At 40.6% G+C, this 101,555-nt stretch overlaps 1 protein-coding gene across 1 annotated transcript; it reads right to left on the minus strand.

The window, feature by feature from the left end:
- Positions 1-23,228: 23,228 nt before the first annotated feature.
- trabd2a (TraB domain containing 2A) lies at positions 23,229-82,238 on the minus strand. The gene is made up of 7 exons (XM_085793643.1): positions 81,668-82,238; positions 79,651-80,211; positions 52,515-52,661; positions 51,452-51,626; positions 31,397-31,487; positions 28,361-28,624; positions 23,229-24,806 (listed from the first exon to the last, which is right to left on the minus strand). Exons 1-7 carry the CDS (start codon positions 81,770-81,772, stop codon positions 24,593-24,595), a joined length of 1,557 nt encoding a protein of 518 aa, XP_085649769.1. The 5' UTR covers positions 81,773-82,238; the 3' UTR covers positions 23,229-24,592.
- Positions 82,239-101,555: the final 19,317 nt, after the last annotated feature.

Here is a 101,555-nt window from a genome sequence, read left to right on the forward strand (position 1 = left end):
AGTTTGCAAGGCAGTATTGCTTTCACCTTTCCTGAAAACTAATGAAAGTGCAGTTGGAGACAGGGGTAAGGAAAAAATATTCCTTCACAATGCTGTCAGTCAGTGTCACAATACCCATTAGTGAAAGTCAACATTTGAAATAGCTTCATTAATGTTTACCCTTGTTATCTGTCAAAATTGATCTCAAAATTGTTTTTTTATTATTATTTTATTTGTTATGCGTGTGGGTTTTCTACACATAGCACATAGACACAAAAAGACTCTGTAGGATAAACCTACAATAGGCAGTATTTGAAAAAATGGTCTTGCTACGACCATATATTATTCAACAGCTTTAATAATCAAATAATATATCTGTTCTTTTTTGCCCTCAGAAAGTGCTTAGTAGTTCTTTCAAGCAACACTGAAATTAGATTGTAGCTCAATGTTGAGCACAGCCAAGCACACTTTATATATTAGCACCATCTGCACTGGTGAACTTTAAATGCTCCCACGCTGATACACAGCTTCATTATACTGTACAGAAGCAGATAGAAAATGGAAATGGACGAATATTGTGAGTATTCAGCATGGATGGACAATCTTGTTTATTATATTTTGATTTCCTTTTCCCTAGTTTCTTTTTGTTCATTCCCACTGCAAATTTCTGTCATTCTTTATGATTCATACATTCATTTTCTATTGGAGTTCACCACTCACTTTCCTACAAGGTGCAAACAAAGCAAGCATATTGATAGAGAAAATTGAGGCAACTCACATGTCTACTTGTGTGAGTGAGCGTGAGTGAGAGGAAGACAGACAGAGGATGGAAAAAAAAAGTCAGTGAGAGTGCGACTTTCATGAAACAGAGTTCACACTCTGTGATTATGCTCCCTTGGAATAACAGCACTGTGGATTGGATTGCTCTTGTCATTGCTTATAGCCTATTGTTTCCTGCAGAGCTGATGAAGGTGGGTAGTCAGCACCAGGCAGAGACTCAGCCGAGAATATCAAAGACATTTGAAAGCCTGTTCAGCTCGCCATCAATCTCAGTGATGCCACCTCGGCTGCACCTTTTTATTCAGTGTGATAAGGAACGTGTCGGCTATAATATAGTGTCATTCATTATCAGGAGCCAGAGAGGACGTCTTGATCAGAAACACTTTGTCAGTCCTGCAAAAGCGTTGAACCTGTTGTCTTCTGTTTGCTTGATGAAATCTCTAGCTCCACACTTTATTAAATCTAAATCACAAGACTCTCTCTAAGAACTTATTATGCACACTCTCCCTCCCCATGGAAAAGGAAAGTTTTCCCTATTATACTTTTCTGGGACAATAATTTCTTGTCCAACTTTTTTGGTTGGTTAATTTATCTATGCTGCACTATTTCAATATAAACCCCAATGGAACCTGCATTACTGTGCTTTAAATTGGATAATACAATTTTTCAAGAGATGTGAGGCTCCCTAAAAAGACAAGTGGGGCTGATCTACTTCCCCAACACTACTATCCTTAAATGACTTAATAGAGGGCTACGGCTTTAATGAAGACGCATGCTCCTACAGAACATGTACTCAGAGGTTTTATTATCAGTCTGGTCAGTTAAACACCAAGAAAACTGCAATTTTGTTGTCGTTTGTCATGCGTAATGGCCTGAATTAGAGCTTCTAACCAAAGTTTGGGACAGATCTTTTGTTTTCTTAGTTCCTGTCTCAGTCTCAGAATAAGGAAACATATCATTTTCCTGTCTGTCACCAAGAATCACCTCTGTCACAAAGAAACAGAACTCTTTTTATTGTCTGCTTGGTTTGCCACTCAAAAAAATGAATATATGCATTAGGTGTATAAAACCTTTCTCTGTTATCAGGCTAGTTTTTTTTAAGGGTTTGAACTTTGGCCACCAATTTTGAAGTGGAGCTTGAAGAGCAGAGAGGAGAAGAGAGGAGGAGGATCTTCTCATCTGTAGCTGACATAAGCACAGAGCGAAAACACCTCCAGAGGGAGCACGGTGATGATGCCATTGTCGAAGCATGACATTAGAACAAGGCCCGGATCTCTAAAAAGTCCCAACGCCATGGTGACAGGAATAGTGATGCAAAAAATGGGCTGCAGTATAAACCCCTCCAGGGTCTTTCAGCTAGAGCCCTACGATGGACTTTTACACCAGACAGACACATTAAAAAAACAATAGCAGACTAAGTGGACATGCTATGAATATATTTAAATATATTGGACACAACAAGCCTCTGCAAAATAGACCAATTATTCTGTCAATCTTTTCAGTCAAAGTTTTTCAGTTCTATATGCAAAAGTATAGCCGACTAAATCTTATGTAACATTTTTGAATTGTCAGCTATCGGAAGAATATTTTAGCACTGTATCAAATGACTACTTGTGAAATCAAAGAGAATTTGTCAGGAATGTCTTTAACTGCAGTGTTTTTCTGCTTGGTTTTCCAGTTGCCTCACTCAGAAATGTTATCAGCATGACTAGATGTGTACATAGCGGCCCTCATTGTTCACGGTAAGAATGGAATTGTAACATTGTAAAAGTTATTTGTCAGTGTTTTCACGCATCTTCATCTGCTTCAAAAATAAGCATCAATTGCTACTGCGTATTTTCATGTTCCAATCAGCCACAAAATGCCTAAATTCTCTGAGACATTCTGTGTTTTTTCTCCTCTGAGTTAACCTGCAGCGTGAATGCTATGATGTTGTAAAGTTGGAGTTCCGACTTCTCAGTCTTTCCGAGTTGTCTTGAACGCAGCACAAAGCCTGAGTTGGATGATTCTTTGTTAAGAATGTGGCGCAGCAGATCTTTCTGCAGATCAATTACTGTAAACTTGTCAAATCGTTACCATTGCATAACATTACATTAATATAGTAACATTTTCCCAGATGATGGTCTTTCCGTCATTACAGTTTGATGCTCTGTGGATACGTTTGAGCTTTGCATGCCACTGTTTTAAGGTCTCTCTCCCAGTCAATCCTCCGCTGAGTCTGGTTTCATAATAGTGTAGCTATTTCACTCCGTTGAGAGACTCCAATGAAACAAACACCAAAGCACAATGTCTATTCATAGCTCATTAAAGCTAATATAATAGCTGCATAAACAGCTCGACCAGACAGAGCTTGACAGTATCATTTTGAGTGTTCATTAGAAGAATATAATCAAAACAGTCAGCTAATTGGTTTGACTATAGCACCAGTTTGCTATTGCAAATCACTTCTTATTCGGTCACTAATGACATTCACCAAGGCAAATACAATGAAGTACAGTGAGCAAGATGTGTGCATAGTGTATGTGTGTGTGCACTGATCCCTACAATATGGTAGGCACAATAGTGTACATGGACTGTATGTGGCCTTGCTTTGCTGCAGCTCATTTAAATGTCTGAGTTGGGTATGGTGAATTTAGACATATTGAAAGGCAAAAGTCTGAACCAGCCTGCTTTGAAGTCTGATTTCCTGTTATACTGATGTTTAAACTTCGCCTTTAGGTCCCTGTTCAATACAAAATGCACAGGAACTTGAACTATATGAAGAAGAAAAATAATACAGATTCACATTACATACAGTAAGTCAGAGCACTGCAAAGTGCAACGCAAAGCCTTTTTTCATCTGTTGACCAAAGTCTATAGATGGTGGAATTACTGTTGATCAGTAGGTGGTCACCAGCCAAGTACTTTGCATTCAAATTATGTTTACTTACCAGTTTAGTCTTGGAGGATGTACAGGATGCTTTATTAATTCTATTTTGCTCTTCAGTCAGTAAACAGCTCCAGGGCATTAAATGAGACAGTAATGACAGTTTGTTTTATGTTGCTCTCAACTATTGCGTCTTCTAATGGCTTTTAATAAACCTTGTGTTTATCATCAAAGAAAGAAACTCTGTGATGTCCTCTGCGTTTTTCAAAAGATTAGCTCCTTAAGCATTCGTCATATATTGTTTGGGAAATAATGTTCTTACAAATTTGACGTCCTTTGAAATGTTTGATATTTAAAACGTTGGTTATATAGTACAATACCTATATTCTGACAAGCCTATACCTGGGTAGGTCTCTTTTTGTTGTTGTTGTTTTTGCAGCATTGCACCTGTCCTCCCAGTGTAAGTGAAATAGTTTAAAAGCTAATAAATAGACGGCCATGAAATGATAAAGTTCACCCGTACAGTTTACACTGTCGGTCCGTCATCATCACCTTGGTGTATGACAGGCAGGACATTGAGCTGAGAGAGAAAGAAAAGATTGACTCATGAGATGTTATGTTTTTATAGTTTCTCTGTACTCTCACCGGGACGCAGCCGACCAGGCAGTCAACAGGAGGACTCAGCGGCACAGGACTATTTTTTCTTCTATCTGCTCTTATCAGTGTTGCTACACTCACTGCAGACCCACCGGGTGACTGGCCCACCGGGAAAGCTCCCGTTAGTCCAGATGGTCGGTTCACCACACAGTGTGAAAAACGGGGCAGGAGATATTTTAGGGTTGCGTCGTGTGTGTGGATGAGCCATGACTGGAAATTCAGCTTTGACAGAGGAAATTGTGTCACCCCCTGTGGGAAGTCAGGTGAAATGCTCTCGATCTAATTACATATGGTATCATAAAAAATATTAAATCTCTACTTCCTGTTCTGCTAAAACATAACATGACATTACCTCTTACATTTATAGTGACAGATTGATTTGGTGAATTCACCACCGTGAAATAAAAGGGGTTTCAAACCCCCCAAATCAAATTCTGCTTAAAGCCCCCATGTAGCCTTGGGCTGCACTGTTGCCCTTATCATTTATCAGAGGGGGCATAAAGTCACAAAAACTCCTCTCAGAATACTGTATGAGCATCAATACTGCCACCAACAGGTCTGACAGAAGCTGTTCTCTTTAATCACAGTCCTCCATAGCTGCAAATAATCTGTTTTCATCTCATGCATAATATGGTTTTTCCTCTCTCTTTTTTCCCTACTTTCTCTCTCTGGTAACTGTTACTTTTCCCAAAAAAAAGAAAAGAAAGAAAAAGGAGAAGAAGGAGAGAAAATGAGTGTCTGTTTGTCCTGATGCGTACAGTGAACATGACAGCAGGAAACAGCTAAGAGCCAAATGAGCACCAGATGAGAAACCAGGGATGAAAACAAGAAACAATCAGAGAAAGGGGATGATAATGGCTGAAAAAATGAGATATAACGGCACAAAATGAATATTATCAGTGGGCTATGATCACTATGAGACCTGGGGGAGTGAAGACTGCATGGCCAATACACACAGAAGTGAGTCAGGGAGAGTAAGTCGAATGTGAGATTTTTATTTGCTTGTTACTCCTGCTGCATCAAATATGAGGCTATCCCTCAGCCTCAAGGTGTTATTGAGATTCTCTTATGGTCTTCAAAATTCATTTTTTCATTGTAAGAAAAAAATAAGTTAAGCTGCTGGAGTAAAGTTAAGGATTCAAGGTACAGACAAGAATCACATAACACCTACTGAGTATTCATTTTCAGGAAATTGCCTCTAAATATCTGCAAGAAAGAGGAAATAGCAGGGAGGACAGAAAATAATCAGTTAACAAAACAACACTGGACAGAAATAAAATGGGCATTGGTGCAAATAAAAAAGAAACGAAGAGGAGAGAAGGTGACATCTGGATTAGAGTTAGTTAAATCCATTCTTTTTTTCTTGAAAGCATTTTACAGAGATAATGAATGAAGAGTACCGACAATAATATTCTGTGTTGAAATGTTAACGTCTGCATTATCAGCATTGTGATCTGCATAACAATAGCATATTTTCTCAACATGGCCTTGCAAACAAATTGTTTTACTTTTCATTTAGTCCCTGAACAAATTCAGAATAGACCCCAAATGAAAATTCATATCTGGACTTGTTGACTGGAACAAGTGCAAATTCTCCGTGAACATATGTGATTTCCTGCGAAAGCCTGAAACTCATAATATTTTTGAATTGTAAGCAATTTCCCTTCTAATGAAATTTATCCACATGAGTGCTGATAGAAAAAGGCAAATCAATGCTTTGTTATGTTCTTCAGGCATCGCTGTCCCCTCCAGGGTTTCCATCCTGATGTGCCACTGCAGTTTCCATTATTAAACCTCTTTGAGTTTAAAATGAGGGTGTATTAAAAGTTGTTCTGTTTTCAAAGTGTTTTTAATTTTCAGGTTCCTGCTCAGCCCAAATACCTCGCACTATGACTTGTTATGGCTAATCTGAAGGGTCTGCAGGATAATTGTGCCAGTGGTTCAGAGTAGACCGGAGGACTGTTGAATATGTATCGCCCGACGCCCTCGCTGCTGGCTAGAGGCAAAAAGCATGTGATTACTGTGACGGCTTCTCATTATGTCTACAGGTTAAAAACCCATCACAGGATCCCCTCTCCCTCCTCCTTCCTTACACAACTGTGAAAGCATCCTTAAGGACATCTTTGCTGAAGCTTACCGACTGGCCAGAGCAGGCAACCAGCTGTGCATTAGAACATCAGGGGCCCCAGAAGCCCCAGGTTCACCGTGATTCAACATCTTTGATTACTTGATTATTCTGTACAGTACTGTATATCACCTGAGGTAACCCTTCCCTTTAGCTGCTTTGGTGTCCTGTGTGTTTAAATCCCGGAAGGTGGGAGGTTAAGTAAAGCTCTGTTGGTGAAGTACTACTGGGGACTTCCTAATAGGTTAAAACAGCCATGATTAGCGCTAATTGCTCTCATATTAAACTGACCTGGAGCATCAGATAAGTAACAAGTTGGTCTAAAAAATGTTTTAGTGTTAAAGCTTTTGGTTTTACTCTGAAAGCATCGCAGAGCAGATAGAGGTGCTGGTAAATAGCAGGTGTGCCAGCTGAGTGATCGCTTGTCAATTAGACAGATGATGTTCACAGGATGACGCTATTAGCCTAAGTGACACAACTGAGCAATCAGCTGACACATCTGTTTTGCATTAGCTGTTGTTTTCTGACTCCTCCAACCTGCTCCTGATGATGATTTCAAAGTAAAACCAAAAGCTGCAGAAATGCATTAGTGTTGCTCACCGCCTACTTTCGCACATAGTTGCTCTTGAGGTACATTTAATGGTGGCATGACGTGTTTTCAGTAGACATATTCAAATAGGCTTGATGTGATTTGGATGGATACCTGCCCGTTTTAAGAAAAACAGTATCAGGATAGAAGGGAGGGCTGTGGATTGGGTAGGGTTTTCTGACTGATTGCTTTTGATATGAAACCTGAAACCTTATCATAACCATTGAAATGTAAGACATTTGCTTTGGTGCTAATACTCCCAGCCCCACACACACACACACACACACACACACACAGAAATAAAGTTTAATATTCCAGATCTGAAAATCAAATGAGGCTTAGGACAATTTAAACCTGATAAGAATCTAGAGGGAGGTAAACACGGCTTCAATCAGTATCACCAAACAACAGCAATTACTGTGATTGTTGCTAAATAAATTTCAGGCCACGGCGCCTGCAGAAAACAATACTTCTCTGTGTCAAACTGCCATCTAGTGTTCAAATATTTCAACTGGGAGACAAGTCTCCAATCCACGCTGAGCCTCCATCATCTCACCATGTTGAGATCTTCATCTATTTCTTTTCTTTTTTTTTTTGTTTGACCCTTTATTGTCTATGTCATGGATCACTCTAGGCTTCTATACAGTCTTCCAACTCATCAGCTCTGGACAGAGGTAGCCATACCTGCTTCTAGGCACTATATGTATCAGCTCTGACACATCCTGACATATCCTCCATATCTCCTGTTCTGGTGTCAGTCTTCCTCCTCCCTCTCCGGCGCTGTCACAGCTGTGATCAGCGATGCTTCCAGGAGTCGATGAGGTTCATCTGCTCCAGCTTTGCCTTGTCAGTGTCTGTTATCTGAGCCTCGCTCTTGAATACTCGAAGAGCCTTGAGCCGCTGCACAAGGCTCAATCATTTGCCTCACCCTGGCAGCGAGATCAACTCTAATAAAGGATCAATCCTGGCGCACAGGTTGAGCCTACGTGGATATGCAGCAAATGATTAAACTATTAAAAATGATTCCTTGTGACTGATTGGATTATCTTTGGCACTTCTTTAGTTTCAGGCTATAAGCTATTCAACATGAGCAGAATTGTTTCTAGTGAATATTGAAGGGGCTTTTTTTTTCAGGTCAGAACAACCTGAAAGAGTTTTTTTTTTTGTATCATTATTATTCAGCCTCTTAAAATTATCATCCAGTACATTTCAGTTTCCAGACAGTCAGGCTGTCAAGGTAAGAGTGAGGGCTCAAATCTTTTCAAAATCTATTGAAAATTAGATTTAATACATGAAAAAAAAAATCTTTTACACTTGCAGCTCTCATCTTTTTCAATGACCTTCTTGGTCAACTGCTAATAAAATCAGTCCCTCATATTTAACATAAGCCTCTCCTGTCATTCTTATCACTATAACAACAGCTCCTAAATCACCATTTTCTTCTCTAGATGTGTTTTTTTTTCTGGCTAAGCCTTCAGAGTAAACAACGATCGATTTCACAGGATGCAACCAGGTCACATCTCCCCATTTCTTTTTTTACTTGCATTCATCCTTTGGGTTCATAATGAATTTCAAATACCAACATGATTATTTGTGTGTCCCTCTCCTGTCCTTCGGAAAACAAAGTTGAAAGCGCAAGAAAAACAACGTCCTTCTGTGCTGAATGAACGCACAACACCGCACTGCAAGATGCAATCATTAGCTATTTACATGAAGCAGCGCAGCAGCTTATTAAAAGAGCTAACAAAAAAAATAAATAAATAAATGAAAAGACAGCCTGGGCTCAATGAAAGCCAGGATGCCGCTCATTTTATAAAAATAAGCTTTTAGTTGAAAGCAGGGTGAATAACTGGGATGGGAGAACGGTTGAGGCAGAGGAGACGTGTCACTGTTAAAAAAAAAAAAAAAAAAAAAGCTGCATTTTAAAAAAGAATCACACACGTTATCAAGAAACTATAGCAAGCCCCTCAGTGCTGTGGTCATATTCTGAGGACTGAAACACATTTGAGAGTGACAAACGGCAAGAAAACAGCTGAAACAACCACAGCAGTGCCGTTTCATGTCTGTCTCTCTCAGTTATGTTACACTGAAAGGCCAAGGAGAGATAAAGACAGAAATTAGACAGAACGCACAGAGTCAGTAGCAGGCTTCATTTTAATTGCTGTCTCAACAGGCTGGTGTCTGACAGGCAGGTAAACACCAAGACTATTAATTTGCCTTCTAGCAGTGTTCGGGAGGCTCAGGCCAACACAACATTTTACTGAGGTGTTTCTCTTTGAGCTGCATCTCAGATTATAGTTGACCATGAAACCTCCACTTTACTTACTTCTACAGTGGAAACTTGAAAAAAGTTGAATACAGAGATCAAGTCTCATTTACAGGCTAACTTTTGTCAGTTCGGTAAGACATGCATGCCCCCACAATGTCCCAGCGGTTTCTTAAATTAGGGCTTTTCTTTGCAACTTTTCAGGAGAAACCCGTACATACTTGTACTGTAGGTGTTTATAGGAGCCGGATGATATTTCACAGTTTTATTTCACAGAGTTTTTTCCACTACTTTTTCACAGCCTCTGACTTGAAATTGATCTTGGCAGGGCTGGGAGCCGGTCCCAGGTGCTTTATATTCAATAATGTTATCTCCAGTTGCTCAGAAAAGAACCTGAGGTGAGGAGACAGGGAACTTGGAGAGACTTCACACTAACATTTGAGAGGGGGAAAGAATGGTTAGGAATTTAAGAGAAGCTGGTAGCACTGCCATCCGTCTTTCAAAAAAAAAAAAAAAAAAGGTTGATGGATTCAACCTAAAGGGAAGAGCTGAAATGTCTCCAGAAAGGTTATGCCGTGGAGGTTTTAGCACTTGATCCCTGTGCGACAGCTGGTATTCTCTGCCACATCGTGCCTCCTGCTCCGCAATCTAGAGTCACAAAACATGCAGTTAACTGGAGTGACAGACAATTTAATAAACAATGGTGTGTGCAGCTGGAGGACTGCATAGGGTAAACTTGGGGAGGGGGGTGATGGGCTAACTTCAAATAAACTCCTTTGTTTAATGTGTGCCATCAAATCTTAATGCATACTTTGTGAAATGTAGCATGCATAATGATTATTTGTCCAATGGGTCGAAATTATGACTCAAATTTGAATGAATGCACCTTGTTCAAGTGACATTAGCAAAGACTAAGAAAATGGCCCAGTTTCCAACACAATGTCTTTATTGTGTGGGAGACTAATGGTTTCCCACACAATAAATTAAGGTTTATTTGCAAAGATTAGTACTGAATTACTTGTAAGTTGTACCTGCTGAGCTCCTGCTCGGCTGTGCATGCTGCTGCTTCACTCAGCCACATTCACTGCTCATCAAAAGTCAGCATCACTCATATCCCCGTACAGGACGGGCAGAGATCCTCTGGAATGAAGTTGAAATTGAGGTGGAAATGTGATTTGGAAAAGTGATTGATTTTCAGCCATTTGGGGATCACGGACATGTTTCATTTCATCTGCCGTTCAGTGTTTCATCTCGTGTTTATTATGCAGTCTGCACTCGGTGAATAACTCTGACAACCTTTTAGAGATGATTTGCACAATATACATCAATAGGTAACAAAAGATAGTAAGACATCACACAGTAACAAGAGGCAGTTAACATGATATTGTGTCAAATATTCAGAACTTTAAGTTTGACAGTTTATAAAATTGACCAGGAGTAATATCTGCAATATTTTTTATATTCAAATTTCTTCACAACTTGTGCACCTACATTATACAGTAGGTGTTAGAAAAAGAAGAAGAATAAGAAGAAAAGGACAGCAAGAATTATATATGTAGAAACAAATATATAGGCCATAGTCATAGATTATGCCTGCAGGGAGCGCTTCATTTCAAATTCCTCATTTAAATCATGAGGGGACGAGATGATGAGGGAGCAGATCTATAAGTCTGCAAGTCTTGCTGCAGAAGCAGTTATCATTGAAATGAGCAGCAAGGGGAATATGTACTGGATGTCACTTGCTTGAATATGACTGCTCTGCGTCTGTGGAGTTGGTCAAAACATTGCCCATAAAAGGAGGTCAGTAAAAGGAGGACAGTTTCCTCTTTTTATGGCAGCATTACTGGGCTCGCTGGCCTCAATATCAACCACATCACCAGGAAATCTAACATATTAACTGCTCCAACCCTGCTGTCATTAAACCCACTTAGGAGCCGTGGATATAAAGACCACTTGCTATACTTGTCTTGCAAACTGTAGGTCGTATAAACAGCAAATCACAGTACCACGCGCTGTGTTCTCTCTTTTGAACCAAACAAATGAAAATATTTCTCTCCAGTTTGCACCGCTCCAAGATGAACTTCCCTGTGCCAGTCTGTGTGAGGGCCTGAAGGACACTTGAGCAAGGCAGTCACTTTTGGTTGTTCATGTGTAGTTGGAGGGGTTTTGAGCAAACGGCAGCCATTATGCAAGGATCAATAAGGGTCATTGGAGGTCTAGTGGGTCCCGTTGAAAGCACAGGTATGAATGGACAGGAGTTTGGCTAGCTGAGACACTATTAAGATGAGCAAGACCTCAATCCCTGCCCATGGCTCTGAGTTGCAGGGCTGTAAATATCCACAGGGTTAATGAGGTGTTCCATGTGTGGGAGCTTACATTTACTTTCCAATAAACTCCTGCCAGGGACAACATCACTCCCTGTTTCTTATAATGGCATTTTAATAGATACTCATTTAAAATACAGCACTGCAGCATCAGTGGTGGCAGGTGCGGGGGAGAGCAAAGGCAGAAGGGCCACGTGTGTTGTGCATGGGCGTTAGTCTGTGTGTGTATGTGTTTATTGGACAGCCAAGGTGAGCTTTATGGTGGGATGGACAAGGAGGGGAAATAACAGAAAGAGAATGGGCACTGGAGAGGCATATGCTGGCATTTTAACATCAGAAAATAAGACCAAGATAGAGTGTTTTGTGTTTTCAACACACTACGCCAGAGTTTCATTCCCCTGCTGCATTTATGGTGAGTGGTATAAATGAGGATGCTGGTAAAGTCAAATACTTTCACACTTATCAGACACAAATCTCCAATCTTCACGTCTGGATCTAACAGGCTAATAGCCATTTTCAGGCTTCAACAAAGGTGAAAATTAGTGTGTGAAAACTGCAAGTGATTGAAATTTTGATGTTTACATCAGTACCTATTTGGTTTATTTTCCACCATGTATCAGACTGCATGAATATGGGTTAGGCAGCAGCATACAAAAACATCTGAAACATCTGACAGCTCCAAATAATTCACAGCTCAAGTGGGAAGGTTTGGAGCAAATAAAACACTGCAGACTACACACTGAGTTGACTTCAGTAAATTTATGTTATGGATGAATTACTTCTTTCCGCCTATGGAGAGCAGCTTGCTCCTCTGAATCCACGCAGATGGAGACAATATGGAAGTCCTCACGCTGCGGTCGTGTTAACCTTTCTTCATTAATTCCACTCAGGATTCTGAAGAAGGCAAACTGCAGAAGTAAAGGAGAGTGTGAGCTTCATGGTGAATGCAGTCTCCTTGGTGTTATTAGTTCTAATGATTCCTCTACAGGAACAGAAATTGGCCTATCTGATGAAGGTTAAAACAATTTTACTCCCCCCCAAGGTTAAAGTCATTTCCTTGAAATTTTCTAAATCTCCCAAACCTAATTTTCACGCTATAAAGGACTGCTGAGGACTGTACTCTACTAGAATTTTATCTAATATGAAATGTCAATGCCGTCTTTATAGAAAAGATGAAATTTTAATGATTCTCATGGAGAAATCCACTGCAGCAGCAGCAGCAGAGAATGACTCGGAAAGATCTAAGAAATATAAAGGAAAAATTGTTCTGTACCGTTCACAGCTGTATTAATGATTGATGATCTGCCAAGGTTAATCATACCACTTTTTTTTTTAAAATGATATGGTAAAACATTACGACAAATATAATGTACAAATATTGTGTGTGCAGTTCAGATTTATCTTCTTTTTTTTACTTGTCTCACTAAGACTGAGCGACTATAACCAACCTGAAGTGACTGCAAAATATGAAGTCATCACTCTGTAATGGCAAGTCTTTTTCCAACCTGTAATAAAAACATATAGACACAAGAAATGACAGGTGAATTTAGTTGTGATTATCTCACAGCATACACATTTTTGATTCTCATAGCAGCTGTAGCATAAATAAAGTTACAATGCATTCAGGCATGCCAGTTCCTGGGGCCTGGAACTCTGCAAGACGACACATGAATTACACGATTATCATTTGTCAGTGTGAGTTAAGGGTGACCTCTATAACTAAGTAGCAGGAAACAAAAGTTTCAATGAAATGGTTTTCCCAAATTCAAACGTGTGTCCTTTGCAACAGAATGATGCAGCAATGCTCAGTGTATTATTGCGCCACGGGGTATTATGCATAATGTATAAAATGTCAAATGCACTGACATTATGTACTGTAAGTACAGTGAGTAAATGGCTTACAGTACATACAGGTCAGACAGGTCTCTGAGGACAAATGTAAACTTTCATTAGAGTTGAGTTGAGCAGGCTGTTTGAATAGTAGGCATGTTGGGAAGAAAGCCAACACTGACGGTCAGTCCCTTCAACACAATGACTGTTTTTTGGGGTTTTTTTTCCAAACAGTGAAAAACAACACTGTCTTTTTTGTCTCAGTGCCAAGGCTTCAAGGGCTTTTCACTTCTATGCCTTCTCCTTTTCACTCAAAGTTAGTGACTTCTTTGTATCACATAACCGCTTTAGTTTGATCATCCATAAAAATCATCACCATTATCATCATCATGGAGCTTTTCAGTCTTTGTTTCTATGATGTAAAACGATGAAGCGCGCTAAACTGTTAACAGCACAATGGGCCGTGAAATGCAGCAATGCAACAACCTCTGATTGGTCGACACATTTACTGGTCTATTTAAGGCGATTTTTATATTAGTTTCAATTGAGTTTCCATTATTATGTGGTCAGAATGTGTCCCTCTTTAATTCTTTCTCCTCCTCCATCTCCCCCTCTCTGAACTGATCATCTGCATGTATACTCCTGCGGTCCAGGGATCTGTGAAATCCGTTGCCCGGAAACACGCAGCAGCTCCACAGAGGTGAAAAATCTGCACAATAAAATGCAGCAGCAGAAGCTCAGGAGTGAGTCCTGCCTGAAGGGCTGACTGGTGAGGCTGCATCACCTGCTGCCTTACTTGAAGTGAGGAAGCAACAATGGCTTTTGTCCTCTGAAGAGGCTGATGGAGAGGTGTCAATCCAACACAGTAGAGACACAGTACCTTACTTCACTGGCAGGGGGCAGCATTGCACACAATTATAATGCAGCGTGATTAACATCAGAGTATAGACCCTGGAGATGTTCCCGCTATCAGCTATAATCAGCCCATGTCTGATTTATTTGACAGATCACTAGGATTACTATAATTTTTTTTCTTTCTCAAAGTGGAATCAAATAGAGACCAAACCCACTACTCTGACTTCACTATGATTAATGGTTCACATGCAAAACCCCTAAATTCCTTAATGCCAACATCCTATTTAAGCACATTTTCTCTTGTGTTTTTTCATCAGCGTTGAGGCTGTTTACGTACTAAATCTTTTTTTTATCTCGACCCAGCAGATGGGCTTATTGAATGTAATGTCATTTAATTCAGTTAATTTGTACTGTTTGTATTGCAAGGTGTGTATTTGAAAATGATACATTGGTGAAACATTTGCCTATCTTCGTATGTTTACCACAATGACAGTCTAAAGTCATTTCAGTGACAAATTAACGCCTGAGCTGGGATGTTGAAGTGTTCATGACGTGACAGTAAATACATGGAGACAATGGAGCTTATCATCCTTGAGCAGAATTGGATCTTGGACCATGTTTGAAGGTCTGTGCGCTGCTGCCATGCTGCTGCTCTGTAGCTGGGGATGATGCACAGGCCTCTGATGCAGACGCTGCTGTCCAACTTTACCGCTGAGCCAATAAAAATGCAATGATAAACACAGTAATAGTCAACAATAAATTGATGTTGTTTTAATGGAGAAGAAGTCTTCAGTGCTTGCCGAAGCAAATTTATGCAACTAATGCTGAGCGGGGAAAACTGTGATATAAGTGCAAATGACAGGATAATGATGAATTGCTAACAATAGTTAACATTAGCAGCCATGAGCTACTTTATATACCACACCAAGCAAGGGTAGAAGCAGCAAAACTTCTGAGAATTTGAAGTGAGTGAGTGTTGTGTTTTATTTTCAGCTCTGTCCCCTTGAAAATGAATTTACAGAAAACTAATTAGCAACAGTAAATATGTTTTGAAGGAAACCTATTAGGTTTTTTTGTTAGAGTGTTAGAAAACGTAATCTTCTATGGCATAATTTTGGTGCAATTTGGTAAAAAAAAAAGAAAAGAAAGAAAACTACTGCAAACTCATTAACGTTAGTAGTACACCCTGAAATGTAAGTGTCTGAGAGGTGTGACAGAAGAGATACAGGTATCTGGTGAGAGGAGAGTGGCAAAAACTCTTCATCTTTTAGTCATTGTGACCTTTTTAGCTTTAGCGTCTTCCCCTCCAGTGACTGCGTTGACCCTGAGCTCACATTCCTGAAGCTGAATCTGAGAACCACTGAGGGGGGTAACCTTTAGTCAGACAGTCGTAGTGAAAATGGATCTCAAGCAAACTCACTCAGAGCCGGTATGTGGTCCAGTTGGACTGTGTTAACAATTACGTGTGTCCATATGTGAGTGTGTGCGCTACCCCCCTTACATGTGCACACAGTGGTAGTATGGTGTGTGTGTGTGTGTCATGACTCCAAGTTCAAGCTCCCAGTGTGGGCTTCCTTCTATCAATAACACTCCTCAAAAATCTGTTCCCATGAATGGGATCCATTGACCTGGGCTGCAACTGAGTGACACCCTGTGGTGTAGCACCAGCACCAAAATAGTTCATTTGTTTATAAGCTGACAATCACATACAGACCAACCCTGAGAGGCACAGGGAGACAGAGACAATATTTTTGCTCTTAAAGTCCTACTGAACTGAAAAATGACTGTAACTCTACACAGACTGCACTTCAGTTATCCTGATTAATGACTTCTTTTAATAAAAACCTCAGACCAAATACAAACTAACAACAGCATAATAAATCAAGAGTGTCCCCTCTTAAAGACTCAGCGTACATGACATTTATTATAGAATATTCCCCACACAGTAGCTTGTCATAATGCAGTGAGACTCTATACTAAGGAGTCTTCACTGTGATCAAGGATGACCAATGAAATAATCCATATTGCAATTTTATTGGTGGAAAAATTCATATTTGCCTGTAACCTACACAGTGTATTTTTTTTTTTTTTTTTACAACAGAAGATTTCACAAAGAGTCACAGGGACTGCTCTACCTAGTAGCAATAGTGATTTTTCCCAGCAGACATTTGAACTGATTGAGCCAAACTGTATTGAGAACAGCACAGGTTTTTTCCTAACAGCGGCTCTCCACTATTCATGTGCCCTTGTGCGTCCTGACGGTGAGCCAGCCTGAACAATGAGAGCCTCGAACTGAAGCAGCTTTTTATATACGGTATTTGCACCTGTGCTTTTCCTACAATGACATTTCAAAATGTCTGCTGTGAAAAAAGAGCAAGTGAGAAACTGCAGAGTAAAAAGGGAAACATATTCACTGCCGGCACAGGAACAGATACAGAGGCAGAATGGCGTCTCATTTTAGCTGTGCATCGTATTCATTCTGCCATTTAAATAATTTTTCAGCATGGTGTGGTGGGTTTCCTGTGTGTTTATGAATTGAACAGAAATACACAGATGGGAGTGTCTAATTTCTGAATAATATAGACAGAAATTTTGAGGGTTGTGTTTGTTATCTGTTATTCAGAGGGAAGAATAGACTGTTGCATTAACCAATTGTCTTCGTGAGGATGCTCATAGATTGCAAACCACTAGTTTTCTATTATCCTGAATCCAATTGTAGTACGGTAGTTGGTTGTCCCTCCTATACAGTACATGGTAATAATAAGCTCTCAAAAGCAAATATTCAGTGGAAAAGTGCAGAGTAGAGAGAGATGAGGGAGGGCAGTCAGATGCACAGACTCCTGCAATCAGGATAATCAAAGCCCTGAATATTTCCAATATATGCATCCTCCATTGTCCTCACAGAGGCTTTGAACTGACTGAGACTAATAGGTTCCTTAAGTTTTGAGTATTTCTGTGGGCAGTTTCACAAAAAGGAGGAAGGCATTAGAAAAATTCTTCAAGGCAACTCTGACCAAGGCTTTGGGGCTACCCAGAAGAAATGGTCCTATACCTGAGCTTTACCAGCACATAAGATGGGATGTAGCCTCATGTAAGAAGACAACTGACAAAGTGAGCTACATTATGCTGCCAAGACCCTCTTCTTCTTCTTCTTCTTCTTCTTCTTCTTCTTCTTCTTCTTCTTCTTCTTCTTCTTCTTCCAAGGAAATCCTGCGAAATCCTGCGAAAAATCACGAAACTTTGCACAAAGGTCCAGTCCCATTCTGGACCAAACCAACCCTATGATGTGCTAGAGTTTTGCAACTTTCAGCAAAATGTAGCCCCAATACTGAAGAAACTTTTGTACATTTAAACCTATTGCAAATTATGAAGTCCATCACTTTGTTTTTGTTTTTGTTTTTCAAAACTGTAAAACATATGAAACCTATCTCCTCCCACAATTGTCGCTCAATTGACACCAAAGTTGCTACAGAGCATCTTCAGACTGTATACACAAACTATCCACACAGACTTTTGATGCCAACAGTGCATCAAAATGTTTGACTGTAAACGGTATTGTAAACATATACTTGCAAATTCTTGCTAAATACATTTTCAATGTTCAAAAATGACAAAATTTTGGAGTCATGGTAGATGATGTTTTTATCTCAAAAACTGTATTTTTTACATCATTTTGAATTTCGTTCTCATGCGAATTGGAGTCAATGCAAAAATGGCATTTTTAAACATCAGTTTTTCACTTATGGAGCCAATAAATCATTGTTAAAAACAAATTACCAACATCTCCATGCTGTCTAGATGCAATTTGTGTATTTTCAGACTTTTGTCTTAACTGAATTTTTGATAGCTGTTTGAAATCTGCCTTTACACTCTAACAGCTGCTGCCTTGCACAAAGGTGACTGAGTGGCTTAGTCAATTTGTGAAGCTACATGCAACATTTTCACTTGCCAATTAGCTCAGTGAGTAGAGGATGGTTGTTGGTGTTGAAGATTGCGAGTTCAAGCCTCAGCTCGTGCAACAATTCCATAATGAAAAACCTGTACTTTTCACAAAGGTCCAGTCCCATGCCAGATGTCCTCAACTGGAAACACAAGACAATAGTCCGGATGGTGACGCTAAAGCAAGCCTCTAAATTTCAAAACTTTGAAAATCCATAACAAATCAACCATGTGTTCTTTCACTTTCAAATTGCCTAATTTTGCCTAAAATTGCCTGGCCCTGACCAGCTATAATAATTATTATTATTATTTTATTATTATTATTGTTGTTTTATTTTTATTGTTTGCTGTCTCTTGTGTTAAACTGGTTATAGACAGTTGGAGAAAGTGTTTGGCAGTGACAAATCCTGTTATTTACATTATGAGCTCTCATTGGTCAAAGCCCTGACAAGCACTAATAATATATAATACAGCATGTAACCTGAAGGAGATTTGCTATGTAAATATACAGAGGACTCAGTCAGCATAACACCTTTATCATGGGTCTCAGTGAACTGATGCAGCAATAATAACCACAGTGTGACCCGCTCTGCACACATTGGCTTATTTGTGCAGGGATGTGAGGGATTGACCAGAGCTACATCAGATAAACAATAACACACTGGGCTTGTTTTAACAATGGGAAAGTGATTTGACCTTGCGGCTGATGACTGGATGAAAGCGTAAGAAAACACAACAGGGTGAGTGTTAGTGAATGGAATATCTCTACTCTTTTAAAAAGGACAGAATCCCTCATTCATATGGATTCAATCAATGGATGAGAAGTTAAAGTCATGTAGTAAAGAAGTTGTGTTTGAAATGAGAAATGATCTAAGAAATATATCAGTCAAATCAAGCGGAGTGATTGTCCACACTTATCACAGGAGACCCGCTGTTTTTATTTAGAAAACTACCAATAAACAAGAAGAGCTTACAGAATTATCAACAGAGTATATTCTGAAAACCTAGTAAGATTTCTAGTGCCATGTCTTTATTTTTTTTACCCAGTTTTTGTACGCCACAGGAAACAGACGTCTGCATGGACATCTGCTTTCAATTCCTACAGGTTTACTTTGTCCAATCTGGCAACCCCACCTCTAGTCTAGTGTGGCATGTTTTTATAAGACCCATATTCTTATTTGATTGTATTTTAGGGGGTAAATGTCTGTTGAGAGCATTTTTCATATAATAGAAATTCAGATAGCTCAGTAGCAAAATATTCTATGCTACGGGTTGGAACATACTCCAGCTAAGATTTGAGCATCTGAACAGATGATACCTCAATAGTAATTTTGTGCATGTGTATGTTTTATGTTTTCACGTATATATAACCATTACATGAATATACATCTTAATACTTGCTGGTCATTCAGATGAGATACAATTGTCCTGCTAATTCATGTTTATCGTGTTTGCAGGCATGAGCACCTTGAGACAGACTCACCTGTTGTCAAAGTACAGGCTTTACAAGCTTGAGTTACACATGAGATACGATGTCATGTCTATGGATTAAAGCAGAAGTAAGCGATATTTTTGTGTTAATATAAGTCTTAAAGCAGAAGTAAGTGATGTATCTGTGTTAATATAAGTCTTAAATAGTTATATCTTCCGACAGCAATCACTTCTATAGAGTGTTTGGTCTGAAACACGGGTCTGTCAGTCCCTCTGCTCTGCTGTATAGAGTGTTTGGACCGAAACACGGGTCTGTCAGTCACTCTGCTCTGCTCTGAGCCGAGGAGAAAACTTTTCTCATATCCTACAAGTTTTATCCAATGAGGAGAGAGAACGGCATGAAGGGCTGTGTGTGCAGCCAAGGGACGCGCGTGAATGTGGTGACGTAGGGACGAGGACCAATTATAGACCCATGACGAGGGCGGGGGCTGCTAACTCCATCGGCTGACAAGACGTTATGGTGCGTTCAGGGCAGCCCGTAACTCGTGTTTTTCCGACCTGTGAAGTCGTACCAGTTCGATCTGGTACAAGTTCACGGGTCAGAAGTTACGAGTGGCCGTTATAGTGACTTTCACAGGTAAAACAGGTCGGAAAAACACGAGTGGGTTGCCTGGAACGCTACAAAGTCCTAAGTCGTGACTTGAAGCTGTAATTTACGGTTTCAAAAGCCTGCCTGGAACGCAGCATTAGCCAAAACGACCGGATCGCTTACTTCTGCTTTAAGAGCATTCAATAAAGTAAAACAATTATTTTTGGCTGTGTGTCTTAATCCTGGGTCTTGGTCTTAGTTTGATGTCTTGCAATCATTTTGTCTCTCATAATGCTCAGCTTCACCTCTGGAATTCACACCATACTTCATGGAGTGCGTCTGATAGTAAATGACCTGTAACGTCTGTCAGCGAAAGCACTCAACAGGAGGCAATTAGAGGAGTGACCTGCACCTTTGTTTGTTTATTCTGCTATGGAAAGATTGAGTGACTTACATGGTCCGTTGTTTTGAAAGGGCCGAGTTACACGGAGCAGAGGAAAGATATCGATTTGAGTTGTGTACAGTTTTTGACATGATGTGAGTTTAATGTTTTTGTGCTGTTTGCATTGGCAACAGTTTTGACTTCAGTTATGAAGTCTGCTTTCCCCCCTCCATGTTTTCTTGATTGCATACAAACCCACGTTGAAAGTTAGGGATATGCTTCTATTCAGTAGTATCATCTGCATAAAAGAAATAAGCAGTTTAATTTGTTATCTGATTAAATTTAAAAATTAAGAGTTATATAGGTCTAAATAGAGGGGAAATTATATGGTGTTTGACCTATGATCATTGTGTGATGGTCACTGTATACCAGTGGTGACTGAGTGATCGAGTGCAATGATTTACCTTCGTGTTGTATCAACTTTCACCATCAAACTCAATTAGTGACTTTACTACACTTCCCAGATTTCCTTTCACCATAGAAGTTTCCTAGGCTCTGCGTGCAGCTGTTGGCCTCGCATTGTAACTGCTTCTTCTGTTATAGAGAAATAAAAAAGTCAGTAAATGTATCAAGGATTTCCAGGGAAATCATTCAATTATATTTTATGCTTTGTGCATTGAATGGCCTATTTATACCTATAAATCTTTGGAGTTTCCTGCCTCGACGTTGCTCGTGCACTTCAGTCACGCACGGCCCTCGGTGACCTCTTCCAGCGCACAGCCACTCCTAAATCAAAGCACAAACTAACAAGTCAATTAGCTTGCTTTTCCTGTTGACATAACAAATCAATTAACCCTCATTTCCCGTACATCTGAGGAACCCGTTAGCTCTGGTTTCCTGTTTGTTTCCTGCAGGAACGTCGGACGTTGGCGGAGCAGCTGCCTTGTTTGTGGCAGACCACATGCACACATCAAACAGACTTTAATAGCAGCCTTATCACAGCACATTAACCTCACATCAACATGCCATGAGCCCAAGGTCAGGGCAGGAGGGCAGCAGCGTGTGTGTGTGTGTGTGTGTACCAATTCTACTCAAGACAGTCACAAATGTACAGTCATTGTAATATTATTGTGATATCAAACTACTAACTTGTGTGAACAGCCTTGTGCTAAGTGTCTTTATGTGATGTGGGCATTGATCTTCTATGATTGAAACATACAACAACAAGAGATACACCTGAACACACATGAACTACAACTACAGTGACTTTCATTAGGTCCAAACATCTGTGCGGCAGAATGAATTACATTTTTATGTTATAACTACCAGTATGTTTTTTCTTCTATTGCCATTTGATGGCAAATACATACAATTAGTATGTATCCTAAATAGTTTGAAGTGTCTATTTAGAGGATTTGAATATCTTATTCCCATGACTCCTTGTGGTAATATCAAAAATTAGAGGTAAATCAGATATATACATATATATTAAACAAAAAAAGTAAATGTAACTGTATAAATGTGAAGGGCATAATGAGGTGACTAGCCTGCCTTGTGGTTTCTGGACCAAAACTAAGCTGTCGGATGTTCTTCGTCCTCCCCCCTTTCCTCTCGTTATTTGTTCATATGGAGGCTTGAAATTGCTGTGTGGTAATTTAATCAATAGCTACTGATACACAGTGAAGTGTGTCAAAAGTTGGATAATTATTCCTTTGCAAGCCTATATTTGTGTTAAATAATGCTTTGATGTATCATAGGCTCTGCAGTTGTGGTCAGGATGCAGAAGCGTAACCATAACATACTGGTGAGCTATGAATCCGCCTCTGGTCTGTTAATGCAGTGATCCTCTCAAGTAGTGGCACACACATGGACAATATGCCGAGGCGTGCTTGGTGGTTTTATGTATTAGACAAACAAAAAGGTCAATGACAGTTTGCATATCTAAACACAGAACTGCCATGTGGAGTCAACTATAGCAAGATGTTATGCACATTTGAACCTCGGCTCTGCAGCCTCATTGAAGTTCTGGGGAAACTGAAATAATATTATCCTCCCATGTTGGTGGTGATACAATGAAGTCACTGCTTCACATAGAGCTGCATCAGATTCTACATAATCACAGCCGGGTTCATCACATGTTAGTGCCCCCTGGAAACACGTCTGTTGTATTGTGTAAATTTTCAGAGCTTGTGTTGTCAACTTGATCAAGATGCTTTCTGAATTTGCAGCTTCTTGTGTATTTGCATGTGATTCCTTCAGCTGCCGTATGTTGAGCTTGCAGGGGCCACAGCCTTTACCTGCTGAGGCTGAACCACTGGCTGTCCCAACAGTCTTGACTGGCAGCATAACAAGCAAGTTTTGAATTAAATGAATATTATATTCATGAATACGCAAAATATAAAAATAAAACTGAAACCACAAAAGTCTTGGAACTGGCTTGGGACCCTCTTACATGCAACTTCTCAAAATTAGGAACCCACCTTAAGGCTCACATCTAGTCAGTCATCCTTAAGCAGTTCATTTTCCAAAACACATTTTCAATTAAATTAGCATAAACCAGTTTATGCTAATGAAAGTGCTTCGCAGTCAAGCATGAGCATTGAAATCAGATTTGAAACTAGATAAATACTTTATTGTTGTCATGGTAATACTATTACAGTTATCTCATGCCATACGTGTAATGTGAAAGGCCTAAAGCACTATGCTGCATGTGGTCCATCTGTGTAAACAGCTTTGTGTATTTATAAGTGGAGTATTGTTACTGGATATGTATTTAAAAATTACACCTTAAAATATTTGAAAGAATGCATTTGGAAATGATTGTGACAATAAACATAAAACAACAAAACAAAACAGGGAATATTTCATATGGCCTACAACAAATCTATAGTAGTTAAATAAATTAATTGAATGGTCTCTATGTAAAATAACACACACACATTAATATGAGTCCTTTCAGCAGACACATACAGCAAAGCGAGTGATAACACTGATACATACAGTATAATACAATACAATCATCTGTCTCTTTTCACAGAGACACATGACGTGGGCTATGGTGGTTAGTTCCTGATTTCTTTTCAAAAAAATATACTGCATATCTATTTATATATTTATATAAACAACGACAAAACTTTTAATAATTTTCATTTTTATAATTCTAAAATACATCTATAATATTTAGAAACAATATTTACAATTTCCCCCCTTTTATGCAACATTCTTCTAAAATGGAAGAATATATTAAGTTCTTAAGGGGAATACCTGTTTGTAAGGCCGGGGGGGTTAAGAGCTGATAGACTTTGTTTCTCACTGTCACTCTCACACACACAGACACACAAACACACATACACTTTCACAAAAGACATAGGTTCCAGTCCTGCTTATTGAGGGTATTTGATATTCAGCTATGTTTTTTTTATGACGTCCTTGTCGTGTCCATTCACTGAAGTCACTTAAGTGAGTCCTCATTCTCTCAGAGGCCCTGAATGTTGAATGATGAGCGTCTACTGTGATGCTGAGATCCACAAGGAAGCTGAGATGTAGCATAATGTCTGTTAAATGCCTGATAATACTTCCTGTTGGAGAGCTTTCGCTTTTCTTCCTCCGAGGACTCGTTCCTGCTGTGTAAGTTAAATAACCAAAACCTTATGAACCCTCTGTGCTCCAAGAAACCTCGCAGTGTGTGAACTTACATGCTCATCGAGTCTCAATTTGTAAGAGACATGATCTATTGACATGATTTACCATTCACAGACTTTATCTAACCTAACATCCGTGGAGTGTACTGTTACCTGACAGCTAGAGTGGATTTCACATCCTTTCTCCATGCTTTTTCAAGAACGGTCTCCGAGAAGTCACCGCGCTCTTTGCAGCCGCCTTTGGGCCTCATGAGCGGATACACGAGCCCCAGTGAGCGAGAGTTGATTATTTTCAGAGAGTCAAAAGAAAAAGAAAAAAAAAGAAAAAGAAAAGGAGCTCTACTCGAGGAACACACTTTGCGTCTGTGAGATCAGTGCGAGCAATGTGCAGAGGAAGAGGAGCAGAGACGACGAGGGCGAGGAGGGTGATGCTGAAGGTGTGTGGTGGCTGTGGTGGTGGTTGTAGTAGCTGTGGACTCTGTCAGGTGGCTGCACAGTGATGTAACCATTGATGATGCGGAGCAAAGGAGGAGGCGGGGACTGGACCATAGTGCTGTGGAGACAAGATAGGAGAAGGGTTAGTTTCAAAGAGGAGCCACATCAAATCTTTAGCATTAAAATACATTCATTGTCATTTTATTGCAAACCTGGTTGGTTTTCGGCATAATAACTCAAAAACTTCCCCAAACTCTGGAGTTACAGCCGTACGCATATGAATTTCTTATTTCAAGACTGATTTCCTTCACTTTTTAAATATGCAACAGCGTGCACCGCTGAGCCACCGTGCTGCTCTTTGGGATTGAGGAGAAAATCCTCTTGTAGTAGCTGCAGACGAACAGGCCCGTCTACATTCCTATATTGTCCACAACTGCCTGAGAAAATATGCAGACTGCACAAAGTAAACAATGGAAATATTAATGATGATGAAAGCTAAAAAGGAAAATTTCTCGACAGAGGAATCCACTGCAGCAGCACCGACCAATCAGTGAGAGGTTTTAAAACCCCAGAGCGTGCAACTCATTGATCAGCTCATGGCCATAAACCAACCGCCTGCCTGTTTTTGCTTTTCTTTATTTTTCCTCTTCTCTTCATATTACATATTCTGCCTGCCCCGTTTTTTTGGCTGTCTTTATTTCTCTCTTTATCTGTCCTTTTCAAGTCTGGCAATTAAATCATTTCTGTTCTCCTGTTTGATGCCGAGCCTGCGGTGCTGATGTGGTTTAGACTGGGACGAGGCCAGGCAAAACAAACACACGAGTTCCTGAAGTCAGGATCTCCAGATACCAGTGGGCTGCAACAGCAATTTGACACAGCGTTACAACACACAATATCAAAGAAAAGTGACTGCAAGACAGCGTTTCCATTTTACTGGGTTATGTTTTATTGGAAAAGATATTTTGACAAGCATTGTTAGGGAAAATGAAAACAAGTCTTTCATAATTTCAGAACGGGAACAGCCCTAAATTTCCATCGTTATTCCTCATCTTGACTACGTCTGTCTGCAGACAATTGAGAGTGTGCTTAGGGGGATCATTGTGAACAAATGATCTTCAGTGTGGATGGCCCGCTGCAATCTCAGTTGGAAAAGCTCGGAAAGTTAAGTGCCAGTCAAAACACGCTTGGTAAAATACTCAGAGCCGGTGATAAATGGGAGAACCAGCACATTGTGCAGAGATACCAGTGACAAGCTCTAAGGTTTCAGAGAAAGCCTCAGGTTAATTTTTAGGTTATGAGGCAAGTTTATTTAGGTTTGTGGGCCTGGAGAGGCATAAGGAAACCGAGTGTGACACATGGCTCTGTGGCCAATGCATCAAACACAACAGAGAGAAACTGTGGTGCTGTGGGTGCTTCTGTTCCTCGAACAACCCCCCCCAAACACACACACACACACACACACAACCACACTCCTCGCCCTCCACCTCTCTCTCCCTTTCTCACTCGGCCACCTTTTCAGACATTAAAATATACAAAGACGTGCACGGTGTACACTTTGCAACATGTGTACACAAACAGTCTGTTTCCTCTGCGCTGGAAACTACAGACTCTCTCAGAAAGAGAGAAAACATCTCTGCAGACGTAACGTACACAAACGCTCACAAACCTCTTCTGTTTTCACGTGAAGAGCAGACACTGCATGGCTAGATTTTTCTTTCCGTCACTAATTTGCAGAAGTCCATACTGTACATAGAGAAATCCATGTTCATACAGACGTAAAAAAAAAACCCCCAAAAAACGCAGAGGCCTGGACCGGCCCAATCCTTCAAACCTGTACCTGCCGTTTATTTCTGATGGTTTCCAAACCCAATGTGTTCCTAAATGAGTGGAACCATTTATTATCACAATTTAAAAATCACTGCTATAACTTTAGACTTTATGAAAATAAAAAAAAAAGTGAGACACCAGACTCTATTTTGATTTCTATTTTATTCAATTGCCCAGGGTTATTTTTAACATGGTCTGTCCACACCCAGTGGGCTTTTCTCAAGGGTCATGATGAATCATTAACTGTATCAGAACTGATCTGCTGCCAACAAGACATAAGATGCTGGAGATGTTTGAACTCTATGTACTCATCATGCTAATATACACACCACTTAACCACAACATTAAAACAGGTGGCTGGTTTTATTGTTTATTGTATATATGTTTAAATGTTTCAAACTGAATCATTAGTTATTTGAATATATTAAAGCTTAATTTGAAGTTTCAACTATTTATTTAATGGCTTAATGGCTTGACAACATTAAAACGTTATGTTATGTTATGTTATGTTATGTTATGTTATGTTATGTTATGTTACGGCTGTTTATTGTAAGTATGACCTGGATTGATGAATTTAGGCCATGCAGGAAGGGAAACCTCACATTTCAGATACTCTTAAATTGAATGAGTAACAGTAGCTGCGGCTTTGAAATAGTCAGTGTTTATGTTGATGTGTCAACAGTTCAAATCTCCATCTGGATAATGTTAATATCAGACATGGAGCATGGTAAACAAGCTCCGTGTTCTGTAGAAATGAAGTAAATATAAGGAATCTGGCAGGCTCCACATGCTCTTTCAGGAGAAAGACAAAAGAAGAGGAAATGAGAAATCACACATTTTTAATTACAAACTAAAAGGCCAAAAGTCTTTTTTTTTCATGTGTTATTTAGCAGCTTTAGGAATGTACTGCAACACAACACATGCTCAGCTTTCAACCGCATTGATGTAGTTGTTGTTTTTGCCAAGCCAATTATTCAAAGTTAATATAGTCACAGTGACTTTCAGGCTGATGAATTTGCCCCTAGTTGAATGTCCCTCAAGAGTCAATGAGACAATGAGCTGTGATTTTAGCTGTAAAATACATGTTTAAATTATCAGTCGGTGACAGGGTCGGCCCGGTGGCTCAGTGGTTTCCTCCTTGAGAACTTTTGTGAGGTTTACATATTCTCCTTTTGTTTGCATGTGCCTCATTTACATTAACTGGAAACTTTGAACTTCTTACAGATGTGAATGTGTTTTTTTTTTGGTTAGCATGGATGAATGGATGGATGGTGAAAACTCATATCCATGAAACATACACACAGTACTTCTCCCGCAGTGGCAGAAGTTCACAGCAGACCACACCTTGTGCAGAGGTCGTCTTTTTGTCTGAAAGGTGAGCTTGTTTTGTTGTCCGGTTAGTCCCTGCCTGGAGCTACTGTGAGACCAAAACCGGATACTTGGTAGGAATTCCCAGGCTGTTATTTTCACATCCAAGACACTTATACCAGCTAGAAACTAGTTTGGACTTATACCATCCTGCAGGGTGTGTGTGCAGACTGCATGAGGAGTATAGTGATATGATATGGTGGCTGCTTGAGCCTGCGGCACCACGCCAGTTTTATTCTAAAGAGAAGATATGACACGTTCCAATTTCCTCTCTCTGTTCTCACATCCTCTCCGTCTCTCTTTTCTTTTACCGCTATACCCTGTTCTGTCTTTTTGACTTCACCTCTGGCCTTTTATCTCACCACTTCTATTTCTCCTCATCCCCATATCACAGGGAAGGAAAACAGATGAGTTATCGACGACAGACACACAGAGAAACGTGACCCCACCCACAGACCCTCATCTATTGCCTCTTACCTCTCCTCGATGCGGACCCAGAGGTCGTTAAAATGCCGGTGCCGCTGCTTCTTCTGCTTGTTCCTCCTCTTCTTCTTCAGCATTTTCCTCTCCACTTTTTCCAGCAGCTCCAGGCTGTCCGACGGCAGCAGCATGTGGGGCAACAGGTCCTCCTCCAGGGGACGCCCCTGATCCTCCTCTTCGTGGGGGAGCTCATGGTGGAAAGGCTCCAGGAGAGGGGAGTCATCGTAGTGGTCCTCGGATTCTGGTCTAGATGATGATTTCCTGGTTGGCACACATCAAAGGAACATTAGACAGTTATAAAACAAAGGAGGAGAAGCTTTTTATCATAGAGTATTCTGCCCTTAATATCAGGATATCTCTAATAAGACCTCTCCTAAAAATGACACTGTGGGAGATGAGTCTACTGAAATATGAACTAAAAGATAAGCCACTCTGCCTCAGGGTGAGGATTTTATCTGGCTCTCACCTGTGGAGCTGCACATCTGACTGCTAAAGGAATCCTCAATGAAAAAAGACATCTTTTTGATTACACTGTGGATTATTCTATGGATTTTGCAAATTGTGTTAAGGATATCCCTTGAGGAGAGGAGAGGGGGAATTCCTGCTATGAACATGATGCCGTGGATGTTCCAAGAACCGATATTCAGTCTAATAGAGAACATATCCAAGATTTTCTGGAAAAACAAATTAAAGGTCCAGAATGGGAAGTATGAGAGAGAAACCAAAACTCATCTGTGTGATTAAAAACACTTGTGCTTCTGATGAGCTGCTGGCCATCGCTAATGAGGTCGGTTACTATCTTTAACAATGCATGAGGACACACGCATACGCAGAATATATGAACTCGGGTCTTTTGTGGATGTTGAATTCCTGGCATCAACCCACAGCAGCAGCAGCAGCCGGAGCACGAACGATTAGGATGCGCGTTCGTCTCAGGCTCATAATCCCGCATCAAACACCAGGTTTGTGTGCGAAAGTAGATCCACTCATTCATCCCCTCACACGCAGAACAAGAACACAGATCTGCAGTGAGATAGCCACCCGCACACTGTGCCATGGTAGACTGCACTACATGCTTCACAGCAGGAGGTATGAGTCCTGCCTGGGTTGGCCTTTTCAACAACTCTTCATTGGTGGCCGGTGGGGATTTTGTCATATTTATCTGCAGTAAAATCTTTTTTTTTTTCTTTTTTCCTACCAAAGCATGAGAGACATCAATGAATATTTTTCATGTAATCCAAATAAGACATTCCTGTTGAAAAATACACTTTATAGTGTCATGAAAATATGATGAGCATTAATTTAATAAGAGAAAACGATCATATGATGGGTGATTTATGTACTTGTGTATATGTGACTTCTGGTTTTATCATAAATTCAATATTTAATACTATAATACTTCACAAAACAGACCAAAGCAGATTTGCTCTCTGTGTAGATGGTTTTATACTAGGATATTATCCATATTTTATGTCAATTTATGTAGCTTAGAAAATTGGACTGAAGCCTCTGTACCTATATCCTGACCTTCAAATGTCCTGAATAAAGCTATTAGGCAAAAATATGCTCTTCTCAGTCATTACCATTCATATCATTCTTCATCATATCGTATTCTGCTAAATAACAGCTGAATAGTTGAAAGCTTAGAATGAATGGAGGTAAAGATTTTGAGAAAAAAAACGCTTGGGCAGTATCTTAGCAGAGAAGCTTAGTATGAGTCTACACAGGAGGCGTTCAGGTTGAAAACTGAGTGTAGGTCACCTGTGTTTTGAACACGCTTAGGGCTCAGTACACAATCAATGAAGTCAAACGCAGGAAAATAGAAATCTGCTTTGGGTCATGTTTATAGACGTGTTGCATGAGTGAAACACAAGCTGTTACACGGCCTGTGAAGACAGTTGGATCGAAGTCTGTGACTGAAAACCACAGTTTGTGTGTAGACATGCTCTAAGAATAACAATAGTGGCCTGGGCCTGGCTATTTATTTTCCTTTCTGTGATCACCAGCTTCCACACTAAAATGAGCCTCTTATGTGATTAGCAGATTAGTGGTTCATTGCCAATAAAGTAACAAAATAATTAACTCCCCAGTGTCAGTGGAGCAGCTAAATTAATAAAGCTATGACTGAGTTCAAAATGAGACGATGAGACAAATACTTCTCTTTGGGGACATTTGGAGAGAGTGAGTTATTATTTGCAGACAACACATTTCTCACAAGGGCTGAAGCAGAACTTAAACATCTGTTTTGGGTCTGTAAATGAACACAGACCAACTTAGGAGTTGCGCTTACTTGGAAAATGATTTCCCATTTGAAATCCAGTCAGAGAAGAAGTTGAGAGAAATATATACTCCTGTCAGGGCCGTAAGGCAGCAGTTGCACTGTAAAATGTGGCCAGGACATGAAACCTTACACCCATTTAAGTGATAAAATATGGGCTTTTGACTTTTACAGACTTGTGTTTTCAGAGGAAACCGTAACGTGCAACAACTATGGAGAAACATAAGCTTTTCGGCCTTGTTCTCCATCCGTCATATGCGTTTCTCAGTTTCATGCTTCTCTTTTACTCTGTCTCCTCGACCTTCTCATGTCTCTGATATTCCTTCTGTTTTTTTTTTTTTGGGAGAATTATGACCTAAAAATTAAATAATCCAAAACCAGCTCATAAAACATTCTGAAACAAGAGTAAAGTCCTAAACAAAATGACTCCTTGACTCACAGTGTCTCAACATAGATTTTTTGGGTGTTTCTCTCTGGAAACCAGTCAAAGGGGAAATTTGTTGAGTTGGATTCCTGTAGATCTGGAAAGAACTATTGTATTTTAAAACTAATTTTACGACCAGAAAAAGACAAGTTGATTGGTGCAAAATTAGAACGTCGTATAATATTACAGGATTACTTATTTGCACCATGTATTTCCACAATAAATCACAAAATCCACTGTGTCAAACATATTGCTTGTGTGTGTGTGTGTGTGTGTGTGTGTGCGTGCGTGCGTGTGTGTCTGTGTGTGTGTGTTTTCGCAGTAAATTTACCTGTTTATGGTCTGCCCAGCAGGGGTGTGCTCCACCTCGTATCCCTGGCGACGGAGCACATCAATGACTGTATTGTTGCCGAGAAAGTGACCTGCGACCAAGACAAAGAGACAAGTGATGACCTCTACTTTTGAATGCTAATGATGAGTTTTACTGCCAGCAGATGGAAACAAGACATTTACCATGACTCTTGCACCATATCCAGGGTTGCCAACTCTCACGCATCTGGCGTGTGTCACACGCTTTTAGGTCCTGTCTCACGCTCTCACGCCACTCAAACAATTCTCACGCCAAAATCAAGCGATTCGGCAAAAAAAAAAAAAAAATTAAAGCAAGCTTTGGCACTCATAGGCTCTCTGATTGGTGTGCGTGATGCTTATCCGCGTGTCGATTGGACGGCTGCTCAAGCCTGTGATCACAGCACAGTAGGACGGGGAGCTGTCGATTCGCGACCCCCCACCCCTCCACCAACAGCGGCACGGTGTTGAAGCCTGGACCCGACTTGGTCCGAATCCGATGGCCAAAAAAAAGAGGGAGAGAGCGAAGCCCGAGACACAACCTGACCTGACCGAGTTGTTTTCGGCCTGAACGCGGCTCGAACTGACGCCTGCGGTCGGGCTGGTTGGGCCAGTCCGTTGAAAACTATAAAATCAAGATACAGACTTGGTAGAACAAAAGTACAGCCAGGCAGCTCAGTCCAGAGAGCAGAGGAGAGAGAGACAGCGCAGCAACAGGTGTGTGTGTGTGTGTGTGTGTGTGTGTGTGTACGTCTGTGTGTACGTGTGTGCGCAACTGCGCATGCATGCACGTGGGCCATACCTGCAAACTCTGAATGGGTGTTTATTATAATGTTTATTACAGAAGAGAAACACACATTTCAGGACCTGACTTGTATCATCAGGCTGTAGTAGAAGACTGAACAGGACATGTCTGTTCTGTCCTTTCATATATTAATAGGCTCAATAGGCTGGTCCAGGCCAAAAGCCACAGCTCCCCACTAGACCAGTTTCATACACTCCAGCCATACAATGATAGGAACCACAGATCTGCTTTTTTCCCTCTTATCTGAAGCAAATGTTGTGTTTTCCCTTTATTTTCTTCTCAGAGTACACCAGATTGCTTCAAATACATGTTAAAATCACATTTTTTTCCTGGGGGGGTGCCCCCAGACCCCCCTAGAGGGATATTTTTTGTCACCTATTAACACCTCTAGCCTACTCAGTTTGCAGGTATAATGTGTGTGTGTGTGTGTGTGTGTGTGTGTGTGTGTGTGTAAGAGAGAGAGGCAGAGAGAAAAACTACAATAAACATAACTATTATTATTATTATAGACAGCGCCCCCCCCAAACCCCCCCCCCCCCGCCAACAGAATCTCACTCCAGCCCAGGACCAAAAGTTGGCAACCCTGCCATATCATAAGAGACCACAGTTCTGTATGGTTAGCCTAGCTTAGCATAAGGCTGGCTGGCTGTCCATCACTGTCTATGACTCTCTGTGGAACCATACATTGTCTTTTTCTTTCTACATTTTCAGCAAACTTTATAAATCAAGTTAATATTTGTTTGAAAGTGTGGTTTTGGTCAAAGCCAGGCTATTTCTATGCTAAAAGCAAGCAAATCCCCTTTAAGATCTGTATTCGGCATGAGAGTTGTTTCTATCTTCCTGTATAAGTCTTGGCAAGAAAGCAAATAAAGTTATTTCCCCAAAAGTCTAATTCTTTAAGTTGACAGAACAATCTAGACGCATGGACGTCATCATCTGTGACATCTTTTCTTTCCTACTTTCCTCTCTTTTATATCTTAATTCACTTCCCCCTGCCGTATTGTCCCTCTTTTCCTCCCCTTCCATTTTCATCCGTCCATTCTCCCTCATCCTTATCTCTGACTTCCCCCCTCTTTCTAGCTCTGACCCTCTCAGCTAGGTGAAGTGGGGGCATTGAGGCTTCAGGTTGCCATGTCAAGAGGTCTCCATTCTTCCCCTCACTCTGACAAAGAGGAGCAGGGCACCATTGTTTGGGTCTGCTCAGCCGTGGCACCACGGAGCTGTGTAAACAATGAGCCCCGGCACTTTAATCTGGCCCAGAGCCACCGATAGAGAGAGGTTGGCCTACATGCACTATGGGTACCATGATGCTACCCCGTCTCTAGAACTAATAAGTGTTGGCTAAAACAATGTCCCTGTAAGTACCTGGCATGGAAAAATACCAAGGGGAAGTTACTGCAGAGAGCAATGTCAACATTACACTAAATTAATATCCTTGGCAAACTCAAGTGAATTTCATCTGCTTAGCCACTCAGAGAGGAACAATGTCGCACAAATATCAAGCTTGGAAAAATGTGTGTTCCCTTTTCTTGGAGTTTGGGTGCTTTTACTTAATTTACCGTGCAAGAGCCTTTACTTTTATTCCAAGCACTCCACCATTATCAATACAGGTGGTCAGCTGAACGAGCAGCCAGCAAGCCCTTACACTCTCCATGGGGGTTGGAAAGGAGAGCGAGGCAGAGAGACAGAGACAGAGCTTTCCAGCCTGCTCACGTTTAGAAACAACTCAGCGTGATTTATGTGAGTTTACGTCAGGGGATTAAGGTGGGACAAATGGAGCTGTTCAGCACAATGCAGGGCCACAGAGGGGTGGGCGGACTTAGAAACTTCAAAGGGACACACAGCTACACATGCTGTCACGCACACACTCTCACACACACACACACACACAACTACGTATATATTTACTAATTCAAATAGGAGGTAAACCATCAATTTTATTATTTCTCAACTCGATGTTTTTTCTTTTTTTTGTGTGTGTGTTTTTCAGTTGAATAAATGTAGTGTTAATGTTTTAATGACTAAAAAAATATATTCTAATCTTGAGGCACATTTCAAAGAGTTTTCTTTTCAGGCTTTAATTTTTTTGATTATTATGTAATTGAAATGTGATTATTTACAAAGAATAATGAATTAAAGGAAAAGATATGAATGAGCAGCATTTTACGATCAACGTTCCACTTTAGAAATAAAAGAGTGTTTCACACTGGGAAGAAATTAAAGACAAACCTGCCGTAACAAAACAAAATTCAGCCACCTCTGATTCAAAATGACTGGTGCCCTGGGAAAATGCATATGGACAGAAAGTGATGTTTCAGAAGGTCTGCATGTCCCCGAGACTGGGCCTCATGTATGATGTAGTCTTTGGCAACTGACGTAACAGCGAGGCTTAAATACCGCGTGCCAGATTATTTGTGACAACTGCCTCTCTGTGTTAATGACTGGTACTAAATAAGCAATGCATTACTCTTAGTTTGTGTCAGATAGGAGGGGAAAAAGACCAGAGTGCACAACACATGCAGCTACAGAAAATCAATTGTAAGAGTAATAGAATTTGTTAATTTCAAATGAGTTGCGCTTTATTTGTGTGTCCCAACGCCCCCCCTTGTGGCTCTAATGTAATCCCCCGGGATAACACTGGCCATTTTTCAGAGCCAGGACTCACACAAGTGACTCACTACACTGTTAAATTACTTCCACATTTACTTTTCTACTTGAACAGTTCCATATTTTCTTCAAAACAAAGCACACATGATAACTGTAAAAAAAAAAAAAAAAAATGCTGAAGTTGTGGAGCTGACACATGAGCATTATGGCGTTCCCCTGCACTGTATTAAGTTTGGTTCTGCCACACTGGTTTCACAGATGTTCCCATTGCATGGCTTTTTTAAACATGTTGACTCACAGAATCACAATCAGTTTTTTCTGGTTATTGTCTGTCTCACGGCAAATCAAAATGAAAACTCTCTAAACTGTTGGAAATAATGAGAACAAGTTCATTTTAATTGTTTTGCTGCTCTGGATATTACAGTTTTTGTTCTCACTTTAAGGCTTTAAGGCTGCGTCACCTCAGCGTGGCAGTGGGTTTTCTGCAACATTCACATTTGTTTAGGCTGCGGCCCCAGTGTTCGAACCCCACCCACAGTTTAAGAAGCACACTTCTGGAGTGACACCTGTGACATCTGACATGTATTTCCACCGATTATTTATTTAGGCCAATTTCATACATTTTAAATCTATGAAATGGGCCAAAAATGTGCACACCAATGCACAATATGCTCACTGTATGTCTGTCCAGCAGCACTGGGAGAGGGGAGATGGCAGAGATAAAGACCAGAGACAGAAGTGAAAGCTCTCATTCACAGCCCTCTCTCTACATGCAGCTACATCCAGACGTGGGACTTTGTGGGGTTGGAGGGTCACAGATTAGCTCATGTCATGGTTATAGAAATGTACAAAGTTTCTGTATGGTTACCGAACATTTCTATGATGTGGAAACTTCCGTAACTGTTCACAATGGTGTCTAACCTTGTCTAGAAAATACATATATGAATTTATTTGCTTGGTCAAATATATTTTGGTCAAAACATAATTTCTGGCTTGATTATATTCAGTTGAGATGATTTTTTCCATTCAAGGAAGTGGAATGTTTTACATATGAAGTAAAGGAGCATGGTGCATGGTAAGCTTTTAAACCTGAAATGGGTATTCACATAATGTTTGGAAAAGGCTGTGGCACTTTGTTAAAACTGAAAAAGTCAAAATTCCGTGCTTTAAGTCAAAGTTGACGTTTTCCAGTACTTAGTCATGACCACAACCTTTCCCCACACTTTAACCAAGTCTTTCAAGTTAACATTAAAACGAAACCATTATTATTGCTTATGAATCAATGTATGTTAAATGCAAAAACTTAACATAAGCAAACATAAAAAGTTGATGACGATTATGATGATGATGATGTTTTCTGATCTGCAGCTCTTTGAGTATTTGTGTTTGCTTAAGCTGCGGTGCGTTGAGCTCTCAGGACCAGTAGAGGAGTGGGTATCATAATGTCAACAAAGTGCGTTTTTGCAGAAACTGTGTATTTACCTCAGATATTCACTTGTTATGCCAAAGATTACGTAATCTTGATGCATTTCCCCATAGAAATATTTGCTAATGTAATTTTGATGATTTTTAATTCAGATGTGTCAGCACTTCTTAATTCCTTCCTTTGAAATCCAAAGATGTTACTTTTGTATATTGGTCTGTTATTAATGCTTCTTGCTTTGTTCCCCCCAAATGTTTTCTTTAACTAGAAAATTACACATCCCTTCTTATTTATTCTTTCAGTTTGACAATATAAGTATTGAATGTGAGAGACAGGTTGGGAAAAGTGGAGTTGTAAATTACAGAGAAAATGAATCATACTTATATCTTTCCTAAAACAGATTTGCCTTGACTTGCACAAAACCTCTCTGCACACCTGCGCTCAGACAAGAGGATCCCAAGATGAGAACCCCAGCAGTATTCGTCCTTAAAAAGACATCCAGGCTCCACAATCAGCAGCTCAAATTATTAGAACATATGGTAAGCCTTAAATAACGTTCCTTTTCCATATACATCAATATTTACATTACAACTTGTAACCAGGGCCCGAGCTGCAGTTCTCATAACATTACGGCATGTTGGATAAACAAACCCTACAGGCAGCACCGAGGCCACGCTGCCTCATATAGCCTTTTCTAGCTGTTTATGTACACATGCTCCCTGCCACAGTGAGCTCGCCCCAGCAACCCATTATCACTACCACTGAGCACCAAATGAAGCCTTTCACTGAAAGAGATGACAAGGAGGTGTCTGGTGCTGTCTCCTGAATCTTTTGGCTTGTTGATGTCAGTGATGACTGGCTTGAATGCACCTTTTGGTTCGTCATTCTTATAGTTTGACAATACAGTGGTTTTAGGAATATCAGTGGTGCATACATTACAGTGCACACAGACAGGAAAGAGCTTTTAAAAAAAGAGAGAGAGAGTCTGCTGTTCAAACTATATGCTATTGTCAGAACTAAATAATAACACAGACTTTTAGTTTCTGACATTTCTAGGGCGTCGGAAGTACCAACCAGCCAAAGATTTTACTGGAAAAATCACTGTTTTGGCTCAGCGAGCTGCTAACAGTCAGGCAAAACCTCAGTGTCTTCAAGTGTAAAGGAGACGCAGCCATCCATAAACATGTCAGTCATGTCACAGACAAATAACAGGAAAATTATTGGTTATCCACTGGCATAAAGATCATACAGTCACCCTGGTGTTTTTCAAACAATGCCAGCTCTATATTAACACACATATCAAGTGTCTGGAAATGCAGGCTCTGCTTACATCGCACTTCTTCTTATCCATGGTTGAATCATGCTGTTTTATGTCTTTGACAGACACTCAATTCCTCCCAGTATTAGATTTAAACCTAATATATTATCAGTCGTGTGTAATTTGTTTGAAAAGAACTGGACAGTGTTGGCAATCGTCTCCACACAGAGACAATCTGATTAAATGTTGTCAAGCTAGTTGAGAATAATTATATGTGGTAGCATTTTACAGAGTCTGTCAGTCTTTATTTGATTATTATTTAATGATTTTAGGTAGGATGAACTAAAATGTATATAGCAGACTACATTTTTGGACACCATCTTTGTGGCTTGTTTCATTCCGGAGGAAAAGCAGGCTGGAGTCCAATAGATTTTCTTTCTTGCAGACAAACAAGACTACGACCACGCATCCTGTAAGGACGTCACTGCTTGCAGATAAATGCTGCTATTTTTTTTTTTTTTTTTTGCTAAATTAGCATTTTGTCTTGATGGATGTTCCAAATTTCATGTAAATCCATCCATTGGCTTCAATACATTTCACTCCAAACCAAAGATCTCAACTTAACAGCACTAGTGGAAAAGTCAAAGGATTACCAAAGTTCATTACCACTCAAAATTGGCACCATGGATAACTGTACCAAATTTCATGGCAATCCATCTAAAGTCCAATAGAACGACACTGCAATCCTGCATGGCTAAAAACGTAAGAAGGCGACAAGATGGGAATTCATCAGAGAAGCAATGAGTGTTTATATAAAGTGATCTTAACCGCAATTCAATTACTAGAAAGCAGCAGTGTATTTTTTTTAAGTGAAACTTTCATACTTCGCGTAATGCTGCCAACTTGTGGTGTCGAGACCTAAGAGTCTCTTAATGTTAATATAATATTCATCCTAGCAGGCACCAAGGTTCTTTACCGCTGGATGGGCCATGGAAAAAATACTTTCAAAAATGAATGTTTTTGCCTGGAATCAATTTAGTATGATGTTACTTGCGAATATATGTTGTCAATTTGATCCCGCGTCCCTGCAGGATAAGGATACTCTTAATATAACGGTATAGGCTGGGACGTGGGTTGCCAAAACCAAGATGTATTTGGTTAAAACAGTCTGCACATAAGCAAAAAAAAGTAATGTCTACTGTCATTGGTTCCAACCAACACCTACAGCACATCAAGCTTTAGCTCAGATCTGTTGCATCTCCCAGTTCTCCCTCCTCTGTCCTGTTCCTCGTAAAAAGAAACGGTAGACTTTCAAAACAAAACTAGATATAATTTAGCCCTACTCCTGTGCGTACTGTAAAGATATATGTATAAATGTTTGTATATGTATATTGGTGTAGAACCAGAGGGGTCCAGTCTAAGGGTTAAGGCACAGACTGAGCCAAACTAAACCTCCACATGTTGTTTTAGTGCTTCTACTGCTCAGTCATTAATGGCCTACTGTATGGGCCTAGTTTCTGAAGGTGATGTCACAAGTTCCTTCAAAACTATGACACAGTCCGTGAAGGTTTCAAATCTACGTTTGCCTTGCAACAATACACTAGAAGCTGCATGAGAATCATTTCCAGTAATCACATGCTAATGATGCTACGTCAATTTATTTTTTGTTCAGGCATTTGAGATACAAGGAGACACGACAGATGTTTTTGGAATCCATGTGATGAATACAGATGTATGATGCGATTTCAAGCAATAAAAGAAAAATTTCATCTCCCAAAGTTTAAAAATGGCTCTAACAGTGGAGATGAACTTGAACTCTACGACACTTTTTCCATTAGAATTCCCTCCAGGATCTGATTTTCATGTTCAGTATGATACCAGTGATAGTAGAAAGCTGTGATAAAAGACAGCTGTGATGTGGCTGCGTGAATTTGAAAGACACAAAACAACAAGCCGAAAGCACGAAGACACCTCCGTTTCCACGAAACGGGCCTTTCTTAAGTCAAGCCAAAGAATGCTAACATCTCAACCGGCACCAAAACATTTCTCTTTCTATTTCTCTCCCAAATAGTTCAAACACGGGCTGGATTCAAGACGTTGTCCCTTTATTGTAAAATTGATACCAATCACCATTTCATAAACAGACACAGGCTGCTGGGGAAGAGACGGACGGAGGGGAGAAAAGAGAAGCAAAGACAAGCAGATGCAAATTCAACATGGAAAGAAAAACAGGAATAGAGACAAAGGGATAAGGCATGCAAAACAACACAGGAATGTTAAGTTGTCAGATGCCAGACTGTGATAGCTGAGGATAAGAGCATCCTGTACGGCCCAAAGACTTCTGTGCTGAGCCTGCATTGACATGGTGCCCATGTAAAGTCTGTTACACAAAACAGGAGTTGAATCATGGCTGCTTGAAGCAGTATCTCATCGTTTTTCATTCCAACCTTTTTTATATCTGTGAATGTCTTTATCTAAAGTTAAACCAAGACAAGTGAGTCTATGAAATGCAAATCTCTGCAGGGATGTAAGCAAAAGACTGTGAACGAGAGGTGAGAAGCTCCCTACATCAGAAGCCTTCAGAAAAAAAAACAGTGTGAGTCATGGCTTACTTCACTTCCACCCCATCTGTAATTTTCACACCTTGCTGTGTGTCGCTTATTTAACGTCTTAGAGTATCTCAAGGTTTTTTAGGATCAATGTCGCAGCACCAGGCACATGTTTAAGAATAATGTTCTCTTAAAAAGCATATATTAAAATTTATTCCGAATGGTATTAGTGGGAATGGGACGGGGATGATGGGAGAGGTGATGTGTTTGGCTTACAAAGCAAACATGAGGAGGAAAATTGTGAGTAAAAAGCACAATTTACTGCAGTTTTATTTGCATGTGTACAAATTAAAAAGAAGGATCATTACACATGCTTTCATTTTAATGACTGTGCTGCTCTGGCTCTTTTTTTTTAAAGATATGAATTATGTTTCACCGTGTTTATCATTAGTGTGGAAACTGCTAAAGAGTCTCCTTGAGGTTTCTAGAGATCGTGCTGAGCAGCTTCAGCTTTGAATTTATGCTGAGAATAAATGTGAAACAGAGCACGTAAGAGGCCTGTGGTGTGAGGTTGTTTTTTAAATAAACCCTCACTCAAAATTTGTGGTGGCACACAGCACTTTGGAGCCGTGTTAGGGATTACATCTGTCAGGCTGCAATAGTCTCTACACTCGCAGCACAGCGCTCAGTTTTGCTCCCTCTGCCAAGAAATTATGGCGCTTGAACACACACCAGCTCATTCACTGTGGTCGTTATGAAAGAGTGATCAAAGTTAGAAAATTCTGTAAAAGTGAGCAGTTCTGACAAAATAAACCGGAGCGCTGCCAGCTCTGAATGTCCCTGCCACTGAATGTCTCATTTTACTTCTAACCCGGTCTCAGAGGATATTCTTACTATAAAAGCAAGTGAAAGGAGATTTTATAAGCAGTTCAAGAGAGGTAGAGGGATACCTGCCCACCTGACCTCAGGTTGGCTGAAAAGGCTTTTTTATGTAAACCATAAAAGAGCCAGCATGACCAGTCAGTCAGTCAGTCAGATCCAGTTCAGATGTGTCTACTGAGTGTTTGAATGTCTGGCTGGCTTTGATCACTAATCCACTGTCTTCACATTTTTCTTTTTATTTCTGTGTGTAATATATTGATGCTGAAAGAATCAATATACATAGGCAGGCAGAAGAGAAGTGTTTTTCTCCCACAGTTTGTTTGATTGCATAAAAAGTTCTATTGAAATTGAATAGGTTGTTATTATTGTGAATTCTACCAGTCATCATTCTTATTCCTTTTTCCTTTTATTACCATCATCCTTTCCTCTGGGTCTGGTTTATTGTGTTGTTCTACTACAGTGATATGGCTATTTATCACAACAAGAGTGGGTCATGAGGTTGCAGGAGACATATGAGATGTTAATGGGGGCTATTTAAATATTTTCTCTGCAGACTGGAAGCTACGTACAATGAGCCGCTAATGAGATGGGACTGTGCTAGCTGGTTAGCGCGCTAACTTCAGTAGTAGAAAAGCCGGCATTTATTTCCAGTGATAAAGACTTCTGTTGGTGAATAATGGAACAAAAGTCGATGATAAACTGTCAGTGTTTCTCAACTGGTGAGTAAACAGCTACAATGTTAAAGTAAGCTATAGCAATACCAAAACTTGCAAATAGCTCATTTGAAGAGGGTAAGGAAAGCAGAAACAGCTTGTTACAGTGATAAAAAGGGTGTTTTTTCTCATTTTTTCCATCTGTTTTAGTATAGTTTTTCATCTTCAGGCCAATAAAATAAAACATTCAGAACTTTTGGTAAAGATGGCCGTATCACACATAAGCGTTGCAACCAGTCAAAGCTTCAAGGGGAAGCTAATGTGTTTGGTCACTTTGAATGGAACTAAATTAACTCAAGTAAAACCATTACTGTACAGAAGAGACTTCACAAAGCTTATTTCAAAGTATTTAAAGGTACAAACTGAAATGAAGCAGAAAACTGTGATTGCCTCCATCAAACAATACAACACAACACAACCAACCATTATAGCCTATACAACTATACCAGAGGTCCTGAAACTGTGAGCCTGTTTCTTTTAGTGTTGTTTTGATTTGTTTTGTGTGCGTTTGTTCATCCATACCTTCCAAAGTGGATTTCTGCAGTTTGCATACTACTCAAGGCCGCTTCCTCACAAAAACACACATACTCCTGAAAACCCAGCTTCCTGCTGCGAGTCTCTGCTCAGCCTTTCAGCTGTCTCAGTTCAGAAAAAGGATACCGAAGGGAAGTCAGACGCCTGCTCACTTTTTAAAAAAGCATTCCACATCATACTTTTTCTCAGATGTTTTCTAACAGAGCTTCCATCTAAAACATGTGGCGCAGAGTGCAATTTTGTGCCTATTTAGTTTGAGTAATCTGCAAGGGATCCACTAGATGTCCAATGGGGCCTGCATTTTATCTGCAATTCAGCTCTAGATTGTAACTAAGAGCAGATCCACAGGGTAGAGGCCTGTACATTCTTACAGGCTCTGTTTTTGGCTGTCTTATCTCATGCTATCACTAGCTATGTCACTGTCAAGATCTTTTTTTTCCCTTTTTGTCTCCTTTTTCCCTCAAGTTTTTGTTACTACAACCCTATTTTTGTCTCAATTACCCTTGTGTTAATCCCGTTTCAGTCGTAATCATTCTTTCCCCCGAACCTCATTAACTTGTTAACCAGGGTCTGTTGCGGATAGAACCACGGGCTTGCTTTTCTCCTGCTTCCCCTGCAAATACATCTGCATCGTGACAAAACAAAGGCCAAATTTTACATCTGCACTAACAACAAAATCTGAAACAACCTCAACAAAAACAGAAAATCATGTTTTTCTGATTACAATCTCTCATTTGCTCCAGACTTTCAGTGACGCAAAACAGAAGTTACCAAACCTACTGCAGTAATTTCAGCACAAGTTAATTAAAACTGAGCCTGTCTGTGTTGAATCCAGATATTTTTGTTATCACCACTACATCAGTTGTAAGAGAATAGTTTTAACGATGCTTTCTTTTTCTGTCATTTGCAGGAGACTCAGTTCAGTAATTATTTCCAAGATTCTAAACCCAACCCTTATAAAACAACCAAAACCATAACTATGAACAATGGCATCATCAAAAAAGACCATATAAGATTGTAAATATTTGCTGCATATCCACATAAAAACAATGTATTAAAGTGAAATAGGAAGTTGCAGTTACAAATAAAATCCATATATGTTTAGACATTGACCCAGAAACCCTGACTTGAAAGAAAAAACTCTTGTACTGTCCAACCATAATGCCAACTACATCACAAGTCATGAATGTATAAATATAATAAAGCTAATTTGAGTATAAAAACTCAAACTAGTGCCCTGTGGCATTGGAGAATGTGATGGTATACATGGCCAGCAACACAGGCTCTTTCTTTCATACAGCGAACCAGAAAAATATCTGCTTTAGCTAAACAAAAAAGTATTCAATAACCCCACAGTTAGAGAGAGAGAAGGAGAGAGTGGAAGCCACAAATCACACAAGTCATGTTTTCCTCTGTCTTTTCATATCTTCATCCCCTGTAGGCAGCGTGTTCTCCTTCATGTTTTAGCCTCAAAATGAAAAGGGACAGCTCCTTCATAACAATTCCCACTCAGAATCATCAATAGATGCACTGCTGCTCACTAGCTAAAGATATAATTTTCTTTTCCCTTTCCCCTTTCATATAGGAGTGAGGTATTTCTGGTCCAAATGAAAGTTTAGCCCCTGGGCAGGCATGTAAAGAGCCGGTTCCAGGTGCATAAGGAAGTAATGCTGGGTCTGAATGGGATCAGGGGTGAGAAGTTCAACTCTCTCAATAAATCACAACAAGCTGTTGTGACAGGCGTTCACTGCTATGACTGAGAGCGAAGTGTGGCCTATATGAGCTATGTCTTTGGAGCACAGAGACTTAGGCCTCTGACCTGATGAGTGCAACAAAATGTATATGTTTAGGTGCATTTCACTCAACAGCCAGTTAGTTATCCAAAGTGGCTGACAGGTTTATCCTCCCATTTAAGAAGAGGCAGAGATGTACCCGGGATACATCACAGATGCTCCTGACATCTTAACATCTGACCGGTTAAATGTTTTTCATGTTTATCTGGTTTGAATTTAAGGCCATAAATATGTAACTATGATTACAGAAGGAGTCTGAGGAGGAAGAAGATCAAGAGGAAGCCCCACGCAGATGGATTGGCAAACTCTGACAGCGACATTGTCCAGTGACCAACGCTGGCCATTAAAGCATAATAAACAAAAGTGGAGATGAAAAACTGAGAGTCACTGATAAGACACCAAATGCAGCCAATTCACCGTGGTTATCATTTCACTTAAACATGATAACTTTGCTGTTTGATTCATGTAATCAAGATGAAATTTCATGTACCACTTCTGAAGTTACACCAGTTCAACTTGTGTGCATCAGAGAATCATGGTAAATGATGCATGCATGTAAAAAGAAAAAGAAAAAACATTCACTCTGCAGTTACATCATGTAAACGTAGCATTTTTCTACTTGGACAATGTACGCATTTAACTAGTGGTATACAGGGCTTTTATTGTAACACAAAAAAGCTAACATTTGAGTTGACACTGAAACAGCAGTTGCTCTACTAGTGTGTTTCTCACAAAGCTGTATAGGAAACTGCGTTTGCTGTTACCACCAGGAACCACAGGTGTCACCGAACCAATCAGTACCAAAGGATTATGGGTTATACCTTCGAAAAAAAAGTCTGAAAATGAGTTGGTGGATAAAGGGAAAATGACACCCCCTAAACCAAAAACATGTTACTAAAAATTATTCTTACATGATGTAACTTTACAAATTGGAAAAAAAAAACTTAAAATAAAAAGTTATAGCATAAAGGTGTCATTCAAACTTAAATCCGGGACTTAATCCAGGTTTGGCAGACGGTTGGCCCCTGCCTGCCCGCTTCCCTACCAAGTGTGTGGTAGGTCTGGTCTGGATTTTAATGGCGCTGTGTGACATGTGTGTACTTATGTCAGCGGCTGCCCCAAACAGTTGTAAACTGGCTGTTTATGAAGGTGAGGTGCTGTGAAAAAGCACCACATTTTTGACTTTCACACCACCAGAAAAAAAAAAAAAGAAGTGAAGCAGGGCCACGACCGCAGTGATGTAGAGCACAGCATGAAATCACACTGGAGGGATTTGGTCCAGGTACGCATAAGATTTGGCTTGGGGATTTAGAACAAGAGTTTGAAAAGGAATATCCAGTCAATCAGCTTCAACTGAACCTAAAATATTACACACACTGGGGTAGTTAAATCTTAGTTTATACTGTATGCACAAGGCTTTAGAGAGGCATCTATGAATTTTCTTGAGACTCCCTGTTAAATAAGATTAAAATGAGCTCATCCAACACTGTCTGACAGTGTCATATTCTGCAGCAGTTGGTTACAGTTCTTTACTGAAGCTATGACATTTACACAGAGGAACAGACTCCATCTTTTTTGATGTTAACACCAATGGGAATATTGTGCATCATTGTAGACACTTCTCAACACACACAGCCTATTTAGTCTCTTCGAGACCTGGAAACTTTGAGAATTCAACATAAAGTTCTGCAGGTTTGGCTGCATGGGATTGCAGCTATTTGACCCGACACTTGACACTGTTTGCCATTGCTTGCAAAATTACATTTATCGTATTCATTTTAAATTTTGTGCTAATTGAATATTTCATTGATAATTGTAAGCAATGCACAGCTCAATCCAGTTTGTGTCCTGCTCAGCTCCAGAACGTAGTTCAAATAAACCACCTTTAACGCAAATTCAGTCTAATTCAGTATTTACTATCATAAATTTGGCTCTGTCATTGCACAGTGCTGACTCCTAAACTGCAGTGGACTCAGTAAGTACAGTGTATTAAGTGACTATTTCCTTGCTCCAGTACCGAGAGCTACCCACACACTGACAAGTCAAGGTGCTCTGCGTGAGTTATGAGTTCATGTCAACCTCTGTCATGAGCCGCAGCTCATGGGGCCAAGCCATCCATTTATTACAGCCTACCCACCGCACATCACAGCTCACTAACCGAGGGGTATTCACTTTAGCGCGGCCCTACCAACCTAAATAGCTAAAAGATCCAAAGGCGAACCTTAATTGTCTGTGAAAAGAGTCAAACATTTCAAAGTACAGTAACCGTTAGAGCCTGTCAACCACACTGGCAATTACACAGCCGCAAATATTTAAATTTGTGGTTATGGAGCGAAGTTTGAGGGGAATCATGATGTGCTAAGCAGCTTGGGGATAAGACTGAAACATGGATGCATTCAAGTTCAGCATGGGAAAAAAAAGAAAAAAGAAAAGAATTTGTAGGAGCCAGCAGAAACGGAGCCCTCAGCCTTCAGCGATATGTAAACACATCATTTTATTAAAGTCAAGAGTGCCAGGGTATGACAGAGATTATAAAGGGAACATGGGTTCAGATTGTATACATGGGTTGGGTTGCTGTACCTATGGCGCAGAGCAATAACAGCTTCCATATGCCTGTCTGAACACATGGCGCTTTTTCAACATCATCATTTACGCTGAGTGATGGCCGTGGTATTTCAGACAAACAGATGGGGGGAGAAGACAAATTTCGAGGAGGTATTTACTTACAGCGCTGTAAAGTATAGTGAGGCATGACAATACCCTAATACTCAAAGCGGGGTAAGACAGGGAAGGGGTTCAAGTTGTGTAGCGGGAAAAGTGGAAAAATCTGCACATTTCTACCGTCGTGGATAGAAAAGAGGCTTGTCTGAGTCAAACGCTTCCTGAAATAGTGTAATAACTGGCAAATTTTACCTGCCAGAAATGCTTCTTCAGCAACAAAGCCAGGCTTGGAGTTACGTTCAGGGCCTTCTTGTTCACAACCACTTGCATTGTAACGTCAGGAAAGGTTTAGAGGTTGCTCTGTTACCCTACTGACCCTTTTGTTTTGATTTAGAGGCTGGGAGCTATTCAGCATTTTGCAATAATAAGATGATATGATAGAGTGATAACAAACTTTGTGTTCCACAAGTTTTTTTCATAGTCCATAAATCATCTCACAATAGCCCCACGATATCAAACAAATCAGTGGGTGGTCATCATGGGTGTGCTACGTAAATGTGACACAGCTGTAGGCAGCCCTTATCATCTCTTTCTCCTGTTTGTGTCTGGATCCACTCTGTTGTGTGTAATGAAGCCACTAATGTGGTCAGTTAGAGAGCGACGTGTGTGTTCCTCTGGGCTGAACGTTGCTGACCAGTGGCCGCTACTGTTTGTCTGACTGTTGCCTCCCCGACCACCGCCCAGGACAGACGGCAGGGGCTAAAAAAAATTGGTCACAGGCCCCGTTCTGCTCAGTTCGGACACAACCAGAGTCAGTACTTTAGGCTTTAGTGGGACAGTAGTAATAGGGTGTCTATAACTCTTTTTATGGCATGATAATCATAAGATTATATTGAAATGTTTCCCTGCTCTGGCGAAAGCTCTCATGTTCTTGGCAACATCGATCTTAAGAGCTGTGATAAATTTCTGTTAAGACTCTCAGTCATCCTGATTACAGGATATAAAGAGCCATACTAATTAGCACTGTTTCAAAGAAAAATGAATTTGTTATTTATGTATAACTTCAATACTTGTATTTTCACACATCTTTTTGAAAACAAATAGGTAGACAAAGATTCTTCTTCTTCTTTTTTTGTCCTTACATCTATTGATCTAATGACACAGAAAGTGCAGATAAAAGAAAGACAAAGAGAGAAAGAGTGCATTGCCGAGGGCGTGTGTGTGCGTGTGCGTGTGTGTGCGTGCGTGTGCGTGCCTATGCTGTAAGCACATGAGAAATCATTTAGGGTTAGAAAACATTAACTCTGGTTTGGCAGTGTGCGACTGCCGACCGTTAATGCTCTCTCCTTAAACAATTTCCAAAACCTCAAAAAAAAAAAGAGAGAAAACAAATATTTCTTTCCCATTGAACATAGATAACAAAGAAAACCAGCATATTTATCCAGTTACTGTTTCCTGTGTTATACCCCATGATCTTATTGTTGGAGCCTGTGTGGAGTTCAGTGGGGTTAACATGTCACAAACCTACAGATCTACACTGATGATGCATTTTGTTGCAGCAGCTAACAAAAACAAAATGTATTACATTTGAAAATCCTAGATAACACATGGCATGGAATGGAAGCTTTCAGCGTTTACCTCATCAGATAAAAACTTGCAATGTATACTTTTTCAGATGATTAAGCTGGCCACTCCTGATACACAAACATGAATGAAGCATCCATAAACACTGAGTCACCAGGACGGCCCAAACACTTTCATGCTGAACTCTTCTGATATCTTTACTTGTCTTTGGCATAACAGCGTTTAAACCCAGCCCGTCTGACAGGGGATACATTATCAGGTATACACTGTTTTTTTTAACTTGTTGTGGCAATAAAGTTTATGGAAGGCAAAAATGAAAACCCTCTCAGCTATTTTCCACATGGGTCAGTCAGGAATCTACAGGCCAAGCCCTGCAGGCTAATGGGATGATTAGCCAGGAAGATAAATATGCTAAATATGTGACTGCTCTTTATAGAAAACACACTTACACACCAATTCCTCTGAATGTAGTTTGTCATCAGGTCTGGATGAATTTCAAGTGATCAAAATGTATCCTACCTACGTTTTTTCCCAGTTCTGGGTCGCCTTGTAGTGACACTTCAGTAAATTATTATCAAAATGTATAAAGGCAATATAACCATGTTTCATCAGGCTTGTGTTGTACTGATACAGAGACATGAGATGCTCACTGATAAGACCGGTCTCACTGCTAATTGTAGCAGGGAAGTCGACTGCGCTGACATAATGGGCACCATTGTAGTGTGTGTGCATGCGTGTCTCTGAGTGTGTGTGTCTACGTCTGTGTGTGTCCTTTGACCCCTCCAGGGATAATTAAGGACACATTTTACCAGGTCTGTTGAAGGTATGGCTTGGGGGCTGGTGTGTGTGTGTGTGTGTGTGTATGTGTGTGACTGCACCCTAATGCGCCCCATCCCCTTCCTTGTACATGCCGACCCAACCTGCCCTCCGTATGTCTAAGACCGGTGCTTCTGGGCTGATTGGCCGTATCACTTTCACTCACCGACTCACTGACACACACCGACTCACTGACACACACACGCACGCACACACGCACACTCACAGAGGCACACACCTTTTTAGACCAAGCCCTTGTAAAGGTACCTCCTTAGGGACACGGCGTGAAATGTACTCCCTGTTAGGACGTGTGTGTGTGTGTGTGTGTGTGTGTGTGTCTGCTTTTCCTCAGCTGTTTCCTGCCAGCTCAGAAACCAACAGACTGTGAAGGCCTCTCTCTCTCTCTCTCTCTCTCTCTCTCTCTCTCTCTCTTTCTCTCCGCTCAAAGCTGCTTTTCTGCTTGTGACTGACCAAAGAAAACCTTGGAGGAAGATGTTTCTGACGATGTCATCATGAGGGAAATCTGACTGTGAAACTGATGACACTGAAATTTGATCCTTTCTCTCTCCGCCATTCAAACTGAACAAAATCAAACTTTGGAGGAACAGATATACGTTATCTGCTCTTGACTGTGAAACTATCATAAACTTTGTAAAAGCTTTTATGGTCTCAATCCACTTAGTTTGCTTGGAAGCCAATATTCTGATAAATACTGTATGAAGTACAAGTTTATAGTGTGTAAAATGGAAATTTTACTGGAGCTGTAAAACCTTTTCATTTCTTTAGTAAATCTGATGGTAATTTATGGAACTAACTGTGACATTTGTTTTGGTTCGGCTTCCTTTTTGGTTTCTTTGCTCCTCTGTCTCACTTTCTTTAGTTTATTGTGTAACATGAAGAATTTGTATCTAAATTTATCATCAAAAGAGTGAGCCTAACCCTCCAACTCTTCATTTCTAATTTTCAATTTAAAGATATAATTTACAACACAGCCACAAATTAAAAAAAACATTTTTCAAGCAAAATTGTTGTTTTCGCCTTCTCAAAGATTTATTGCTTCTCTGCATGTTCGCACATACACATAGCTGTGAATTATGGGAAACTAGGCCTGTTATTTATCACTACTCAGTGCAGAATTCATAAGAAAATCTGAATGTATAAGCACAGAATCGTATAGTTGGTAAATATAGCATGGGTTAAATATTTTTGCACAATGTAGGTATAAAAACGTACTCACTAACTTTATCTAAACTGAAAAGCCTCCTGAACTAATGATTACAATGTGTCTTGTCATCTTTATTAGGTGTGAACAGAGCTGTGATTAAACAACCCAGGCCAAACAAACCAACAAGACTCAAGCAGGACAAAGACTGGGACTGGCCAGCCTTGGATACACAACCCCCGACCAAGAAGCATGAGTACACACATGCACGCACGCACACACACACACACACAGAGTCATCCACGGTCAGGTAGACTGAATCTCCTCTGCTGTTATCTGTTTTCTCCATCCTCCCTGTTTCAACTCAAGCCTTTTATCAGACAGCTGCTGCTTATGAGGCCGGTGCTCAGTTACAGAGGAATTTGAAGTATAAAAATGGCATTTTTTAAAGCTACATGAAATAGCTCCATCGGGCCAAGTGTCGGTTTCTGCTCTGCCTTGAACTGATAAAGAGATGTTTTATTGAACCCTTTATTTAGATGCAACACAACTCTTGTTTTATTTGGACCCATAGCTGATAAAGGCTCTCAGCTCTACATCAGTGCTTTTGTCAGCGAAGCCGCTGATCAGCTGCAGATCATCAACCTGCATTTTATTGCAATAGAGTAATGGCTGCTTCACTACTGTGCCATGGCACCTTCCTCGACACTGATGAAAGTCTAATGTGAGGACCCATGTTCAAGTGATTCCAAATTAAAACAATTTTTCAATTTTTCAAACTCTCCTGAAGACATGCTTTGTCATGTCCAACAAAAAGAGAGGGAATTATGGAAAAATGTATAATAGATATATCTAAATTTCTATTTTGCATTCTTGTTCTTTTTCTAAAAGGAGCTGTACTGGCTACCAGATCAGGAGAAGTAGGATTTTCAGTGAGTACCACTCCTCCGATCTGTTTCTTCGGTCGTCTTTGTTTTCTCGTTCTCCGCATGAGTTTGTTAAGCTGCTCACACTAATACTCCTTCTATCTCCTTTGCACAAGTGTTCTCCCAACAAAAAGAGGAATTTAAGTCGTTTTGTAGTGGGGATAAAAGTAATCGTATTACGCACTTTAATGAACGGACACATGAGCAAGGACTAATAAAGATGTAAATGTTGTTTTTGTCTGACATTTGGTGCAAGTGATGTCACAGAAATATTGTACTTCATTAGTTTATCCCATTTTATCCCTTTAAAGTTTTTAACACCGACCTGCTCCGAAGGCGAAGAAGAAGCTCTTGTCGGGGTGTTCCTCCAGCAGCGCCTTGACCCTCTTGCCCATCCTCTCATTCCTTTTGTAGATGAGTTCCTGTCGGAAGTAGCTGTCTATTTCCTGGGCGGTCACCTGCTCGCTGGGTGGCAGCGTCACGTTGTTGAAGTTAGGAACCTACAGGGTTTGAAGAGGTGATGGCTCAGTTAAGACACAAAAGTGAAGATGAAAAGAGGAAGAAGAGGTTGTGCTTGTTCTGGATTTGGTTTGATTTTTTTTGTCAAATTGCTTTTCTGACCAAAAAGAAAAAGCCTAAAGAATGAATCTGTGTTGAGAGGAAGGAGAATTAAAGCAGAAGTAAGCGATCCGGTCGTTTTCGCTAATGTTGCGTTCGAGGCAGGGTTTTGAAATCGTAAATTACAGCTTCAAGTCACAACTTACGACTTTGTAGCGTTCCAGGCAACCCACTCCTGTTTTTCCGACCTGTTTTACCTGTGAAAGTCACTATAACGGCCACTCGTAACTTCCGACCCGTGAACTCGTACCAGATCGAACTGATACAACTTCACAGGACGGAAAAACACGAGTCTACGAGTTTCCTTGAACGCACCATAACAGTCCTCGTCCCTACGTCGCCACATTCACGGCGTCCCTTGGCTGCACACACAGCCCTGCATGCCGTTCTCTCTCCTCATTGGATAAAAACTGTAGGATACGAGAAAAGTTTTCTCCTCGGCTCAGAGCAGAGCAGAGGGACTGACAGACCCGTGTTTCGGTCCAAACACTCTATGTAAGTGATTGCTGTCGGAAGATAGAACTATTTAAGACTTATATTAACACAAATATATCACTTACTTCTGCTTTAGGACAAAGAACATGAGGAGGAGAATGGAGAGATGAAGAAGATGTGAAAGAGTAAATTGGCAACAGTGTAGAGAAGGCATGGGGGGTGTAGGAGTAAGTTTGTGGGGTGAAAGGTCAGTCAGAGGGTCAGAGGTGAAGGTAAGAGGTCAAGGGTTGTGTCAGTGAGACACTCCAAAAGGTCAAGAGGTCGTGGTGACTGACCTGTGAGGTGTCGTGATTAAAGATGATGGAGTTGAGATCTCCACAGTTGTAGTGCCTGATCAGGTCTTCGGTGGTGTAGGGAACCTGGAGGCTTCCCGCCCGCAGAGACTCCTGCTGTAGTAACGTCTGGTTCAGGGCAAAGATGACCTACAATGACACAGTGACCACCAGTTATTGATGTGTTGTGAACTCTGGCTTCCCGAACAGCACTGTTGTTGCACTGATTCAGCAAGAGCAAAGGAAATGTGGAGAAATCTGACCATGATTCATATCTACATTTGCCAAATTTGAAACCGTAACACAGGCATATGATTTATGAAGTGTGCCTGAGTAGTTTAGTAGTTTTTCTTCATGTTGAATTAAGAAACAGTTTCAAATGGCTGGTTCTGAGTGGTTTTATGGATCCACTCAGAGAAAGCAAACACGAATAATTACAAATCAGAAATTAAGGGGATGGAGATTTGTCCAATCTCCAATATTACAGCCGAACATTTTCAGCCATACTCACATATTTGTGCTTAAAAAACATCCTGATTTGTTGCAGATTTTTACAGATAAAGTTAAGGCTGATCGCAATACCAATGAGTATTAAATCATAAACAACACTTTCAACCTGAAATGGATAAAGGCAAATGACCAAGATCTAAGATTTTATCCTGAGGTTAACTTTAATCCAACTTTTGATCCAATAACCCTCTGATATTTGTTTATACTGTATATTTCACTAAAATAGGAAAAAAGTGAATCTCAAAAGTAGCAGTCTACAAGCACAGCCATGAGGATTTATCTTCTGGGGACCATGAACATCAAAATCCTGGTATTGAACCATCCTGGGTGAAAAGAGTAAGTGATGTGGGCCTGAACTGAACGACTGTTACAGAATCTGAGGCAGTCTGAGCTTTTCCTGCCAAACCCCTCTCTGCTCTGCTGCAGAGATTTAGCTATTGTGCGAGCGTGAAATCGGCCTGTGTTTGGTGAGAGGGCCCTGGTGAGCCTGCCGCCTATGATCACCACCGCAAGGACACACATGTATTCATTCATACGTGCACACGCACACATACACAGGAGCGAGGCCCACGCTGACGGTCCTACACACAGCGAGACTGATACAGACACAGAAACCGTCGCCACTCACCTCAGCGTACGGTCTCCCCTCTGATCTCTCCACCACACACACACACACACACACACACACACACCAACACATGAGCACCTTTCACCCTCCAAGCCATTGATCTTGATTCCCATGAAAGAAGGAAGATTGCATGGTTTATTTGTTTCTCAAAGGGGACAATCTGTCAAAGTGTAGATGTGTTTTGTCAGCTGTGGTAGTATGTAAATGCATCTACAGTATGTCTGCATGTTTTTACAATTAAGTGTGCATCTGTGCATGCATTCAGCTACGTGTGTGCGTCCATGTATATGTATGTGTGTGTGTGTGTGTGTGTGTGTGAACTCTTAGATCTCACGTCAAATGGATTCTGTATTGATATGCATACCCGTACGCTGAGCAGGCCAAACCAAGCGGCTGTTTTTTCATGCTCTGTTTTCTAAGGTGCTCTGATGACACTTTTCTCTCCGGGTCGGCCCATTGTGGGAGCCTCGGCGCAGCAGAGGAGAGGAGGAGAGGAGGGCAGCGTGGAGCAGATGCCTTCTTGTCAGGGGACAAAGGACCCCTCCGTCACCCTCTCTTCTCCTCTCCTCCGCGCTCCCTCCAGCTTTCATCGGCCGCGCATCAAAGTGGCGCTCTGCATATGAAAAGGGCCCCGTCTTTATGCCACGCAAATTAGCCTATCGCCGCCCCTCCCCGACTCATTTCACAAAAACACCCTCACATCTGTGCCACGTCCATGAAGGAAGGCCCTCATCTGCAGGGTCTCCCCTTTTTCTCAGCTCTCTCCTCTTTCTCCGCTCGCCGTGCCTTTCAGCCCCTTAAATTATGGCTGTGAAGGGAGGAGGAGGAGGGACAGGAGGGCAGAGAGGGAGAGAGAGAGAGGGGGAGGATCAGGCATGGCCAGATAAAAAGAAAGAGAGTTAAGAAGTGGGATGGAAAGAGACAGAGGGGAGGAAAACACAAACAAGAAGAACGTGAAGGAGGATGCAGAAAACGGGAGCGGAGAGGAGGAGGGAGGGAAAGAAAGAAAACCTTAACGAATGATTTCTTTTCTTTCCTCCGTGATCCTCCTCTTCTGTTAGTGCACCGTGGGTCAGTGGGTGCATTTTCCCACTCGGCTCCTTTCATCAGGTCCCCCTGTTTCTTCTTGTCCCGCCCCTCGAGCACGCACACACACAGACACGCAGACACACCCCTTGCTGATATCAAAGCAAGCGGAGCCAATGAAAGTCAATAATTGTCCTTTGTCATGGAAATGTCTCCTCTTGTTGAGATGGAGTGGGGTGGGTGTGTGCATCCAGAGCAAACATCATCACACTCAGATTCCCACATGTGGAGATTTGGAGTGTTCAGCAGCTCGGGCCATAAAACAAGAAAAAAAAATATATATATAGAGTATGTTGGCTTAGCCGAGACAAGTCGCAAGCATGCTTAGTGGAGGATCTGTGAGGAGAGGTTACATTAATTGCATTTATGAAACGGTGGATCACTTTCCAACAGTCATAAAAATCATTAGTCTGTTGAGAACTGTAATTACAAAGACAGATGGCGGCAATTTTGCTTGAAATTGAGTGGAAAAAGTCTACACGCCAAGGCCAAATGTTTGCTCGCTAGAAGTGGCATCATTAGGAGCGAGACATTTCGAGCTGTTTCACAAGCATATGACACACTGTGCACGAGAACTGACAACAGACGTTACAGCCCAGCCTGCGAGTCACATGGCGCTTTTTATTACAACTTCAAACCATCTTTTGTACATGGGGGGGATCATTGTTCAATCAATGTAATTATCTACTATTTAAATACACAATTTACAGCCCATAAGCACAACAGAAAATTTGAGTCAATTCTTATCCCAAGCTACTGCGTGATCAACGAGCAAACAAGTCTATTAGTTTTCCTCCAAAACTTAGAAAGAGGAAACAAGTCAAGTGTGTTCAAGTAGTAATGTGGGAGCTAAACCAAATATGGCCAAATGGCTTTTTGCCGTCTTGACAAAGTGAAACTGTCTCGTGCCGGGATCTGAGTACATAATGTCGTCTGTACGGGAGACGTGACAAACCATACGTTAAAGCCTGACCAATCAGAGCTCACATTCTTTGACAACCTGCATGAAGCACAGGACTGAGTTGCATCCATGTTTGTCCATCCCTAATTGCCTGTACTATGTGCGTTTCCATCCACCTATTTTTGTGTGCATTTGCCAGGGAAATGTTGATGCAGTGATAAAGCAAAGTGAGAACTGAGATGTCCACTGAAGCCTCTAATCTGCTGATGAGATGAAACTAAGTGAAAACATCAGATCTGTGTGTTGATGATGAGACGTTCCTCAAATAATACAAGAAACATCCATCCATCGGCTATGACGCTTCCATAGGGTCACGGGGGGGGGGGGGTCGCAATCAGTACGTTTACATAAGTCAAGCTTTATGCTTTATAGCTCAAGTTGGGCATGTCATCGGAATTCTGCCCTTGTCCCAGTTTACATGCAACGGAGAAAATCGGACAGTTGATGGAAACATGGCGGCCTCCTCCTCAACTTAGGTGGTTCTGTCACCTAGTTAACAACTGGATTAGAGTTCTCAACGGGGTTCGGGCCGAAAATATATACAAATGACTCGGGTTGGGTTGGGCCTTAGCCTTCCTTTCTAAAAAAAATGTATAAAATAACTTTTCTTGCTGGTTGCTGCTCTGTACCGTTGCCATTGTTGTGAAGCATGCACACAATGCATTGCACTGCGTATACGTACATGCAGAAGAAGTTTCTAATCGCATTATCGGGCGTTTTAGTCCAGTCCAGTTTTTCAAGTGTCATGTAAATGTGTGAATCCAGTGTGAAGTGAAAAACTTTTAAACATAAAGATGGGCTCCTGTACGGTAAAGCATGTGGCCAACTGAAGTCACTCTGATTGAAGGTACTGGCCCTGGGTTTGGAGAGTGTTTCAGTCGGTTAATTTCCAATTCAATTTTATTAGGATACTAAAGAGGAGCATGTGCGTCTATTCCCTGTGTGTGTGTGTGTGTGCCTGACTTGTGTGCAAAAGATTTGAGCAAAGACAGCACGCCTCTGAGTTTGAACAAGTGTTTCAAAAGTAGCTTGTCCCCACTGTTGACAAACTGCGCTCAGATAGAGGTGCAGTTTCTTTCCTCTTACACACACACACACACACACACACAGGATTTGCAGCCAATTCAATGAGCCTTGGCCATGTCCCAAGTACAAATGAAGACTTCCAACAGTTCCTCTGTTTCCTCCTGACTCTGTGATGTTATCAGAGTAATATAACTCTCCCTCTCTCCCTCTCTCTCTCGCCTGTTTGCTCACTCGCACACTGTCATACACCGAGAGGAGAACACCAGAAATTTCTACCAGAAATTAGCAAAGAAAGAACTCAAATAAGAAAGAAAGAAAGAAAGAAAGAAAGAAAGAAAGAAAGAAAGAAAGAAAGAAAGAAAGAAAGAAAGACTCTTGGCACTGATGTTATCAGTGCAATCTTAGAGGAAGAGAGCGCAAGCAGAGATGAAGGCGGACAGAAATAGACAGAGATATGGATTGCATGTAACTTATGAGTGATGTTATCAGTGAAATGTTAGCCGGAGCAGTCAGCCCTAAAACAAGACCTATCAGGAGTTCAGCGGCACGGCCACGGCTTTTACAGAGGAGTGACTCTGACACTATAATCCAACATTTTTGACCGACACCTGGTAATTTGACCACACTGGAAGTTTAGGAAGTAACCTCTCTGTTATTTCATAACACAGAGACAAGATGAGGTTATGTTTTCATATAAGTAGCAGACAGACACAGCTTTTATAAACAACCACACATTAATAATTTCATAAGTCATTTTATTCTATCTTTCTACACTTTGCTTGTGGTAGATGAGTGCATATAGTGAACACATGCATACACCTTACAGTGATGAAGTTTCCAAAGTGATATTTTTAGTGTTGGAAATTTCAGATTTTTGCCCAAAAATTACAAACAAATAATGTATTTTTGATAGATATTTATAGATTTATGGCCATGTCAACAGTAGCTAATGGGTAATGTGTTTGCAAAAAACTGACAGTTTCATTCAGCAGGTATTCACTGACAGTACCCACTCACACACATGCACGCATACACGCACACTCATCTGCGCACATAAATCTTTCACCACTGCACAAGTGAGCTTTCACTTTCTGGCTGGAAGCCCACCATTTAAACACACACACACACACACACACACACAGAGAGACACAGACACACACACACACACACCTGTCAGTTTGAGTTATCTGTATTGTTTCTACACTCCGTCCCTCCTCCTCTACCTCCTTCTCTTCCCCTTGTCTCCCTTTTTTCCACCCTCCATTCTCTCCTTCCACCTCCTCCCCAGCACATTTCACTCTTTCTTTCCTCTTACTCTTTTCTTTCCTCCCATTCCCCTCTCCTCCTCCATTCATCCTGCCATCATTTCATCCCTCCCTTTGATCCTGTACATTCCCTCCCTCCCTCTCCTCCTATCCCTCCTTCCATCCATCTCTCCCTCCTTTCCTCCTTTCCTTCCTTTGATCCTACACATCCCCTCTATCAGCCAGGTCTTTTAAGATTTGACCCCTGCATTCCACAGGTCACTAATGACCTCCTCGCTGCGTGTGTGTTTTCGTGCATGGAAGTGTGTGTGTACACCTGTGCAAGATTAGGAGGTTTCTCTGTGTGTTTGTACCTACGTATGTATGTGTCTGTCCTTGTATGTGTGTCAGTGTGTGTGTGTTTATAAATGCCTCATCATCGTGGATTACTGCAGCCTCTGCAGAGCTGAAAGCAGACCTTTAGCTTTATTAATTTTCCAATATGAGACAAAAAGAAAGGAAATGTGAGGCTGAGATTTCCAACACCAGAGAGACAGAGAATGAAGAGTGTCAAAGAGAAGACAGAGAAATAGAAAGATGATTTCTTCACCAAGCCACACAGTGAAAAATGTCCAGGCTCTATCTTTGTAAAAATAATGACCAGAAATTGAAAGGAAAAAGACATCCTCCAGAATGACTATACTATTCCTTTCCATCTTGGACATTTCAATGCATGAATCTTGACGCGAACAACTCTCCTCAGCCAGACAGTAGAGTGTATGTGTGTGCGTGCACAGAAAGTTTCTCTCTTTTCAAAAAGTGTGCAAAAATACTTTGAATTGAACTTTAAAAAGAAAACTCAATCAAAATCTTTTTTTTTTTCTAAAAGTGTCATATACGAAGCTTCAACCACTGTGTGTTGACATCTTTAACAAACCTGGCTGTGTGAGGAACTATTTCAACTCTCACAACTGTTAAATGCTTTTTATGTGTCAAAAAAATATTTTGCTATGTGTCCAGAGCTAATGTCTGTGCACATTCATCTGTCTGCACAAAAAAAATCCATTTGTAGACACTAACGCTTATCTGTAACTTTACTTTTTGCTTCTGCAAGGGGACATGAGGGTCACCATGCAGTTACTGAGGCGTGAGGCTCCACGTCCACGTGCGTAAAACACGGACACTCCACTCAGCTGTTACTCTACAAGGCAAGCTGTAAAACAAACATGGATGTTGAGTTTGAAGACAGTTTAGGTGAGACAGTGTGCTGCCTTCACAACAGACTTTGATTCATAGTTTGCACATGCAGAGCACGCGTCCTCAGAGTAGGGTATGAATGACTGCAGTACCCTTATTTGTCCGTGTGACTGAGACCTTACTTTAACCGCAGCTAATTAACATTTCTAAGCATTAAAATAACATTTAATAAATGGCTTATATCACGCTATAAAGTGCCTCTAAGTAGATATAGGGACATGTTTAAGTGTCTATTAATGTGCAGTGTTGACATTAATAAACGTGCTTGTATCTGCTTACAGCCACACTGTAGTGGAGACTGTTTACAAAATCAACCTTAGGTCCACGTAGCTCACCCAGACGGCCGACACACAAACCACATTTCTATGAAGCGGTGAATACAGTTCTCTCTCTCTTTCTCTCTGTGTGTTCTCTGTTACTCTCTCTCTCTCTTTATCTATGTCCAAAACCTCTCTCTCTCTCTCTCTCCTCCTCCTCCTCCTCCTCCTTTCCCTCACCCTCACTCTCGCCCTGTAAAAACATTCTTGCGGGGTGCATTTACCTTGGTGCCCGGACGCAGCCAAATATTTAGGCTGTCACTGGGAATCAGCCTCAAACCAAATGGCTGAAAGTGTGTGTGTGTGTGTGTGTGTGTGTGTGTGTGTGTGTGTGTGTGTGTGTCTGTGTGTGTGTGTGCCTGTGTGTCTGTGTGAGTGAGTGTGGGCGCATCGGGGATTGTGGTGATTGAAATGTCAACTTCTCAAACCTCCCACCCTATCCTGCTTCACTACTCCCTGAAGAACAAGCTGTACGTGACTCCCTACCAACCAGGCCTTTAATAAAAGAGACACACACATGCCAACAGGTTTCTTTCACACACTGTCACGATAAAACACTGGATGACGCTGAATGAAATGACAAAGAAACAAAGGCTCAGTCAGTGTCGGCGATTAGCCAATTAATTGACTGACAGGAAATTAAACTGCAGACAGTTGTGATGAATGAATTAATCATCCAGCAAAACAAAACATTAAAAACTCTCACTCTGAGCCAAACAACACAACATTTTAATTTTGAAAATACCTGTAAACACACACACACATGGTGGCATCAGTCATCATGCACACTGACATTGTTTGTGAGAGTTGGAAAACATGGACATCCACTGTCCACACACCTTTCCTGCCTGTTTTTGTCTGTCACAGACTCACTTACACACACAAACCCCCACAGAGCGGCCGACCAGCCAGCCAGCCAGCCAGCCACTCCATCAGTCCATCAGTCCCGCTAAGAAACAACACGTGGGTCTTGAAAACCCCAGCGAGCCACAAGGAAAACAGCCATCAATCTCTAGGACTGTCTGTTGACTGAAGGAGCACTGTTAATCTTCAGGACAGAGCAAGTCAAGAACAACACTGCAGAGCTGTTTCATGCCGAGAGTCAAAGCAATGCAGCTGTGAGCACTTAGTATAGATACACACACACACTGACCGTCCAGGTAGTCACACTGTGCGTGTATGTGTGTTATTATCATGCAGGGAAATATAAGTAAATTAAATCAAGAGTGAACGGCGCACGCAAAAAGTAAAGGCGGTGGAAACCAGACTCAGCTTTAAAGATTCATCATCACCAGAAAACTGGTTTTACTGTCACTTACTAACTGGATACTGCATTTCTCATTGTTCGGTGTGTGTATCTTAAGTTCAGCACGTAGTATCTTAGTATTTATATATAGTATTTTAGGTTTGTGGCATCACACACACTTCCACAGACACACAAGGATTCATCCCTCAGCTGTCACTGCCAGGTAATAGAACTGAATTACTTGCTTATTACTTAAACTCTGTGGGAGGGCTTCATATTTCTGGGCAGACACACACACACACACACACACACACCCACGCATACATTTAGCTTCTGCTCCAACGTTCGACAGTTTGACCTCACCAAGACTCTAAAGGTCACTAATGGACTTCCTCCACAGATCCAGTTCTGAGGTCACATAAATATCATTGTTGAAGCTTCGTCGTTTTAGAAATTGTGAAGGGATGTGAATGACACAACCGAAGACAAATCTGTCATTCAAACTTTACCTGCTCCGTCATGCACGTGAGTGGCAAGAATTTATTATGATATTGTAAATACTTTTGTTGTGACTGCATACCACATCAATAAGCAGCCAATACTATTGGGCTAATTCAATGTATTTAGGGTAACTTAAATACTTTCGCCCTCTTTCCTCTAATGAAATTTTATTAGAGCCACTGAAAAAGATGTAGGGCAAAGTAATGATTTGGCAAGGGAACTATTTCCTTTTATTCAGAGTTGTATTTATTTGTATATGTAGAATTTGAATGTTATATATAGCACAATGGTGTATCTTATGGGTGTTATACTCAGATTTGGTTGAGTGAAGCAACTGTGGATGATCAAAACAACTTTTATTGGACTTGCACATCAAAACAGTTTTAGTTAGTGTTTTCCTCTTAAATCTTTAAGTTAATTTTTATGACATAACAACTTTTTCTCTCAAAAATTCATTGACCTGATAATCAGTTCGTGGCTGTTTAATGTTGAAAGAAAAGAGAAAAATATTTGCTGTAATTGTTCAATTCAATTCCAATTCAGTTTGGAAACACCTACATGCGACATATACTAAGAGGTTGTGTCTCAAAATACAAGTCCTGCATACAGTAAATGTCATGTCAGTGTTTAAGCATATTGTCTTACTTTATTATTGCCCCATAAAACGTTTTGCTAAGTGTGTCTTCTCTGTACGTAATTAAATTTTATTAGGTTAATGCAGTTTGGGGAGTTTATGAAATGAATTATAAAATGAAGACGCTCCGCAGGTATTAGTGATGTTTTCCCTGAAATGAAAATCACCGGAAAACATTTTGTTGCTCTCCAATGAAAATCATGTCATTTTAGAAAAATAAGAGGTTTTAAACTTCTCTGACAACTTGAGGGGCAAAATGTTTTTCTCATGTGTTGAGAAAACTGTCTGAAACTGACTTGTTAGATTTTAGATGTTACTATTACTCACAGTGTTGAACCCAAACAGCTCCTTCAAAAACTCAAAGAGAGACAGATCAGAGACAGTAAATCTCCCACTGCACAGGATGATGGGTACAATTTTGTTAAGACAACGTTCTCAGCATCGGACAACAAAAACAGCAGGCAGGAGGGCCAGAAATAAATCTCCAACTTTTGACTCGGCAGAAGTCAGATAGGGAGACAGCAGGAATCAAAAACTGTTTACAACTATCAGCAATTCCCTTAAGCCACTGGCCCAGGCTCAGAACCAAAGTACCACTGGCAAACCAAACTGAAGACACCACACATACACGCCATCACGTTCACATTAATGTGAATATCAACATTTCTCCGTCAGCTTGATTCAATTCCCTTGTTCTGAGCAAAAAACGCAACCACCTTTAACACCATCAACATTGCACACACTAAATCTCTCTCAGGCATACAAACACTAACACAGAGAATACGTTTATGTAATGGAAAATAGGACCCGGTGTCCAAACCATTCATGAAATCTATCTGTTTATTGTGGTGAAAGACTGATCAATAGAGGAGACAAAGGGACTGAGAGAGATAAACAGAAAACAATATTTGAAGACCAACAGTGGGGGGAAAGAGAGAACCAGGCCTGCAGGGGAAAGAAAAGAAGAGACAAAGTAATATGATGGAGAGACACAGAGAGGGAAGGAGATAGCGGGAAGGGAGCGGTGGTTGTTGTGCAGACGTCTGCCTCGACCCACAGCCTCACAACCACAAACTTCTAAACAGCCAATGAAATATGTAAAACATTCAAACATGCTTAATGTGTTGGGAGTTCAGTTTTCCGGAAAATGTCTCCTTGCATTCAGGATAACGGCGCGCACATAAACATGCTCCTGTCATGTGAGGTTACGACCAAAATAACAACTGTCAAAGCTCCACAATGGACACAAGAGGCACTAAAAAACTTTTCACAGAGCAATTTTAGACCAAGTTTAGATGAGGGGAAGAAGGGCTGTGGGCAAAGAGACGCACTGAAAGATGTGTGTGGACAGAGAGCAGTGGTTGGTGTCTGATTTTAGATCCTAATTTGGGGATTGAGCCACTAAGTATTGTTAAAGGGATAGTTCATCCAAAATTGAAATTTCACTCATTATCTACTCCCCTACTACCCTCATGTCGGCTGGGAGAAGTTTCAGAGTTATCCGTGGCTTCTCTGAGTAACAGGGGGTCTCGGCGTAGCAGTGCATGTCCATATAACGGTTGCAAATGGATACCAACTGTCTTCGTGACAAAAAGACACACAAAAAAACATCCAAATACCTCCATGCTGCTCGTCCGTCTTGTATTCAAGCTTGTTTGTAGCGGAAGCTCCTCTTCCTGGTTCGTCAAATTTGGACGAACCAGGGTCCGTCCTCTTCCCAGTTCGTCCAAATTTGACGAACTTCTCCCAGCCCTTAGTCGACATGAGGGTGAGTAGATAATGAGTGAAATTTCAATTTTGGGTGAACTATCCCTTTAAGAATCAAACCGTTTCAAATGTGTCTCTTCAGTGTGATGTGCTCTGTAACATTGACCTCACCTTAGTATGAACAAAGGTGAAAAACGGTAAGCATCAAAGTTGCTTGTTGCTTGGCTGAAACCCCCAATATTTTCAATTTACAATGATATAAAACAGTAACTCGTAAACTATTAAACATTAATGTTGTTGTTCAACCTCTGGGAACCTTGAATCTGAATCTGTAAAAATGAATGACAATCGATGTATTGGCATATTTGTTGAGATACTTCAGATTGGACCTCAGTCCCACTATGTGATCCGTACAGAGCCCTGACCCTGGCAGAGCGGCACAGTTATCATATCCAGAAGGGTTTCCAAAATAATGAAAGTAACACCAAGGTTGTGAAAACCTTTGTGACGGGACCACAACACGGAGAGGCCAGACACAGAGATTGAGTGAAACAGAGTGGTGAAATGAGCTGGGAGTCCAAACAGCAGCGGGGCTGTTAAACTCTCATAGGTTTTATGATTTCAGCTACTGCTGGCAGACAAACACCCACAACACCAAGTGTTTGGGTGGAAACGACCCTGAAAACTTTCGCCCACAGTGTGGAACTGAATGTAGAAGGAATCTGATCACATGTTTATACCTTATGTGTTGGTTGGATGTGTTGACACTTAAACAAAGGCTTGGATATCATAACTTACATAGACCATTGTGTACTCTTGATTATGCTTAAAGGGACAACGAGGAGTTTCTATTTGGTTATAAAAAAGTCTCACGGATGTGGATGAATCTACGCTACCCACACTTGTTAATGGCATTTTCAATAAATATATCGTTTTGTCTCTATCGTTATTTTGTTATTTTAATTAGTGGTGGAAATGCTGGGCGAGCCGACCAGCGTTTCCTTACCTTCGGTTTCGCGGACGCTGCCCGGTGGGTCATGGGAATAACGCCGCCGAATCGCCGTTTATGGTCGGAACTACGACGGTATCTGATCGTCTTCAAACCTCTGACTTTCATTGTTGATGAATGAAAACATTCTTGGCAAGACATCCGCCGTGCGTCGGTCCAAGAATTTCACCGTGTGCGCGGAGGCTCATGGTAAATGTAGTATGAAAACATTTCGCTTTCCAAAAGTCCTCGTTGTCCCTTTAAGCTTGATCAGCATCACTTTTTTAAAAGAACAGTGGATAATACTAATGTGACGTATTTGCAGCTTAACATGTCCAGCCTTCAGTGACTGAGGTGATGAATCTTGATGCTTTCTATTATGGTTTCTTATATGGTTCAAATTGTCAGTAAATTATCAGATGTCAACTGACAGATGCCTGATATTTGAAACCAACAATGGTGTTGCTATGGTTTTAACCACTTTTAGTTAAATATATGTATTTATACAGTAGAGGCTAGAAAGAAAAATGTAAAAAGTGATCATTATTTCCCCTAAAGAGACATAGTGAGCGCCACACACTAAAACACAACCACACACCATGGGTTTCTCTCTCTCTCTCTCTCTGTCTCTCCTTTACGGATGCAAAACAAGTTAGAGCAGCGGACCATCACATTTCCAGTTGTGTTCAGACCAATATCTGTCAGTCATCCAAGAAGCAACAACTATTAATCAAAATGAAAAGTGTTTCCCTGAAAAGATCTTATCTAGACACTATACAACGGGAGGCTGTTAGAGCTGGCAGCACTGTGTTCACCCTTGTTTTCCTTTTTTTTTAAACTTGCTGCAGGGAAAGTGTGCAGACCACAAGACATAAAATTCCCAACGTTATATCAACTGCTGTCCTGCAGAGCGGCAAACACTGGCAACATTTCTGATCTCAGTAAAGTAAATACAAAAGTTCAAACAATTTCCCAAGACTTTGGTAGCCTACTTTGGTAGCCTGTCATTCACTAAAAACTGCCCTTTATGTAGAAAACCAATTTTTCATCAACAGTGCCTTGCTGAAATGTGGTGATAGGGAGTGGTTGGAGACAACACACCTCCTGGATATTCTCACAATATTCTCGTTAAATTTGTTATTTCTTAAGTTGCCTACTGGATTTCATTAAATCAAAACATGGTAACCACCCTGCTAACAGGAAGTGAGCTAACTTGGAAGCTTATTAGCTTAGCTTATGTTGCTAATATTCAGTCACTGTGGTGCAATAAATTTAGTTTAACTTAGCTTTTACTTGAACAGAGGAGGTTAGGTAACAGCAAACAAGCTACGCTAGCTTCCTCTGGTTTCGCTATGTCAAAATGCTCAGCTTGAGTGAATTGATTTTTGACATTTTATTCTGTTTTAATGCTGTTGTTCAAGACAACTTGCAACTCAGAAAAAAATAGCTGTGTAAATTAATTGAACAGCATCAAGAATGGAACTGTAACAAAAGTTATTTGTCAATGTTTTCACGCATTTTCATCTACTTTCAAAATAAGCATAAATTATCAATCAATCAATCAATCAATCAATTTGTTTATTTCGGGCATGTCAATTTAAATAATCATCATCACACTTCATCTTAGTTCAAATAATACAATACACATGGCCGAAAGGGAAAGCGGGAGAAGCAAAAGCTTATCTAGTCCCGCCCCCATTACCCACAGAATAAAATCTTTTTCATAATCAGATCATATCATAATCTTTTTCTTTTGTTTTTACTTTTTTACATTTTGATATAACATTCAAAATTCTTTAAATTGCTACTGCATATAGGCCTACCTATAGTTCTTGTTCAGTAATCAGCCAAAGAATGCCAAATTTCTTTCACACATCCTTCTCCTCAACGCTATGACATTGGAAGTCGGAAATCTCCAAGTTGGCGTTCTGATTATTCTGTTACTTCCAAGTTGTCTTAAACGCAGCATAAATCCAGTTATTTTACAGGTCAATACACTGTCCCACAGATGTACATCCACCTCTGCTATGGTAAACTACATTTTGTCTTTAAGCCAGATTGTATCTGATGATAACAACCTGCCATCACTGAGACAGTGTGAACACAAGCTTGACAAGTTTAAGACAAGCAATGACTCGGACACTGAGGAGTGTCAGAGAGAAACTTTGCAGAGTTGCTTGAAAAACATCACCCAGATGAAGGAAATTCCTGCTGATGTTTGAGTGCTGTCTGAGTCTTGGTCAGGTCAGAAACATCTGTGGAGAACAGCAAAGTCTCACAGAATCCCTCCTGTGTGACGCTCACCTGACAAATTCCTCTAAAATCATCAAAAATCTGGTCTGGAGCCAGAGAGACAAGTGGAATTATGGCCAGGTAACTAGAAAACTATATGTTCCTTGTAACTTCAACTATTAATAGTAGCCGAATGCCACTTTATAATTCTACATTACGTACTATGATTTTAAATTATAATTCAGTTTTGTTTGTTCCTTTGAACAACTGAGTGAAGCCAAACTGTCTCAGAATGTGAAAAGGGAGTATAATTCTCTCTCTGTGCAAACACAAGGTCATCTCAGAGGAAATAGAGAGAAAAAGGAATGCTTTCTGAGGGTTGAATTTACAATGAAAAAAAATGAATCAATTCAACCCCATATTACAACGTGGCTGCTGCACAAAACCATCTCACAGAGTTCCAGGTGACAGTAAGAGAGCTTGTGGACAGTTTTGGCCTTGCGTTGCTCGGCTGCAGTCCAGCCGGGTTTGGCTCGTGTCTACAGGTGGTGGAGGAGCTGGATTTAATCCAGACCAGCCACAGACCTGCCGAGTAAAGGGAAAGCACAAGCACACCGGGAGCGATTCATAAGATTTCATGTCAGGTAGTGAGAAGTTGGTACAAACCCTGGTTTTAAAAAGCATTTTTGTGTTTTATTTCTTGAAATTTGGAACATTTTGTTGAAGGATCCTGATTGTGAAAAGTCAACACAGAGCACATGAGTTTCTTTTTTCTGTAATTGCCTTACCGTGCGTTCACACCAAACGCGATGGACGCGATGCCATCGCCCATAACGCGAGCATCGCGTCGCTTGACATATTTGTCACATTTTTCACCATCGCTTCATCGCTTCATCGCTTCATCGCGCTATGATGCAACCCACCTCCCGCTATTTTCTTTCTCTCCTCAACCATGGCTGAGAAATAATAATAAATATAAATACATATGAAATATTCACAAGGAGGAAGCTGTAGGTCCTCTGACCCTCTGCAGGCATTATCTTTTTTTATTACGACCGCGGTAAAAGTACGACGTCGTGTCATAAAGCTCCGGGAAACGGCCATGGATGTATATTATTGATCTGGGGAAAACACACACAGCCCCTGGGTTGTTTTTTTTTTTTTTTACACAGCCACAGGTTCTCTGGAGGAGAGTCTGGTGAGCGAGTACAGCCACAGTGATCTTCTCCACCATGTTTTGAAATGTGTGTCTGCAGCTGTGTCGGTGACGTGGTTGAATATCAACACTGATTGGATGTCGCGGCACAGCGTCACGCGATGTCGCTTGAAAAGTTCAAATTTTTCAACTTCAAGCGATGGACGCGATGATGCGATGGCCGCGATGGGCGCGTCATCGCTTCATCGCGTCGCTCGTATCGCCCGAAACGCGCCGCCCGACGCGCCATCGCGCGTCATCGCGCCATTTACATTGACTTTTAATGGAAAGTTGTGGCGTTCATCGCGTCCATCGCGTTTGGTGTGAACGCACCGTTAGTTTGATACAACGGTGTCTTGCATTAGTTTCAGGTGAGTGATTTTCAATTTTAGGATTTCAAAGTTGATCATAGATAGGTAGGTGAAATGAGTTTTGGTGGTTTTATGCTGTGCTGCATGCTTGCTCTGAGGCCAGTGTACCTGAGTTTAAACAATTAGATAAGTCGTCTGCGGACAAAGGCATTAGGCTTTTGACCTCTGACGTGTATCCGCATGTTAAGAGGACCGTTATTCCCTTCTTATCTGATAGCTACGTATCAACCCAGATCAAACTAGAGACACCTAAATTTGCTGTTACTAGAAAATCTAATCTAAATCTAGAAATGCCTTTTGCACTCCATTATGTTGATGGAAATTAAGCTGCACAACTATGTGTTGTGCTGTCAAAGTACTGCTACTGCTGTAAACTGACAAATGCGGTATCAGATCATGTGGCAAATGCAAAAAGTTTCATTACCAATGACCAATAAACACATTTTCAGCCTAAATATGTATATATTCTGTATAATTTATAGGAAAAATTAATGATGGAATTTATGACTGCGCTCTAAATTTCACATTAAAACAGCCTCTGTGAGTTGTGCCCTCTGGGTAATGAAACCCCACACAAGGTTTTTTGAATGAAGATTTGACCAAAATCTCCAGTGTTTCCAACAGAAGACATCTGCCAACCTGTCAACTAACAAAATAAATGTAATCACTGTCTTCCCCGAAAAGGAGTGTGTCTGTCTGTGTATGTGTGTGTGGCATTACTTAATTTTTATCACTCAGATGCTAATTCAGTGCTGACTGGTCGTAGCTTAGTAATAACGATGACCCAACCTGAAAAACCTTAACTTGCACAACAATAGAGAGAATGATGGGCAGCAAACAAATTAAAATGAGTATTATAATGACTTTAACTGCTGTTACGTCTAACCTACATTAGCTTTAGAGAATGGGAAGGCCAGGCTGTTAGGTGAGTGTTAACTACATTTGTAGATGCTGGGCTTTTCTTACTTAAATGAAGGTGGAGGCACACTGCAAGACAAGCAGAATCAAAACTGTGTTTTCAGTGGTTCTCCGCGAGCTGTTTGTCCTCGGTGACGTTTCACAATCAGATGCTGGAACAGCAAACGGAAAACTGACTGCTAAAATAAGCGGTGGCAAAGATATCTGTTATTCCATCTGTAATTACAGTGAGAGTTATTTTTATTTGTCTCATTTTAGTTATTAAACATTAATCCTTGGAGGAGATCAACTCATTCATTTATTAATTCTAATTAACTGTGTTTAACTTAAGTGGCTCAGCTGGACAACTAAAGCATTGCTAGTGTTTTGTGTTATCAGAAACAGAAACAAAGTATTTTTACCCACTGAGCATACAAGAATAACACAGAGGAAACAGATTATATATAATAAAGAAAAATCTGCACAGATTTTAGAGCAAAAATGTATTATTTTCTCTATTTAAAGCAGAAGTAAGGGGAATGTTTGTGTTAATATAAGTCTTAAATAGTTATATCTTCCGACAGCAATCACTCATATAGAGTGTTTGGTCCCAAACACAGGTCTGTCAGTCACTCTGCTCTGCTGTAAGCCGAGGAGAAAACTTTCCTTGTATCCTACAACCTTTATCCAATGAGGAGAGAGAACGGCATAAAGGGGCGGTCCTCTCTGTGTGTGCAGCCATTCAGCCAAGGGATGCGCGTGAATGTGGTAACGTAGGGACGAGGGCGGGGACTCCTAACTCCATCGGCTGACAAGAAGTTAGCCAAAACGACCGGATCGCTTACTTCTGCTTTAACATTAACAATAAAATATTGTATTAACCAGGATTATGTATAAATTGTCCCTGAGGGCACCTTGAACAGTGAGGATGCCAATGCCAGAAGGGTATTTTATTTACTGCAAAGTGGCTATAAAGACCTCAATATGTAGGTTTTCATGTCGCTTTGAAAGTGCATACAAATCATGGTGATGAGCATAACGTAACAGGTCATTCAGATTATTTTTAAGCATCAAACATTCGTATGACTGCACAGCAGCAACCGGGCTAAGGGGGCTCCTGAGCCTGCACAAGTTTTTGTGACCTGGTGTTAAGTCAGAGAGACAAGCTATTAAATCCCTATTTGAGCTGCAGAAGCCGGCATTACACAACCAGGAAAAGCCTGCGGCAGTCTCCAGAAGTCAGACGCTCTTCTGCTGGAGTCTATTACTGTATATACTTTCAAGGATCTAAGCTCTTTTTTTTCTCTTGGCACACAGTTGGCACCATCCAGCGGCATCTGATCCACTTTCAATCAAATGTAGCTGAAAAGCTAAATGAAGCAAATGGGTGAATTTGCAAAGGATAAAATAAAAAAAAGGTAATTTGTAAAATTATTTGACCTTGATGCTTAAAAACTTTGTAGTGTTGAGTCACAAAAAAATGTGCATATGCTTAAGGGAAAAGAAAGCACTGCATTGACTTAAGAAAGCTATTAGCTACTAGGTTTGGAAAGGGGTCAGTGTCAATGGAACCTGCATTTATCATCCACATAATGAACACTTAAAACGTTATGTGATGATTGTGAATTTTTAAGTGGCTAAAATTATCATACCAAACCCTGAAGGTTATGAGAGTGAATCTAAGAATCGGTATCACCTGTGTGGACTAAAATAAAAAAAAGGGGGAGATCATGAAGCCAGTATTCTTCATCACATGAAAAGCAAATCTTTCTCTAAACTTTGGACTCATCAGTAGAACTGTCATCAGTCTATACACAGTCAATACAGCCAACAAATCAGGCTGATGACCTCGAGGGCGTCTTCAGCCCAGTAGCTTTTCTTTATCATGACTTGTTGACAGACTTCACGCTTCAGTTTTTATCTATAAAGCTTTTGGGGGGAGAGGGGGTTTTTGAAAATGAGACAAGCTCTGAATCTTTGTCCCTGGTGTCATGTAACCGTGCAGATGGACAGATAATGTGTGAGGAAATGCCAGACATCTAATATGGGACTGTTTGGTCAACAGTGGGGAGGAAATGAAGCACCTCAGTGCCACATGAAACCAGGAACTCAAAGGAGGCTGTGAAGACATGTTGGAAATCCAACCATCCAACTGTACGTGCACATACGCACGCATACAAATGCTCATTCATACACAAACATGAACTTTTGCAACACAATCATTCATGCTACATAAAGACGCAAACAATAATAAACACATACAGGCAATTATATGAACAAATACACACTGGACAAATAGACTCTACACTGGAATGTAGCATGGAAATTGTACTGCCTTTGATCAAAGGAGAGCAAAGTCAAATTATAAATTGCAAACTATTTGAAGATGAAAATCAAATCAACAACTTATGAACCAAATAACACAAATCACAAGTGAAAATAAATACGCAGCTGCACTGCAAAACACGAGCTGCGTAACAGGAGCATTTATCTTATGGTGAAGCATAGGAAGGCCGTTCAAGCATATGTCAAGATATTTCACTTTAATCCATCTTTCCGCACAAACATCTACTTTCTCTGGTTTTAAGGAATGATACCATCTCACATTATGACATTTACTTGGAGCAACTCTTTCATCAGTTATTAAAAAAAAAAAAGTCCCCATAATTTATCATTTGTCGAAATAACAAATGAATATTCTTTAAGCTGAGACAATCATCTGGCAGAGCATTAAAGCTGCACTTGAAATACCTTAATGAGCTTAATAAATGGGAGTAATAGGTTATGATTTATTACTGTTCTTGTCTCTTTTTTTTTGGCGGCGTCTGCCCATGTGAGCGCACACATATACATTTCATCACTCCGGGCCATTCTGCTCTGGTGATCATTGATTCAATGGACCGGATAGTTATGGTTCTTTCCACTGGGACAAATGAGATTTAATCAGATTTGCTGCCTGTGTGTTGCTGTGTAATACTGTCATCATGCCAGCATATGCTCTCTCTCTCTCTCTCTCTCTCTTTCACACACACACACACACACACACACACACACATAATCTATTATATGCAGCAACTTCCCCTTCAAAACATTTTTTTCAAGGATAGATAGTTTCAGAAATACACTTACTCGCTTCCATGACGAGACTTAGATGAAAAGTTTGATAACACTGTTAATCCACACAAAAAAGTGTAAGAATGTCAATATGTGGTTTTACATGGTTGTGGAGATGTGGGGTGGGGTGGGGGGCCGGGAGATACAGTGACTACAGGAAGTTGCTCGACCCAGAAATAGTCCTGCACATAACCTTCTTTAACACGTGTTTTTAGCGTGTATTTTATGCAGATAGTCACATATGATTAAACAAACAAGATATACGTATGTGTGGGTGTTGCTAGGCTAGCTCTTCCCATCTGTTTCTGGCCTTTATGCTATGCTAAGTGGCACAGCTCCCGTTTTATTATACAGACATTGGAGACTTTCCCAAAATGTTGAACTATTCCTTTAAGAATTGGCCTACGACAAAAGCTCATTTTCCCTACTCAGTGCACACGTGCACATGCAGACACACACACATGCACATATCTTCATCATCATTATCATCATCATTCTTATTTGGGGTAGAGACAGAGTTTCCTCTGCGGGCAAGCTCTGGAAATCAGTTCGACCATAGCGTTTGCCCATGCCTGGCTGGAAAATAAGGCCGGCCATTGTACTGTCTGCAATGTGTAGCTTCACTATTTATAGAATTTACATAACCAACGCACTTAACAGTCATTACGATCATGACAACACAGGGTGTGGGAGTTTTGAGATGCTCACACTTTGTGACAGCGTCTGTCCTGTCCAATGAGCTGTGATGCGGAGTGAGCCGCCTGTTCGTATGTGACCTCTTCGATCTGAAACATGGAAGCAGACGTTTTCCCACAAATCTGCTGATTCAAAAACAAACTCTTTTTTCTTGCTGTAATTGAGAACAGACCTCATTCCGTGTACGCAAGGAGCTTTTCTTGACCCACAGGTCAAGATGATCTGTTCAGAAAATCTGTATCCAAACCCTGCAATCCCAAATCCTCAAAGCAGTTTGTATGTACAGTAAGGAGATGTAAGCTGGAAACAAAAGCTTGGATATGAGCCTGATGTGCTCGTTACATCCACATTTAAGGAAGAGCATTTCTTGGAAATGGAAATGTCTATATTGCCGACAGACAGGAAGACATGATAATTGGGTTAAAATCACTAAAGCTATTGAGCCTGATTCATGCTCAGTTTCACATTGGGCAGAAGTTATGTTTGGTTTTGGTTAGTGAAATAAGTTTCTCATATTTTACGCTTCTCCTCGCTACATTAAAAGAGAATAGAGAGATGAGAATTGGAAATGTTACAAGGACTGAAGCGCTCCATCAAATGAGAAAACTGGTGCTGTCAAACGATTCAAATTTTTAATCGCCATTAATCCCTTTGGTGGCTCTGATGTTGTTGCCTCCACAGTAGGGCTGGGCAATTAATGGTGATTTAGATTTTGGCTCAAACTGATCTCAAATCTTCGAGGAATCAAGGAAAAACTATTATTTTGTAAAAAAAATTCTCATCTGTGTGTGAACGGTGGTATTTAAAAATCAGTGCGAGTGAAGATGGCAAAGGGAGAGCAGTAGGACAAGTTCTCTAATGTGTGAACACAAGGAGCAAAAACATGCAAGGTTCTCCGTAACATTATAAGATGATGCACCGCATGTGTTTTTCTGCCCACCGCAACTGAATTATCGGTCAATTAAAAACAAGAAACATACGTTCCTTTCCTTGAAGCGGCAGCTCTATGTTGCGCACAACAACAACATCCTTCTACAAATGCATGATCATTTGTGTGGCGTGTGTCAGTTAATTCACAAAAGCGAAACAAATATTGCTGCTGGTTCATAAAACGTGCAGTAGCCTCCCAACCCCCACAACCTCCCAACCCATGCATTCAATGCGATCCTACATCCATTCCATTATTTAAGCAGAAGTAAGGGGAATGTCTGTGTTAATATAAGTCTTAAATAGTTATATCTTCCAACAGCAATCACTTACATAGAGTGATTGGTCTGAAACACGGGTCTGTCAGTCACTCTGCTCTGCTGTAAGCCGAGGAGAAAACTTTCCTTGTATCCTACAACCTTTATCCAATGAGGAGAGAGAACGGCATAAAGGGGCGGTCCTCTCTGTGTGTGCAGCCAAGGGATGCGCGTGAATGTGATGACGTAGGGACGAGGGCGGGGACAGGACAGGAAGTTAGCCAAAACGACCGGATCGCTTACTTCTGCTTTAATCGGCCTGCAATGTGTAGTGATCCACTTTGCTATGGCAACTGTTAGCTTGACACTCTTCTGTTTATCTATACTTCTCACGATTAACCATGGAAGTTTGTTTTAAAAAAAAAAATGCTATTAACGTGTGATGAAATTAATTAAATGCATCTGCATTAATTAAACAACGTGATAAAAACGTGTTAGCTTTGACAGTCCTAGAGAAAACTAAGCTTTTCTTTTGGGTTATAAAGGTGAGCATTGTTTTGGATTTCACTGGGCCTTTCCCCGTGAAACCCTACAGATCCAGAGCCCTGTAGCCACTCGGTTCAAGCGAAAAGCAAAAACTGGAGTTACAAGGTTGTCAAACACAGGTAACGTCACGGTACCTCTAATGGAGACTGAGTCACGCCTCTCTTTCTTAATGGCTCTTCTACTGATCTCAGTCTGCATCTCAACTCTCCTGGTTCCAGTCCGTCCTGGTCATGAATGAACCAAATGGGCTCCAAAACATTCCTTCCCTGTTCTCATAGACGTACACTGAGGCCTGCATTCATCACCTCTCCATGCACCATTACTCCCAGTGATGGGAGGAAAGAAACAACACTTTCATTAGCAGGTCTGCTCCACTGAGGTGTGGAGTGTCCCGTGGGCTTCCAACAACAGTGACAGAGAAAACCGGCCTTCATTCGGCTATTGTTGTCCTCAACAAGTTCACTTAGTGTAATGGGCAAGGCTGAGCCCACTCTTCAAAAGATGAGGGGCACCATACTAGAATAAGAGCAGCCATGCTTAGCCAGATTAGAGATCTGCGTAAAGAAAGTATAATTCATTGTGGTTTGAAAAATAATGAGCTCAACAGGCTTAATTTATAGTGGAAGGCACAACATTCCTTTTCATTTTAAAAAGAAAGATGCATTTATCCATATGATAGGGAATTCAACACAGCCAGACAAGCACAAACTAATCATGACCAAGTGACACTACAACAAAGAAAGACTCAAAAAGTCTGAGGTGCCAATACGCTCGGGCCAAAGTGCTTGTTGGACGTTAAACAGTGTCTGACACCTTTCTGATATTGGAACTGGTGTTCCTGGCAATTTCTATGTGACTTTCCGATGTGGACAATCTGACAAATGTGACCACAACACACAAGCGCAGTGAAGTGTGCACTGTTGTCCCCATATTTAAACAATTATCTTGTCTTGCACGTATCTACGACAGCCAGATTGTTCCAACTTCGAACGTGGCTGCTAAGGATAAGTACAAACACTTTTGCCTTCTGATGTGGTCAGTTCACATGTGCTATGAATGAACTAAATTATTTGTTTCAAAAATACACTGACCTCTAAAAATTTGACCATGAAAACTTGCCATCATTCCTGGAGCCAGGTTTTCACCATAATAGGATTTTGAGTTAAAAAAAAAAACTGTCCAGTGAGAATCAATTGACCCTGGAAGGTGAAGGCTGGAGCATTCACTTGAAATGCGGAGTGGTTTAGATAATGCTTCACTGAAATTAATAATGTCCTGGCCAAGAGAGCAGGGGAAAGTGTGATTAACCCTCTCTTGAACTTAACTGAAAACAATCTAACCTGTTTGCAGTAGATGTGAAATGAAGCATCATTACCAGAGCTTCTCTCACCTCAAGTTTCTTCAGAGCTCGTTTCAGTACAATACAATAATGGCCACATTGATTTCCCACCAAGGAAATCAGACACAAATACCAGAGACAGAGCAGCAAATGGTGCATCCAACCATCCATCCATTCATCCAGGGTCGACAATGTCGTACATCAACTCTGACTTGAAATCTTGCTTAAAATCTGAACCAAGCAGGTACGGTGTCAACAAGTGTGTCCTCTAAACAAAGGCATGAGGACAGAAATGTTCACTACTTCAAATAAATATCATATTTTCCCCTTTGCCTTCCTTTACGGTCAGCTCCATGCCAAACTCAAATGGCCAGTGAAAACATTACAAAGACTATTACAGACCGTAAATACTTTTCTCTAGCTGTGGCCTGATTAAACAAAGCTTTCAGTCAAGAATGGCGGCCGAGGCGGCAGCATTGTTTCACCAGGAGTGTATCTCACTCATCACGCTCTATCTGGACATCTTACAGTTGAGTTGAGCTAAAAGCTTTTAAATGGAATTGCCCTTTTCAACTACAAGGGAAAACTGTGAGTGAATAAAAAAAAATGTTTACCGAAGTATTAAGCAGGCTGCTTCAAGCCGACAGGGTTAAGGCGTCCATCAAGCTGCTGTTGATTAGATTGAAACTGAGTGTGGAAATTATGGAGTGCCAAGCCGTGCGCTGTGTTGGTGCAGTGTCAGGGTAGAGGTTGTTTCTGGGACACTAGAATTCATTGTTGAGACTCCTGGAGGCTTTGTGGATTTAATTCAGCGAAGGCTGTGATGATGGGAGGGATTCAGTCTTTATAGCCCTGTTGACAAACCCAATTTCAGCCACCCACTGTCTTTCTCTGACATCTATAACAACAAATCCCTGTATCGAAAGGAGAAAATAAGTTGTTTGTCAGTGCCCGCTGAGGACAGACAAATGTGATGGTTGATCGCTGATGATCTGCCACCTCTTCCAGACTAATAAAACAAAACAAATACTGATGCAATCCCTGATCTCTAATGCCAAAATCAGACACATCGAACAAAGGACGATGCCAGATGTCAGGGAAAAAAAGGTCAGCCAGGACTGTCTGGTCATTTCTGGTGATGCCATTCACATCTAAATTGCAAACTGAATTGAAATAACATAGAGAATAGTTACATCTGCCAGAGTATAAAAGAAAGGGAAAAGGGAAAAAAATGTTTTACTTTGTCTTCTTATCTAAGTCATAGTAAACACTCCTAGTGATTGTTAGTTCTCATTCATACTGCACGTGTTTATCAAAAACTAAACATGGCCATGGGAAATTGATTTCCATGTAATTGTTTATCCAAACAAGTGACAAAAATCATGTAATATTATGCTGTATGATCGCTGACATGCCCCATTCTTCCTCTACAGCTCAAGTGAATGCCAATAAAGCGCTGCTGGGTGGTTCAGGCAGAGACTTTTAGTCTGAGAGGCCAACAAGGCCTTCTTTAAAATAACAGCATTTTAAGCTTCTGGGTGTTAGGGTAAATGGTCAAGTGTAATCCCCTTAGCTCCCGACCAGCATTAGTAGAAATTCCTTGGCAATACGCAACATGATTTCATAGTGACTGCTGCCTTTGAGAGATGTTTGTAATACTGAACAGGTCACACGGGGCACAGACAGACAGACAGACAGGCAGACAAGGGGACTTAAGTGCGCTGGTTTGAGGAACAAGGTTCCCTTTTTTTCTGGTGATTTCAGACTTGAGTCATTAGGATCCATTTTTCTTTAATAACAAAGGACATGGTGGAGCACGGCTGAGTGTTTGTACAGCTGATTAACACCACACCTTTCTCCGTTCGACTGAGCTATGGGAAAAATGAGAAAACTACACGCCTCTGTTGTCAAAAAAATTAACAAATCTGAATCATACATCTGGTTTTTGTCATTTGTATTACACATCTGAGTCTCTTGAGCTGAAATATTTAAGGAGACGTGAGACCTCTTCCACTGAGCTGATTTGACACGAGTTTATTAACAGACCTAAAAAGTTTGAAGGGTAAAACTCAACAGTTGTGTCACGTAGCAATACATCATATGATATCCATAGCACACATTGGCTGCACCACACAATAACTACGATATGCCAATCTGCAGAATAAATACAGAGTTTGTATTTCAGACTTGTACCAATCCACTCATAGTTTTTCCTCCCAAATGTATAATGCATTAACCCCTCCATGTGGAGGTGATTAAGATTTGTAAACTGACGTGAGGTTACAGTTATACATTATTAACTATGTAGACAATCATCAAGATTCTTTATATATTTATGTTCATTTTAGTTATGGCTTAAAAGTTTAGAAAAATTCAACATTTCAGTTCTTCTACCATAATGGCAAACACACCATCATGCTCAACCTGTCTAATGCACAGAGTTCTGCTGTATTACGGAGGTTGGGTACAGTCTAGACACAGACCAGTGGCAGCTGCTGCTCTTTCAAAGAGGGGAAGCTCATTTTCGGCCTACATCATAAAAAATCCCCCACCTCCCACCTCATCCAGATCTATCCTACATTAACAAAACTATATTAAACTCGAACAAAGAAATGTAAGAATTATGTTAAACTGAAACAAGGAAATTCTATAATTGTGTTTTATTTACAGTGTGTGATATGATGTGGAAAAGGGCTATATCACCAAGCAAACACCAAGAAATGAGCTGCAGTTTGTCTCGTGACTTCACTTGCAAATCTGCAATGGGACTGAACTTGAAATGCTACAGTGCCAGTGTATGTTTCAAAATAGCTGTCAATCAAAAGGGGATTCAGCCTTTAGTTTAGACAGATCCTCCAATCATCATGCAGAAACCCAGCGTTCAGGCCAGCCCACTGCTCCATTCAATCCCAGAGACGAGTGTTCGTGGGAGGGACAAAATCGCAGCAGTTATCCAATGACCGTCTAGTTTCACTGCAGTGAAAAAGTTATTATAGTTTATAGTTGATGTTAACTAAGATTTTATAACAAAATGTATCACATTACCACTCATTTGCAAGAAGAAAATGTTATTTAAATAATGTCTGGTTTCACAATAAAGACCTATCACTGCTTTGACATAAAGTAGAAGTAATTGTGAAGAACGTGCAGGAGGTGTCCAGATGATTCTGCAGTAGCTGCATTTAGTATCTGGTCTCCACACCAAATGGGACACAACAAGAATTTGTTCTACTGTAATGTGGATTGCACAGCTGGCTGAAATCTGACTCACTTAATAAAGTCAGTGTCATCTCTCAAATGAAACCAGTAAAGATGCCTCTGAACCACTGGCATAAGTAAACAATGTGAAATAAAATAGATGTGTGTGCTGATGCAATAATGCAACCCCCAAACAATCACAAACAAACACAGCCTAAACGAACACAGACCGGAGTACTGTTCAGCGCAGTTTCAAACTCACCTGGGAGAAGTTGAGACCATTAAGAGGATGGCACTGTTCCTCCACCTTCTCGACAGCTCCTGTCTTCTTCCTCATCCTCTCCGCCTCCTGGGCCAGGTACAGGTCCAGCACCGGCACCCCTCGCGTCTTTATATCTGCTTCAGTCAACGAGTTCACCATCAGCATCACCCAAACCGGCCGCTTCCTCTCCCAGTTCCCAGCGATTGCATTGAAGAGGTAGTCTGCGTAGAGTCCCTTCCCTCTCTGATCCGGCGTCATCCATGAAGGCATCATAAGTTTCACATACTCAAGGTGTCTTTTAAGTCTCCGATAGATATCTCTGGGCAGGACGTCCTGCAGGTTTTCACCCTGAGGGAGCAGCTGACAGCTGGTCAGGGCTGAAATGGTGTAAGGGTCCGTCAGGTCCAGCTCAAAGTAAACGATGTTGCTCTCCTGGAAGGCCTGCTTGGAGTTTTCAGGAATGAAGTCCCAAACGCGTGTGTAGGGAACATGGATTGTACCGTAGAAATATGAGGGAGGGTCCCGTTTGATTGTCCACAAGAAGGAATTCAGGTCAGTTTGCTGGGGGATAAGATAAAAAAAAATATTGACATTATTTTCATCATATTATAACACATTCATCATATTGATTGAGTTTCTGATTAAATTATTGCTTCTGATAACTCCACAGATGTCAGAAAATAAAAAGGCCTGTTACAAGTTTACACGGATCAGGGTGTTGCAGTTTTGCATTTTTATATAATTAGTTTTAGGCCCATGAAGGGTGAAAACTGAAAACATTCGAGAGTCTGGAACCAGTGAATGTGTGCCATATTTAAGGATCAAAATGACCCACACAGTGAATATGTGCGGGTCAGAAACATGTGGAATGCACATGGAGAAATGGAGTAAAAAAAATAAAAAATAAAAACTGAAAATGGCACATTTACAGAAAAGGGGGAATTAACTATCATCAGTGTTACGCCAGTAGACAAAACCTGGGTCGTAACAATCAATTAGAGGTTTCTTTCTGACATTTAGTGTAAATGTAAGGTGACACTGGGCCTGTCTGGCACCAACCAGCAAAACCACCACTTTGTCTGCAAGAGGTTGTTTAGTAGACAACCCACTAACAGACTGATAATGACTTATTAACAGGCCACTTAGGACCCAAGTGTCAAACAAACAATACACATGTCAGAGTTGCCCAGAATGTTTTGCCCTCCTGCTCCTGTTGCACCTGAACTGAAATGGTCTGCGAGCGTTTAAATAACACGACTGTCAAGTCTATGAAATCAAATAACCAAAGTTAGGCTGAAGGGTTATCAATAAAGGGGAAGTTACAAATGTCATTCATTTCTAACTAACGGTTCATCTTGATCTGACAGCTTTGTCTCTAATACACACCTGAGTGGATGTTGTGTAAGGACTTGCACAAGGCCAATACACAAAAATGGTGTACATGCAATTGATTGATAGTCAATATATTAGCAATTTTGGTATTTGATCAAGCCAATGCCATTTATCATGAATGACTTAAGTGAATTCCCTACTTTTAACGTTATTGATGATCATAACATGATTATCAATTACATACAATTCTGTTATGTCAAGCTGTCTAAGAGGACATAATGGGACCTTGTGATGGGTCACTGAGACATCAAATATTTTCATTTATTTAGAACAAAAAAAAGGGCTAATAGATTCATGATCAACCAATCAATTAATCCAATGTAGTCATTAGTTACAGAGCTACAAAAAAGAACAAAGAAAATCAATGATTTCCTCCATAGACATCAATACGTATATAATTCAAACTCGATCAATATATCCTAATCCCACCAAATACATTTGGATTTCAATGTAAGTGGAAGCCTGGATGGCCCTTGACTGCTCCTTTTAAACTTTATGAACTACTACAAAATAAAAGATGATGTGACTACTTTGGGATGCCGAGATAAAAACTTTCAAGATACTATCACAACATGTAGGCTAAGACTTTGAATTACTCATTCATTCTGGTGTCATGACAACTTACTTTCTTGTTCAACTCGCAGTTGGCGGAGTCCTTCAGCCTCCACTGGTCTGCTCGGACCAGCAGCAACAGACAGGACTGAATGAATGCGCCCAAAGTGCCCCGCATCGTAGCTCTCTCCAGAAGCGTGCACGGCGAGTCTGCGTCTTCGCTTCACAAACCAAACGTGTTCCCCTCCGCTCCGCTCCGCTCCGCACCGCACCGACTATTCCCCGGACGAAGCGCTACTTCCACGGCCCCTCGGGCTCCATGCGGTCGCGTAAAATGAGCTGACAAGTATCCGACAAACCGCCGGGCTTGGGGGTCATGCTGGCTCTAGCCTGGACATGGACGCGGTGCTGCTGTGTGTGTTTTTTTTTTTTTCACGTGTGTCTGAGGGAGGGAGAGGTGGTCATTTGGAGTTTACACGGGGGGTCAGATCGTGCTCTCACTAATAGTTGGTCACGCACCGCTCTGTCCACACCTCCCTCTCTGCATCGCCTCCGTCCAGATGTCCTGCAAAGTTTGAGCACAGTTTATCCAAAAGTTTGAATCAACAGGTCCGTGACGCGTAAACGCACCTAAAATCAAACGAGTGTTTGTTTTTGTTTTTTTTACCGCTTAGTCACTAAGAATTAGCCTTGAGTGGGTTGAACAAACGAGTTGCGCTTCTCACATCAAAGTCTTTAAACTTATCTGCACACTGCTCTGTCTGTCCACCAGCTCCTCACTGTTTGTATCTGCAACTCTGCAACTCTCTCTCTCTCTCTCTCTCTCTCTCTCTCTCTCTCTCTCTCTCTCTCTCTCTCTCTCTCTCTCTGGCGTGTGTGTGAGTGTGTGTTTCTGTGTGAGCATTTCTGTCAGGCAACTCCACTCTACCTACCCCCATAGGTTGCCTCCATAGCCCTCCCTCCACCCCCCCCTCTTTCTCTCTCTCTCTCTCTCTCTCTCTCTCTCTCTCACACACACACACACACACACACACACACACACACACACACACAGTAATGTGATTAAACAACACCCCTCCCGCAATGTGTAAAGTCCCCATTCATGTCAATACACCGAAGGTGCAGATGACCACAGATCATTAAGATCCACACAACCTAATGTAAATCACCAACATCTGATCAACACCGATCCATATTATTGATAGGTGTAATCAAGTATCACCCTGACTTTATTTCTAGTTCCAGACTGATGGGTTCTCTTGTTGTCGCCCTGTAGGAGGCCTACAGACAACCAAGGGTGCCAGTGGAGATCCCGTGGATAGATTATCATACCCTGCTAGTTAATGCCTTACAAACTGGAGGCATTAACATGAGAAAACCAGCAATAACAGCTCTTCACTCTGCTCACACAGCTGAGCACAGACATGGAAACCACAGAACTCCACCTCCTAATAGGCCTGAGGATCAACAGATTTCACGAAGCAGCTGGGACAAGCTCACTCGCCATATGTGAACCAAATGTAGCTTATTCCTTGTTGATGCTGTATTTGTATATCTCCACATACCTTTGCATCTAGTGTTATGTATTTTAACAGTGGAAGGGGAAAATGTTTGGTCTAAAATATGGTCTTTGTCTTTTGGACACTGTTGAATCAAATATCACTAGCAGAACACACAAACCCAGCTCTTGTGAAACTTGGTCCTAGGTCCAAAATATGTGTCATCATGACTAAAATTTTCAGTCACGAATGACTGTTTTTATTACCAGAAATTACACGGATAAATAGTCAAATTTAACTGCTCTGGATTTATTGGGTCATACTTAACCAGTCCTGCTCTGACACGAGTGTGAAGTGCTGCAACTGGAGTGAGAATCACACCCTCAATGGAGACAGATGTGTGTTTTGGTTCATTTGTGGCTGCACCACACAAACCCATGCAAGAGGACAGGAGCGCAGCTGCACACCGGGAGGAGGCCGATCTATGCGCTGCGGCTCTACGCTGCCTGCGCACCGTCAAAAAACCTCTTCTTTGGTTCACACGGGGGCAGCGAGCACATGTTGATGTCGTCAGACGTCTGAGTAAATACAAAACGGTTTGTTGACACGACGAAGAAACGACTCCGGGGCCTAATTTTCGTTGTGTTGCTGTTCGCAGACCAATACAACAGACTGGACAAATTATGATGCGAGGCCGGGCCTGCCTCGCATCACGATCAGCACGAGGCGGTCTGCAGGGGAAAACTCGCATACTGTGAAAATGGAATTCATTCATTGATCGTTCGTGCCCGACGCTGGAGGATGAAGGGTGATTTTCCCAGTAGGAGAACAGTGTGAAATAAAATAGAAAACTAAATATGCACATTGATACCTATATGCATTCAAATATATATATATGAAAACCGAAATGTGCATACTTTAAAGGCTAGTTTTCAAGGGTTTCTGGTCTTATGTGTGAAATATGGGACCTTCATTTTAATGCAATCCAATTTACAGTAATGCAATACCTGTTAAAGCTCCCCCCAGTGGAGAAAGTTGCTTATACCAGCCTTACCACTCCACCAGTCTTCTCTGTGCTTCGAAAACATGGCACCAGTTTCAGTCATGCAATTCAGAGCCAGCATTGAATTTCATTAGATTGAGAGGCAAAGGGGGAGCAGGGAAAAAAATAGCACGAGGATGCTGAATGCAAAGACACAAAAAAACTCAGAAAACAGAGGAAAAATAGTGTTATAGTTTAAACTCACGTCTCTCCAGCATTCACCCATCAAATGACCTGAGATCATCTGGCTGATCTGCCTGACTGTTTTTCACTGCCTGGACCTGCACGGGCCACAGGGGTGTCAGAAAATAATTTTCTAAAACATTAGGGGCATTGACATCCAAAATTCTTAACCGTTCATGCTGTATTTCATTCCTGGAAAAAAGGACAAGGAACACCTGCGCACCAGGAGCACTGCAAATCCATCTTGGATGTAGGCCTACATATGGAAATACGAGATATGATCATTGTTATTTTAGGCCAATCATACTGTGAGATGCCGGGGGAAAGCTTTAAACAAATACAACAGCTTATAATAAAAAGCTGTTCTCTCACAGCTCCTCCGAGTAGATCTCACTTCAAGATTTAAGCCTGTAAAAATGCTGTTTAGGATATGAACTGTACCCATTAATTCATTTCTTACTACCTCTTCAAACTGTCAAAGTTTAAAACTATTAAAAAGTCAATTGTAGATCTCTTGTGGTTTTAATGTAATCACAGAGTCAGATTCAATTTACTTTGTGGGACTATTCAGGAGAAATGTTTCAGTTTCAGAGCCATGTGACAATCAGATGCAAAACCCCAATGGGTGTAGTGCATTAGTCCAGTCATTGTCTGTGAAATGGAGGAAGTGTAATTCATCAATACCCATATGCAAACAATTTTAATTTATTTGTTGGAGTCTTGTTTGTCCAAGCTGCTGAACATTGCAAGGGAAATGAAAAAAAACAAACATGATGATTGTGACCTTGTGTGTACGTGTGTGTGATTTCACACAGATGCTTCTCGACAAATCACAGGTGTTTCAACCTTTTCAGACATTAAAGAGGGTTAGGGTTACACACACACATACACTCTCTTTTGCACTCTCTCTTTAACACACAAACACACACTAACACCTGTTCCCTATTTCCATTATCCTCCCACTTAGCCCACAGACACTGTTTTATATAAATACTTATCCAACATACATCATCCAATCTCACTCTCTACACATATGTTACATAGGGGAAAGCTGTTACCTGCTGCTTTTTACATCATGTATTGTTCCTAACAGCAAATTGAAACCAGCGACACATGGGGTCAGGATGAAGTCTGAGGGTCAAGGCCTGACAGTCAGGAATTCACTAACCACCACATAACCCAGTCACATATCAGATCCCCTCAACCTAAAACCATATGACACACCAGCATATGGGCTTGATGAGGGGAAGATAAGTAGAGGTCTTAGTCTTATTATATGGGTTGGAATGCCTCAGTTAATATATAATAATACAGCTACAAATTTTCAAAAATTCCAGGCAACTATAAACAGCAAGTTAACTTTGGGTTTGAATCCAAACCAGCAGATTGTGCTTTAAAAGAAGAAAAATAAAAAGAAAGAATCTTGTTTTCCATCTTTTATTATTCCTCTCAATATTATTCTGACTATAATCCTTACTTGCATGAACTCTCACATGCTGTGTAACAGTGTCTAAAACTCATTCGACACATAAAATAATCTTTTTTAAAGTAAAAAATCGTCAGCAACAGAAAATTAAAATAAAATTGGCATTAATCCATAAATTTCCCTCAGGCACTTTAATGATGTGATATAAAAGGAAAAAAATGCCCGTTTGAAGCCTGTAATGGACATAAGTAACCTCTCTCTTGTCAGTAGTACTACCGTACATCTGTACATTTCCACTTTAAAGTGGCGCTGTTTGTGAAGATCAAACGGAGTCGGGGTCTTCTGAGGTGTCCCGAGCAAACATCTGATTCTGCCTCTTTAGAGAGATCTTCAAAAGGATTTCTCAGTGTGAAATGACCACATATGTTTCATTTTGAAGACTGGGAGGTGGACGCATTTGATCCCATCAGGTGACCCATACAAACACTCTCTGTTGCCTTCAGTAGGGACAAATATTAAAAAGACACTTTGAATATTGTTTCAAGTTCACTCACAGCATAAATTGCAATAAAATAGAGACCCTTTCTCTCTCTCTCTCTGTCTCTCTCTCTCTCTCTCTCTGTAGGTGCATGTGCTCCCAGATCTTAATGTATACAGTATTTGTATTTACATTCAGAGTTTACACATTCCTCATGTTTTTATAACCCTATGGACAGACCATATGACTTTCAGAAGGCAGCCTGCTGGGCAGATGAATCCATTCATTTTACACATGCTCAGAGAAGAGAAGCATACTGTACAGACAATGCGTCAGCCTTCCAGTAACAGATCATATGACTCAGTCCATTTACAGATGGTCAGTCATTTTGACCATTTTGTCTCCAGTACCAGCACTGCAGCACTGAGCTCATTATAATGTTTATGAAACCAGTTCAAGTTCAACTTTATCATGCTGGAGGAAGCCATTAGAGGATGGTAAATTGTGGTCATAAAGGGATGCATATGGTCATCAACAATGGCCATGGCACTGAATGATGAATTGATTGGTATCAAAGGGTGCAAAGTGAGCCAATAAAACATTTCCCACACCATTACACCACCACCACCTGCAGACAAATTGATGCCAAATACTCAGCCTACCATCTGCATGCCTCAGCAGAAATCCAGAGTTCTCATATACCAGGCTATGTTTTCCCAGTCTTTAGCTGTCCAGTTTTGGTGGCCTCAGAGCTCTGTTCTTGGCTGACAGGACGAGTACTTGACATCTTCATCTGCTTTGAAGTTGGACGTGCCCAATCTGAGATGCTCCCTCCCTTTACAGTTGTAAAGAGTTTTTCTGCTGTGCCTCGCTCTCACCAATTTGGACATTAACCTATGAGCTCCCTCATCAATACCTTGTTGAGGTTGTTTATATGTTAAGCCTTATTTATTCCTGTTTTTATTTCCACATTGTTGTCTTGGTCCTTTACAGATGTATTCATTTTTTTGCTTATACATTGCACTGCTGCTACGTGATTGGCTTATTGGATGACTTCATTGCATGAATAAGCAGGAGAGCATGCCTTTCTAATACAGCAATAATAAATGCACAATGGAATCCATAGTCCACTGTTACACAAATTAAAAGTATGAGAAACTGTTAATAAATACAATATTTATCATTATGTATCTATGAATTCAGGTTTTTAATATACACTATTGTTAGTCCTAAGGATGCAATTCAGCTATTGGTATAAAGCCACAGTTAATCCATTAGAATTTCAGGAAGCAATTTTCCAGATTGGTCAAAAACAATAACATATACCGGTAGTCATCTTGCCCATGCTGCCCCATATCAAACATATGGTTGGCCGAGGATTACATATTGTACATTTGTATCTTGTGCATATAATATCTTTTTTTCTTAGCTGTGGCACATAGGTCAGTGTTTTCAATGCATCGTGCACCTTTCTTTAGTTCTTGGAGCTGGCCTGTGTGTCTGACATCTTGGAAACTACAGTGGAACCACAGAAAACTCAGAAGAAGCTGAAGTAGGAGTCCTCATGAAATAACAGACAAGGAATATGAATTAGGTTTTTCGTGCAAGATGAACTGGAAACTAAATAACCTCTGTCCAGTGAGACACCCTCCCTGGCAACCTTAGAGCAGTGGCAATGTCTTCAATGGATCTTCTCACTCTTCTCCATAGTTACAAATCAAGTTAAATGTGTTTTTCTTGAGCTGGAAACACATACAACTTCATTCAATGTTGCTGACTCGTCATCACTTCTGATGAAGACTTCAGTCTGAATGGGGAAGGAGAAGAATAACAGAGAACATCCCAGCTGCAGGGAAAGAGCCAGAAATACAACACTACTGATCCAGCGACTGGCAGGACAAACGGGATGGTGGAAGAAGAGATGGAAGCCAGGGACAGCTTGATTCAAGCCAGTGATGGACAGAGCGACAAATCCTGATCAGGTTTGTAGAGGTTTAAGAGCTGAGAGCCAGAACCTTTGCTTTGAAACATCAACAAAGATGAAGAAGTTGGTATTTAGCCCTTCACAGAGCAGCTGTAACTTTGATATACTCTGTGGAAAATATTACAAACACCTGACTGTTTGTTTCTTTCATCATCAGCTGTTTGTAGTGATGAGAGAAAAGAGAGTACGATAAGAGGAGACTTCAAGCTCTTTGAACTTCCATTAAAAAAGTACACACTTTATATTATTATTTTAAAAATCTATAAATAACTGGACAGTTCCCTGGCCTCACATGATTAAACATTGTACTGTCAATTGTAAATAGTCAATTTTCTTGAAAAATAAAATCATAAAGAAAATGAAAAATAGACAATAAAAGCTATTCTGATTCTGTGTCTGATTTTTCCTATATTGTTGAATGGGTCTTCCATTCTGAAGAGTTCTTAAATATTAACCATTATTTTTCCTTATCTGCCATTTGTGTTTTAGAGAAAGAGGAGAGGAGCTAAGACAGCACACAGTGTGAGCTGTCTCGTGAAAAAAGATAAGCACATTTACCCCAAGTTATTGTTAAAGTTATTATGACTCTTAAACAGTTTAATATTTCTTGTGGTGGCTGAAGTTGTTTATTAACCATTGTCTCTGCTGTTATTTGGCTATAAGACAGAAGAAGAAATGAGTCCAGACCAAGACCAGACAGCAAGGAGACAGCGTGCTCTGTTTACATTTATGCTCTGATATGATCAGAATGTCTTGGATCAATAGTTTTTCTGTGAACCCTGTTGGTGAACTTATTTAACTTGTTATTAGCCCGTCTTTTTATTTGTAACTGTTAGTGTTCACAAAGGATGAAGTGATGATGCATTTCTCATTTGCCCAGTAGGGAAACAAAAGGAAACAACTGGAGGAAGAAGAAAGAAAAAGACCAGCAGTGACAAAGAGACTTATTTTCTATTCTGTTGCTGAAGATAACTGTTATTCTCCCTCATCTAATATTTGTGTTTTAGAAAGAAGAAAAGATAAAATATGAAAGGGAGAGGAAACCACACTCACTGTGAAGCCTCTGATTAAGAAGATGAGTGAACATTATGTCAAGTTGTTATCGGTGTAAACGTACAGCGATAAATACCTGTTGATGTAGTGGCTGAGTTTAATAACCATCCATCTTTTATCTGTTTATGTCCTCTTGTCTGGAGCAGCGGTAGAATCACAGCAGACTGTCCCACCTGTCATCGCAGACAGAGTTGATCAAATGGCTCACACATGTTACAGCTACGTGTTTAATGTTTTACATGGAACATGGTGTCATAATCAATCAGAAACCACTATGGGTGCATTCATTGACATTGTAATGATACTAAAAAAGTTTGATGTTTATTGTTATCAACAAGTCTTGTAAAATACCTAATTAATCAGTTACACACTTGTGTGTTTCAATTACTGTCAGGGATAACCTATCAACACTTAATCCAATGTGGGTTTGAGTTTTGAGTACAGTCCTTTATTATATGAAAAGAAATCTGATATGTTTAGCTCTAGGACTTAGTTTTGTTAAAACTGATGATCAGCTTATTCATGTGTGTGTGTGTGTGTGTGTACAAGCACTGTATTGCTCACTGCAGCCTGAAGGTGAACCAGGGGCGGGTCTTCCATGGTGGCATGGACCCCCCCCCCTTTTTTTTAAATTTAAATGTTTAATTGGCCACCTTGTGTGGGGGGGTTAGGATTATTTATGTTGCTTATTCTTCTTTTTGTTTATAAAATAGAGTTGATTATTGAATGATTATAATCTTAATGTTGACACTGACAGCTGAAAATGAAAAGGTCACAGGCATCTTCCTTACAAAGTGAAAGAGTCAATGTGGCCAATAAAAGCAAGATGAAGACATACTGCAATCAGTGTGTAACTGTAAAATATAAATATTGAAGAGAGCGATCAGTGGAAGCCATCATTTTGGTTACTTGTGAGCCCCCCGCACTGTTGTTATCCCCTGTGCCCCCCACCAGAAAATACTCTGGACCCACCCCTGGTGTGCACTGTAACAACTGTCTCTGCCTCCATGGCCTCAGTCTGTGAACTGGTGGAGGGTCAAAGCTGAGACTGAGTGAGATCTCACATTTCAAGCCAAGAAAATTTTAACTGGGGAAAGAGGAGATTTACAGAAGCTGCACTAAAATGTTAATCATGTGGAGTTGTTATTGTTGTTCATGTGAATGCTACTGGGTAGAAGCTGATAATCAGTGTTAGTAGCATGAGTATGGAGCCAGTCCTAAGTCTCTCCTTTACTAGAGAGACTCAGACATAACTACCATAAAAGCATCTGCTTTCGTTCTCACCAAGCAGACATGCAGACCTTTCTGTGCTATGAATTCACACAGTCCAAGCTCAAAGATAAATGTAAAAAGCTTGTGGTTAACAAAGAACTTATCTGAAAATGGAAAGCAAAAAAATCGATCAACTTGCCAGGAAGTACCATATGGTCACTTGGAAAATTGCTACATGCAATTAGCCTGAGACTCAGCTGAGTTTGGCATCACTGGTCCAGCTTGGGTCTCTGTCAGCATCAACATCTGTCAGTATCCAAGCGTAACTTGGCAGAGTAAAGAGCTTTTTTTTTTTTTTTCAGAGGCAGACATATGAAGTCGTTCCATCGATACATGAAAGCAGACGCTCCTTGAAGTCAGGTGTCTGGCCAGACTTTAATCAGCAAAGAGGTCACATACAAGGACCAGCTCCATTGTATTCCACCTGCAGAGACCAGGTTGAACCGGAGAGGAGACAAAGAGGATGGCTGAGGCTTTGTAAGCGACCAGGTAGCTCATGAAACGAGTGACAGATACGACTGTACTGTCTGAATAAGCTGCTGTTGGTTGTCTCCTAAAATGGCAACTACATGAAAGTTAATATCAGCATCACTATTATTATCACTGACTGCATCACTGGTACATAGAAAAAGGATTCATTAAGCTGGACTTTTCTTGCATTCCTCGATTCTACAAAAACAAAACACTCACAGCAAATGAAAATTATCATCAAAAGATGTACCAGGAAATGCAAAAACTAACAAAATAAAGACGTGTGTGTGTGATGATGTCTCATTATTAGAATCCTGTATCAGCGTGCTTAAAAAAGGTCTAGTAATGTCTCTCAAAGCTCAGAGTGTTATACAGACAAATACTAATCTATAAAATCTCAAAAAACAATGACTTCCTTAATGTTTCCTGTTTGTAAGTGAAGAGGGTCAGAAACATCCCTAGTGGTTATAAACGCCTGATCTTGATTTTCAAAGTTATTTTAGCAGCATTCATTGGATTTAAAAAAAGAAAAAAAATGGCATGCCTTAGTTGAAAAGAGATTTGACTTCTGTAATGAGAACTTTTCCAGTTTGGCTGAAATGTAAACCACTTTGATTTCCTCTGTGTGAAATGATAGTTTGTCTAAATAGTGTTTTTATGTCACTTACAGTAATCCCATCTATTCCAATCCATGACTTCTCATTGCAAGCAAACAAACCCCCCCACACGACTCAATTTCAGCGAGTTTAATGCGCCGAGCTTCCAGTTTTAGCAGAGGTACAAACCACATGATTGGTGTTTTTGATATTCACAACGCATTCAGTTTTCTGGTTCTTGTAAACATCTACAGTCTCACGTTTCAAAAACAAACATGACATTAATGGCAAATGACACGCAGAGCAGGAAAGGCATGACTGCACGGTTAGTTGTGATGGAAGTGGTTGTGTGACTGGGCTGTTAGTCACAGCATCAAAGCAGATATGGTGTTCATGGTATAAAGCACTTACTGGAACCCCGGGTGTCCCGACGGCTCTGTGGGCAGACACACACACACACACACACATACCAAATGTACTGGATCCAAAGGTCTGATCTCAGCTCATGTTCTCAATTACCAACCCTTTAAACTTCAGCCACCACATTTCCGAGGGCAATATTTTACTCTTCACTTCACCAGATATCTAATCGCATCCTATAGTTACTGCTGACTCAACAAATTAAGATTAAGATTATACACTGAACAAAAATGCAACACTTTTGGGTTTGCTCCCATGTTTCATGACCTGAACTCAAAGATCTAAAACGTTTTCTATGTACACAGAGGACCTGTTTCTCTTCAATATTGTTCACAAATCTGTCTAGATCTGTGTTAGTGATAACTTCTGATAACTGTCGTCCTCATCGGGGTCTCGATGTGACTGCAGTTCGTCGTTGTAACCCATTTGAGTGGGCTCGAATGCTCACATTTGATGGCGTCTGGCACTTTGGAGAGGTGTTCTCTTCACTGTACAGGGCAGATGGCAGACAGCGTGTATGGTGTCTTGTGGGTGAAGGGTTTGCTGATGTCGACGTTGTGGATCGAGTGGCCCATGGTGGCGGTGGGGGTATGGGCAGGCCTATGTTATGGACAACGAATAGACATTATATTGATGGCATTTTGAATGCACATACCGTGACGAGATCCCGAGGCCCATCGTTGTGCCATTCATCCACGACCATCACCTCATGTTGCAGCATGATAATGCACGGCCCCAAGTTGCAAGGGTCTTTTGTGTACGTAGAAAACATTTTAGATCTTTGAGTTCAGCTCATGAAAAATGGGAGCAAAAATAAAAGTGTTGCGTCTATATTTTTGTTCAGTGTACATAAAAACATATGAGCCTGGAGTACAAAACATTGTTAAAGATTAAACAATTGTCCCCTAACAATAATTACATTAGGACTTCCCTATCCAAACATATCACATGGCAACAATGATAGGCTCAAATAAAATACATTTAATTACTGAATATTTATATAATTTATTATTATTAAATTAAACCATGTGAGGTTTTTTTCACAACTACATCTTGCTCTTACTACATTAATCATACATTATAATTAACTGAGTGGTTTGCATTGTAGTATTAATAGTTTTAACTGGTAATAGGCCTATCTGGTGTGATTTTGTACAAAATCTATATGAGGCTCTTGGGCAAAATTATGCTAGGCATAACTTTTCCAAGATATTCTTATAATCACCTCCTTCAAATATCAGGTAAAAGTTTAAACCGGTCTTGCTTCAGTGTGGAAGAGCAGAAAAGATTGATCTTCACATATTGGAGTTTTCTAATATCTTTGATTTTATAGCAAGACTTAAGACATACGACTCAGTCTAAGGGACATTTGAATTAGCATTATTGTATATTACTTCTATTTTTCTGTAATCAACTTACATTAAACTGTATTTAATAACTGTGGCTATTATTTTATACCACTCTTTCCATAGGCAGTGTTGGGTTTAGATGGTGGAGAAGATGAGTTGATGCCTAAGCCCACAGCAGAACAGTTTGTTCCATTGTGGGTTTGATTTATTGGTTTATTGGTAAAAACAACAACATGACAGGTTTTCATTGTTTTTCTTTCATTGGACTTGCAAAATGCTGAAAACCAAATCTGTTTTTAATGTGAAACCTAAGTCATAGTGTTTCTGAGGACTCTCTGTTGAGGTCAAAAGTTGATTATGAGCTGTTAATTGCTCCATGTCAATGTTAGGTAGAGAAAATAATAATTATCTTTCCTACTATTATCATTCCAACTCCACCCTCAATTTCCAGACCGCTATGAGGACACACTCACTCTTTCTTTCCTTCTGATGTGCAGTGTATTCAGATCATTAGCTCTCATGATGACATGCTTCAGTTAATGTATCAGTTACCTGTCACTGCCAGAGGCTTCAAAATAATCCTTTACCGCTGCACTTGTGCTAAACAACTGCTTAATGGCTAAACAAAAGCATTTCCAAACACCAATTACAATTTTTAGGATTATTTCAAAAGTCTATTGTTATAGAAGTTACCCCGATCAAGGTTGGTGGTTGAAGGACCTCATCTGTTCTGCATTAGAGTGTTTTTCCTCAGGTTTGAAGAACCAGATGACCAGATCCTGAGCAGCATTTGGATTTTCCAGGAATCTCTCCTGGGATTATAGAAACAGATCTTCACTGATGACTCAGTCAGAATAGTGGGATATTAATTACAAATCTTTTGTAGACATTTCCTTGGCTCATTATATCTGCGTTGTAATTCCAGATGTTTGAAAGGAGCCATCTTCATTCATTTAAAGCTCATCCTTCTTTGGTGAGAAAACGCTTCTCATCGTCTTCTCTCTCTCTCGGTGTGTTTAAGGTCACAGTTACAGGAGTAATTGGTCTCACAATAAAACATGAGTTTAAAGACGACTTTTTAATGGAGACACTGTCATGCCTCATTTCTTTCACGGATTTCACCATAGACGTGCGCCAAAGGAAACTTAGAGGTGGTTGTTGATTTGATGCAATTTCTGGTGCTTTGGCTGTGTTGTCATCATTAACTAATAGGAAGAATCATTAAGGAGTCTCTAGTTCCCATGTGTTTGCATTAATCTTTTATCTTGTCAGATCTTGACTGCCAAATTTTCATCAGGGTTAGGGTTAGGGTTTATACGTGCTTTACAAAAAGACAGTAAAATTACATTAAGCTGGATTGACATTGACCTAAAGTTTGCAAATTTAAATAAATCAATGCAGGTGGAAAGTTAAAGAAATCCTAGGTCACATTCTGGGTAGCCTCTGTTCTGCTGATTAACAATTTCTCATTAATTATTTCTTTTATTGGTCTTTAAGAAAAAGTGAAGAGGTGTAGGACTACTTTCAATACTGTCAAGCACATCAGCATCTGCCATATGAGCTGCTATATAAGAATCCATATAAAATCCATCTACTCTCTGATTTATTGTCATGTTTTTATAGCCTGGCCTACAACTGACCTATGAAGTAATCCACATGTAACACTGCTGCATAAGGTCACACGTCAAATGTGTCAGAGGAATTTTGAATGAGGTTTCCTTGTAACATTGACTCTGTATAGTTAGGCTAGTGTTTCCACTGCTTCCATTGTTCTAGCTGAAGTGAGCCCTGGGCTGCACACACACACATCAAAGAGATCATCTCATGTATACACCAATCAGTCATAACATTATGACCACCTGCGTATTGTGTTGGTCCCCCCTTTTGCTGCTAAATATGCATCAAACTGCAATGCACTGTGTATTCTGACACCTTTCTATCAGAACCAGCCTTCACTCTCCATGTGTATCAATGCGCCTCAGCCGCCCATGACCCCTGTTTCACCAATTCACCACTTTTAATAGATCCTGACCACTGCAGACCAGGAACACCCAACAAGAGTTGCAGTTTTTGATATATGCCCTGACCCAGTCGTCTAGCCATCACAGTTTGGCCCTTGTCAGACTTGTTCAAATCCTTACGCTTGCCCCTTTTTTTCTGTTTCTAACACATCGACTTTGAGGAAAAATTTTTCACTTGCTGCCTAATTTCTCCAACCCACTAATAGGTGCCATGATAAAGTGTTATTCAGTGCTTCACCTGTCAGTGGTCATAATGTTATGCCTGTATGATGTGAGCTTACTGTATTTCCAACAATGCCTGTCTTTTCCTTGAAGCCGCTGACCCTGTCATCACTATGGTAAAATGCAGTTTTCTGAACATTAAACACGTGGAATGAACTCTGTCATCACACCTTCTACTGTCTGCTCACCCCCCGACTGCTCATAAATCAGCTGCAGTCGGTGTGAAGCCTCACACGGTTTCTCCTTCTCATCTTCATGCTCGACTTTTAACTGACACCTGCCCACAGTCAAAGGATGACTTAACTCACTTATGCGCTCTTTTTCCATTAAACTTGATCTCCATCACACCAGAACGTGAGCTGGGGAAGAAGTTGAGGAGGGGGGGCGGGGGGGTGCGTTCTTGGTCAGCGACAAAACCAGAAATGCTATTACTGCACAGCAGTAAAGAGGGAAAGGATGAAGGGGTGTGAAGGAATGCAGCTGTTCAAACAGCTCTTTGATTTAGTGGTCACGTCGCCCAGTGTGACTCACTCTGGCTCAAATACCGTGGAGATCTCTCAGACGTTCATCCCTCTTGTCCGGTGGTTTTCTGCTCTCTTTCAGCCTCAGTTTGTGTGTGTGTATGTATGTGTGACCATGTAAATGTTCCCAATAGCCAGACATTGCCCCTATAGACCCCATGACTAGTGCTCATTTGATAAGGTAAACCCTTACACACTCTATTTATAAAGCTTATGTCCACACGAACGACCTGATAATGTACTAATCAACCCCAAAACCATAACATCTGTAAGTCTCCAACTTTCTGTCTGCTCATGATAGAAGAGATGAACCTCCGGAGAGGCGGAGGGATGAAAAAGTGGCTACAGATGGATATAGTAGTTCTAATTTCTCCGTTTTTGCTGTAGCCTTCAACTGACAATGTCCCAGACATGCAGAAATACTCCACCACCTTGGGACCAGGTCAAATCAGGTGGAATGTGTTACTAAATGTGAAAAGAAGAAATCACAGCCCATGTAGAACTAGACCGCATGTTTTTTCAGGCTTTGATAAAACATTTGCAATTAGAGCTTCATACCTTCAGAAATCCACCAGACACTTCAGTAAATACTATGCTTTTTCTTACTTCTGTTCACAATCAGAGTTACTCACCGAGCACATGGAGTGGATCTTTGAGCCCTGAAAAACCTGCTGTGTTTCACCATCACCAACACCTGTAAATCAGTGGAGCAACGTGAAACCATCAAAATAGTGTACAAAAAACATGGCAAGGTTGCATGTAAAAAGAAAAACATAGCTATGGCATTGCTATTAGTGAAAACGTGCACAGGGAGCATTTAAATTATTAAAATAAGGTTGCCAGGAAAGAGCACAATGTGTTTGAACATCAAACATCACTATATTTTCTGTATATGAACAATGCAAAACACAAGCACTCCAGGGCACTAGGAGGAGCACTTTGTGAAAAAACTACAGCGCTAACGGTTACATGCTACATATTGTAAAAAGAAAGAAAAAAAGGTACCTATTAATGGCCATTTATCAACTTTATATATCGCCTCATCATAGCCTACTACCAACTTACCCTCTCAATTGGTCAAAGGTCCAGTCACAGCCTGGTCTCATGGGGTGAAGTGGTAAAGGCTTCCATGGTGTAAGTGCTCCCCCTAGAAGTCTGGAGTACATTATATTGTCTTCATATCATAGACTGTGCTTCATATGCAACTGAACACTTTTTCAGTTGCATTTGTTTTTGTATAATTTCTGTATTTGCCGAATATGTTTTTAACATTAACATTTAACAACTTGTTTATTCCTGAACAAAGTGTTTTGGGCTACTGCAGCACATTTGTCCTTGTTGTTGGATAATGTTAGTCATAGCTAACCAAATATGGTTTTCTTCAGGCTCCAGAGTATTTGAGACCATAAGAGATTGAAGAATAATAATAAGATGACTGCAAAGGAATGAGTTTCTATTGTTTCATAGAAGTTTATGCATGTTAGCCAGTAGCCTCAACACTACTTGGCTGATTACTATTATGTGGGATGCCTGGTGTACAGTTGTTCAAAATTATGGAAACATTTCCAGTGTGGTCAAAAGTGAGGAAATTGGAAAATATCTTTGAAATGTCTTCATGTTGTTACTTTAACCATTCAGACCAACCATTTCCAGCTTTTTCTGTGTCAATTGTTTGCCCTTCATGAATTTGTTCATAAGTTACTCACAGATTCAAATAAAATTGTAACGATTTAAATTATCTTTTAACACAACTCTTTTAAATGAATCTAGACAAACAGAATAAGACAACCTGTCCAACTGTTGGCTAAAGGTTAATGTCTTACCCATCCAACCTTGGCACGTATGAGGCATTGAAATCGAAATCAAAGTCTAAGAAGAAAAAGATCAAGCTGTTTATAATTGAGACATGGTTTCTGTCTTTATACAGAACAGCAAAAGGTTGAACAATCAAGCTAAAACACAAGTCCAGAAATTGTGGAAAAAGAAAAATGCACTCCAGAAAAAAATGATCATTTTTAGGTCACTAGTTTTGACGGAGAACACATCAGAGAGAGTTTAACATGGCGGCGAGCCTGTGTGAGCTGCCAAACGTCAGGTTTCATGTTGGAGAAAAAAAACAGATCTGTTCTTCCGGAGATTTCTGTAACCTGTCAGTCAACGGAAAGGCTGAAAAGGCATTTTAACAGCATAACAAGCCTGAAAGGAGGCCAGAAATATGACAGGGGTAAATAAGTCTTGTTTGGCCTGTGTGGTCGAGCCCAGTTAAAAACCACTGGCCTCTTGTACACAGCGACTGTCAGTCAAAGTGCTCCCCCTCCTCCATCTCTGCTCACAGGGGTCAGCACAATCTAAAGAGCCACTCTGCCCCCGCCAACTCCCTACTCTGTGACTGTGTCAACAGGCTGAGCGTAGGGTTTCTGTTTCCCCCTGTGCACTTCTCACCTGCGTCTCATTGAAGTCCGGCCAAAAATGATAATGTAAAAGTGGAGAGGAAAGTGCTCTGTGTGTGTGTGTTTTTTTTTCCTGTGCATGATGTGCACGTTGAAATTGCAGGTCAGGTATCCGCAATTCAAACGCACTCCACCTGATCTGTGCGTGTCTTGATTGTGCGTGCACATAAGTGTGTGTGCATCAATGAAAGCCTTGTGTTATCAGGCCTCTGCCGCCGCCACCACCATTACCCCCTCCCCACCAGTGTGATTGAAATGTAAATTGAAAGTGTCATAAAGCCCATATTGTCAGCCAAACGCACAGTTATGAAGAAATAATAACAGGCTCTTTCATTAGGGAAATGACAGCTCTTGTTTGCTCTGATTTTCTTCCCGGTGGAATGTTTCTGTAATTACTTCAATATTGAGAAACAGAGTTGAAAAAAAAAAAACATCTGGGATCAATGACAACATTTTTGTTGGATATTAAAAACAATGTTCTTCCTCTGACAGCATTTACTGGTAAGAAAAATAATGTTCTGTAAAACCGGTGTACAATTTTTCCACCTCCAATTTTCCCCACATAGCGGACATAGCATTACAGGTGTCAGACTCGTCTTATTTTTATAAAGGTGGATTCTGAGAGACCGTGGAACAGAAAGACCATTCACTCCACATCCAAGTCATACACAGAAATTCTCATAAATTACGATGCTGTAAAAGTCTTACAATGCATCCACAGTATGGGCCATATTTCCATATAATTAATCTATTTCTATTTCTGTTCTTATATTTGAGAGAATGTCTGACTGTAATGGAGTAATAGTGAATCAGACAGTGTGTGGTCATGTTTCAAACAACGGTACAAGAACCAGGGGCTTTTGTCTGGACCACAGGAGTGGAGTCGTGTGAGTGCTGCTGCTTGTCCACCCTGTTCATAATGTTCATGAATCACTGTCTGACTGTGGGCTTACTTTATTTTCTTAGTGACTTTTTCTGACCAATTTTCACTACTGATTCTTTGTAGTTACAGCTTGATCTACATAGGGGAAAAGGATGGATCAGTGGATTTTTTTTCTTTCATGACTGTAAGGACCCAATGTTCAGGAGATGTTGCTTGAAATTAGGTCTATAACAGATATTAAATAAGAACAAGCACATGGAGATGTTTGTCATGTTTGGTTACTGTGGAAAAAAGAAGTCCACACAGAGTCACTTCAAAGAGTCTTTAACAAAAACCATGGTTGGAAGTTTTAATCATTTTACTTTTTTATTCCTTATAACTTAATATACTTAGCTTTATTTTATGACATAAATGTACTGTATATCTTACTGTCTCTGCCTTCCAGACTCATACCCTGCAGACCTACAGAATCTATCATCTAATAAAAGCAGTTTCTTTTTATATTAGTGGTTGCTATTTCATTTTTTTAAGCAAAGGCACACACCTGTATTGCTTTTTAACCAATGTTTTATTGCGAAGCACTCTGAGTTGCATTGTTTGCATGAAAGGTGCTATATTGTATGTGATTGTGTGTAATCGTATGTTCTGTGTTACTTGTGGCTGCAGCATGGGCGAATCGCCCAGAACATATTTCTCACATTGTGGGACAATAAAGTTAATCTTAATCTTGATTGACCTTAATCTTATAAATGCTGTTTATTCACTAATTCATGCATTTCTAATTTTGTTCTCCATAATGGCAAACTGGAAAAGGTGCACATTGAAGTAACTATCATGTTTTTAGATGTTGAAAATTGCAAACAGCAGCATAGTCAATCAAAATGAAGCTGGATCAATGGCAGTTTTCTGTCCTTGTGTTTTTGGTGGCTAATGGAGGTCAAATAAGCCATCAGCATAAATATCGCTTATGATTTGATCCAGGTGTGATTTCAACAGTGGACTGAAACCATCACTCCCCCCACCCTTTTCCTTTCACTCAGGCCCCTCATGATGGAAGTGAGTAAGTAACCAGAGAGGTTTTTATTGACTCTGGACCTGTGCCGTGACATGTCAGGAGGAAGCACCCAGAGGCTGAGGTTAGGGAGAGAGAGAGGAGCTCTCAGGAATGAAGAATGGGACACTGATACAGGGAAGTTCCTGTGTCCGCGGCCTCCAGGGCCAACGCAGGCTTTATTTCCCAGGCTGAGCATCCTGTGTTTGTATGAGTGCTGAAATTGTGGATTTGTCATGATAGTGCTGTGTTAGTGAGGACAAGAGGAGGGTGGTTAGGTTGGCTATAATTTGTAAAAACATGTTCTTTTGCATGAACACTGTATGGCTTCAACAGCAGGCCCTATATGTAAATCACATAGAGTATCTTTGTTTGCAGGACATTATCAGGACTCAAAACTCAACAGGAATCACCATCCTCTTTTTTGACTGGTTTGACTATTATTCATCATTATTAAGTTATTATTCCTTCTACTCCTGAGTTACTGGACGTTTGCCTTTACCCTTGGGGATGAATGAAGTACCAATCTATCCATCTGGAGACTGTCATCTGTCTGCTGGAAGGCTTTTAATGAACAACTAAGTGCACAAATTTGTTAGAGAGCTGTTGTTTTTGTTCCTTGAGGGGACTTTTATTTATCCCTCCAAGGTTGTCCTCTTCTGCTAATGTGCCATGGGATTTATTTATTTAAGCTATACCTGCTGCTACCTGTTCATTAGCACTATCAACATGTATTTGTTTCAGTGGGGTGTTTTGTGTTGTGGATTGTATGCATATTTTATGTGTTTAGTCTTTGGGAGAGGCCACAGATTAAAAGTGGACAATATTTAATTAATGTAACTTTAGGTTTTTGATGTCACCTTTTTAACTGATAAGACAAGGTCGTTTGCCGAGTGTCCTCTCTACACATTCACTACAGTTACAGAGACGTTGTCAGTTTCGTTCATAGTGTGTTTGGTCTCTCGTGGAACAATGCCTGTTTTTATTTTGCATTTTTTTGGTGTCCACTAGCTCCTATGGGACATATCAGGGGCATTAGT

The sequence above is a fragment of the Trachurus japonicus genome, chromosome 12 (genome assembly GCF_045865225.1).
Source record: "Trachurus japonicus isolate A0001 chromosome 12, Traja_1.0".
Lineage (NCBI taxonomy): Eukaryota > Metazoa > Chordata > Actinopteri > Carangiformes > Carangidae > Trachurus > Trachurus japonicus.

Excerpts from the sequence above, each read along its gene's own strand:
- trabd2a (XM_085793643.1), bottom strand. The coding sequence starts at position 81,772 with ATGCGGGGCACTTTGGGCGCATTCATTCAGTCCTGTCTGTTGCTGCTG. Across the intron at positions 80,212-81,667 it reads ACTGCGAGTTGAACAAGAAA|CAAACTGACCTGAATTCCTT; the intron begins GTAAGTTGTCAT and ends CTTATCCCCCAG. Across the intron at positions 52,662-79,650 it reads ATGGTCTCAACTTCTCCCAG|GTCATCTTTGCCCTGAACCA; the intron begins GTGAGTTTGAAA and ends GTGTCATTGTAG.